We start from the raw sequence: 144,179 nt of genomic DNA, 5'->3' as shown, positions 1-144,179 counted from the left end.
ATTGTTGATGTACGTATGTGCACTTTTATGGTCTTTCGACCGAAATAAAGTTATCACTGAGTTATAAAGTGATCTGTCTCCAGTTATGGTTGCTAGCCATGTTTGTGGTAAATTGGTCAAGCCCCATGTTCCTTTCACTCTATAGGAGCCAGTACCCCCATCCTGTTGATACCTGCCTATCCCCTGCCAATTAACATTAAATACTTATGCCCCACCTCCCCTCACTCTTTTCATGACCTATGTTAGAACTTAACACAATACCAAGTCCTATAATATGGCCCTCACAAACCCTTGATCATCACTATTCCTATAAATAAAATGTAGGTTTTACTAGAAAGAAAGCAATGGGAAAGCAGCTATCTGTAAAAACGTTGCCCAGTTATTTAGGTCCCATGTAGCTTTTTGTTGTCCTTGTTTTGAAGTCTTGCCAGAACTTATGTTACTTTACTGACCATTAAAGAGTGTGAATGTCCCTTTCTAGAAATCTGTCAACTTTAAAAAGGTACTATATGTACCTGCACTCTCATACTGTTCAGCTCAGGAATCAAGTCGTGCAATTGTTGTCACCATTGATAAGTCCCAAAACTCAAATCAAGAAATATTCAAAATTAAAATCCTTAATGAATTGTGATTCCATAGGTAGTCTGAACCTTCTGCAAGGCTGGCGCTCCTATAAGGCAGTCCTGTAGGGGTATCAGGATGGTTTGTGCGTAGACTTCCGCTTTAGGCTTAATAAATGGCACTTTGAGAGTTTTTGATGTAAATATATATTCCTCTCCTACGTTTAGCAGTGTGATATTGATCAGGTCAGAGGAAAAAGCACTTCATTGGAATCTAGACCTCTTTCCCTTCCTTGGTTACCCACTAAACAAAGGTTCAACTTGCTTAAGGAGTTTTCGAGATCTTTCTTGTACACTGCGACTTCCTTATTACCTTGATAAATTCCTTAACCTTTTATATCTTGACTACTCTGTATTCTCCTTCTTGTTCCTTTTGGGGTTTCCCTTTAAATGCCATTCTTAATAAACCTACTTTTGATGCCTCGTGAGCCATCACTTCAAACAGATTTGTTTTGATGTCCTGGATCTCTGGCAATCACAGAAAACATTTTTTAATGATAAGGAATCTGCCTTGATTTCTGTCTTGCTCCTGCAATGACTTGTTCCAGCTAGACTCTGTGAAGCAGAGCTATCACTTATACCTCTTTCATTGAGACAAGACCATGCCTTTCATTTGGCTGTGGCGGTGACATCTTTCACTCATCCTAATTTTTGAATGTGTCTCTCTTTTAGCACTCAAGTGTAGAAGGTATTGGGACATAACTAAGAATGAAGGCAAACAGAAAGATCCTAATTGCAGAGTTGCTCCAAGTAACATGTCGGTCTATCTGCCTGGTGTGCCACAGGGTGAAATGTATTATTATTTACCCCTTCCCCTTACCTTCAATGTTGTAGGCATCATTTCCAAACCCTCCTTTCCCCTGAGGGGTGCTGTGTCTATGGTCTGGACTTCTCCGCCTCAATGAATTGCTCAAGCTACCTCTGTTGTCATAATTTCATTTTTGGGTGTTTTGATTCTGAGTCAGTCGTTTTCTGGTGTTTGCTATTTGAACAACCATTCTCGAGACGTACATTTAATTTGTATCTTCATTTCAGGCAGTATGGATTCTCCCCCATTTTACTACTGTAAACAAGTGCATCATCAAAACATTTATGAGAGTGTGAATGAATATACAAGTTGTCAATGCACTTGAGTCAGGCACTGTGGGGGAAAATATGTGGCACAGGAATGTGTTTCTCTTATTTTTTGGAGGTTTGGCCCTGACACAATGTATGATGCAGCATGGAATTTTAAATCCTCCCTTCGTCACAGATCAAATATCACACTAGCACATTCACTCAATACATTCATTGGTGGGGCCCATAACACCAACACTCACACTTCATTGATCCGTTCTCATGGGAGAGATAAATTGTCCAAACGCTGACATGAAAGGAATACCTTTTTGACTAAAGAACTTAATTTACTTGAACCTACATTAAGTACCTTTATTAAACTCTGAACCTCGAGATATTCCCTCCATTTAGTCGATGGATCAGTTAGTTGATATTGGATATTTGGTGACACAATTCTTTAATCTACATTTAATCTTATTCTAATTTCTCTAAATAAATCACCCGACACATTTGTTCGTTAGAGTAATAATTTCGTTTATCTAATTAATTGCAATTTTAATAAGTCATAAGCCAAATCACCGAACATCATATTTACCTAATCGGGCTATTAGTCGTCCTCTAAGTCAATCAAGTCGTGGAAAAGTCTTTAATTCATCAAAGTTAGGCAGCAATTCAGTCTTTCAAAGATTCAGGATAACAGCTGTCCAGCAGTGTCACCGTCCTCTCCGTCAGCATAACGTCAGGAAAAAGGAAAGGTTCGCGCCTAACTCACTAGTTTACCATCTTTTATAGTGAATTTGATGTCAAGATGTAACAAAAATCCGTTTTAGACAGTCCTGATTGGATAATTTGGGGTCATTCGGTGAAGTTCTCACATAGGTTAGGTCATCACACTTGCTGGTTCTGGTTTAAAGACAGTCTTTTTGTATGGCAACTTGGCAACTCTCCCAGTGCGTCCTTGATGGATACATCTCACATGGGGTCAAGACGAGGCCACTTGTTGCTGGCTGTGGCGCAAGCGCACTTCATCCGAAACCTCGTGGAACAGTGAACTAGACCATCGTGTCGGAGTCGGCCATTTTTACGAAGGCCCAAATTGGTCAACTTAAGCAAAACAAACACAAAACGTAATTAAAACATTGAAATGGCTAATAAAATGATAAACCCTCACTAATTCCCCTAGGTGTAAGTAATTATCTAGCATGATATGCAACGGGGAATACAGCCAGAACCTCTGGTAGGGGGAGGTTCAATAACCATGACCTCCCCCAACCAAATCTGCCACCCGACTGTGCACCTTATGTGGCAGTTCTTACTAATGTCCCACCTACTAGAGAGGATGGGCCTTATCGCTCAGTAGAAACCTATGATTCTCTCAAAAATAAAACCGTGGCATGGCTTAACCGTGAATGTGGCTTTCCCGTGGCTATGGCGGATCAGATTCTGACCACTACCAGAACTAATTGGATTGGAAAGTCCCCTAAAAATATACCTGGCGACTGTATTATTATTAATTTTAGTAATCCCCATCTTGCTACTACAGCTCTGATCCGTGCCTCGTTCCGCTCTAGCATTGATCAGGGCATCTCACTCTGCCCTCTGGGTTATTTCTATAGTCACCATATAGAGAACCCTCCAGTGCATCAGGGGAGAGGGAGATTGAGGAGAGAAGAGGTGTTCAGTATGACAAACAACCCCCAGGTTGACACTGCCAACCGATTTCAATGCCTGAGTGGGTTGGATCAAAACGATTGACAGGAGTTGGATGCTGTTTTAGAGTCAATAAAGGAGCCCATACTAGTGGATAAGATGGGTGCTCTTGTTGTCTGCACGGAACCTCGAACGGAGGTGGGCATAGCCCCTCCGGAATCCCCGGGGAACCAAATCCTGTTAGATACAGGTCTAATTGTATGTTCGTCAGGGTTAGAGGAGGAAAATCCTATTCCATACATAGACTGTACGCCTTCGGGTAAAGAGAATGATACAGTAGGTTATTCTGTGTTAGACAAAGAAACTTTTAATACTGTCACCTCCCAACAAGCTAATAATAATTGTATCAAATTGGGGACAGGCAGCCATGGTTTATCCAGTTGTTATATTGCAAGTTGGAATATTGCTGGAATTAGATCAAAAGCAGATAGTCTGGGGTGGTTGGAATTTTTAGATCTTTTTGATATAATCTGCCTACAAGAAACATGGTGCACTGATTTCAAAGGCTATAGTGGTTTCAATTCATACCAGTTACCCGCTACCGGGTCAGTATCGGGAAGAGCTAAGGGGGGCCTACTTGTCTTGCTTTCAGTTAAAGCTCCTCTGTTGGTTATTAAATATGTTACAGTTGGGGCCTACTCCCAAATTTTATGGCTGAATATAAAAGGAGGTAGGAACATTCTTTTAATTAATTTTTACAATAATGTTTTTACTGATTCTAGGGATCAGCCGGTCAAAGATCTTTCAAAGGCTCTGGAAGACTTTATTAAGGACACTAACGAAGTCTTTGACTTGTTTTTGGCAGGGGATTTTAATATTACTACCTGTCCCCTCTCAGAGGTAAATGTCTGTGGGCTTGGGGACGGTCACAAGGATGGGTTTCTTCACTTTCTACATAATTACTATGGAGATGCCTTAAATAATTTTCTTGCATCATATAATATGTATATCATGGCTAATGAGAAAAATGCCAAGGGGGAGACTTGTCCTACCTTTATAGGCCGGGGCATGAATTCAGTAATAGATTTTATCTGCATTTCCCCGGGTCTGGAGGCTTGGACTACGGCCCCAAAAGTAATAGATATCCAACTTAGTGACCATAATTGCCTGGTAGTAAAGGCCATGCTGTGGGATAATGTTGATACCCACAATTTGGGCCGCACTGCTAATAGTATTGAGGCCGAGCGCCCCAATGGTACAAGATTAAGATGGAAGGGGGATAAGGCTGATATCACGTCCGATTTTATTATATCCAGTTGCCTGGTAGATATTGTCGCGATCCTAGAAGATAAAATAGGCACTTCTTGCTCCATTGAGCATTTTACTAGTATTAATGCGGCCATCAACTCAAAACTTACAAGTACCTGTAAATTTAAGGAGGACCGACCGAGAGGTTGGTTCAATTCAAATTGCACTCTGGCTTTGAGGGAGTTGAAATCTGCTCTATCTGTTAAACCTAGAAATAAGGGTTTGGTTACAGATCTTAGAGTCAGATATAAAGAGACCCTTAAACGCAGGAAAATAGAACTACGTCAGGAGGCATGGGACAACTTGACTAAGGCAGCCGAATTGAATAACTGTCCCCTGTTCTGGAAAACTGTCAATTCCCCATTTCTCAAAGATGACAAAATTCCGGAACTAACCTCCAACGTTATGCAGACAGAATGGGTCTCGCATTTTTCCAAAATCTTCCAGTCAGATGGTGCGTCTAATGTCATAGAGAATAGATGGCCACATATTCCCTTAAATTTTACGGTTCAAGAGGTTTTGGTTAGTATAAGGGATAGTAAAGGGGGAAAAGCACAAGGACCCGATGGGGTACCAATTGATGTATATAGATTGGTCCCAGAAATATGGGGGCCCCTCCTTACAAATATTTTTAAAGCAGCAGTTAGCAATGAAATGCCCCCGACCTGGGAAGAATCTATCCTAGTCCCAATTTTTAAGAAGGGTAACCGTGGGGAAGCTAAGAATTATCGACCAATTTCCCTGCTGGATTCCTCAGTAAAAGTTATGAGCCGAGTGCTCCTGGTGAGATTGGAGGAATGGGCGGAGGAAAATGGTATTTTAGCTGAGAGTCAGTTTGGTTTTAGGAAGGGTCGTGGTACCATCGAGCAGTGTATAAATTTAGAACTGCTCGTCGGTAAATATACTTTGGCTAAGACCGGCACTATCCACCTCTGCTTTGCGGACTTAAGTAGTGCTTTTGATTTGGTAGACCACGGCATCCTCTGGGCAAAGTTGTTAGAAATGGGGGCCCCGGAGGGTATCATCTTCTTCCTAGCACGCCTATACACCAAACTGAGAGCTTGCGTCCGTTATGGTCCGCAAGGTGAATGTACTCCCTTGTTTAGGATTGGCCGTGGAATACGCCAGGGATGCGTCCTAGCACCACTGCTTTTTATACTTTTTATCAATGAGATAGATTCTTTTCTTAAATCTCTGGCAGTGGATGCCCCCAAAATTAATAATGAATATATCCCTGTGTTACTTTATGCGGACGATGCGGTTTTAATTTCACGTACACCGTATAGTCTCCAAAAATTGCTGGATGGTTTTATGCAGTTTATTAAAAGCAGAAAGTTAGTTTTAAACAAATCCAAAACTCTTGTCATGGAATACGGCCGTAGGCTTGGAAAGAAACAGCCAGCCTTTTTTATAGAGGGGCAAAAGATTCAAGCTGTTGACAACTTTTCGTATTTGGGGGTTACTTTTTCAAATAATAACACCTGGGCCAATGAACATAAGAATGTAAGGTCTAAAATGGCCAGGAGCACTTATGGAATTTTTACCATGGCAAGCAAATTGGGAGATAGACGGGTAAATGATATGTTGAAAATTTTTCAATCCCGCTGTGTTTCTATTGCCTTGTATGGAGCTGGTATATGGGGCTATGACCCGGCAGGATCTCTACAAGTTGAGGAGAACAAATTCTTGAAGAAACTCTTGTGCCTGCCAAGCTCTGCTTCAAATGCCTTAGTGCATAACGAATTGGGTATTTATAACCTCTCCGATTTGATCTCCCTTAGACCCTTGATCTTATGGCGCTCCATTTGGACCAAAGAAGAGACGTCTTTGTGTAGAGCTATCATTTCCGATTGTTTTGCTTTGGACTATTACACAAGGATCCCATGGTTGAAGTACGTTGCCGATAATTTTCGGGAGATCTTTAATATCAATATTGTCGCAGACCACCATGGGGCAGATGTGTTGTCCAAATCTGACCTTAAGCAGTGCCTCTTACACCAGATCTCCATTAAGAGACACCGGGTTAGCTCTAATCTTTCAACTTATGTCTTTTATCACGATTTAAACGAAGTTATGGGTCTTCAACCTTATTTGTCTCAAGTAACCTGGAAGGCACATTGGTTTGTGTTGATCAGATTTAGAATGGGAGTAGTCCACAACCTTGTCGCCTTCCCTACTTTGAACATACACCCAGTCGGTCCATGTCCCTGTGACAATTGTACTCCGCAAAGCACTATGCACTTTCTTCTGCTTTGTCAATTGTATAAATACCTCCGGACAGCTTACCTGAAACCCTTGTTTGTAAAATATGGGGTCAGATCATTACGTGATTGTATGTGTTTACTTTTTAATTTGCATCATCCAGATGTGTGTTTTTATACAGCTACTTTTCTTCTTAAATCCATTAATGCTAGGAAAAGTATGCTTTTTTAACTATTTTATGCTGATGAATTTTCCTGCCTCTGAAATGTTGTCTTTTTAATGTGTGCTTTTATGAACTCGTTTTGTGTTCGAATAAAGCCTTATGAAATGAAATGAAATGATAGCAACATTCAAAGCATTTATATTCACCCAACGATGTCATCTGGTGCAACTTACAATTACGTCACAAAAGCAACATATATCATGCAATATTCTAATTTTCTACCATTAGTATGCGTACATATATTAGTATATAATTAATTCAGCCATGCAAATGCAAATCCCACGTGTAATTCTTTCATTAATATAACTGGTTAGACATCACTTCCAACAGATTAATAATATTATAATTAATAGATTATTCGGATTAATATAAACATGCAGAAATGGGGGGGGTATACAAAATGTTGTACTACCCGCTCCAGCAATCCCCCCTTTGGTGATTATATCACCACACCATCAAAATTTTGTATCCCTTTTACGGAATTTCAAAGTGATTTCTTGTTTTTATTCATAATTCAGTTTCCCCTGTCTCTTCTCTTTTTGCTGATTGTACATACTCTCCTTAACTTCCTCCAATTCTATCTCATCAAATTCTCTCTCTTGTTTTACGTCTTTTCTCCTTAAATGTTCTCTTTTTAACTTTTTCTGGTTTTTATTCTTTTTACAACAAATACACCCTAATCTTATCATTAATACTATAAAAATCACACATGTTAATGGAAATAATATTTTACCTAAAAAGGTACTACTTAAATTAACTAGGACATTTTTAATAGCTGATATCTTCCTTCCGATCTTTTCCCATACACCTTCAACCTCCAGTGGTGCAATTTCGTCATGCAATTCTGTAATATTTTTAATATAAATTTTCAAATCTTTATTTTCGTCAGGAATGTAAGTACAACAATGTTGAACTTTCAGCATTCCACAGACTCCACCCTCTTTTGCCAACAATATATCAAGGGCAAGTCGATTTTGCATTACCATAGCACGCATGGCAACCATTTCAGTGTTTACCAATAAAAATCCTCCAGCGCTGCTTGTTGACAAACGATCCACTTCTGTTGAAAATCTTCTAATTTTGTTTGAATTCAGAGATATTCCCACTGCTGGTATCAATGCTCCAAAAATATCACCTACAATTTCTACCAAAGACTCTCTCTTACTACGTTCTAAATTACTACCTAAGTTATGTACACCATCTTCTCCTCTATCCATGTGAAAAATCTTCGGAAAAACCAGGCCTACATAACATGTGCCATACCAATGGTCTGGCAAACGATAATATGCCGTGTTCCCACAAATAAAATATAATCCAGGAAAAACTGGATCTTTTCCACCTTTAAATCTCCATCCACCCATGATTCGGTATGTATCATGGCACTCGCTATTCCCTACAAAATAATTATCATATGCAGTTTGATTCCTTCTAATATACAATTTCCCTTTCTGAGGCCAATCTAAAGCCATAGTTGGACTCGTTTCCCCTTTCAAGTGTTTTTCCATTTCTACATCCCATACTGTTTTCCTTTCCTTCTAATGCATTTCTTTGCATTTTCAGTCTCCTTTCTTCAACCATATCTAAATATGTATTTTCCTATTTCTTTAAACTTCAAGTCAAATTGTTTTCAAATATGTATTCTAATGTTAGTTCTTTAATTTCCAAGAAAAATTCACCTAATACCTTTGCAGGTTTTACCTTATTTAACTTGTTAATTGACGGTACTTGTGAAAATATAGTATCTGCATCTGAAAAATAATATTCTAATTTCCCTGTCTGATAAAATAGACTAGCTATTACACTACATGTTATTCCATAAGTTACTAGAAGGTGGTGATAAGTCACTCCCTCCGATACAGAAGCAGGTAACTGAATACAGACATAGCAGTCCCTTATATCCATTGTTTTTACATATTCATACAACAATTTTGAAAATACATTATTAGAAAAAAGTTATAGACCTGTCTTTGTGTAAATAGATTTTATCTATTTTAGTCGGAACTACCTTTTGAATCTTCCCTATGTTTTCACTATGTCCTTCTAGTGTATTTATAGTAACTTTAAATGAGATCAGGAGAGCAAGTACACTCCATAGAAGCATTAATAATCCTGTACAACAACAACACATTTTACACCATCTCTTCAAAAATGTACATCTACCTTTTCTACTATCTATGTTTGCCATCTTCGCTAAAATGGACTGTGTCTTTTGACTTAGCCTCTTCTACTTCACAACTAATTTTCTAACCCAAGGCTCTAAGCACCTACTTGGTTCTACCAGTTTTTATCTTTCTCGGTATTTTATTGTCTTTCTATCAGTTGTTTTCTTGTCTCATTCAGTTTGGAATTTCATCATTTTTCACTTTTCCTTTGTGATCGGTATACAGAATGTCCTGAACATCCGCTTCTTCTCCAATATCGGACAAGATAACTCTCAGGATTTCCGATTCTTCGTCTTCCTCAACCACTTCTGGTACAACCACCACTGGATTTCCTTGGCTATCCACCTCTTCTTTTACTTCAGGCAGGGCCACATACATCCATTCTGGTGATTTATACTTCTGGTTAGGTTTTCTGGTTTGTTTGCTCTCTTTAATTTCAGTGGTTTCTTCGTCTTTTGATTTCACCTGACTTGTCACTTCATTCACCTGTTCAGCTCTTGGTGAATTTACTCGTGTCAGTCGGTATCTCAACCTTTTTATTTTATTCGGCCAAACATCATCTTTTGCTGCTCTTTTCAATCTACTTCCTTTATTATTCTTTTCAGTTCTCCAAGCTCTCTTTCTTAGAACTCGACCTTCAGGTATTTCATCTTCGCTTTCTTCTGACTCAGTTTCAACTTGCTTTTTACTCTCAACAGTTTCTTTTCCACCACTTCTTTAGTTTTCCCTACTTCTGTCCCTCCTCGAATCTCCGGCACACAATCTTCCTGCTGACTACTTGTCCCTGTTTCTAACTGGATGTTGGAGTTCCCTACACCTCCTCGGGGGTCTTCCGCAATAATCTTTCCCTCTCTCTCTGTATCTGGCACCTGTCCATCTAAATGTGTTGTTTCAGGTGGAATTTCTCTCAATCTTTCATCTGGCACTTCCGTCTCATGAATCTCTTTTATTGTTTCTTCACTGTCTTTTTCTTTGGTTTTCCCTTGTTTTTCCTTTGAACACTTCGCTCCTTGTTCGGTCCCTGAGTCTGAACTGGTATCAGAAATCTGTAACCTTCTTCTCAGGGAAATACTTCTTGGAACATATGTTAGACTTTGTTCTGCTTCCCCCCTTTCAGGGTTTTCTTTTGTTTTTGGCTCTTCGTCATCTGACTCAGTACTGGATTCTGATTCATCAAAATACTCCTTCTCCTTGCTGTCTACTGGTTTTGGAATTCTCAATGTATGGCTTGCTTGGATCCAGTTTTTCAATCCAGCACACTTTACAGCTGTTGTTGTGGTCAAGATGACTTGTCTTGGTTTTCCCCACCTTGGAACCAAACAGTTTCTTCTTCTGTGTACTTTTATTCTCACCCAGTCCCCTGGGCTTAGATCATGGGCTGGCTTTTTTTCAAGGGTGGTGGCATCCGCTCCAACCTGATGAAACACAGAATGAACTGCGTCAGCCAGGCTTTTACAGTATTCCAACACCATGTCATCAGTTATAGTCATCAGCTTGTTGAGTGGTAAAAACACGTGCCACATAGCTCGTCCCATGATGATTTCATGGGGGCTTAACCCTGTAGTTCTATCTGGAATTGATCTAATAGTCATGAGTACCAGAGGCAAGACATCAGGCCATTTCATACTTGTGGCTAAACACATTTTCCCTATCCTGTTTTTGATAGTACCATTCATCTGTTCCACCACACCAGAAGCCTCTGGTCGGTAGGCACAATGTAGTTTTTGTTGTACATTCAATGCTTCACAAATCAGTTTTATGATCTCATTATGTCCTCCTCGGTCTGATTCAATTGTCACTGGGAACCCAAATCTAGGGATAAATTCCCTCAAAAGTAATTTTGCCACTGTCATCCCATCATTTCTTCTTGTTGGGAATGCTTCTACCCATCTAGAAAACAGACAGACCATAACCAAAACATACCTCAGTCTGTTACATGGAGGCAGGTATAAATGGCCGCACACTGCTCGTCATACCAGCAAGTTGCCCCATGGAACTATGGGCGATGTAGTAGCGACGGCGAGTACGCCTATGCTACGAAGTGTAAGAAATAAGTATGTGTCGCATTAGCCATCCCTGGACACGTGTTTCGAGGTAGTTGCCTCTCGTCAGCAGGGAGTAGGTAAGTGTAGAGGGGTGCCGTGTAGACTGCCTGCAATTAAAAATAGGTAAAGTACCTTTCAAGGCGCGCAGGTGCCGGTCAAAGACTCGTCCGTCCGGTAGCTCAGGAGAGCCGTAATGAATTAGGTATAAATGGCCGCACACTGCTCGTCATACCAGCAAGTTGCCCCATGGAACTATGGGCGATGTAGTAGCGACGGCGAGTACGCCTATGCTACGAAGTGTAAGAAATAAGTATGTGTCGCATTAGCCATCCCTGGACACGTGTTTCGAGGTAGTTGCCTCTCGTCAGCAGGGAGTAGGTAAGTGTAGAGGGGTGCCGTGTAGACTGCCTGCAATTAAAAATAGGTAAAGTACCTTTCAAGGCGCGCAGGTGCCGGTCAAAGACTCGTCAGTCCGGTAGCTCAGGAGAGCCGTAATGAATTAGGTATAAATGGCCGCACACTGCTCGTCATACCAGCAAGTTGCCCCATGGAACTATGGGCGATGTAGTAGCGACGGCGAGTACGCCTATGCTACGAAGTGTAAGAAATAAGTATGTGTCGCATTAGCCATCCCTGGACACGTGTTTCGAGGTAGTTGCCTCTCGTCAGCAGGGAGTAGGTAAGTGTAGAGGGGTGCCGTGTAGACTGCCTTCAATTAAAAATAGGTAAAGTACCTTTCAAGGCGCGCAGGTGTCGGTCAAAGACTCGTCAGTCCGGTAGCTCAGGAGAGCCGTAATGAATTAGGTATAAATGGCCGCACACTGCTCGTCATACCAGCAAGTTGCCCCATGGAACTATGGGCGATGTAGTAGCGACGGCGAGTACGCCTATGCTACGAAGTGTAAGAAATAAGTATGTGTCGCATTAGCCATCCCTGGACACGTGTTTCGAGGTAGTTGCCTCTCGTCAGCAGGGAGTAGGTAAGTGTAGAGGGGTGCCGTGTAGACTGCCTGCAATCAAAAATAGGTAAAGTACCTTTCAAGGCGCGCAGGTGCCGGTCAAAGACTCGTCAGTCCGGTAGCTCAGGAGAGCCGTAATGAATTAGGTATAAATGGCCGCACACTGCTCGTCATACCAGCAAGTTGCCCCATGGAACTATGGGCGATGTAGTAGCGACGGCGAGTACGCCTATGCTACGAAGTGTAAGAAATAAGTATGTGTCGCATTAGTCATCCCTGGACACGTGTTTCGAGGTAGTTGCCTCTCGTCAGCAGGGAGTAGGTAAGTGTAGAGGGGTGCCGTGTAGACTGCCTGCAATTAAAAATAGGTAAAGTACCTTTCAAGGCGCGCAGGTGCCGGTCAAAGACTCGTCAGTCCGGTAGCTCAGGAGAGCCGTAATGAATTAGGTATAAATGGCCGCACACTGCTCGTCATACCAGCAAGTTGCCCCATGGAACTATGGGCGATGTAGTAGCGACGGCGAGTACGCCTATGCTACGAAGTGTAAGAAATAAGTATGTGTCGCATTAGCCATCCCTGGACACGTGTTTCGAGGTAGTTGCCTCTCGTCAGCAGGGAGTAGGTAAGTGTAGAGGGGTGCCGTGTAGACTGCCTGCAATTAAAAATAGGTAAAGTACCTTTCAAATCGCGCAGGTGCCGGTCAAAGACTCGTCATGGAGGCATTTCAATGAAATCCACTTGCATTCTGGTAATAGGCCCCCCTTCTCGACCTATTGTTTCTAGACTTACTACTGTCTTTCTTCCAGGATTGTATTGATGACATATTAGGCATCTCTGACTAAGACTTTCTGCTACAAGCCTGAATTTTGCATTGTACCAGGTTTGTTTAAATGACCTGACCATAGCATCTCTCCCTATGTGTCCCTGACCATGATACATCCGTGCCATGGCAGACATCATGCTATCAGGCATGACTGGTCTTCCATCTCGATAGACCCACACATGATCCTTCTCTCTTGGAGCACATGCTGCTTTTACCCACTGCTTCATTTCCTCATTTCCTGCTTCTTCCTGTAATTGTCTCACTTCCTCCCATGTTCCCACAATGTTAGTAAACATCAAGGAGCAAGAAATCACTTCTCTTTCCTTAGCCCGATTAATGGAATTCTGATTTCGTGCACAGTATTGTGCCATGTCATTAGCATATTTGTTGCCAGTGGCGATATAATCATCACTTTGACTATGGGCGGCAAACTTCACAACAGCCAATTGCCTAGGCAACTGTATCGCCTCAAGCAATTTTCCAACCACTTAAGCATTCTTAATGGGAGTTCCACTTGATGTCAAAAAACCTCTCTGCAGCCATATTTGACCGAAGTCATGTACGACTCCGAATCCATACTGGCTGACAGTCATCACAGTCACTCTCACACTCTTTCCAATCTTACATGCTCTAGTCCCAAAGCGACAAGTTCAGCTACTTGTGCCGATTTTACTCCTTTCAGATATGATGCTTCCATTACTGCTGCAACCGTACATACCGCACAGGCTGCACTTAACACTCCATCATCTGTTCTCAAACAAGACCCATCCACAAACAGAACAAAATCACTTTCTGGTAAGGGTACATCTTCTATGTCAGGTCGAGGTTTTGTACAGAAATCAAGTACATCCAGACAGTCATGATCTGCTTCATCTCTGACTTCCACATTCTCAGCATCAGGCAGTAATGTTGAAGGATTCACATTCAAACATCTCACAAGACTTACATTCGTGGCACCTAGTATAACTTTCTCATACTTAGTCAGCTGACTATGTGTCATATACTGAGTGCGACTCCTTATTAAAAGGATTGCCACATCATGAGGTACGAACACTTTCACAGGATATCCCATCACAATTCCCTCACTCTGTTCCAAACTTCGACATGTAGCAGCTATTGCTTTCAAACACCCAGGTAAGGCTACAGCTACTGGGTCCAACATTGCTGAGAAATATGCAATTGGTCTCCTCAGTTTTCCATGCTTCTGTATTAGCACAGAGAGCGCACATCCATTTCTCTCACTGCAATACAACTTAAACTCCTTTTCATAGTCAGGCATACCTAATGCAGGTGCTTCACACAATCCATCTCTCAATCTTTTGAATGCTGCCAATTCTTCTTTGGTCAAATCAATGGGATCTTTCACATCACTTCTTGTCAATCGCACCAAAGGTTTTGCAATCAACAAAAAATTGCTAATCCATTGACGACAATATCCAACCATTCCCAGAAACATTCTCACCTCTATTTGGGTCATGGGTGCACTCATTCTTTTTATGATCCTGATTCTATCTATCGTTATTTTTCTCAGTCCTTTTTCAATGGGATATCCTAAATATTGTACTTCTTTCTTGCAAAATTGTAATTTTGATTGTGACACTTTAAGTCCTCCATCCGCCAAGTGATTCAGCAAGGCTATCGTGTCAAGTTCACAAGCCTCACCGGTTTTTGACGGCACATGAAGGTCGTCGATGTACTGGACTAATACTGAATTTTCGGGCATTTCTAGACTTTCCAAAGACTTCTTCAATAGCTGATTAAATATCGAGGGGCTTTCTGTATACCCCTGTGGAATTTGGCACCAAGACAAAATACGCTCGCCGAAACGCAAAAATTTGCTGACTGTCATGGTGCAATGGGATGGAAAAGAAAGCATGGAATAGATCAATTACTGTATACCATTCTGCATCATCAGGAATCTGATATAAAATCACAGATGGATTTGGTACAATGGGACAACAGGACACAACAATTTTGTTTATCTTTCTCAGATCTTGTACTATCCTGAACTTTCCACTAGGCTTTTTCAGTCCCATTATTGGTGAATTACATGGACTACTCATTATTTCTCTCAAAACATCTTGTTTTATCATTTTCTCAATCACAGGAGTCACTCCTTCAATTATTTCAGGTGTCAATTTATATTGGGGAACATTTGGATAACTTACTCCTTCTTTTACTGTTATTTTTACTGGATCTACATTTCTCATTAATCCCACCTCTTCTCCTGTGAAATCCCAAACTTCTGCCTTAACAGATTGTTTGAATTCTTAAGGTAATTCATCAGGGTTAAATACAGCAAAGGTTTCAATAACCTTATTTTCCCTGTTTGTCATTGTCATTTTATACAGCACATCTTCATCCGGGGTTTCAAATGCTATCCCATACGGGGTACAAAATATAGTGCAGTTCATTTTGCACAACAAATCTCTACCTAACAGATTCACAGGACTGGTATCACACACGACAAAGCGGTGCATTTCAGAAAATTTCCCTATGCTAACTTTCACTGGGTCTGTAATGTAAGTTTTAATCTGCCTGTTGGATACACCAACTACTTGGATCGTTTCATCCGAGAGAGGAAGATTCTTAACATCAGCTGATCTGACAGTCGATCGAGTAGCACCAGTATCAACTAGGAAAGTAATACTGTCATCATTAATCTTTCCATCTACAAATGGGCCTGACTGGTCTACCTCTAGAGTTGCGCCAAGTACGCACTCTTCTTCCTCCCTTCAGCACCGTCAATAACTTTCTCCTGAATCACTATCATCGCGTTGCAGCCAATACTGTGAAACAGCGCTAGCGCACGGCGGTTTATTTACCTGTTCTCCGGTGTACAATTCCGTTTCACTACTATACCTCTGGGAGTTTTTGCTCTGTGGAAAAGGCGGTTTTGGCACCTGATTCTGTTGGGTAACAACCTGCTGCTGTCGCTGCAATTGACCACTCACCTCATTCTGCACCTGTGGATTCAATGATGCATTTTCATCGTTAGTACTTGGGGGAAATTTACACTCGGATTTCCAATGCCCTATTCTTCCGCAGTTATGACACGGGAATTTCTTCTTAGCTTCCTCTATATTTCCTTTACCTTTCCCAGGGCTACATTTTTGTCTTGATCCTGTATTATTCGCTTGTTCTGCTAATTGAGCTTCCTGTCTCTCTGCTACCTTCACTTGTGCCCACAAGCCTTTTCTTTCAATTTTCGCTGTTTAGCTTCAATCTCATCACTGAAATATTTAGCGTGTCTCAATACTTCGTCTATTTTCTTATTCTGCCAGTCTACAGTATGCTGTTTTATCATCTCACTAATTTCTGGACGAGGACCATATACGAACCTGTATACAAAATGACTTCCTTTTCACTCAGATTTTCATCTCCACTAAACTGTTTAAAAGCCAAGATCAGCCTCTCATAGTATGCATGCACTGACTCTTTGCTTTCCTGATGCGTTCTGTCAATTTTTACCCAATCTGTCTCTTTAGGTGGAACCTTATTCTTCAGAAAGGCAATAACCTGTTCGTATTTCTTCATTACCTCGGGGTCTGGAGCCCCTGTTCTTGGATCCCTTGGGTATTCTTGTGTTAGCCAATCTATCATTAATTTACACTCTGTCCATAGGTCTGCTGGTACTATTATGTCAAACAGGCTGTTTAGATCAATCCATAATACTTTGGACAATTTCACAAATCTGTCTACCTGTCTATACCACTCGACGGGTTTCTCACGTAGTCGAGGGAAGTAATTTGTGAATGACAAAATATCTTGCCTAGTTCATGGGACATGTACATATACTCCTCCTGGAATTTCTCTAACAGGGAAAGCTGAAAAGGTTTTATCTGAAGCATCATCTTGTTTTCGATACCATCTACTTTTCCATTTGTCCACATCTCCCCATTTTCTCAACAAGATAATTATTTCCTTAATCTGAATCATTCGTCCTGTGGTATTCATATTTTCAATGTCCTTTTCAGTGAAATCTATTCAATATGGTTTCTGTAGGGCTTTTACCTTTTCAATATCTATGCCCATTTCATTTGCTACTTCTTCTAATCTTTCATTGAGACTTTTTGCTCTCCAAGTTATGCTTTTACACAGAAATAACAACTCCTCATACTGGTGGGTTTTTAACTTCTCCGTAGGGATAGTTCCTACTATTAACTCTTCCAGTACCATTCGTAGTTTGGCCACATATATTGACTGAGATTCTTTGTCTTTTCTCTGCAAGCTTCTCAACCATTCACTTAATTCCTCTGTAGATGGTCCTACTGACTTATCTACATTACCTTGTTCTGAATCCTTTTGTGTTGCTAATATTGACTCCACTGTTGTTATACGTCTTTCTACACAATTCTGGCCTACAAATGGATTATTTAAAGTATTTGGTTCAATCATACTTATTGTCTGTCTCCATGGATTTTCATTTTGACTCAGTTTTGGCTGTTCAACCTGTTTATTGCTTTTATATGATACCGTTAACAATGTTCGCCATCTTTTTGTTTATCGAAAATAGGCATTACTGGACCTATCGTTACTGGAACTGTTACAGCTTCCAGATTTTTGGTTAATTCTCTTATTTTCTCTGTTAATTCTAAGGTTGTCTTTGCTAGTTCTGCTGAATTTTCACCATTTATTCTACTTTCGGACTTCTTTTCTACCTCTCTAATGGAATTGTTTTTTCCCAAATCCTGGAACTCTGGTTCCGATTTTATGATTCGTAAAGTTTCTTTCATTGGGGCACTTGGTGTTAATATTTCTGGTTCTGGCCGATATGGGGGTGGATTTTTATAGAACATGTCATCAAGAGCATCATCCTCTGATTCATTCACTCCATACCCTCTCGATTCCACATTATGTCTCTTTTCTGTTCATTTTCTTCCTTCATTTTCTCCTGCAGTTCTTACGGGAAACAAACCCTCAGTCATACTCACATTCCGCCACGTTCTCATTCAATCATCATGATTTTCATGTCCATATGACATACCAAACATGTACCTGTACCTTCCGCCACTTCTCTGTCTTTCTCGGTCATGCATCTCATCTTTCCATTCTGTCAATGCTTCAAATTGTGTCGGTCTAGGTCTTGGTTCTAAATTCATAATTTTCTCTCTTAAATTTCTCAAAACTGCCAAATTAAATGAACCATGTTCTGGAAAAGCCAAAACTCCGTCATTCTTAGTATACTTGACCCAATTGTCTAACCAAATGCAGGTGTGATATCCATATTTTGCAACCATAAAGGATGCAGGGGTTTTCGATGGAGGAAGTAATTGTCCTTCCCTAGTTACAATCGGTTTGTCCTTCTTAAACCACTTTTTAATTCTACCAAACCAGGACTTCTTCTCCTTTTCTGGGGGGTCGTAATACATCTTTTCTGCCTTATCGTGTATCTCTAGTTTCTCCTCTCGACCGTACCGCTTTTCTGACCAATTGTAGCACGACTCACGCTAACGCACCAATCCGGAATGTCTACGTCACTCTGCACTTCTCCAATCGCAGCGCGACTCACACTAACGCACTAATCAGGATGGTCTACGTCACCCTGTGATTCTCCACTCCTAGTGTGGCGTACACTAACACACCAATCAGGAGTGTTCTACGTTTCCGACTGACTGGCCAATCCCAGCGTGGTCGTTCTGACGTCAGCAGCCGCTGCCGCAGCTCCTGCTCCTGTCTACCACTCCTTTACAAAATTCACTTGGTAAGTTTTTTTTCAAATTTACAAATCTGTTAGTAAAAACACAAAAACACCACCATTGTCCACTTCGCTAGCCAAGGAATACCAATAGACCTTTCTCACGAGAATTCTGTCATTCCCGAGAACAGCGCTTACCTCTGCCCTACTACGGAATCGTTACTTCCATTGATAAAGTAGCACATCTCTCTACCTTACCCTTCTCACAAGCATTAGCTAACCGTTTCTCCAGAATTAAGACACTTGGTTGGAAACCCAATGCTCCTGAGAAATAAAACTAGAGTTTCACAATTAACCGGAATGCCTTCACATTCACGCACTTTCATACGAGAAAATGTAGAACATTCACACAGAATTCTGTCTTTCCCGAGAACAGCGAACCATCTGTCCTACTACAGAATGATGACACTCGTTAACAAAGTAGCACTTCCCTCTACTCTGTTCTTCTAGTGAGCTCAGAGAACCCCTGTTACCTTTCCAGTGATAAGCGTTATCAGAGTACCTTCTGCCCTCCTGGTACCTAAGACCAAAATTTCACAGGTATCCTTTGCTATCATACACACTTCTCTCACACAGAAAATGTCTCTAATGGCAACACACGACGATATTACCGAAATCGAACCCAGACAATGCGTCGTGCGACTTCAATCGTCACATGTTTTCCCTGCGTACCTACAGGGCAACAACAATTCCGTCTTTCCCGAGAGCAGCGCTTACCTCTGCTCTACTACGGAACCGTTACAAACTTCCGACTTCCTACATCCCAGAAGCCGTGCCAACAACATAGAACTCGACGCGACTCAACATAGTGTTGATACATAAATCAATACTAATCAATAACCAATAAGCAATTTACAAGCAAAAATCACCAAATCAAAACAATAACAACCATCATACTGCTACCAGAAAAACTGATGCAGCGTGGAATTTTAAATCCTCCCTTCGTCACAGATCAAATATCACACTAGCACATTCACTCAATACATTCATTGGTGGGGCCCATAACACCAGCACTCACACTTCATTGATCCGTCTGACATGAAAGGAATACCTTTTTGATTAAATAACTTAATTTACTTGAACCTACATTAAGTACCTTTATTAAACTCTGAACCTCAAGATATTCCCTCCATTTAGTCGATGGATCAGTTAGTTGATATTGGATATTTGGTTACACAATTCTTTAATCTACATTTAATCTTATTCTAATTTCTCTAAATAAATCACCCGACACATTTGTTCGTTAGAATAATAATTTTGTTTATCTAATAAATTGCAATTTTAATAAGTCATAAGCCAAATCACCGAACATCAAATTTACCTAATCTGGCTATTAGTCGTCCTCTAAGTCAATCAAGTCGTGGAAAAGTCTTTAATTCATCAAAGTTAGGCAGCAATTCAGTCTTTCAAAGATTCAGGATAACAGCTGTCCAGCAGTGTCACCATCCTCTCCGTCAGCATAACATCAGGAAAAAGGAAAGGTTTGCGCCTAACTCACTAGTTTACCATCTTTTATAGTGAATTTTATGTCAAGATGTAACAAAAATCAGTTTTAGAGAGTCCTGATTGGATAATTTGGGGTCATTCGGTGAAGTTCTCACATAGTCTGTCAGGTTAGGTCATCACACTTGCTGGTTTTGGTTTAAAGACCGTCTCTTAGTATTGCAACTTGGCAACTCTCCCAGTGCGTCCTTGATGGATACATCTCACATGGGGTCAAGACGAGGCCACTTGTTGCTGGCTGTGGCGCAGTTGCACTTCATCCGAAACCTTGTGGAACAGTGACCAGACCATCGTGTCGGACTCTGCCATTTTTACAAAGGCCCAAATTGGTCAACTTAAGCAAAACAAACACAAAACGTAATTAAAACATTGAAATGGCTAATAAAATGTTAAACGCTCACTAATTCCCCTATGTGTAAGTAATTATCTAGCATGATAGCAACATTCAAAGCATTTATATTCACCCAACGATGTCATCTGGTGCAACTTACAATTACGTCACAAAAGCAACATATATCATGCAATATTCTATTTTTCTACCATTAGTATGCGTACATATATTAGTATACAATTAATTCAGCCACGCAAATGCAAATACCACGTGTAATTCTTTTGTTAATATAATTGGTTAGACATCACTTCAAACAGATCAATAATATTATAATTAATAGATTATTCGGATTAATATAAACATGCAGAAATGGGGGGTATATAAAATGTTGTACTACCCGCTCCAGCATATGGTCTATACTAAATTATTGGACATGCAGTTCCTTCAGTCTGTAAACAAAGGGTTTAATGGCATGTAGTTTCTCATGTTTAATTGGGGGAAATTATCCTTTTTGCCAATAAATTACAGGAAGAATCAGCATCTTCATAGTGGCATACACTTTTGTAGGTACAGCTACTGGGATGGAAATAGGCAGAATGTGGCAAACGTTGCTATTTCTAAGTTGTCACCCATTCTGAGCTCCTTGGGGGCAGCTATCACACCGTTATGCCCTTAAGTTTACTAGTACAGTGCCTTTTAAGCTGTCTCAAAAATTAACTTGTGAAGGTTATCTGTTTTTGCTACTTTCTCATAGCATCTGTGCTTCATCAGGAAGCTGATGGTTTTCGCACAGATGGAACGCTGATATATTCTACAAATCGCACTGAGGTCATCACATTACTGTGAATCAGAAGATGGTATATATCCGTATTGCAACATATATCCTGATTGTACCTTGCACTCACTTCTTTTTGTCTCAACTCTGGCTTCTGAAGACATTTTGGTTTGGGTTGCGTCTGCCTCGTTTAGCTTGGAAAGCAAACTTGTGTTGATTCATGCCATTGATGGTCAGGCAACTGATGGGGGTAATAGGTGCTGGTGTGCTTTCTGAGAGAGGAATTCATCTTTGCTGAGAGAGGTCAGTACTTAGAGAAAGTGCAAGTAAAATCTGTATTTTTACATCAATATATAGAAATTCTCGGTGATCACAAAGACAGCATGTGATTGATTCTTTTCAATTGTGTTTTCTCAAAGCCCCCACATTAGCAAATTACAAATCATTCCAAAATGAAAATGCCATTCAGGAAGTGGTGAAACGTACAAAATCTTTATTGCGTTTTCATTTCACCTTTGATGAAAAGAAAACAATGCAGCAGAGAAGCAATATGCAGTCTAGTTTTCATTGACAGGCATGCTCAGAATTTTGTAATCTTGCACCTCGTATCCGTCCCGCAAACTGTGATTCAGCAACAGAAGCAGCCTATGGCAGCTGCTGCCAATACGTTTTGGAGGGGCAGCACGGGGGTGGGGGGGGGAATAAAATAAATAAATGTACACTTACCTTCCAATGCCGGCTACCACCTCGGTGATCCTCTGATCCTGGCACTTCAGTCCCCATGGGCACAGACTCCCTACCCAATTCCGACGCTGCTTTTATGCTATTACCTAGCATGAGAGAAACACCAGGATTGGTCTGAGTGGGCTGGTGTAGCCCTCAGTTAGGGACTGGGAGCCTGTGCCTGACTCCACGCGGATGTGCAGCTCAGCTTAGGTTGGAGACATGTGCGCATGCCGGTTTGGCCGTCCTAAGATGATATGCGCACTTATGGTGCCACCACTCCTCCTCTCTAGCAGCTGCTGACATTGGATGGCCCACCCCACCCTAGATTCGGTGGACTCAGCTGACTCGGTAAAAATGATAATACAATTGTTTTATTCCAATTTTATTTTACATCTGCTACCTTTCAGCAGTGAGGCGACACTCCTCAACAATAACAGAGAAGCAGCCGCTAGAAGCAGATGTAACTATCAATGTCCATGAATGCCAGGTATTCTCATAATCGAACTGCTACACTCATTTTAGAATCAGTGACGCCCAAGAGGCAGACCCCAATCTGTAATTTGGCAGCTGAAGCAGTCACCTTCTGCAGGTTCCAGGCCTGCACATGGGACTCCTGCTGCCTAGCCACTTGGATCTGTATAACTCAAATCATTCTGCATCGGGTACATGTATCCTAGATTTGAGGGTTTCACAGCGCTCCACTGCCTTTTGGCTAGGTTTGAGCTATTGAAAAACCATATACATACATACATACATTTTGGTAATCCAGGGTTGCAGTGAAGATTATACAGTTTATAAAGAGGATCAGCCAAGTTATATTGGCAGAGAGGTTCCGACATCCCCTCTGAGGGCATCTGTACCTCCTCAATCTGTGGACTTTAGTGCTACAGAGATGGAAATAGCATGTTGCATGCTGGCAAGCGACCTCTGCACAACCTCCTTCCCCAACATTCCTGGTTAGTTCTTGAAGAGTTTAGAGAACATGTTGGAGACCAGCTCTGATTTACATTTAAAGTGGTGCCAATGCACAGATTTGTGTACAACTTGACTCTTTGATTTGGGATACGTTTCTAAGACCTAAACAGCTGAATCTAACTGTGCGTCATCACTTTGTCATGATGTCGACTAATCATTTCAAAGAAAATACAGTTAAGAACCTGAGTATATATGGGTTTCCCTTTCCTTCTAATCCATGGAGTCCTCATAATCATTGGTCTTCCTCTTGTGAAATAAGCATTTTATGGAAAGACTTTAAACTCATTGTTGTCTTACAGTACTTTAATTTTATCAAGAATATACAGAATATGCTGTTCCTATTTACTCTCCAGGTAAACACCACTAGTGTACCCCAGTGAAGTAAAGATAGGTGGAAATATTTAAATTTAGGAGCAAGAGCCCTCATGCTTCATCACCCGACAGCTCCTTTTTGGACTGGCCCTGCAATCCCCAACTGGCCCCTCCAGGGGCCTCTTTGCTGGAGTCACTTTACCTCGTTTGCCGTTATCGAAGTATGACGAAGGTGAAAGGTTTTTTATGAATTTGTAGATTGGTGAAGAAAGTGAACTTAAAATTTACCAAGGACCCCCACAACACGTATTTATTATTGTGACGGTCCTTGTCAATGAGTAAAAACAGAGTTAAATATGAAGGAAACTAATGTTCCCTCTTATTCTCTATAATCTGTTAACATGTTTCTTGCCTTTTATTTAGTCAAAGATCTCCGACAATTTGTCAGCACCCTCAAACCCTAATTTGCCCAAAAATGGGACTATGATTTAATTATAGAAGTGTGCCCACATTTGACAACCAGCAAATTTCTGTGGCGATAGGAGTCCCTCTTATGAGTTGCAAAGATACTTTGTAGCGAAAACATCTGAGCTAACACCTATTCAGATCAAGCCCCTTAGGGTTCGCAGGATCTCTGAAAAACACTCATTTATCAGTTTGAACACGCACGTGCCAGGAGCCTGCCCCATCTCCATTATCCTGGGGAACCGATATATAAGTGATTTTCAAAGATCTCACAAATCCTAAGGGGCCTTATCCTATTAGGTATACGGTTGGATGTTTTTTGCACAGGTAGTTCTTCTATACCTTTTCCCATAGATCCCATTTTCCTAATCACTTTTTTATGATTTAGTGTGGTATTAAGAGTGTTGCATTGTATAATAGCAAATTATACCTACCTGTTGTGATGTTATCTTTCGTTGTTGGTCCAGAGTCTGTCCATGTTATGTTTCTACTATTTAAAGATGTTTTACGTTTCTACTGTTAAGTCATATCCCATTTCTAACTGATATAAAATTTCAGAGAATCAGACACAGTATAAACAATGTACTGAAATGCATTAAATCTCTTTGCTTGCTTTCTCCACACATTTAATAATTAAAGAAGTGTCCTTTGTTGAAAAAAGTAACTAGATAAGAATGGCCTATGACGAACATAAGAGACAATGGCAGAAAAAATACAAGAACGAAGCTGCTTGAATGGGAATCAGTTTCAATTATAATGTCAGTTTACCATCATCCAAGCTAATTCCTGCTGTTACTGAGGCAATGGATCTTTGCTGCTGTTTTAGAGAAGATCAGGAGCTGTGCATCACATAAATATATAATCACAATTTCTAATCTATTTGTCCATCAATAATTAGAGTTTGGAGAGAATTAAAGGGTTTTATTCATCAAAATGTTAGCAATTCATCTTTATTGGGTCACAAGTTAAATTCATCACCTTGGTCATTAGAATCTTATTAGAAATCAATAATTAATTAATAAAGCGAAATAAAATCCATCAAACATGTTCCATAAAGGAAAGAAAATCCCTATTCTCAGAACAGGGAGAAAATGGTGTCAGTCAGAACCCATAAAGGGTTCCAGTTCAAGAGAGAGAGCTTGCATAAAGCTTCAGCATAAAATCAGTTCAATAAATCACGAATCAATCAAAAGAAAACTTCCCATAAAAAGAGGTTCAATAAACTCATTAGAATCTCAAAGCAGCGTGGAGTTGGGATAGATGTGGGTGAAGTGGAAAGAAAGGTCTCGATCATACTCTCGGAGCAGGCACTACTATAGACAACACATTCTGAAGCTTTTGCAACATGTAGTTTTTCCATCTCTGATCAGCCAATCAGCTTTCAATGCTCTCGTGGGAACAGGATCACTCTTCGTTTTCTCACCAAGAATACAATAGTCCACAGACAGCAATGTCGAAAGAAACATTTCTTATCAAATGCAATGTTAATTCTCTTTTCGCACCATCTATTTCCTTTAGAAATTCAGCATTTTCATATATGGTCTTCTTCATTACCTCACTATGGGCCATATGTAGGTAAATTAAATTTACCGATTCATAAATACCGATTTTTACCGAATCGGTATTTATGAATCGGTAAGTTATATGTAGGTAAACAGTCGGTAATTATTACCGAATCGGTAACAATCGATATTCAAGAATCGGAATTTACCGAGTCGGTAAATACCGAAGTGTTAATTACCGATTCGAAAAATACCGAAGTGGTATTTACCGAATCGGTAAATACCGAATCGGTAGTTACCGAATCGGAAATTCAAAAACACATGACTGGATGAATCAGCCAATCCTGTGCAACCAAACCCCACCCAACCAGGAAGTGGCCACACCCAGGCAGGTGCACACAATCAACAGACTCTGGAAAGGCTGGGAGTGCAGAGGAGAGCCAGGGAGCCAGTGCCTGATTGTGAAGCTCAAACTCACAATGTCCAGCCAGGAGACACAGAGAGATGGAGGGGAAAGGAGGAGAAAGCAAAAATTTAGCCCTAAGGAACTGCAGGTACTAGTGGAGGAGGTGGTCAAGCAGCACCAGAAGCTGTTTGGGAAGCAGTCCCTGCAAGTGCCTGAGTCGGAGAAGCGTAACATCTGGCTGGGAATCCAGGCGCAGGTCAATGCTATGGGAGTGACCCCCAGGGACATAGAGGTGCTGAAAAAGCGCTGGTACGACCTTCGGATCGTCACGAAGAGGAAGATGGGGGAACTGCGGAAAGAAGCCAGCTGCACAGGAGGTGGAAGGAACAGGGCACCTGCCCTTACAGAACTGGAGGAGCTGGTGGAGTCCACAATAGAGCCCGAGAGTGTCGTGGGGATTGGGGATGCCGACAGCTCTGCTAGAGCCGCCACCCAACAAGGTAAGACGCATGCAGAGCAATGTTGCCCCCCCTACCCCTATCCCACATCCCCAATTGTGAAATGAGTATCCCACTCCAGTCCATGTGTTAGTGCATACTGGCAATGCATTATGGGAGATGTAGTCTGGGAAACCCCAACCATGAACTGAATAGCACAGAACAACAAGGCATGTTACACACATTAGCAAAAAGCAGGCAGAGGACAATGAGAGAGTGTTACAGAAATGTATTGTGATGCTTGCAATGCAGGGCTTCAGGTACACTGAGCTGATGTTGCATTTCTGTCCACAGATGATACATTGCGCAGGACTGCACATGCAACGGGAGAGAGGGCACACCGGCAAGACAGTTCAGGGATGGGCAGCACAAGTTCTGCCCAGAGATCAGTACCACATGCAGCCTCACCACCACAGCCAGCATCACCACCACAGTCAGAATCACCACCACAGCCAGCATCACCACTCATGCTGGAGTCACCGGCATCATCACCGCCTGCATTGGTCAGGTCGAGGAGGCGTGCTGCTTCCAGGTTGCAAGTGTTGGAGTCCTCATCTGACGACTGCAGGGGGCCGGAGCCAACCACTGTGCCCCTGGATGGTAGCCATGCCACTGTGCCCTCCACCTCAGAGGGAGCACACACAGGTGGCAGACGTCGCCGCAGGTCTCGCGTGCAGAGTTCACCAGCACACGCTGAGAGCCATGGAGTGTTCTCGGGGCTCGAGGGCACCATGTTAAAGATACAGCGCCTACAAACAAAGGCAATGACGTCAGTTCAGCGCCAAATGCGGGGACTGAAAGCTACATTTGACAATATGTACAGGGGCATCAGCGCTATGGCGGTGGGAATGAGTGAGATGGCTGCGGGCATGCGGGACATGTCCCAGTCCGCCATGCTGCTGTGCAGCAAGTATGATGCGGACAGAGCTGCACGGCGCCGGGAACGGCAGAGGAGAGATAACCATACGAGGGCACTCAACCGGCTGGCAACTGCCACTTCGCTGCTCTGCAGGCGCTCTGTGGCTATGCAGGAGGGCCTGACGCACTGCAGCAATGACGTTTCAAGGGGGATGGTGCAGGTCACCAGTGCACTGGAAGTGCTACTGACAAGCCAGGCGGCCACAACTGGTGCTGGGGATGCTGTGGAAAGCATAGAAACCAGAAGCAGGAGCAGCATTACCCCCCCTGTCCCAGATACACGGAGGAGCAGCAGGCGGCATGGGGCTGCCACTAGTGAGGATGCACAATCCGTGGCATCCCACACTGTAGTGCGTGGCCGCAAACAGTAATGCTGCACGGTATAGCCTAAGACAATTGGGTGTAGTAACCCTGGACTTGCAAGTAGTCATTACACAATGTTGAGAGAACAGCTTTTTCTTTTTGTTGTGGCGTAGTGCCACATAATTAAACTACGTCATGACATCCAACAACTGGCTGTGTCCCCTTACTTACTCAGAAATAGTTGCATGTGATCTCTGCCCGTCTCTCTCTCCCATCTGTTGCTGTTGGCACTCCAGCTGCGTTGGCCTCTGGCTGTGCTGACTCATCATCATTGTCCTCAAAATCAGTTAGTTCCACCTCTGTACCTCTCTTCGTGGCAAGGTTGTGCAGCATTGCACAAGTGGCAATGATCTTGCAGCAGATGATGGGGGTGTACTGGCGTGCGCCTCCGCTTTTGTGGAGGCAGCGGAACCTGCTTTTCAATAGTCCAAACGTGCGCTCCACCACGTTGCGTGTAGATTTGTGTGCCACATTATATCGTCTCTCACTCTGGGTTGATGGGTGTAGGTAGGGAGTGAGGATGAATGACCGCACGGCATATGCACTGTCGCCTAGGTGAGTATGAGAGAACCATCAGTCACATGCCTCAATACACAATGATTTGCACTAAGTCTAATGGAGCGTCACTGTTACTTACCTAGCAGGTATCCTTCTCCAAATTCTCCCGCAAGCAGTCGTGTGTAGATCCCACTGTTCTGGAAGATGAAGGAGTTGTGGGTGCTCCCAGGAAACTTAGCTACGATATCAGTGATGATGTGCCCTGCATCGCAGATTACCTGCACATTGATGGAGTGGGTGGACTTTCTGTTCCTGTAGATGTGCTCAGTGGCAGCTGGTGGGCAGATTGGAATGTGTGTGCCATCAATACAGCCTATGACATGGGGGAACTGTGCCATGTGATAAAAGTCTGTTTTGGTTTTCTGCAGTTCAGCCTGTGTGTTTGGGAAGCTGATGTAGTGGTGCATTCTCTGCATCATGGCATCCAGGAACTTCCTGAAGAAACGGGACAGGCAACTCTGGGATACACCGCCCACCGCAGCTATCACCCCCTGGTAACTGCCAGATGCGAGTAGATGTAGGCTGCAGAGAACCTGCACATGTGGTGGTATGGCATGCGCCCTTCTTGTTGGCTGGTCCAGGAGTGGGTGCAGGTCCCTTATCAGGTCCATGATGGTTTGTGGGTGTAGCCTGTACCTTTCATGTATCTCTGCCTCAGTCTGTTGAAAGAGTGTGATGCGCTGTCTGTAAATGCGTTCCTCCCGTCTCCAAATCCTCAGACCTGCTGCCTGTAGATGTAGGCGCCTTGCAATGACATACAGAGCGGCCATGTTGTCCACGCTGTTGCATTTTGGGATTGCTTATATGCACTGTTGATGCTTACCACCTGCTTTCAATCTGTGTTAATTACCGACTCTTAATTACCGAATTTCATGGATTTCTTAAATACCGAATTTACCTACATCTCTTTTCTCGTTTTACCACTTCATATTTACAGATTCGGAAAATATGTATTCGGTAAATATGAATCTGTATTTTAGAATTCGGTAATTATGAATCGGTATTTACCGATTCATATTTACCGAAAACTTGTTTTTGGCCTCCTACATCTCACTTGACTAAATACCGGTCGTAACGGGATATTTACCGAATTTCGGCCGTTACCGACCGGTATTTAGCTACCTACATATGGCCCTAAATGACAAATTCTAATTATAAGTTAACAGGGATCTTTGTTGTAAGTAGAAAGTTTTTTTCAGAGTTAGATTAAAACATTCATGCAATTAATATTTATTATAGAAAAACAGCCATTGAAAGGTAAAAAAAGAAACATTTTATGCTTGTTTAAGTATTTCTAGTCATGTCAGCTTGTCAGGTGATGTTGCTTCAGCTGTATAAGGCATAGTACGAGTAAATATGGTTTCATAGTCATACTACAAATTTTGCATGGAAATGCATTTTATTTTTTACTAAAGCCTACATGTAAATTCTGCACATTTTACTATAAACTGTTTTATTTTCTCAATATTATTAAACGATACCCCAAATCCCTAACCTGTGCAAGGAGTGTGGAATATCATTCACAGGGCAATTAGATGCCTTGACGGGTCAAACTATTTGAATCTACCAGCAATTCCTTTTCACCTAGGTTTCTATCTATAGGAGCTGTCTCCATGGAACTGCAGTTCCTATGGTAACAGCAAGCAGAAAATAGCTTTCCAGAAAAATGCTTTCAATGATGAGTTGACAATTAATTCGTTTTTAGACAGTCCTGGGTAGATATTAAAATCAATCTTCCAGCTAGTTAGGCAGAGGTCTGTAGAATTTCACTTCTATAGAATTGATGTAAATGGGAACGTAAAACAATTCAAAATGGTGTCATTTACACTTTTACCGCATTTAGCTTTATTTTGTGAAGCAAACGCTCCATGTGTTCTGGATAAATGGGACTTCAACTATTAAACAGTTCTGAAAGCCTTCAAGCAGCATAGCGTGAATGACTGAAAACAAATAACCCTGATAAACATCTGTAATTTATTTTTTTATAGTTGATGCTGAAACAAATTCAAACCACTGGAACCCTTTTTTATATCCGACCTCTTCCACTCATTCTTAATCTTGCATAGATCATTTATTAAAAGAAAAGATTGTACAAAATATGAACACCTGAGCCTGATGTACAAAGCCATTTTAATGGTCAAAAGGCTGCAAGTCGCAAAATCACAGGATAAAACAGCATAATGTACTAAACCCATTTTATGATTCTGTAGATTACAGAATCACAACATGGGTTTAGAATGGCCTACCAAATGGTTATTTGCAAGTGGCATGTCTAGGGCATCCTTTCCTAATAGCAAATCGTATGTATATATCCATGTTTTGTGACCGTTTTCCAGGCACAAAATCACAGTAACAGTTACTGACTCCGAGTTTGGGTGATAACACATTCGCAAAAGGGAGGGGGTCTCTTTGGGACCACTTTCTCTTTCTGAGTGTAAAAAAGGTTTTTGGGCATTAGGCAGTGGCACAGAGGACTCTGCCAGCTCTGAAACAAACTTTAAAAAAAGTAATCTTTTCTTTTTAAATGTAGCCTCATTTCCCTCAGGGAAAACGGGCTGCTTTTAAAAAGTAGTCTACTCTATTAAAATCTGATCACAGGCATGTTTGTCTGTTGGCCCCAGAAGGCCACTATCCCGGTGAGGTTAGGTAATCGTAATGAGACACATTTTGAGATCTCATAAATATTGATGAGGTTCGTTGAATTGCAACTCACTATGGGGCATATCAACAAGGGCTTTATCTCTGCTTTTTTGGCTTTAAAAGCACCCTTTTACTCTACTCTTCCCCTTGCATCTCTAATGAGATACAAAGGGGGCGTTCCAGAGTAAAATAATAGGAGAAATTTCGCTAAGCGACATTTCTCCTATTATCAAGGATATCGTTAACCCTGTTAGCGATAAAAAAAGCTGCACTAACCGCGGTTAACGCTGCTTCTTTACGTCTGGTATTTTTCTGACTTAGCCATGATATCCTATGTAAGGATGGATATCATGGCTAAGTATGTCTATCCCTATCAGCAAGCTATCGCCAAACCTTGTGGGATTATCGCTGTATTTCCAGTGATAATCTCACAATTGGCAGCTTGCGCTCTGAATTTTATCGCTTTGGAGATGAGCGTTGCTAATAGCACGCTATCTCCGCGATAAAATTCAGAGTGGGCCGGCGGTAATTATCCTCACGCTAAGAGCGCTGAGTGATAATTATCGCAGGCCCTTGCTGATATGCCCCTTAAACTCTAAATGTTTTGAACTGACCTACTTGAAAATAGGCTGGTTTGCAAAATTATTTTCCATTCACAAAAAGTTGTAGCTTAATTTGTAACCTCTTTTTGCAAATGGAAATTTCATACATCAGCCGTACGTCTTTTTCTTTTACCAAGTGTAAGAAAAAATATCATGTTAAAAAAACAAATCTCTTATTGAAGAATCCCTGTTTTTCTTAAAACTTTCCGTTAGGTACTATTTGAGTGTCGATGTTTGTTTATTGATATGTGAGCATGTGAACATTCATTGGAGGAATTGAGACATTTTAGGACTAAATTTATGATCTTATTTAGAGATCAATGCTAGTCATAAACATGCAAATTACTTTTTCACCTTTTTTTAGCTCCGTTTGAGTCGGCTATTAATTGTGTGCAATACACTTTTGTGCCTTATTTTTACATCAGGTGGAAGATGGTGTTTAAATTAAACCTTAAATATGGAGAAATTATCCAATATTAGGAACAAACAGAGAACAAAACGGTTTGTTGATACTGTTTTGGCAGGAGCTATCTAACACAGATGTGGTTTGTTCCAAGGGAGTGTCACGCCCGATTTTAGTGCAAACCTGTAAATTACGTTTTTAGAACAGATCAGGAGCCATATTACAAATTGCTCCCCAGGTGGACCACCGGCATATGTGCCCGCTTTTTGCACCCATGGGGCACTACGGTATTACAGAAGAGGCTGCAGACATTTGTGCGGCCTCTTCTGTAATACACATAGCGCTGGCTCAATGTAGTGCCAGCGATATCTTCAGAGGGCATTTCCTCATATGGATGGGAGTGCGGCCCCATGTAATGAGGGGATCACTTTGCCTCTGCACTCACACAATATTGCAGACACCGGGGCAGAGGCAAACATGCCCCTAAGAGGCATACTGTAGGTGTGCAAAAAAAGGTGGTGCACTGTCTTTATGCCCCATGGGGGCAGTCCCCTGGAGGCGGGAAAGAGTGTCATGGACCCCTATGTCAGTCCCCTCAAGCAAGTGCAGTCACTCGCTGCACCCCCTTGCAGGGGGATCTCTAACCCCTCTTGCCACCTGCAAAGAGAAACATAGAGCGGCTCTGAAGCCACTGCCCCATATTTCACTGAATGCGCTGCCCCCTGGGGGCAGTGCATTCATTGCTATGAGAGGTACTGCCCTGTTTTGTATTTGTGGAAACTCCATATATTATTATGGACTGATGTATTAACAGGGTTAGACAGGAAGATTGAGTACATAGTGTACATTCCCCGGTGTTGGACACTGGAAGACCTAGGTTGAAGTATTACCCAGTCTTACACTGGAGGGATAAACTTCACGGACCTGACCGAGACTGGACAACCATAGGAGTTTTAGAAAAAGACAGTTGAAAGACTGGTGTCAACAAACTTTACTCCGAGCACTTTCAGACACTCTGGATGGCACGTGAAGAAGATTGAAGATCGATAGGCAAAATGGGACCCCTCTTGAATGCATGAGGAAGACATGTCCATTAGGGATAAAGAGAATAAAAAACATTGCAAGGAATGGTACAAGGATACACTGATGCCTGTCCTTTGTCCAATGAGGGATAACAGGGGACTCTATAGACTAAAACTGCAGTATAAAAAGTATTTGAGATTGCAATCACATTTCAACATAAATGTAAAAGTAAAATTAGATATTTTTCTTATATATCTAAATGATGTAAAGAGTCTAGGATGCTAGACCAGTCTAAGCCAAACACCTCCTTTAGGCTCACCAGTATGGTATGTTATGAGGGAAAAAAAGGGTTTGTGACACAGGACTAGGTCCGCCTCACAGCCAAAGATCTAACACAGCAATTCCACAGTGGCGGGACATTAGAGAGAAAAGAAAGTGGATTACTTAGAAGAATGTATTAGAGTAAGTGAGTTATGGAAGATGAATACGTTGCTGATATGGGATGCGTTGCATTCATCAGAAAATACGCCATAAGTAGGAGATGGGTGGATCCCCAGGGAAATAAGGAACGAATGGATAGATGTGGTCATATAAAAAGAATTAAGGAATGAATAGAGCTCAAATAAGAATACTAAGGTAACAGAACAACCCACCTGTCTGGGGGAGAGGGGTTGGAGGCAGCCGCGGTCGGTAGTAGGAGTAGCTGCAGGGCGGTGACGTGGGGATGGGCAGGGTGGGGGGTAGTAAACTATGGATTACGGAGGTTTACAGGTAAATTAACATATAAATTAATAAAACGAATTTCGTTGCGTGCACTGCATCGCATTTGGGGATGCAGTGCACGCAATGAAATTCGTTTAAATAATTTATATGTTAATTTACCTGTAAACCTCCAAAATCCATAGTTTACTACCCCCCACCCTGCCCCTCCCCCTCCCCACGTCACCGCCCTGCAGCTACTCCTACTACCGACCGCGGCTGGTTGGAGGTCGAGGGTATAGAGATAGAAGTGGACAACAGAGATCACTGTCAGTTCCTTCCCCTGCATAGAACACTAACTATAATGATGTTTCAAACCTACGCAACGTTGTTATAATTATTGGAGCACAGACCACTGGAGGCAAAATAGTCCTAAAACATTTAAACAACAAGGGAGGAGTGTAAACAGAGGAGGCCCAAATCGAGGCGATGAATAAAAGCATCAAATTTACCAGTTAGCCATACAACAGTCACAGATTTATTTTTAACACCAGAATACTTCAGACACAAATGATGTAAGTTGATTATGATTGTAAAATGTTTGACAAGACAGTAAGTAAGTTTATTATGCATGATTAATAAAAACCGTTATTTATACATGGTGTTATACACATTCCTAAACATTAATTAGCCAGGGTGTTTAAAAAGCAATGAAAACAAAAATTATTTATGAGCCACTGAAGATAAAACTTTAAATTATAAAATGCGTACAAACTATGAAAAAGGAGTTACAAAATAGATTCCAATAAAAATCCAAAATGCATTTTTTGTTTGTAATGATTCAAAGTGCAAAGTGATCAGTGATTAAGTTCATCAAAGTTTAGAAAAGTGGCAAGTAAAGTGCATAGTGTTATGCTTGGCATAAAAATGTAGAATTCTTGGGCAGCATGAAAGCGAAGTCGTACTTATGACTATTCAGAGCAGACTGATGTGTTAGTGTCTTTTATCAATATAACCGGCAGATCTGGCCGACTGCTTTCGTTAGTTTGTGTTCCTCTCCTGCAATCGTTCGATGGAAGCTGCGACGATCTCCTGATTAAAGTGACAGTGCATCAAATGTAAACATAAGTAGTGCAATTTCGCTATATAAATCAGACTTTTAAAAATGTGGATTTAAAATATGCGTAGTGAGTGCTAATCGCTGGTGCAGGGCTTTCAGGGCACTTGTATCGGCCTGGACAAATCGATCATGGGGGAGTAGGTCTTGGACAGTTAATCAGATATTGCATTTAATCTGTTATGTCAGTTTCTTCATATTGCTAGTCTGTTTTTCGATTGCAAGGTGGCAGTTGAGCCAATCTCCTTCCTACTATATTGAGTAATCGGAGGGTCCTGCCTGATTGTAGCAGGCTCCCCTGTTTGTTTGTGCCTCTGACGGAGCTCCGTCCGCCAGCTCTCTGCTGAAGCCGTAATTTGGCCACTTACAGGTACTACTGACCTGTGACTAAGAAGAAGGGTGAGTTAATATACCACCCCCTCAGGATACTTACATTTCTGTGACCCTTGCATTTAACTTAGGCCCTGAAGAAAGCCCTCCGACCCCTCCGGGGCGAGAATACGGGGCTGAAACATGTCGACCTTTTGACCATTATTACAACAGGATGGTGACATAGAACAGTAACTTTTCTATTGTAGCACCGAATTTCTTTTTAACCTTGCCACAACTTCTTCCGAATAAAGACTGTTTGGGAAGCAGAAGAGGGCAATTTTGATTCACTCGCACCTATTTCCACTGCACTACTCACTCTATTTCTGACCACTACTGTACAAACCGGTGGTCCTACCTCCAGGTGGAGGAAAGCATTTCGAAACAAAACCCAATAATGATGCTTTCACGTCCCTAGAGGCAGAGAATCGTTGTTGTACGTGCTTGCGTGTTTTTAAGTAGGTTACCTCACCTGATCCTGGTATTGCAGGTACAAGTGATCCATTCCCCCCTCTAATGTTGCAGTAATGCCTTTACATCTCAGCGCTTCTTTCTGTGGTTTGTAAGATCCTTTATTGTCTAAGATGACTCCAAGATATTTGTATTCTACCACCAGTTCTAGGCAGTGTGCATCCAGGTGCCATTTCAGTCTTCTCTTCTTGGTGTAATGTATTGCCATTGTTTTTGTTTTTCCTAAGTTTATTTGAAGGGCATTCTCCTTTGAATATTCGTATGTGACATACAATGCATGCTGCAGTCCAATTGAGGTTCAGCTTATTAGAATAGATCATCCACACAGAGAAGATTTTAAAGGGACATCTTTACCAGTTTTGGAGCGTGCCATGTTCAGTTTACCAATCTCGCAGGCAGGTCAGCCAGGAAAATATTGAACAAGGTGGGGTGGAGGACACATACTTGTTTTATCTCTTTGGTGGTAGTGATTCACCTGGAGAGGTGTGTCCCAGCTTGACTTTTAGCCAGGAGTCTGTGTGTTATAGAACTAACCGTTTTCAGAGGGCTGGGGTAATGCCCCAATTGTTCATTTTCTGCCATAATCTTGCTCGATCAACATGATCAAATGCTGAGCGCTAATCGATAAAGCGAAGGAATAACAATTGCTTGGCTACCTTTGCAGCATCTATCAATAGTGCTGGGGCCATGATATTGGTGGTTGTTCCCAAATGCTTGCAAAAGCCAGTTTGATTTATGGGTATAATGGACTTAGTTGCAGCCCAAGATGTAAGTTCCTCCAGAATTATCCCTTTATAGTATTTGCCGTCATTGTCGATCAGGGCGATAAGGCAATAGTATTTTGGGTTGCCCTTGTCACCCTGCTTATAAACAAGAGAAATTATTGATCCCTTCCAAGATTCTGGAATTATTTCATCCATCATTATGAAGGAGTTTTGCTTGTTCAGAATGGGCGGAATCCCGCTGAGGCCTTGGGCACCTTCCAACCTCCCATTAGCTATTTGCCTCCTAATTTGCTGTGATGTAATGCTAAAATGTTCCTCCCCTATGGTTTAAGGAGCATTTTGATACAATGTTTCTTTGCCTGCAATAGTTCTATCATTGCTATGTGTCGGTCCTAAATATACCTCTTCTCCTGGTTTGGTGTGGACCTCTCTCTTTTTCCTTTCGGTCAGGGGCGTTGAAGTGCTCGTACAAGAACTTGGCTCAGGCTCTTCTGATAGGTGGAAGCTTACTCCTAGGTGAGACTGAGTTGTAGTGCATTGATTGTTCACCAAACCGCATGCTGTCATTGCGCTTTATGTCTTGTAGCAGCTTTGCCCACATTGATAAGTTTTCTTGCCTCTCTGCAGTCCATTTTAGCTTTTTAGGGTGGCTTTGAGTTCTCTCAAAAACTGCAGAATGGGCTCTTGAGGTTTCCTGCGGAGTTTCCTTAGGGTTTGGTTTATAGAGTTCTTAAGCCTTTTAGTTTGAGAAATGGTAAAGTTTGCCGGCAGTCTCCTTGCCTGGGGCCCCTTTCTGATGGCTACATTGGTGGCAAATGTGTCACTGAAGGTCTTGGTGAAATATTCCCATGCAGCAAGGGGATTCCTTATTAAGTTTTGGCTATGGAGAAGGAGAGTTTTGGCCAATTCTAGTAGATTCTCAGCAGGCAAAAGATTGCACTTAACCCGTCTGTTTTTAGTAGTGTATTCTGTGACAATTGTTTCAGTTATTGAAAAAAGGGGTATGGCTGGGTCTTTAAAAGTGACTTCTTGCGGTAGGTAGTTACTCGACTCGGATACCGCAGGTGGTAAGAAGAGATTTTTTTGGAACAAGAGCAGTGTTGCAAACATGTAATCAAGGATTGAAGTGGTTGCTGTTGAGTAAAACGTTGGTGCTGGTGGGTTATCTTCCCAGAAACGTCCATTCAAGGCCCTGAAATTGAGGTGACCTAGTTCTCTCAGTAGATGGGTGCCTAGCCTAGTTTGTTTTTCTTGATGGCTTCACACCTGTATTGGAATATGCCATTTCTCTGTTAGATCAAATAGCAGGTCATCATCCATTTTAGTGCCCAGAAGATGAAGGTTAAAGTCACCTGCTAATTTGACATTTTCTGTCTGTTCTTCTTCAAGGAACCTCATAAATTCACTGGTCATTTGTCTGACGCCCTAAGTTTTGTGCCTTCGATGTAAGTAAACATTTACAATCCTTCAATCAATCAATCAATCAATCAATCAATCAATCAGGGGTTTATAAGCGCGCTACTCACCCGTGAGGATCTCAAGGTGCTGGGGGGGGGGGGGGGTGGGGAAGCAGCTCAGGGTCAGCTGAAGAGCCAGATCTTGAGGCTCCTCATGAAGGTTTGCAGGGTGGGGGAGCATCTGACTGGGAGTTCGCTCCAGGTTTTGGCTGCGACGTAGGCTCTGCCCCCGGCTGTGGTTCAGTGGATGCATGGGGTAGTTGCTAGGGCGAGGTCGGCGGAGCGGAGGTGTCTTTTGGATGCGTGGAAAGAGAATATTTTGTTGAGGTATTTGGATCCGATGTCATAGAGGGATTTTTAGGCGTGGATGAGTAGCTTGAAGGTTACTCTCTTCTGATAGGGAGCCAGTGTAGTCTCGCAGGGGTTGGGTCATGTGTTCATGTTGTGGGGTGTAAAGGACGAGTCTGGCTGCGGCGTTCTGGATAGTCTGGAGTTTCTGTAGCAGGGATTGTCTGATTCCCGCGTAGAGGGTGTTTCCGTAGTCCAATCTGCTTGTAACGAGTGCATGGGTGATGGTTTTCCTGGCTTCTGGTGGGATCCACTTGAAGGTCTTGCGGAGGATGCAGAGGTAGTTGAAACAGGTGGAGGTGACGGCGTATACCCGGTGGGTCATGTTGAAGGAGGAGTACTGAATGATGCCAAGGTTCTGGGCGTGGTCTGTCGGGTGCTTGGGCTTCCGAGAGTGGCAGGCCACCAGGAGCAGTCCCACGCGGTGGGGGAGTGTCCGAGGACGAGGACCTCTGTCTTCTCCGATTTCAGTTTTAGGCAGCTTTCGTTCATCTAGGCTGCGACGTCCTTCATCCCTTCTTGGAAACTGAGTCTGGCGTCTTCGGGGGTCTTCATGAGGGAAAGGATGAGCTGGGTGTCATCGGCGTAGGAAATTATGCTGAGCCCAAGCTGTATGACGATGGCAGCAGGGGGGCCATGTAGATGTTGAAGTGTGGGGCTGAGCGATGATCCTTGGGGTACTCCACAGTTGATCTCTGTTGGATTCGGAGAGGAAGGGTGGGAGTCTGATCCATTGAGTTCTGCCAGTGAAGAAGGAGCGGATCCAGTCAAGGGCGAGACCTTGTAAGCCGGCGTTGTGGAGTCTGGTGGTGAGAGTGCGGTGAAAGACGGTGTTGAAGGCAGCGGAGAGGTCTTGCAGGATGAGGGCCGCGGTGTGTCTTTGGTTGAGTAGCATGCGGATGTCATCGGTGGCGGCGAGAAGGTCGAGATCGGTGCTGTCGTTGCTGCGGAATCCAGACTGGGAGAAGTCGAGCACGGTGTTCTCTTCGATGAAGGTGGTAAGTTGTGTGTTGACAAATTCCTCAGTGACTTTGGCTGCGAAGGGAAGGAGAGAGATGGGTATGTAGTTTTTCAGGTCTGTCGGGTCAGCTGAGGATTTCTTGAGGAGGGGCTTGACCTCAGCCCGCTTCCAGTCATCGGGGAAGATGCCGGATTCGAGGGTGGTGTTGATGGTGTGGGGTGGTTCGGGCGCAATGGCGGCGGCGGCTCTGTGGAAGATGTGAGGTGGGTAGGAGTCTGTGGGGGCTCCTGAGTGGGTGCTTTTCATGGTCGCGGTTGTGTCTTCAGTGGTGACCGGTGTCCAGGTGGTGATGGTGGGCTGGCTGTTGTTACTGGGGGTGAATGATGGTTTCTGGAGTCTGTGTGCTGAAGTTGTCATTGAGGGCCTTGATCTTTAGGTGGAAGAAGGAGTCGAGTATGTTGCAGAGGTCCTGGAATGGTGTGATGTCTGTGGCTTCGCTGGGGGTTTGATGAACTGCTGGATGATGTTGAAGAGTTCCTTCGAGTTGCTGGCGTTGGTGCGGATTTTGTTCCTGGTGAAGGTCCTCTTCGAGGTTCTTATGAGTTGGTGGTATTCTGTCATGGCGTGCTTGAAGGTGGACTGGTCTTTGGTTGTTTTGCAGTTTCTCCATTGATTCTTGAGCTGTGGCCTTCAGAGGGCGATGTCTGTCGGGGCGGCGGAGAGGAGCAAGCTTGTCGGACAGCTGGAGATCCAGTGGTTTAGTTCTGTGGCTGCAGAGTTGGTGTCTGTCGTGGCGGAAGGCGGGTCGTGGTTGAGGGTGGCGTTGACGTCTTCATCTGTGACTTTGTTCCAGTTCCTCCGTGGCAGGCGAGTAGCGGGCTTGTGTGTGGTGTTGATTCTGAAAGAGAAGTGGATGCAGTGGGCTGCGAGGTGTGGCTGAAGAGTTAGTTACTTCTGCAAAGGTGAGGTCGAGGATGTGTCCAGCCTTGTGGGTGGGGGTGGTGATGAGCTGCTTTAGTCTGAGGTTTGCGAGGTTATCCAGGAGGGCGGTGGAGTCTGGGTTCCTCCCTCAGCCTGACACTGTTCAACATTTACATGGCCCTGCTCACACATGTTGCCCGACAGCACGACCTCAACATAATCTCCTACGCCGACGACACTCAACTGATCCTCTCCCTCACAAGGACCCCATCACCGCCAAAGCCAACCTCCACAAAGGAATGAAGGCCGTCGCCGACTGGATGAAGACCAGTCGACTGAAGCTGAACTCGGACAAAACGGAGGTCCTCATCCTCGGCTCCAACCCTTCAGCCTGGGACGACTCCTGGTGGCCGACGGCATTGGGGACAGCCCCGACACCCACCGATCACGCACGCAACCTGGGAATCATCCGCAACTCAACACTCTCCATGACCAAGCAAGTCAACGCCATCTCCTCCTCCTGCTTCAACACCCTCCGCATGCTCCGCAAGATCTACAGGTGGTTCCTGACAGATACAAGAAGAACAGTCACCCAGGCCCTCGTCAGCAGCAGACTCGACTACGGAAACGCCCTCTACGCGGGAGACCCGACCAAGCTCATCAAACGACTGCAATGCATCCAAAACGCCTTGGCACGACTGATCTTCGATGTACCATGCCAGGGCCACATCACCCCCCACCTGAGAAACCTGCACTGGCTGCCTGTCAACAAGAGGATCACCTTCAAGCTCCTCACCCACGCTCACAAGGCACTCCACAAGACCGGCCCAGCCTACCTCAACAAACGACTCTCCTTCTACACCGCCAGCTCCGCTCCGCCGACCTCGCACTCGCCACCGCCCAGCGCATCCGAAGTACAACCACCGGCGGGAGGTCCTTCTCCCACCTCGCCGCCAAGACCTGGAACACTCTCCCACTGAACCTACGACAGACCCAAGACCTGCAGACCTTCAGGAGGCTACTCAAGACCTGGCTGTTCGATCAGTAGCGCCCGCCCCAGCGCCTGGTGACCCTCACGAGTATGTCGTGCGCTCTACAAATGTTGTTTGATTGATTGATTGGGTCGCTGCGGTTGTCGAGGTGGAAATTCAGGTCTCCGATGAGTATGTAGTCTGTTGAGGCGATGGCGTGGGGTGCGATGAGGTCAGCAATGGCGGTGGTGAAAGGAGTGTGGTCCGGGATGTCTGTAGGTGAGGGTGCTGCAGAGCATGGGACTGGTCTGGATCTGGAAGTGGAGGTGTTTGGCGTGGGGGAGGGGGTCGCTCGTTATGGAGGTGGAGAGTCGGAGGGATCTTTTGCGTGCGATGGCAAGCCCACCTCCTGCACGGTGAGGGCGGTCTTTCCTCTGGATCTTGTAGCCGTCAGGGATGGCGGTGTCGATGTCTGGGGCAGAGGAGGCTATTGTTCAGGTTTCCGTGAGGAAGGCGACGTAAGGCGAGAGGGTGTCGAGGAGGTTCAAGATCTCTACGGCGTGTCTGTGCAGGGAGCACAAGTGCAATCTGCTTGTGCTACTTGTGCTGCTTGTGAGGCCGACTGCCCTCATTTTTCAGGCCATTAATTGCTGCAAGCTTGTTGATCCCAGAGACATAAATTGCTCAGGAATAAATGACTCATAGCTGCATGCCCATCTTGGTCAACTGATATTGCAAGGCTGTCACAAACTGCTGCATGGCATTGAGAAGGGTTGTCCTGATGGTGTCTGTTTGTTGATCCTTCCTGATGGGGCTTTTGTTTTTGAAGGATGGGTGGCTGGTACCTAAAAGGACATTTTGTTCCCCGCCTCTAATAATGCAGCGGCACCTGCCATTCAGCTCATCCAGATGAACTTCCATGGGGTCGGGGGAGTTGTGGCGTGTGCTGCTGTGGCGCGGAAATGAAACAACAATGGAGGATCGCGGTGTGGTGTTGAGCCCTCCACGGGAGCAAGCCACACCAGTCTAACACTGGTCACTTTCGTGGCCGCTCAGAGGAGACTTGCAGCTCTGAGCCTCTCCTCTGCTCTGCTCCGCTTGCTGCTGCCTGCTTGCCATCCTGTCCATGTCTCTTGCATGCCTCACCTCGCCGCTCCACTGCTTCACCCGGTCCCGGGCCTTTTCCTGCTCATGTCCTGTCCCGGTTCTGGTAGACGAGGCATGGAAAACCGGCCAGCTTCTTGCAGAGCCCCGCCTCACTGCGTTTAGCGTGTGATTGGCATACTCCTTTTGAAGAGACTGGATATGTCCAACACAGTTATCTATAGTTTTTCCTGTGAGCACTAGCACAACGGACAGTGATCTCAGTAGATGAAACGGGTTCATATGGACATGGAAAGGTGTGCTCTTTGTAGTTCTTACCCAGCAGGAGGGCAAGCATAAACAAAAAATATATACATACATGCAATTTTCTCTGCCGCTTTAGGTACAGGTGCCAAAGTGCCATTGAGGATGAAGCACCACAGACGCACACAGTACAATAAATGTACTACGAAATGAAATGGGGGCATATTTGTCTGAACTAACAAAGGCTGCTAAGTTTTACCCTAAACATTTATCCTAGAGAAAGGTACCCAATGATGACCAGCAGTCCACCCCGGAATGACTGGACAACAAGTCAACATCAGCAACTATGTTCACAAGTGAAAGGTCAAAAACTGGAAGGGCTCTTCTCAGTGACATAACCACACCCCCAGCTATTAAAGAGGGTGGAAGGAAACAATGGATCTCCACCTAGACCCATCAATACAAGCTCCCCAACCAACACCAAATGAAAAAGAGGGGAAAAGAGAGGATCACGTGTAAGCCCCCACCGTACCGCACTTTGAAAAGTTATTTTGTTCTTCTAATGGGCAGTTATGTATTTCTATTTTCTTTTTCCTGTTTTTGTCTGGTTGTTTTGATAACTGTTTTATATCTTTACTGTTCTCACAGTGATATGCTTAGTTTCCACCACCGGAGGGAGGGACCCACAGATGGGGCTCCCAGAAGTGTGATAAAGGGCGAACTTCACCACACACTGACAGATAATATGTTGTACCAGTTCCTTTTTGAGATAGAATGAAACTCCCTGGATGAATCGTTTGTGTGTATTCCCTCATGCCGCCACATCAGATAGGTTACAGTTATCAAAAGAAGTGCCTCCAAACATCGCTCTGTGCTTATTACATATCTTCCTCTGTAGGAGGAAGGCCCAGATACAGCTTGTAAAGGTATGGCCCATCTCATTTAGGGTGAACACCACTAGCTTGCCCAGATGAGTTTACCCACATGAGACTAGATGCACTACAACAAGCTATTTTAAGTGAGCTGGTCTGTATGCACAAGAAAACTAATGGGGGGGAGACAGAATGTTAGCATGGAGCATTTTCAGGGTCCCTCAGACCTTTCCCACTGCAGCGATTACACTGCCAACCTAAAGCCGCCGGATTGCGCAGAAAGGCCAGCATTCGAAGTCACCAGATCAGTCATGCCCATGATCAAGCGGCACCCCAAAATCACATTTTCCTCTAGAACCAACTCCCTAAGGAATGGCACCCACACCAATAAAGGCACTATAGGGAAGTGTGAGAGTACATGGGACAACAACATTGCATGATACACTTTGGTGGATGAAACAGTAGGCCCCAGATAAGTTATAAAATTAATATCCATTTCTTTATGTTTCCGATGGAATGGCACCACTAATGTAAGGAAAAAACACCAAATGCAATGCCACAAAAGATAACTCTGACATGCAGGTGGGCACCTCTAGTCTCATGGATTTCCTTTGACAAATGCAGAGAGCTGCTATACATTTAACTGCCTCCAAAGTGGGGTGGCCTCTGCTTTCTGGCTACCTGGCAAACAGTCAATTAAGCCATCCCAGGGGCGAACATCACCAACCTGCACTAGCACCCCATGAGCCGTCTGTCCACTCTTCTTCACCATAACCACGGGAAAAGGTCCACCGAGTACTATGGGACCACCTCTTGGGAGGCTCTACCCCAAAGTTCAGACCATTCAATGATGTTCAATTGTTCTTTGGAAACATGTCGTCATTTGTCTAAGCAAAGGCAGCGGCTCGATGGCTTCAAGTAAAATACTGGGATCTAATAAATATGCAATTAAGAAAGAGTTGCTAAAAATTAGAATAATGGTCATGTAGCACCGATATGTGCCTGACCATATGACAGCCACGGAAGGGAGCGCTTATGCAAATGATGAGGACAATAGAACTTAGACAGAAGCGATACAAACTCTGCATGATCTATAACGGACAATGGTGAGCGAAGGAGGTGCCCCAGATGAATGGTTTAAGGGTTGGTTTAATTGGCTACCATTCTGTATGTCAGGACTGTTTAATGCCTTGTTGCAATTATTGTGGTATTACTTTTGATGTATTGTGTTTTTCAATGAATAATAGCATGCTGTAAAAGAGTTAGTGCTAAGGTGCGAGGGAATGTTCACAGCAAAACTACACTCATGTTTAATGAATGCCATGAGGAACATATATCAATTGCCATATAGTTAGCGTCAGGATTTAGAAGTAGTAGTTGAAATATCAATTAGAGGGGGAATGTTAGACAAAAAAATCATCACCACTGCTGTCAGCAGAGAGCACTGTAAAACTGTACTTGAAAGTACAGTACAAACTCTTCTGAACACGAAAACAGAGAAGGATGGGGGTTTAGGGGAAAACAGCACATGAAACCAGTAAACAAACCTAACAGAGTATTTTGAGAATTTCAGGTCACAGCACACAAGCATGTAGGCCCACTCCCATCTCTAGCGCAGTCATGCACACAAGGAAGGTGAACGGACAGTGCAGGAGGCAAGATAAGATAACTCCAAGAGCTACTAAGGGACCTTAAAACACCCTGGGGGGAGGTGAAAGAACTGATGACCTCTAAGATTACCAGGTGTCGAGGAGAAGGGAGGCCAATTAAGGGAACGAAGCGCACACAATTATACAGGGGGCATGGTGAATATGTAAATACATCATTAACTTGTCCTGTCTTGCAAAGATAAGATGTCTGTGTCGTTGTGGTTTTTGTATAAAGAGTGCGGCCTGCATGCTGCAAGTTGTCAGTTTCCAGCCTCAAGGAGTTGACTGTCTCCCAGTACATTACTGTGATTAAACCTTTATCATATTGCCAATGACCTGTCTCTTTGTTTTTTTACAGTTAACATTATCCACAAACCTAACCTTCAGATGAACTGCTGTGACCGTGTTGCCTCTCAAGGTACAGAGTTTACCGCTGACCCGGCAGTCATCTCTAAATATGGCAGCCTTCTAGCAATTAAGGTGGTGGACATAATGCCCTCTGCGACTCAGATGGACATAGTAAAAACCACCATAACATAAATCGGACCCATAGTCTTGAATGCCTTTTTACAATATATTGCTCTTCTAACAGAACAGTCTTTCATGTTAGTTGCCTGAAGAGAACACTGTGCTATTAAGTGTACCCAAGCCTGCCTATCCCATGGAACACTAACCTCAAGAAAACATTTTTAAAGGTTAAATGTAAGAGCTATGTTTGCTTTCTACCAATTATTTAAAGCTCACTGAGCTACCGTCGACTGGAAATCGCTACCAGGGCAAGCATATATTTTTTTTAAATCTCATTTGTTTACTTGTAGACAATGGGATTATTTCTTTTTTTACCATGCAGTTGATATTTTACTTGTATCAACAAAAGTAGTAACAAGCTGTCTGGATTTCCTTCGTTTTTTTTTCTGGTTTAATTAATATTTATTACTGTGGCTTCTGTCTCTTACTTCCTGTTATTCTTGTTTCTGGGAGGGTTGGTGCATTTTAGTTTTATTATCTTTAGTTGTTTGCCAGATGTTTTTAAATACAAGAAATACACAAAATTGTACATTGGGGACTTTGGTTCACCCTCCTTTCCTCTTGTTGAGAAAACCACAGAAATTGGACTATTATTTGGGTAGTGTTACTGCCCACCTCAAGGAACAATCACAGCTCTTGTTAGGATGAACCCTCAAAGTAACTAAGGGCTCGATTACAATGTCTTGTGGAAAGCCTCCGACCAGCAGTCGGTGGCTTTCCGCCCTACATCGTTAGTTTCACTCGCGCCACCGTATTAGGATGACGACTGTCGAAGTGAAACCCACAGCGGGATTCCGCTGCGCTTTCGACGGGCTCAAGGAGTCCGTCAGTGTGTCGGAAGCCACTTAATCCCATAATAATGGCAGGGCCAGCCTCAGCTCTGCCGTCTGGATTATGATGGCACTTTTCAACAGCCTTTCCATGTGGGCCTTTCCAACATAGAAAGGCTGCCGTAAAGTGACATCGGGGGCCCCTAGCAGGGCCCCTTTACCCCCTAGCTCTCTGCTGTGGGACCTGGGGGCACCTATGGTGCTCCCCTAAACATCCCAAAGACACAATGAATAGGAGTAAGCCCGTTTTCCCAGGAGAGACCGGGCAGTAGTTTATAACAAACAACAACGTCTCATCTGGAAGTCATTTAAAACATAGCAAGTTCAGAATTAGTGATATAAATCACATAAGGAGGGGGAAAACAGAAGGCAGACCACAAGGGAATAAGGAGAAAAATGATATTGTAAGTAGTTATTACAGCACTGCAGTACAATAAAGGTACAAATGACCAAAACACTCAAGTGAGCACTGGGCGTGCTAGTGATAGTGAACGCGCAGTGACACAAGGGTAAAAGGCAGCGTGAACGGCGAAAAAATGATAAGGTAACAATGTGGTCAAAGGAAACAAAACATTATATACAGTGTAGTTTTTAAACAATGAATAAATTGACCACAGCAATGCCAAAGTTCTTTGCTGGGAGAGGTCGACGGCGTTTCAGCCTGATTGATTCCAGGCCATCATCAGGACAATGGTCACAATTTTAAAGGAGTGCTGTAAAAGGGAAGGGGAGAAGTGAGATACTCTCGCAACCCAGCGGTTGCTCAGTAGCAAAGACACAATGAACAGGAGTGAGCCCGTTTTCCCAGGAGAGACCGGGCAGTAGTTTATAACAAACAACAACGTCTCAACTGGAAGTCATTTAAAATATAGCAAGTTCAGAATTAGTGATATAAATCACATAAGGAGGGGGAAAAAACAAGGACAATACCTATCCCTACCTCCTGGACACATTCTTCAACACACCTTACCAACCCCCAAGAAGTTGGAACTGGGGTAGATACAGAAATAATCAAGCCATCACTTTCTCGGACTCTTCCAACACCTCCATTTAGGACTCAGATCCTGGTGAAGGTATAAGTAGTGAACGCCCACAGAACAGACCTCAACCACACCCACCACCTCTACTACGCTCGTTTTTTTAGGAGGGCGCCGCGGACGTGGACAACCGAGAGCAAATTACCAATACCAGTACGCAGGCGAAAGACAAACACGCCGGAAATTCTATCAATGGGGCCCACAATGAAGCCACTCTCTTGTACCAAACAAAACACTGAAACACAACCCATGATGCTGTATCCAGATCCCCCAGCACCCATCCAGACAGTACCTATGACCAGCACAGATTTAGTGGTTTCTTCCATGATACCCATTCCACCTCCCATAGGAAGTGATACTACAATAATTCAGCCAACTACTACACCTGAACTGGTTACCAGACAGCAGTCATGCTCATCTACTTCAACCGTACCTAAGGCCGCACTTGAACAGACCACTGTACAACATCCTCACCCTCCCACCGTTTCCCCCATCCCCATTTTTAATCTATCCAAACACAATTTATCCACTGAAGAAATCTCTATCCTCAGCAAGGACCTCTCCTTTGTCCCAACAGACCGTAGCAATTTCTTCAAACTACAGGAAGATTTACTCTTGTTCTTCAGACGCATTCACCTCAAATACTTCTTCTGGGATGAAGCTGACTCCGACAAAATTCATGAAAGACAATTTCACCCGCCTTCCACCTTTCTCCCCCTTGCCTCTACCATGCCACCGGAAATCCTGGCTTTTGAAAGACTGGTCTTACATGAAGTGAAGGAGATACAGTCCAAATCTGAATTTGTCCCTTACAACATACCCATCTGCGAGAAACATGCCCTTGATAACTTCAGCAAAAACTCACAAATAGTTATCAAACCAGCAGACAAGGGTGGTGGTATAGTGATCATGGATATAGACAAATATGATACTGAAATATTACCTCAACTCAACAACACTGCCCACTACCGACCCTTACCAGCAGACCCCCTTCCAGACATCCGCAAGCAAATACAGACATTTACCAGCCAAGCATTACACTTGGACATCATCTCCAAAAAAGAATACTTTTTTTTAAATAACCCAAACCCTCGCACACCAGTGATGAATGTACTTCCTAAAATCCACAAAGACTCTGTTAATCCACCAGGACGGTCCATAGTGTCCGGTTGTGGTTCCATATTGGAGCCACTAGGAAAATATATTGACTCCTTCTTAAAAGGCTTTGTCCTTCTGACAGATACCTTTGTTAAAGACAGCACACACTTAATTAACATCATTGAGGACACCCCCTTTGATAGTGACCATGACCTTATGATAGGTCTAGACATCGAATCACTATACAGCAACATACCCCACTCTGAGGGCCTCACTGTCATAAAATCACTCCTGGACACCCGTCCCAGACCCACTCGCATCCCCTCTGATTTCCTCATGGATCTACCACGCATTGCACTCACTAACAACTACTTCCTTTATAAAGACACCTTTTTTTCTACAGATCAAAGGTGTTGCCATGGGGGCATGTTTTGCCCCGAATTTTGCCATACAGTGTGTTCACCACCTGGAAACCACTCTTTTCCTCACCCTTCAGAATCCTTTTCTCAACAAGATTAATCTCTGGCGTCGCTACATCGACGATATCCTTCTACTATGGCATGGGACACATGAAGACCTCCTATCATTCTCGTCTTGGCTAAACAATTGCCAAAACCATCTTACATTCACTAGTGATGTTAGAACTAATGACCACCCCTTCCTCGATCTCACACTCCACGCAGAAGATGGTACCATAGGCACTAGCCTCTATCGCAAGCCCACAGAACGCAACACTCTCTTGATGTATTCCAGCTATCATCCCAGAGGCTTAAGAGACGGCCTACCATACGGCCAGTTTCTTTGCATTCGAAGAAATTGCAAATGGCGCAAAGACTACTTTAGAGAGGCCGCCATTCTCTCTGAAAAATTGATATCCAGAGGCTACCCCAAACGCATTGTATCCCGTGCCTCTAAACGGGCAGGGTATTGTCAAAGGGAGGCCCTCCTCTCCCCCTCAGCAAACAGAACTAACATGCGCATTCCATTTGTTTCTAACTACAGCCCATCAAGCAATTTGATGAGCAGAGTGATAAAGAGAAACTTGCCCATCCTACGCACTCATGCTCCTTTCAAGGAACCCCCTCTCTTTTCATATAAAAGGGGCAATAACCTGTCAGATAAACTGGCCCACGCCATTACATGGCCCATAAAAGAAAAGAAAACCCAATCCGTGACTACCCTATGGGGCCTCCCCCCGATTATTGGCCATTGCAAATGCCAAACCTGTGCAGCATGCAACCTCACCCACAATTCAAAGGAATTTGTTATACCAGGACAAACATACCAAGTAAAAAACTTCTCCAACTGCCGCACAAACAATGTTATCTACGCCATCCGATGCCCGTGTAATCTTCTATACAGCGGTCAGACAACTCAGATGGTAAAACAGCTGATTTTTCAGCACGGAAGCCGCATAAGATGCAATGTTGAAACTGAACCTCTTGTTGCCCACTACAAAGAAAAAAAACATTCAGAAACCGAACTGATTCGGCAAGTGATCGACCGTCCAGTACTCTCACTTCGAGGCGGTAACCTGCAACTCCTACTGAACAAGTGTGAATGCAGATGGATTGCACGCTGTGACTTGGTCAACCATGGACTGAATACTTTGGATGAGTGGAACACAGTCACCACTACCTCCTGACCTCTCCAACTGTTTTTCTCTGTCCCCTTGACATTGACTTCACATAACACATGATGGAATCCCTTTATTTTTGTTTTGTTTGCTGTCCTTTTTGCCCCGTACCCTAATGGGCTATATATTTTTTTCATGGACAACCTTGAATCAGCTACTCTCAAGCATTTTAAATAGTATGAGGTACATGCTGTGTATTTGTTTCTAATTGCTTCTCTCATTGTACATTACATTGACAATTAATGCCACTATTTCATTATGTACATATTGTATGAAGAATTTTCTCTTGACCGTTTTTCTCAAATTGGCCACTGTTACACTTGTTTCTTTTTTCAGCAATTGACAAAATGTTAAAATATGAATAATGACTAAATATGTGTGGCTGCCTACAGCCTTGAACCCTTCACTCTTGGTGTCTTTCTCCGACGCTACCGTGTCCTTTCTCCTCTTCTAATTCGTCCCCCTGGGGCACTGTACCTGACTTAGCAGGTTACAGGCCCAGCTTTTTTCCACACGTAACTTCGGTCACGTGATTACCTCCGCCAGCACTTATTGCCGCCTTCCCGTGAGCGCTGGTTAATCACCGGACGCTTCACTCGCCCGATATCTTCTTCCATTCGGATTTGATCCTAGCCTATGATCCGGTCACTCACGGACCATTCGGCACTGCCGCCATAACGATCCCGAACAATTTACTTCCAGGTAAGCCTTGACAGCCTCTGGTGGTGCCTTGACCAATTTTACCGTAATTCACCGCTTTTGAGCACCTTGCCTGACTCCTTCCTCCCCGTTTCCTAAACACACAGATTGAAATCCTGGCACTCGGCACCTGGACCCTCTAAAATGCTGCCGTTTCCCGCTCGGTACTACTGATCCCCACTTGCAGATTCTTCCATTGCGTAACTATCGAGTACCAGCTGTCAAACCTTTGCAGAGATTTAACTATTCTTACCTTTTGTCACACTAACCTTTCCTCCCCCTACCGCCCCTCCTTCTTTTTCTCACATCCCCAGGGCAAATACTACGCGCTGATTTGACTTCGCGCTTCCTCCCCTTTAAAACCCTTGATTTCAAGTTTGATTGGACTCCTTGAATCTACTTTAAAACACGCTCAGGTATTCATTTACAGCCTTTTTATGTCTCTTTCTTTTTGACATCTCTGACCTCACTTCTTCCCTTCCCTTTACAGCACTCCTTTAAAATTGTGACCATTGTCCTGATGATGATTCTGGAATCAATCAGGCTGAAAGGCCATCGACCTCTCCCAGCAAAGAACTTTGGCATTGCTGTGGTCAATTTATTCATTGTTTAAAAACTACACTGTTTATAATGTTTTGTTCCCTTTGACCACATTGTTACCTTATCATTTTTTCACCGTTCACGCTGCCTTTCACCCTTGTGTCACTGCGCCGTTCACTATCACTAGCAAGCATAATTTTTCTCCTTATTCCCTTGTGGTCTCCTTTCTTTTTTCCCCCTAAACATCCCTGCACCGGGGTAGAATGTTGTAAACTAAAAAGGGAGAAACATGGGAACAAACACTGGAATGTTGGAGCTCTGGACTTATACCAGCAATTATAAGCCCGAAGCTACTGCCCGGAGCTACTTCACTGTCTTCAATGGAGCTCTCAACATTCCAATGTTCTAAAAAAGTATTAAGGTTAATGTTACAGTGATTTGTAGAATGCAAACAAATACCTGAAGGTGTCAAGGCATTAGCTCTGTGGAAGAACAATCATGAGCCCTAAAGGAATTATCCTGAACTGGAGCAGGTTAGGGATAGATAAAATATGAGGGGGCAGTAGGTTCCATTCCTTGGATGTGGTGTTCACAAAGCTCCTTCCTCCTCACTTGGTTTGTTTGCACTATCAAAACAGTAATAAACTAAAAATTCCAAACAATAAAAAAATCATAAACAGATTTAGAAGAACAGATTACATTTTGGTAACAAAATTGACACCAAAACTGCAAAAATCCAATATGGATAATTGGAGATATTATTTGTTTAAGGTATTAAATAAATATAGCATCAATAAAGGAAAAGAGCCAATGAAAGTCAATGTTTACGGTAGACTTCGAGGCTCATTATGATGGCGGAAGGACCGCCACCACCGGGCCGGCGGTGGCGGTCCTTCCGCCATCACCAAGCTCATTACCCACCGCCAAATTAGGATGGCGGTGGGTATTGCGGCAGACGCAAAGTCTGTCCGCCGCTTTTCCGCTGGAGGCAATCGAACCAATTACCTGGAGGACGGTGCAGGGTCCCTGAAATGGTGGCAATGCCTAGCAGGCACCATTCACCAGATCAGGATGTGGGTTCAGGAAGGCCTTTCCATGGTGGCGATGCCGCCATGGAAAGGCTGGTGGGAATTGGGTTTGGGGGCCCATTGCGGGCCTCCCTTGGGGCGGTGTCACTGCACTGGGGTTTACCCATGGTACCCCCCTCATTTCCCTGCACCAAGTGGCAGGCACCTCCTGGTGCCTGCCACGTAGTGCAGGGAAATGCTGTGCATGTATTTTTCATATTGCGTGCGGTTCTGCAGTCAGCAGCACAGCCCGCAATGTGAAAAGCCTGCCTGCCAGTATGGCGGGCGCATCCTAATCGCAGTGGTGGAACCGCCGCATGTCTGGCGGGAGTCCCAAACACCCGCCATCGTAATCAACCCCTTAGTTTTGATTTGAAACTGACTATAAAGGAGGCTTTGTCACACAACAAGCATATAGTTCTGCTGAAGCCTGGAAGTTGCAAAGTCTCAATTAAAAGAGCTGACAATACTCTCTCTGCTGGTTGAAACTGAAACTTTAGCCACCAGGGTGGAACAACAAGTTCGATACTTGAAGCAGGTTGGTCCTGCTGATGCTCTGGAGATTTTCAATTTTAGTTGACATATCTTCTAAGTCCCAACACAAAAAGGGACTTTGTCATTTTTACAGAGGTACTGAGATCTCGGAGGGGAACAACGCTAAAATTCAATCTGATGCTGGGGAACTGTCAGTCCATTGTTTTCCTGCAGCTCCCCTAAACTCTTGAGCAAATGTTTTTCAATGTTTCCAAACTTCCTTTTGGTGCCCAAATAACCGCAGGAATATACTTCTAAGACCATGTGAACCTCAGGGGAAGGCACTTGGATCCTCTCAGTGTCTCAGTCAGAGGACAACAGCAAAGTCTAGTCCATGTCCAGGAGCCACTGGTCAGCTGGGCACTTTAGGAAAAAGGCCTCTTGAAGCTTGCTGTGTTTCTATAGCCACACAGGGGGTCAGCCAACTGACCCTTCCATTTCCTTGTCATGTGTACAAGGGGAGTACTGTTTGCCTTACAGCAAATAAGCCCAAAATGGCATGTGCCAGGGCATGTTCAATACTATTAATACTGAACGTTTTCTGCTACACTAAACTTGGGGTCTGTGGGCTGGGGGAGTGTTTGAGAGTGTCATTGGGAAATCACTAGTGTTCTCCCACATCTGAGACTCAGCTCAGACCTGAGATATACAACAATCATTCTTTTTTCCTGTTTGATCCATTTCGGTGTACTAAAGTTTTACATGTGCTGCAGACAGACCTGTCAGGCAGGATTTGACACTTTTAGGCCCACAGTCTGCACCCTAAATATTCTGCAGAGTTATCCCTGCCATTTAGGTTGACCTGTTAATCAAGCTGACCTATTGGAGTCCAAAGTGTCAAACACAGGAGGTGTAAATTTAGAAGGCCCACTACAGTCATTGCAACAGTAGGGCAAATGTTGGATTGCAGAAGAGTAAAATCTACTATTCCCACTCCAGTAAGTGTAACAATAGGGAAAGTGTTGGATTGCCAAGGGGGTAAAATTTACTATTACCACTCCAGTCAGTGCAACAGGAGGGTAAGTGTTAGATTGCAGAAGGGTAAAATCTACTATTCCCACTCCAGTACGTGACACAGTAGGAAAAGTGTTGGATTGCGGAGCGGTAAAATTTACTATTCCCGCTCTAGTCAGTGCAATAGTAGGGAAACTATTGGATTGCGGAAGAAAACAATAGAATATCCCCACTGCAGTTAGTACTACATTAGAAACTAACAAATTCTCTCCAAAACAATAAAATAATTGCAAAAACAAATTTGAAATTAAAATATAAATATTTAATAAAAACAAAATGGATTTCATATAATAAATATTTAAAATTAATACATATGATGATGTTAAAAATATATAAATATTCACAAACATTATTAAAATATAAATCCCAAAATAATTTTAATGTAAAAAATATTTTGATTTCAAAATTTCAAAAAATAATGTATTAAATATTTTTATTTTAGTTACCTCCCACCATATACCCCTACAAAACTTACAAGCAACGTCTAAAATGTAACTTTAAAAAACTAATTATTTACATTAATGTAAATATTTATCAACAAACTAATTATCAATAAATAAAAAATAATGATTATTTAAATAAATGTAATTTACATTCCACGATATACCTCCACAAAATATACAAGACACTCCTAAAGTTTGTTTTAAATTAATTACACAATTAGCATAATACATTTTAAATGTAATAATTATTATTAATCAAAAAATGTATTATAACCTCATTAAAAATAAATTTACTTCCAACCATATAACCCAACTAAACCCAAACCCACGCATAACATTTTAGTTAAAAAAGCATTATACAATTAACATAATTCATTATAAAATAAATAATTATTATTAAATACAAATATAAATATTAATTACTTAGAATTCATTTCCACCCTGTATCCCTATAAACCCCACAACCCACACTTAAAACGAAAAAACTATATTTACACAATTAAAATACTTAACTGTCAAATAAATAATTAATATTAATTAACAATTAATTAATAATTAATTAAAATTACATTACTTCCCACTCTCTACCCCTATAAAGCCCAAAACCCACACGTAAAATGTAAATGATAATGATTTTGTACACTATTAACATAATTATCAATTAATGATCGTGAACTGACAATGAATTAATAATTAATTAAAATTAAATTACTTACCACCCTGTACCACTATAAACCCCACAATCAACACATAAAATGTCTTTTTATTTCACTATTAACATAATTGCTTAATAATTAAAGAAATAATATTCATTAAAAATTAATCATTAATTTATTATAATTAAATTACTTCCCCTCCTGTGCCCCTAAAAACCCACAACCCGTTAAGGTACTAAACATAACAGAATTTACTTTCATTTACTTTAATAACTACTAAAAATGTTACAAATACATTAACCAACTATATTTTTGTAAACTATATTAATATCTTGGATATTTATAAAAGCGATATGACTTACCTTAAAATCGATGTTCTTGACAACCATATTCTTGCTGACCATAATTCCATGCCATGTTATGTTTGACTCGATATTTTTACAAGTCAATATTTTGTACTCAATATTTTGTCTCAGCACCCTTGTATATGCCCTAAACCCTGCTTGTAGATTACCCAAGATTTCACTGTCGTCCATCCATATTTGTATTTTCATCAGCACCTGTTTACTAAAAATGTTTTGCCCATTATCTATCAAGCTGATGGGCCAGTGATTTGCAGGGTCACTCTTATCCCCTTTTTAAAATTCTGAATTATTTAAGCCCCCTTCCATGTCTCAGGTGTCCCTGCTCCTTTCACTATGGCATTAGAGACTGCTTATGGAAATCATTCTCACTTACGACGATGGGTACCCCTTTGGCAAGCAAGTGCCAAAACTACCAGTTTTTTTTATGTCTTGGCTGTTATTACTAGTTCTCTACAAATGGACTCCTGCCAGTTCTTCCCGGCTAATGCCTCTATTTTTGTAACTTCCTCCCTTCTATTTAGGCATTTTGACATCCTCTTTTCACAGCACTCATACACAGAGTGGCCTATTATGATGTCAGTCGGAGTTTCATTCGACCGACACCGTAGCGGAAACGGGACCCACCAACCTCCGGTCGGCGGTCCTCACCACCTAATTATGATGCGACTGCATATGGTGGAGTCACATTCTCCCATTTCTCTATGGGAGCTTGTGTTACGGCCATAAACCGGCCGTAACACAAGCTCCCATAGAGAAATGGGAGATTGTGCTAATCCCTTCACCCCATGGCAGGCACCTCAATGTGCCTGCCACAAGGTACAAGGATTAACAGGGGTTCACCATAGGTGCCCCCTCAGCCCCCAACTGGAGGCTGCAAGAGAAAGGGGGCCCTGCTAGGGGCCCCCAAACACGCTTTCTGACAGGCTTTCCATGTCGGAAAGCCCAGCATGGGAAGCCTGCCATAAACCGTGAATCGGAATCCCTGATGGTGTAAACTGCCGTCCATATGGATTAATCAATTTTGACCAGCTGTATTGTAATCAGCCAGTCGGCTTTACGACCGACATCGTAATAAGCCCTAGAACATTTTTGTACTTAATCAATCTAACAAAGAGGTTTAGCTCCTTCTAGAAACTTTAACTGCATGTTTTACAGGCAGAATAAAATTAAACGTCCACAGTTGCTAAGAGGTCTGACATCACAGGTAACACTGTCAGCCAGTTAGGAATTTATTGCTATTAGTATTTTTGCTTTTCCTATTTTACATATTGGCTTAGAATGCCAACAATCAAAGGGTTATTGAATAAACAGTCAGGACTGGCTTGGAGCCACTTCAAAAATGGTGACCTGTTTTGTATAAGTCGCCTTCTTCATTTGCATCATTAATAAAAACAACCATTGCTATTCCTTTTTTTAGTCTTTTGTATAGGTATCTTTGCAGCCACCCCACCATATCCCAAGTACAGCTATCCCATGGTGTATACTGCCTCACATGCCCAAATCACCCCCCAATAGGCCACTTTCAAAATGTGTATGGAAAGAACAGCCTCATATTTTTGGAGCACTATATACAGTACCGGCAGGTGAGACAACTTCTTCACTTAGGGGTCGATTACGATGACGGTGGGACCGCCACTGACAGCCCGTCCGTGACGGTCCGACTGCCATCAGAACCATGTAATCAGCTTGCCATATTACCAATGCGGGCAGATGGTTGGCGGTCAGAAAGACTGACCGCCACCGCCACCTGAGTCTGGTCAGGTGCAAAGGCAGGAAGGGGCTCTGGAAGCTTGTTCCTATAGCTCAAACAGGTCAGCCAACTGACCTCTGCAGTCCCTTCTGGGGAGCCCAAGTTCAACTGTATAAGAGTGCAATCTGAGAATCAGATTGCAGGTGGGAGGTCCTGTTCTATTAACACTATTGGGGAGTGTTTTATCCTGGGCTTAACCTTAAATTTTTTCAAGTTGTAATTGAAGAAATACAATCATCATGTTGACGTTCAGAATAATCTTTGTCGTTTATTCTCCATGAATTTCAAAAATTCCGAAACATTTTCAAAAATAACAGTATCCAGTATTATACATCCATGTATTCTGCCCAATGCATTTCGGGTCTTTTCGTCAGACCCTTCGTCAGGGGTCATGGAAAACTGTAAACAGAAACAAGCCAGGGAGGCTATTATACCTAGTCATTTTAAACATTATAAGTAATAATACTCAAGTGTGACAACTATAAATAATAAAAAATCACAACATGGAACGTAAAATTACCTTTCGGAGATCTAGAGGATGATAAAAACACAAGTGATGTTCATGCTCTCGGTCATAGTGTCTATCCGACAATTTTAACAAGACTCGATAGTTAATGTGGCGTGTTCATTGTGTTGGCCGTGTTATTTACTGTCGTGCCGATTATAAACATGTGTTACTGTTTAAGACTCATTCCTTGTGTCTTTACCGATTTGTGATGTTAGAAGAAAACGTGCAAAAAACCGTGCAAAAAAAAACTCAATGAAGTTGTTATAAAAATGTTACAAAAATAGTGATGTTTTTAAGTAGATATGGCAGCGTTTTTGACTTAAATTAAAGTTCCTTGGTGCTCTATTATTACGCGAGATGGTTGTGCTTAAAAATCTATCTCTGATCGAGAGTGCTCCTATTAAACACTACCCAAAATACCTGGTTTCTGTGTAGTGAATGCCTTCGCGGTCGTCCGTGTTCGGATTCAGTGTAATCGCGAGAGTAGTGTAACGAAGATTTATCTAAGAAGCAGAAGCATGAACATGGAAAGGAGACTAGCGCCTATCACATTTGAACGTGGGAACAGTGTATTAAAGTTTTTTCAACGGAATGGAAGCGTAAACATAGAAAAAAGACATGGAAGAAAGACTAATCGTGTATCTACCCAAGATAAACATCAAAAAAACTTTCATCAAAGAATGTTGATGTGTAATAATTATAAGTGAGCAAGAAAGCTCTAACAGTACTCAAAATAAATTATAATGCTCATTTACGTTGTATTTACAGAACAACATTTTGAATATAGTGTCGAATTCTTGACATTCTAAAAAATACAGTATTGAGTTGTTTTTAGAGGAAGCATGCATATTCAATCCTATCATTGAGTCCCAGTGGTTGGAGGGTTTGAAGTCTTTTCGTCCAATAAAATTCAGCTTTCGCCAGAGTTTTTTGGGGATCTTGATCAGTCTTTATCTGCAGTGATTGTAAGATGGTGAATTTTAGTTGTGCTATGTTATGTTGGGCTTGTAACCAATGAGTGGCTACTGTAGATTTCAAGTTTTTATTTCTGATGTTGCTCTTATGTTCTCCAATTCTTAACTTGATTTTTCTTTCAGTCCTGCCCACATACATTTTTCCACATGGGCATTTAAGAGCATAAACAACATTTGCAGTATCACAAGTACTGGAATGCCGTAGTTCAATCGAATGGCCTTTCAGTGGATGTTTGAACTTGTTCCCTTCGATGACATTATTGCAATTAACACAATTTCGACATTTTTGCATGCCTTTAAATTCCATGGGGTTTTCTAGTTCTTTTGCTTTCAGCAATTCCTTGATGTTGTGGGATCGTTGCATGGCAAAGATAGGTCTGGATTGAAACAGTGTGCTCAAATCAGGTTCAGTTTGAATAATTGTCCAATGTTTAAGGATGATTGACTTTATCGCGTTGGTTTTCGTAGAATGTTTCAATACCAAAACCAAAGGCTCAGCCGAAATTTTTGAAGAGCGGCATAATAATGTAGATCTGTCTTGTGCCACTATTTTGTCTTGAGCTTTCTTTAGAGTGTGTGTTGGATATCCACGTGCTTCAAATCTATCTTTGAACCAGTTTATGGGGGTTTCACAATCTTGGGGATTTGATGTTATTCTTTTTACTCTCATGAATTGTGAATATGGTAGATGGTTCTTAAGTGCAAATGTGTGAAAGCTATTGTAATGGAGAGTACTATTACGGTCGGTGGGTTTCGTATATACTCTTGTTTCGATGTTGCCTTTAGAAATGTCGATGATGACGTCCAGAAAATTAATCGAAGTTTTGTCAATCTGATGTGTGAATTTGATGCGGTCATGTATGTTATTTAAACTTACAAGATTATCCAGAAGTCTCTGTTTGGACCCTTTCCTGATGATAAGAATATCATCTATGTATCGTCGGTATAAAATCAAATTTTTGAAATTCATGGAGAATAAACGGCAAAGATTATTCTGAACGTCAACATGATGATTGTATTTTTTTCAATTACAACTTGAAAAAATTTAAGGTTAAGCCCAGGATAAAACACTCCCCAATAGTGTTAATAGAACAGGAGCTCCCACCTGCAATCTGATTCTCAGATTGCACTCTTATACAGTTATATTTGCACCCTGGACCAAGGTGCCTGGTGGTTGAGCACCGACCTGAACATTGAAATAAAGGAATAAATTTGATAAGCTACGAGTGCACGTTGGACACTAACTTTCTGAGCCCAAGGTTAAGGCAAGCAGGCCAGTTTTACTTCTTCAGACATCAATTTCGGCCTTCTTCTGATACTTCTATAGGTCCAGTAGTGTCCTGATGAATGGTGCCTTTATGCCCTTTTCTGGGCTTGGTTCCAAACTGTCTAGGGTAACAAAGAGCAGACAGACCTAGGTGTGAGCTGCATTTGTCAGAGGTAGGCCATATAGCCCTTAGAAGTCAGGTGGGCAAGCCCTGAGGCTACACTTTAAAGCTCAGGAAGGGATAAGTACAACCCACCAGAGCATCCTGCTTGGGAGAGCAACACCCTGCCCCACACCCAAGGAATACACAACACCACAGGAGAGCCATTCAGCCATGTGACCCTGGACAAAGGCTGAAAGGCACAATTCATTTCGGCAGAAAAATACCAACTTTTTAAAAGTGGCATTTTCAGAAAAGTAACTTAAAACCCGACTTTACCATTAAATTACAATTTGTTTGATTGAAAGAAGCATTTCTCAATCTGTTCCCAAACTGACATTATCACTTATTAAATGAAATAAGGTAACACAGTATTAATCTATGGGAGAGATAGCCTTACAACTGTGAAAAACAATTGTTTTCAGTGTCAGGATGTGTAAAACCTAACCATGTCCTATTATGTTATGTGTATTGTTTTTTTTTGTTTGTTTCTTTTTCAGGTTACAATTGTTCTGGAAATCCGTTTTTTTTAAAAACTCTTTTTACTAAACCGAGAGAAAGCGAGCGTACAAAAAGGTATACAAATACAGTATTCATTTACTCTGTTGAGCGAGGCCTTATGGGAAGCAAGATAAAAAAGAATCTCATCCGCATATAAGGAGATGCGGTCCTTCCATGTGTCCGCCAACTTGAGACCGCGGATTATTGGGTCTCTGCGGATCCATGCCGCTAATGGCTCATGGAAGAGTGCAAACAACAATGGTGATAACGGACAGCCCTGACGTGTCCCACGACCCAACCCAAACACCTCTGACTTCTTGTTATTGACCACCACCTGTGCCAGGGGCTCGGTCTAGAGGAGCCACACCCACCCTATGAAGCTGGGTCCAAATCCCATCTTCACCAGGACTGCAAACAAGTATGGCCATACGATGGTATCAATTGCCATAGTAGCGTCTAGAGAGACCACCACGGCGGCCTCTTGGATCGTATCAAGTCTCCCTAGCACGTAAGTTATATCTATGTAGATTCTGTATGTTTTTTTTTCTGTTGAACATGCAAATGAATTTTAATAAAAAATAAAAATAAATAAATAAATAAAGTCTCCCTAGCACACCAGGTTCAGTGCTGTGTTACGATTAGGCATAAAGCCCGATTGGTCAGGATGCACCAGTTTACTTATGACTTGGGTCAAGTGACTCGCCAACAGTTTGGCAGTTCTCTTTTTTTTTTTTACTTTTTATTAAACCAAGAGAAAACGACATTTCTGAGTACAAAATGGTGGACAAATACAGTATTCATTTACGATAACAAGGTTTTGTGATGAATCACATTAGTGCTACAGGTAGATTTGGGACTCAGGGCGTTAGAGGCTCATCATAGGGAGGGACAACAGGTGGAACGCATATATTACCCTGTATTCGTTCCATTTACCCCAGATTGTGGACCACTTGTTTGGACACCCTTGTGCGATGTACACTGTCTTTTCTCTGATCATGCACCAGTCCATGTCCGCCCTCCAAGTTGCTACTTTAGGCAGCACTCCAGAACCAAACAACTGGGCAATGTTCCTCTTAGCCACCATCATGCCCAATGTGACCCATATTTTACCTTTATTGTTTAAATCAGTGGGTTCCCAGACATTCAGTAAACATCGTTTTGCTTACGGATTGAGACGTACCCCAAGAACTTCGTTCATACACTCATGCATTTCCTTCCAATACTTCTGGATGTATTCACAGTCCCATATTATATGCATGAATGTTCGTTCCTGCCCACTTTGCCTCCTGCAGATTCCTTCATTCACTCTTCCCATGCTGACAAGTCGGGACTCTGACAAGTAAACTCTATGTAAGATCTTCAGCTGAACCAGGTGGAGTCTGGAGGAAATCGCAACTACTCTTGGGGAGGATTCTGCCTCCTGCCATTCCTTGTCGTCGAGCTCTAATCCATCTCTCTCCCACCACCCCCTGATCAAGCCGAGAGGATTGGAGGTGTTTTTTATCAGTTTTTTGTATGTTAGGGAGATCGCTTTTGTAGCCATCTAGTAACCTATCTTCCAGCGGTGAGGACTCTGGGGGAGATTCACCTTTAGGCAGCTTCGACATTAGTGCATGCTGCACCTGCAGATAACGGAACTATTATTTGTCAGCTAACTCATATTCCTGTTTCAAGGAGGCAAATGACACCACCTCCCCCTTCTTCCATAGGTCTCCGACCTTTGAGATCCTGATCAGGTCCCATTTGTCAAACCCTTTTGAGGTTCTTAGGGTGCAGAGCTGTTCAGTGTCCCACAGAGGAGTGTCAAGCGTAAGTTGCTGGTTTCATCCTAAGCTCCTGTTTGCTGCCTGCCAAATCTACACCTCGTGTTTGGTTGGCCCCGTTAACGGAAACTTTTGTGTTTTGGAATAGAGGGCCATGTTATAGTTGCCACCCGGAAGCAACCATTTGTACATTCTATACCCTGGGTCATCCCAGCTCGGATACATGCAGGTGTTGATTGAAGCCAGGTGGGCGGCCCAGATGTATTTTTTAATATCTGGGAGACCTATCGCTCCATCATACAGGACAAAACTAGCTTTTGTAAGGCTATACGGGGTCTACCCTCCCTGAGCAACCCTCTTTGGAGGCCTTCAATTTCTTTAAAGTACCGCGCTGGAACCAAGTCAGGGCAGTACTGCAATGCATATAGGAAGCGTGGCAACACCATCATCTTAAAGAACGCTGCTCTACTTAGCAGGGAAAGAGGGAGTGCCCTCCAGTGCATGACATCTCTTTTCAGTCTCTTGGGGGGAAGCAAGTTGCAGTCATATCGTGTCTTGGAATCTGCCGATATAAAAATTCCCAAATACTGGTAGCCATCTCGGGCCACCTGAATTGGGCAGTTCTTTGGCAGGGGTGAGGGATCACCACTAAGGATATACATTAGAGACTTAGTCCAGCTGATTGTAAACCCTGAGTATTTCCCGAAGTTCGTAAAAATGTTGAGAACTCTGTGGAGCGAGGCAGCAAGATAAAGAAGAATGTCATCTGCATATAAGGAGATGCGGTCCTCCCTTGTGTCTGCCCACTTGAGACCGCGGATTATTGGGTCACTGCGGATCCATGTCACTAATGGCTCAAGGGAGAGTGCAAACAACAATGGTGATAATGGACAGTCCTGACGTGTCTCACGACACAACCCAAACACCTCTGACTTCTTGTTATTGACCACCACCTGTGCCAGGGGCTCGGTATAGAGGAGCCGCACCCACCCTATGAAGCTGGGTCCAAATCCCATCTTTACCAGGACTACAAACAAGTATGGCTATTCGATGGTATCAAACGCCATAGTAGCGCCTAGAGACACCACCACTGTGGCCTCCTGGTTCATATCATGTCTCCCTAGCACACCATGTACCCTCCTCAGGTTCAGTGCTGTGTTACGATTAGGCATAAAGCCCGATTTGTCGGAATGCACCAATTTACTTATGACTTGGGTCAAGCGACTTGCCAACAGTTTGGCCAAGATCTTGGACTCTGCATTCAATAGGGCGATAGGTCTGTATGATGAGCAACTATCCCTGGGCGTACCTTCTTTATGTATTGTCACCAGAGTTGCTACCCTTTGGTCACGGGGAAGTAGTCCCACCTCCCTGCTCTCCTCGAACATGGCTCGTAGATGTGGGGCGATCGAGTCAGGCTTAAGTTTGTACAATTCAATTGGCAGGCCATTTGGACCCAGCGCCTTACTGGACTGGAGGTTTCTTATCGCCTGCGAGACCTCCTCATTTGTAAAAGCGCTATCAAGTAATTCCCTCTCCTCTGGAGACAGAGCGGGAAGTTGTATGTCAGAGACCAGCGATCATGAGTCCTCCTCCGACATGGCAGAGCGAGTTCGGTATATCTGGTGGTAATGCTCAGCAAACTCATTTGCAATTGCCTGTGGGTCTGTAATTTCCCCCCCTCCATAGTGCATCTGTGATTTCTGGCACAAGGCGGCTAACCAATTCCCTCTTGTCAAGCGAGGTGAGAAGCTTCCCCGACTTGTCCCCCAAATCATATATCCTGCCTTCTTTTTCCTTACCTAACTTTTTGGCCATATCAGTGGCAATGGACTTATACTCCTCCCTCTTGAGCTTGAGCTCATGTAATTTATCTCCCTCGATCTCCCCCTCGCTTTCTTCCTCTAGCCGGAGGATATCTGTTTCCACTTGAATCAGGTCTTTTACCTTTTCTTTCCGTAGCCCTGCAATAAGTGAAAGTGCTTGTCCCCTCAGTACAGTTTTGAAAGCCTCCCACACAGTTTGGTGTGAGCCCACTGTTCCTACATTTTCCAGGAAATAACAATCTATGGCCAGAAGGAGAGCCTTCTTGACCACAGGGTGCCGGAGGTACCAGGGGTTAATTGGTGTGATCTTACCCACCCTTTTTTCGTTCAAGACTAATTCCACCCAGATATGGGAGTGGTTAGATACACCCCTTGCTAAGTGTCTGACTTCTCGAACGCAGCTTTTCTAGGATGCAGGCACAAGAAGGTAGTCTATGCGTGAAAGGCTGTTGTGCACCCCTGAGTGGAAAGTGTATTGGCAGCTCAGAGGGTGGAACGACCTCCACACGTACGCCAGTCCCAGTGCTTCGATAAAGTCAGGAAGCCATTGCCGCGAAGGATCAATATCTCTTGGGGAATGGCGGTCTACAGTTCCCGATACTACAGAGTTAAAGTCCTCCCTACTATGAGGTGACCCTCTGGGAACGACAGCATTATGACCCCCAGGTCCTTAAAAGTGCGGTCTTGCAGGCCCGGTGGGACATAGATAATCAGTAACGTCAATGTTTTGCTCTCCCACTGCCCGGAGATGGCTGCATATCTGCCCAGCTCGTCCGTCCAGATATGTTGTACAGATAATGGGAAGGACTTTTTGAGCATAATACTCACTTCCCTGGAACCTGTAGTAAAGCCCGAATGCACCAGCAATCTTTAGCCCCATCTGTTCATAGCCTGACAGTAATTACAAACAAGATGCGATTCCCTAAGGAACACTATGTCTGGGGAATGCCTCTTGATGTTCTGAAGTACAATGCAGCGTTTTACCTTGTCTCACAGACCGTTAACATTCCAAATCAAGAGCTTAAGGGCCATATTATCAAGTATTTGCGATAATGATCGCAAAGCGTGCTTACTGCGTTTTTGCCTATCACCGTCTATCGCTGAATTACATTGCTGTGTTAGCGGTGTATTAGCAACGCTTTGCTAACAGGCGATGTTCAAACCAGCGATAGACGGCGATAAACATCATTAGCGTGTGAAATAAAACGATGATTTCAAAGAGCTAATGAAAAGCTTGTAAACATGGGAGTGTGGACTTAATCTGTCAATCCTTTAAAAAGATAGCCAAGTCAGGATTTTACCTGACGTTAGATTCCTGTGATAACCACAGAAGTGCAGCTATTTTTATCGCATCGTGTGTCTGGGTCCGGCTTGTTGATAGCGCGATGTTGTCTTTGCGGCTATTTTGCTGTTGTTTTGTGAAGGAATGACTACTTTGCATCTAATTAGCGATGCAAGGCGTTAGTAAAACTGCTGCTAACATGCGCTAATGCATGTTAGCGGCGCATTGATGATATGGAGATAAATATATCACCGCTTTTCGGGCGAAAACGGCCGCTAAAGCGGCGATGTTGGGCTTGATAATATGCCCATAAGGCTTTTGTCCCATTGCGTGGTCATCGATACACCCCGAAACCCATACTTCCTCCTTTTGTCTGCGGAGAAACAATGTCATCTTCTCTGAACTTCGAAAAATAACACCTCCCCAAACCCATAACCCTGCTCCCCTGCACTCTGGGCTTTCCACTACCCATCATACAAACAATGCAGAGTGCCTGTCGCCTAAACCTTTAACTAAAAGTAGTAAACAGTGGGGGTGAAAAGCTCCGCCACCCCGACCCCCCCCCTTCGTCAGTATACTCTACACTCCCAGAGGTAGGCCATACATCCCATTTAAGATATCATTGGGTAGCAGTGCAACAGCACATGATTGTTATCAAATGATCAACCCCATTCTTCCCCTTTCACAGGAGTGTAAACAGTTGGTCTAGTGAGGCAGTTCAAAAGTACCTTACGTCTCAACAATGTTAGGCGTTAACGCTTATTCCGGGTCGCCACTCATCTGGCATAATGTTCTTTCACCCCTCTCCAGCCTTCTAGCCAGTCCGCCGCCTCTTCGGGGTGCTCAAAGAACCACACCTTGCCCTCTGCCTCCACGCTTAGCCGGACTGGAAACATCATGGCATACTTCACCCCCCTATCTCGTAGTTTCTTCTTCACGTCGAGGAATGATCTCCGTTGTTTTTGTACCCTCAGAGTGAAGCCTGGGAAGAAGGAGATCTCAGCGTTTTGGTAGCAAAGAGGTGGGGCCACTCTGACATTTTGTAATATTACCTCCCTATCTCTGAAGTTCAGCAATCTGGCGATTATTGGGCGTGGAGGCGCGCCAGGCCTCGGACGTCCGCCAGGGACTCTATGTGCCCTTTCTACCACAAAGAACTTGGAGAGCCCCTTGGGTTGCAAATTATTAAGTACAAGATCCTCCACAAAGAGGGCAGCCGCTGGCCCCTCCGCCCTCTTGGGTACCCCAATAATGCAGATGTTATTCCTCCTAGTGCGGCCTTCATAATCATCAAGTTTGTTATGTGTATTGTTATAGTGTCATGTCACCCGTGGGGTATCCTGGCACTTTTCAGGTCTGTGGGACTTGCCCCAAGGAGCCTACTCGAACAGCCAGGTCTTCCGCTTCTTGCGCAATTCAGGAAGTGAAAAGGAGGACCTAATGTGGAATGGGAGATTATTCCATGCTTCTCGGAGCAATGTATAAGAAGACACAACCTCCTGGCCCGCTTTTGCGTATGGATTGTACATGAATCAATGAGAGTCTGGCTGAGCGCAGGTCCCTGGAGTGTTGGTAGAACTGCATGTGGCAGTTCAGGTAGGCTGGGCTTGTGTTGTGTAGTGCTTTGTATGAGTGGGGCAGGAGCTTGTATTGTGGTCATTGTTGCATAGGGAGTCAGCATAGTTCCCTTAGGTGGGGTATGCTGAGATCATCATGGGAGGTTTAGGACCAGACTGGCAGCTTCGTTTTGGATGGCCTGAAGTAGTTACATGATTTGGTTGGTGAGCCATGCATTAAGGGTGTTCCTGCAGTCTAGTTTGCTGGTGATGAGACCCTGGTTGATGGTTTTCCTGGTGTTTTTAGGTAGCCACTTGAATATCTTGTTTAGCATCCTCAGAATATGGAAGCAAGCCAATGTGACAGCATTTAATTGGGTGGACATGTCCAGCTTGTTGTTAAGGATGATTCAGAGGATTTTTGCTTTTGAGCTGGGGGTGGGTCCTAAGTCCGTGGGCCTACAGGCTGAGTACTACGGCAAGGTATCCTTTTTAAAAATTACCACATCGGTCTTGTCTGATGTGAGTCTGAGGCAGTTTGACTTCATCCACGTGCCCACTTTAGTCATGCACGAGTTGAAGTTGTTTCCTGCTGTTGGGTTTTTTGTCCAAGAGGGACAAGATCAGCTGTAGATGGCGTATGTGAGTATGTCAATGTTGTGTACGTGGATAACATCTGCCAGCAGCGTCATGTAGATGTTAAAAAGGGTTAGGCTGAGGTAGGAACCAGGTGGGCCTCAGCAATCAGCTCCCGGGCTTCTGAGTAGTAGGGAAGCAAGTTGACTGTTTGTGCTCATCCAGTAACAAAACTGCATATCCATCTGAGGGCGGTTCCTTGGATGCCAGCTAGTAAAGTTGTCTGATCATGATGGGATGGAAGACTGTGTTGAATGCTGCAGATAGGTCGAGTAGCATGAGGGCTATGGTCTCTCCTCTGTCAAGGCTCATCCAAATGCTGTCTGTTGCTGCTATGATTTCTGTCTCTGTGCTGTGGTTAGGTCTGGGACCTGATTGTGTGGTGTTGATGTGAGGTGGTCTGCGAGGTGTCTGTTGATGGCTTACTGTAGGACCTTGACCTGATATGGAAAGAGGGAGACCGGTCACACGTCCTACTTTTTAAATACTATGCACTCTGCCTTATGAGGCCTAAAGGCCTACCTTAGGGGGTGACCTTTAAGTGTTAAAAATGAAGTTCCCATCTTGGCAAAAGGGTTATTTTGACAGGATAAATGGCAGTTATAAAATACACTAGAGGCTGCACTAGCCTGAGACATATTTTGCAGGGCAACTTTAGTGTGTGGCACAATGGGCGTTCCTTCCCAGTGGAGCCTTTTAATTTACTGGCCTGGGTACATGTAGTATCATTTACTATGTACCTATAAATTAAGTATGACAATTGGGTGGAGGACAATTTTACCATGTTTTAGGAAGAGAGCACTAGCACGTTACCACTGGTTAGCAGGGGTAACATGCACATAGTCATAATGTTAACAAAACAAATTTTTCAAAATAGGGGGTGAATGCAAAAGGTCTGGGGGAATACCATGCCAACGATGTCAGGTCTAACAGTGTATGTTGCTAGTTGGCTCCTCGCTTTTTGCCATCAGGTGTTAAATGGGTGCTACCAGATAGTTCATTGAGAACAGGGGCTTAGAACATGCTACAAAAAAATGTTCTTTTGGGGATAAATGTATTCCTATTCAAAGCTGTAACTCATTTATGTGAATACCACTTTTTCATTTTCATAAGTAGTTTATACTCCATGTTATTGTTTGATTGACATGCTTCGGACATTAAAACATTTTTAAATCAAATTGTTATTCAAGTTATTCCATCCTTATTGAAGAGAAATTGTACCAAAAATCAAAGCATATTAAAAATATTCAGAGAATCTGAAGTGCATGAAAGTCCTTGAATGATTTTGAAAGCATAACACCATTATTTTAAGCAAATGGCAATTTAACTGGCTGCTGGACAAATAATACATAATCTCTGCTGTTTAGCTGGTCACAGGTTAAATACAAGACATGATGTACAATTTGACCAGCAGCGGGATAAATAGTGTGAAGGAGCCCTTTATTTAGCTGGCTACGAGGAAAAAAGGGCCAACAAGCAGTGGTACGGTGGTGGCCAACTTGTAATGGGGGTGCAACATATGTGAGGCATTTGAAAGTAACTAAATATACAAATGTACAATAGGTTGTGCAAAGGTAAGTGCATGAATTGAGCTAAGCTGTTTACAGTTGAAAAACAGTCAAATCGATTTTGAATCAAAAATATTTGTTATTTTTATATTAAAATAAGAAATGTAGAAACTTCTTTTTCAGGAGCTTCAGCATATGGTACACAGATAAATTGTGCTGCATTTTAGGAGTATTTGCTGTCTGCAAAGAATAACGAGTATAACTTAAAATCATGTTGCATGAATGTTTTATTCAATCATGAGAATATGTTTTTAATGTTCATGATGCTTCTTTTGATGATTTTTGTAGGCTTGGCTGTTTTTAAGCTTCTAATGGAAGGCCCTATGCTGGTTTTAGGCTTTTTTTAGGGGTTGGGGAGTGCTTGTTTAGTATTTCAAACCTGCCAGACAACAGCAATTGACAAGCAGCTAAGCAGCAGCAAACAAGGAATGCAGAGAGGTTGGTGGTATGTGGGTCCCAGATGAAGGGAAACGTACATTGGTACATGAGGGTACGGTGCCTTGGGACACTTGCAGGAGATAAATTGAGTGAGACACAGTAATAGGGATTCTGTGGAATGGGTAAGTGAAACCAGGAAACAGGTAAGCAATGCATCTGGTAATTCACAGGAGAACTTCAGACATGGCTACTTATTGATTCCATGTCCTGAGTGACCCCTTCAGTCACACTAACATTTTAGTCCTCTGCACAATGTACCTTTAGAATGGTAGTTTTGTTTTTTGACATGCTAATCAGTATTTTAAGTGGGCAAGGTTCTGTCTCTATGGAGCCCTCATTTCTGTCCTTTCCATTGTTTAGACCTGGCACCCCTGGCATGGTAGTTCCCTCTAAAGTTTTGCCTTCACACCTCCTGTTTGCTGACTTTGTTTTTGCTGGTTTTAGGACTGTGCACACTTTACCAGTGCAAACCTCTCCTGATGTGTTTATGCTATCTCCTTAAAACATGGTAGAATTGACTTATTTAATGTACTTGTGAGTCCCTAGTAACGTAGCACTACCTGTGCCCAAGGCCTGTAAATGAAATGCTACTAGTGGGCCTGCAGAACTCAGGGTGCCACACTGATGGTGCCACCCATTTAGTTAGAACTTTAAACATCTCTCAGCCTTACCATTGCAGACCGTGTGTGCATTATTAAAAGGTCATTTCAACCTGGCAAAATAGTCCTTTTGCCAGGGCCAAACCTTCCTTTGTAATACATGTATCACCCCTAAAGCAGCTTAGACAGCCAGAGGGCAGGGTGCCATGTATTTAAAAAGTAGGACATGTGCTTTTTAGTTTTACATTTCCTTGTACTGAAATACTTTAAAATGTGTTTTGCACTACTGCGAGGCAGTACCTCTCCCATAGGATACCATTGGAGTTACCTTATTACATTTAATAAGCTGTAATTTCCAAATAGCAGGTAAACCAGTTCATGTTGTAATGAAAAATCCTAACTTATGGTGAAGTCTGTGTTTAAATAACAATTTTGAAAATGAGACTTTTAGAAAGTTGGTGTTTTCCTGCCTACAGCCAATTGGTGCCTTCAGCCTGTCTCTTGGTCACATGACTTGGTGTAGCTGATTGTTGGGCTTTGTGTATCCCTACTAGACAGCCACACACAATAGGGAGCTTAGATGTACCTGGGTGGGCCATCATTGCCAGGCCTGGAGGGAGAAGCTGGACACAGCTGCACTTACACTTGAATAGAGTGTGTCCTTCAACAACACAGAGGGCTGCATACCCCAATAGAAAGCCTGGAGCCAGAGCAGGGAGGGCATAGCTCCTGAGCACTTTAAAGGCATGCCTCTAGCAGATTCTCCCCACTTCAAAGGTACAATTGGGTATACATACTGGACCTCAGACACCAACTCTTCAGTACACTTCTGGGCCTATGGATACTCTGCCAGGAAGATGGACTGTTGTGCTTCTAAAAGGACTACTACTCTGTTGGACTGCTGACCCGAAGGAACTGCTGCGCTGCTGTACTGACCAGGTGCCCTCTTACCCGGGTGAGAAGGACTGGGCCTGCATCTCTGGAACCCAGTACCCCAGAGTGACTCCAGAGGCTAGTTGGCTGGCCTCCTGATATAAAGCCTCAGGAACATAAAAGCTTCCAACAAACCTGCACCTGAATTCTGCCATCTGTGAGTCTACCCTGCCAGTTGGGGCCACCCCAGTCCTGGACCTGTAGATGCAGGCCTAAGGTGCTTAGCCAGCGTCTGGATATCAAGTGGAACCATCGCATTTCCTCTGCTGCACGGCTCCACCCTGATGAGAACCGACGTATTGTGCTGATGCATTGGATTGGACACATCAAAAAAGACTCGCATTGCCACCGCAGCCTCTTCAGAATCGCCGCTGCGGTACACATGCTTGGCACAGGCCCTTGAATCCCTCAGGAATGGGAGCCTCCACAACGAAACCAGACTCCACATGGCAGCTCCTCGGAATGAAAGCATCGCCCCAACTGTGCAACACATCCTCAATGCTGTATTTCGCATCACAAGCCTTCTTCAACAGAATCCTCTGACGGCGCAGGACCGCACATCGCTGCCTTACGCAACTTAGACCCAACACATCGCTTCGGCTGTGCAATGCAACTTCAACGCAGATCCTCAGAACGCTCTGCAAAACCAGGATTTAAGGTACTTTATTTAGCGGGTCTAACTGGGTCCCTGTAGCTTCCTGAACCTGTGACTTTGTAGGAGTCTGGCACAACTAGATTTCCACAGTTGGCGCTTTTTGGCACTACTTTCACAAAAATCTTTAAAATTGCACTTCTCCGGTTTTACCATTTAGATTTTTGTAGTTTTGTTCTTTTATTATTTATTAAAAATAGCTCTATATTTCTAACTTGTGGAGTCCTTTTTGTGTGGTGTTTCTCACTATATTACTGTTTGAAATGCTGCACAAATACTTTACACATTGCCTCTAATTTAAACCTTACTGCTCTGTGCCAAGCTACCAGAGGGTTGAGCAGAGGTTAATTTAGGATTGGCTTGTTCCTCACCCTGACAAGGATTATGGTTGCTGCTTAACCATGGCTCACACCTCAGTCAACCAAAACCCCAATTTCTTACACCAGTGCTGTCTCAAAAAAAAAATCTAGAAGCCAAAAAACAATCTGAGGGATGAGGGGTTTTACCCCAAAACCAGTCCCAGCATGCTTGTTTCCAGTCCAGGGAATACCTAGCTTGGCAGTTCAGGCTGGACTGTTCCACGAGGAACAGGGTCAAGACTGATTTGCATCTGGCTAGGTCTGAACTGGGGTGGCAAAGTTAACTAAAGAACAATGATGGATTCAACCCAGATTTGGAACGGGTGTGATGTGTCAAAGGTTTCAGCGCTCCGCCCATCATCTCCTTGTGTTTGATATGGGAATGATGACCCGACTGACCAGGTAGCACAGGACCACAAAGTTCTATGGTTGGCATTAACCAAAGTCAAAGAACATCAGAACTAGAAAAGGCTAAGATGATATGTGGTTGGCCAGGGTAAGTTATTGCAGTACCATGATGGCAAGGAGCTAGGGCCAGGAGGATAAGGACCACATTGAAGAGGCTTTTGAAGATCAGGACCAGGAGGGCAAGGACCAGTAGTTCCAGAAAACCAGTATAAGCACAACAGGGACTAGGAAGGGCCAGGGGACCAGTACCAAGGGTATCCAGAAGACCAGAGCAACGAGGACTAGGTAAGCTAAAAAGATCGTGACTAGGCATACCGGAAATGGGGATAGAAGGACAAAGAAAATCCGAACCTAGGGGACCAGGGCTCAGATTACCAAGTGGGGCAAAGCAAGGAGACTGGATAGTGGTGGCCAGGAGGACCAAGATCAAAATGAACAGGTCAGGTTGGCCCGAACAAGGAGAACCTGGATACACTCCAGCTCACGCTTTGCGCTCTTCCTCTACTTACCTGGCAAGAGTGAATCGGATCCATTGACTTAGAATGGGCGGCAGATCCTTCTCTTATCTAGGGCCGCTCACTTGGAATAAACTTCCGAGAGACCTTCGCTTAACCAGTGAGCATTTTTTTATGCATCCAGACTAGGTTCTAAGTTGGTACATTAAGCATTGAGCATCGGGACATCCTCTGAGTAGCTGTGCGCTGTACAAATTGTTATAACATAACAGAGAGGGCCAGGATCAATGGCTGCAGTACCAGTAGGACTAAGAGGACAAGAAACAGTAGGGCAGCACCGCAGCCCTACGACAAAAGAAAAGGTCAGGAATGCACTGTGTCTACCAGATACAGCGCATTCCTGTCCTGTTCCCCTGCGCCAGCGCACAATGGGCTGCCCTGTGCCTGGTGCAAGTGTGTCTGTGTTGCAGGGATGATAATTTTTGGGCAGGAAGGGAAACCTTACTGCACAAAAACAATCCGAGATTTTTTTCCTATTTCTATGTGTGTCAAAAAGCCATGAATGTTGCACGGAACGCCCCCAGCAACATGCATTGCACGCCCCTTTAATGCAGAAAACTGCATTAAAGGGTACAATATTTAAGAGGCAGCATTAAGCCAAAGAAAGTGCTGCCTCGTAAATATGGAGCAGACTCCTGCGCCACGGAACATCACAAGAAGTGATGTTCCAGCGGCGTAACAAGCCTCCTAAATGAGGCCTTTAAAATTGAATGAAAAATTTGCAGTCTTTAACAATTAATATACTCACAGTTATAACCCATCATTCTTGTAGCGTTCACCTATTTCAAAATCCATATTGCACATGATTTTCTACATACTTATTGACATTTATCATATTGTGCACCATCTTGGATTGCTTCAAAACTCATTACTCAATTTCGCCATTGCAGCACGTTGTGTAATTATGCTGCAGTTTGTGTCAAAATTATAGCGCATGACGGCAAGAACAACTCAAACAACCAGAACGCAAGCATCTATAGTTCGTGGTCGTTGTGTTTTTTGCACTATTTTTAAGTGAAAAGTGTGATCTCACCACAAAAATGTATGTATTTTAAGATAAAATATAGAGTTAAATGACAGATTTGCTTATTGCGTAATTACACATTGTTTTGCGTAATTTTCCCAAATTTTGCGTAATTATGCCAAAGCAACTTACAAAACTTTTGCACCACCCAATACTTATGCCCCTCTACTAAGGCGGTTCTTGTTCTCCCATGACCAGACCTACATTGTTAGAACAATTGACCTTGCGCTCGCTGCATCGCCAACTCGGCGATGCAGCTCGCGCAAGGTAAATTGTTGTATTTATTTAATTACTTACTTTACTCCTGTCTGTCGTATGTTGGACTCCACTACCCCCCCCACCCTGTCCCTCCCCGCCCCACCGTCCTACAGAACTCCTTCGATGAGCCGCCACTGATCAGAACAGGAATCGGCGCGCACGCACATACCCGCTCCATAGAAGGTTATGACTAATGCCAAAATACCTGCCAGCAGTAATAATCTATTGGAAGTACCATCCAAGATGACCAGGAGCTAGCTCTGTTGTTCACACACTATTATGTTTTAATGTGCAACCGTTTCGTTATAACCCACCTCCATAGCTAGTAAAATATTAGGCATTACGCAATCAAACTACTGATGCACAGCACACACCTAGACAACCTCTGAAAGGTCGTTTTCACCAATAACCTATGCTGTAGTTTGTCATTTGTAAGCGATGTTGTGCTGTACACGCTGTGGCTGAGAACCTCATGGCACATTATTGATAATACTGTGAACTGCATGTATACTGTTGGAGCATTCATCAGAAGTTCTCTGTAATATGCAACTACAAAATGCAAAAGCTTGAATATCTGCAAAGCTCATGTAAATGTTAAAACCTAATAAAAACAGATTTTTAAAAAAAGAATGTCTTCTGAATATTTTTTTTGTTTACATTTGTGTTTGCATTTCTCTTAATCTTTGTACACATTTATTTTCAACTGAAATAATATGTTTAAATCTTAACATTTGACTAAAAGGTAAGCTGCTGATCGTTTTTCTTGGGTGAAAACTTGTTGCATACCTCAAATTATTCCTGTTTGCTTTAATGTCCATTGATATTTGACCATCCTGTATCTCCACTATTGTATCTGGAATATTTAGAGCAGGTTGAGCTTTCGTCATTACCTATTTAATTGCAAGGTACATTTCTAATAAGTAAGGGGCATATTATCAAGCACGGTGTTAAAATTAGCGCCGCTTTAGCGGTAGAAAACTGACGCTAAAGTGGCGATAATGGGCCTGATAATATGCCCTTGAGAATTTCAATAGAAGCCCATGTTGACACCAGAACATGGGCTTCTATGGGAATTCTCTGCGGCATATTATCAAGCCCATTATCCCCGCTTTAGCGGCAGTTTTCTGTCGCTAAAGCGGCGATAATGTTAAAGCCATTTCTTGATAATATGCCCCAAAGTTTTTTAATACTTCCACTTGTTGTTTTGACTCTTGCAATATTGCAAACATACTGCTGTAACCCCTATCTTGTGCACCCTCCTTCCTTCTCACCCCTTCAGCTCAATCCAAGTATTCACCTTTCGTTATCCTTCCACCCCTCCCTTCTGCTTCCTCTATGGTTTCTCCCGTTTAGAATGTTGAGCGGGGCGTTCATGATAGCATGTTATTTGAGAACTGTAGCACGCTGCCACGAGGAACGTTGGAAGTGGCGAGATGGCGATACGTTGATCTTTCTCAATAAATAACTTTCTAACTTAAGCGTTTACCGTCCTTCTATCTTCAATACATATCATCAATAAAGTACCACTATGCTTTAATTTTCAAGTTCTGAAATTGGTGGATAGTATTAATTTCATTTCTACACTACGCATAAATATATTTGCATATGGGGTGCTTGATCGCTTCCCATTGCAGTTCCTAACGTTTTTAGATAGTGTATATTTTCAGACCTAAGGCAACTGTCATATTGTAGCACATGTAGTAATTTTAAGGCACAAATAGCTTTTGGTCTGAGAGTAAACTCGTGTTCAACAGAATTTACTTAATTCCCTCATTATGTGAAATGTTTCTCTACAAAAGTTTGGCATCACAAATAAAGATGTGATCACGTTGCATTAGATTCATAGACTAAACATGCATTTTTGTCTTGATATTACTACCTATTGCACTGTATACCAGTTATAAATCCAAACTTCCGATTCAGAGAGTAACCATTTAGGAATTTTCTTCCAAGTACTTTCGGCAAGTATGGCAGGTATTACTCAGTTCTAAAGATAGGGGTTTCAAAGGGGGAAATTCAAGGGGTGTGCACTGGAGGCCAGGCAAATGCTTTGGACATGTGCACGTTTAGACATGTTCTTGTGTTCAAAAATATTTTCTATTGCCATTCCCAACGTAGAAACACAAGGCAAATTAGTCCAACAATGGGTAGATACTAGGGTGTTTGAGTGAGTTATTCAACAGACCCATTTTTCATAGTTATATGAGAGCCGGTTATAAATATTTTCAGGCTGATAAAATAAGGTTAGATTTGCGTATATGGATGACCATTTTGTGCTCCTGAGGAATGTCCAGTCCACTCAGCTGATAATCTAAAGGAATACGTATGGGACAGTAAGGTTTTCAACTTTTTGTGAATCCTCTACAATGAGACATCTATCAAATTTGAAAGAGGAAAATTATGATGTCCAGATTTCCTAGATTCCTATTTTTTTTATTATGTTTATAACTATGCCACATAGAACAACATTCTATTAATTTACACTGGGTGTTGACTCTGAGATTTCTGACAATAGCATAGGAGTAGATTATCTGTTAAGTGCTTTTCTGCTGAAACGTAATGAAGGGCAGTTACTGTCACACAGGTAAAATAGGCTTACAATAAAAAGCAAATAAATGAGGTTTTATAACAAAATAAATAGCAAAAAGAAGCATATGTCAAATAAATGAGGTTTTATGATAAAATAAATACAAAAAGAAGCATATGTCAAATAAATGGGGTTTTATAATAAAATAAATACAAAAACAAGCATATGTCAAATAAATGGGGTTTTATAATAAAATAAATACAAAAAGAAGCATATGTCAAATAAATGAGGTTTTATAATAAAATAAATACAAAAACAAGCATATGTCAAATAAATGGGGTTTTATAATAAAATAAATACAAAAAGAAGCATGTCAAATAAATGGGGTTTTATAATAAAATAAATACAAAAAGAAGCATATGTCAAATAAATGGGGTTTTATAATAAAATAAATACAAAAACAAGCATATGTCAAATGGGGTTTTATAATAAAATAAATACAAAAACAAGCATATGTCAAATGGGGTTTTACAATAAAATAAATACAAAAAGAAGCATATGTCAAATGGGGTTTTATAATAAAATCAATACAAACAGAAGCATATGTCAAATAAATGGGGTTTTATAATAAAATAAATACAAAAACAAGCATATGTCAAATAAATGGGGTTTTATAATAAAATAAATAGCAAAGAGAAGCATAGGAAGTGACAATAAATGGTGTAGAGCAGTCTGTGGCAAATGTCCAAGCCTGATATTTTCAGCCTGTAGGTGGGAGTCGATAGAATGGACTTGTTTTCAGACTCTGCTTTTATTGTTTATGATCTCAGATTGTCAGTGCCAGAGCCGAGGCATCAACGGTGACATGTTGACAGCAGATGCTTCTGTATCCAGCATTCGCTGTCATGGAGCGGCCGTGGAGTCACAGGTCTTTGCTGTACCCAAGGAAACCCAGCAGGCAGTGCGCATTCAAATATCACAGAGTACATCTTGTCTGGATGAACGGGCCTGCGCTGTGCCATTTGTGGCCTGAAGGAATAATTCACTTCATTTACATAATATCAACTACAGTGCTTTCTTGCTGCTGGTGGCTCAGACGAAAACATTATAGGTGCAGTAAAACGAACAAAATACAACATTAAAAAAATTCACTAGAGGTGATGTCCAATTTTAGACAGTACACATTATATGCAAAAATAACTGAGCAGGGTATAGCCGAACACTATAAATACAAAATAAGGAAAACGATTCTTTCAAATAATTTAACCCAGGAAAGTATTTTTTTATGGGTTGGTGATAGGATATTTAAACAGCACTGGATACGCCAGAAGGCACTTAGGGGCATGTTCTCAAGGCAATATCGGCGCGTTATCTGCACTTTTCTGCCGCTAAAGCGTCGATATTTTTATCGCCGTATTCTCAAGCTGTCGCTACCAGCCGTTAGCCACAGCTTTCTGGCGATAGCGGCTGCTAATAACATCGCCAACAATGTTAGTGACAACTAACGCTAATCATATGCAATGTAGGCGTTCCTGTGTTAAAACGCACGCTAACCCCACTTCGCGATATTCTCAAGGATCACCTGAAACGGCGATGTGATAAAAATACACATGCTAAGGCACGTTAGCTGCTGGAACTTAAGACCAGAAAATAGGAGGTCTTAAAAATGGTGATAAATAGCAGTATATAAGGGAGACTAGCCCATAGCCTCATCTGAAGACCCACTGATGCCATGGAGGTACTAATCATGCAGCTTGGAGCACCAAGAAGGCCACAACAACCACTACCACCTTCCCCAGAACCACCACCGCGGCTGCGCCGAATAAGACAGCGGGTCCATTATCGACGCCTCAGCCTCACAGACCTAGCAGCAGAGGATGTCATTGCCCACTACAGGCTCAAAAGGACATTCATCCACCACATCCTGACTTAGATAGCCCACAGGCTGACGGCAACAACACAGCGGATAACCAACATTCCTCCGCAAACAAAGCTGCTGGCTGTGCTGCACATGTTGGCCTCAGGTACCTTCCAACCAACAATTGCCAGAGTCAGAGGAGTCTCACAGCCACCCCTATCAAAGTTCCTCACAACTGTCTTGGATGGCATCATCAGCCTCATAGCCCAGCACCTTCACTTCCCCAGCACTGCGCAGGAACAGCTGGAGACCAAGCAAACATTCTACTCCATAGCTGACTTCCCGCATGTGTTGGGGGTAATTGACTGCACATATGTCCTACTGTGCCTCTTGCCCACACTGCACACATATACCACAACAGAAAGCACACACATTCCATCAATGTGCAGGCAATAGTGGACCACCGGGGCCTGTTCACCAATGTCGTAGCCAAGTTCCCAGGCAGTGTGCATGATTCCTACATCTTTTGCCAGTCCATCATCAACCAGCGCTTTCAGGATGGCACATATGCAAATGCACTGCTCGTGGGTAAGTACTAACTGAACACACCACACACCTCAACTCCACAATCATGGAACTCACAACTGTGAGAATGCACCCGTTCCAAACTCACATACAACATGCCAATCAACATGCCCACCTACCAGACACGACAACACAAGTAACTGTGGTAACTGGGGCCAGCCATGTAGACAAACCATCCCCAAAGGCATAGCCCCTCTGCCACACAATTGCAAACGTGGGGAGAGGTGGGAACCAAGTATGTGCGATGGAGGTACTCGACCTTTGAAGAACGAATGTACACAAAGCCGAGTGTGGCGGTGGTGTGCTGGACAGTCTTGAGTGTGCAGAGCACAGACATGTCCATATGGGTATGTAGTGCGTTTCCGCTGTCCAGCCTGATCGCAATGACAGCGTTAGTGACTGACCTACCTGACGGGGAGTGGGAACCATGTGAAGGTAGCATGGAGGATGCAGAGTCTGTCGAAGCTGCTGCAGGCCATTGCGTAGACCTGTTTGTACATGGAGAGGGAGGAGTTGGGTACGATGCCTAGGTACCTAGAGTTTTTGTGGGGTGGCTGCCGAAGGAGGTGGCCCACCAGGTGTTGCCACATGCTGATGGGGTTGTCACGAGGATGAGGACTAATCTCTCCTCTTTGTAGAGCACCCCCAGCTGTTAAACATCCATGTTGCAACTTGCTGCCATCCTCCCTGGAACCCCAGTCTGGTGTGTGTAGGCACCTTGTTGAGGGAGCCTATGAGCTAGGTGTCCTGGTAGGTGGTGATGTCCAATGGTTCCCTTCATATAGCTCCAGTTCTACTCCAGGCATCTGCAGATGCATCTGTCACCTTGGATGTTGTTGGTGAGCGAGGTGACATTCATAGCATGCAGTATGTTGGAGTTGCATATTGGGGCAAGGGTGTATGCGCAGTTGGAGATACATGTGTGGAAATTCTGGACAGCGCTGTTGGCGTTGCCTGCAGCGGTGGGGGTGTTGCTGTTGATGGTGGAGTGTACTAGATCCTTGGTGACTCTGCTCCAGTAACTCTGTGTGGCGCCGGCTGTGGGTTTGGGTGTCATGGGGTTGCACGACGAGGAGGTGTACGCTGTGCTGGTCACACCATGGGCGTTGAGTGGTGTTGATGAAGTGGGTGCCGTTTCCACATGTGAAGATGGGGTCAAAGGTGTGCCCTGCCTTGTGGCTCAGTGTTGAGAAGAGTTGGCTCAGTTCGATGTTAGCAAGCATCTGCCTGAGGGTAATGGATTTGGAGTTGTTGTGGTATGTGAGGTGGAGGCTCCGCTCATGGATGAGTATGTAGTCCATGGAGTAGATGAAGTGGCGTGTTATGATGTTGATGGTTCCCGCCCTCTGTGGGCCTGCAGGTGAGGGTGTTGACTGATGCTTTGTGGCAGTTCTGGCTCGGAAAGTGCAGGTGTTGTGCATTGGGGAAGGTCTAGCGGCAGCGGCAGCAGCTGAACAGAATGTGAGCAGTGTCTGGTGTGGCCCATTGGCATCTAAATGTTCTCCTGCCGTTGACTGCGAGGAGTGCGGATGAGTGGTAGCGCTAGACATTAGAAAAAAGCCAGGGACCGTGCTGGTGTATGTGTCAGGCTTGCGGACATGTGCATACAGGCCTGACATTGGTGCGCTGTTGGAGTGCTAGTGATGCAACTGCGCACCGCACACAAGTAAATAGGCTCGAGGGAGGGACGAGCAGCTGTGAGGCAATGTAATTCGCATTGATGCTGGTCATTTTGTCAGAAGCTACACATGGCAAACATTATCCGGAAGTAGCACAAATCACACACCACAAAACTATTAACACTGCCCACACAGCATGCATAACTACTAATGGACACATTTCTCCATTACATGTTACAGGTGATCAAGGATATGCACTCATCCCATGGATAATGACACCTCTCCGAGCCACCAACACCCAGGCCCAGAGACAGTATAATTTGGCCCATGGACGCACCAGGAGCATTGTGGAGTGCACATTTGGCGTGCTAAAGTCACGTTTCCGGCACCTTGACATCACAAGTGGAAGAATGTTGTACAGCCCAGAAATAGTGTGCAAGGTTATCATAGCATGTTGTGTATTGCACAATATATGTGTATGCACCAATGCCCCATGGATCCAAGTGCCAGATGCACCGGACGATGCTCAGGATGATGAAGATGAGGCAGGTGGAAAACACCCCACATCTTCTACAGCAGGAACAGCCTGAAGGAACAGAATCATAAACCATTTCTTTACCTGAGCACGTCACATCGTGACTGTCCTTAGCAATCATGTATCAGTTCAAAATTACCCCAAGCACAGTATATGTAAATAAAAAACACTACACACATACCCTGTGCGCATGTTTCTCCTCCGCATGAGTACATCACTCTGACAAGTGTAAGTGTAACATTAAGTGGTAACTATCACAATTTTAAACTGATGGTGGATATGTCACCTCTGAACAGAGATACTGTTTAGGGTGACATTTCTTCTAAACTAGACATGTTAGGGTGTCAAATGTACGAAATTCTACTGCTCGGCATGTCATATGTGGATAAAAATTACTTGTAGGGTGTCAGTAGTGGTAAACTAAGAATATCAGGGTGTAATTTGGGGTCAAATATGACATTTTGAGGGTCATTTGGGGTCAAATCAAGCTTTTCATGGTGTTCTCTGGGTCAAGAAATGGAATTTCATCTAAGACTGTTCATCTGTGTAGGAACTTGCACTTAGCGTGCCAAACTGCCTGCAATTCCGAAAATGCAATGTGTTTTTCATACTAGCGATGGAAAATACATCACTAAACACATTGAACCATACGAAATGTTGCCCCAAAGCCTTTTTGCGTGCAGATTTTCAACGCTATGTCAAACATGCATTGGCATAGCCAATAGGTCTTGCCTTTGGGATCTTATAAGTGTTTAGCCATGCAACAGTTGATGTTATTGCACCAAGGATATTGTGCTGCATAACTAAATCCTTATAAGGTCCCAAAAGCGAGACCTATTGGCTATGCCCATGCTTGGTTTTTTTTGGTAAGGCAATGGAGATAAAGTTATTTGGCCAGAAACACAAAATGTTGAGCAGATACCAGACCCTGGTTTCCGAGCTGCTATGTCTGCAGTGGCTTTGACCGTTAGGCCATATCTCCTACAGTCTCCTTCAACTATTGTGGGATGTCCACAACTTTTGTCAACCATTTGTCTGAGTGATTTGGCAGGAGCCTATTAACCACTTTTAGCATTTGTATCATAGGGTATGGTTGGCTGACGGATAAAAATGTAATTAACAAATTTGCTTATGTACCGATATGGTTTTGTCGTCAATTTTTTTTAACTGATTCATTAAATAGATTATAGCTTTGGGGACAAGATATGTTTAAGATGTACATCCAAGCATGAAATGTTGGCAAATTACTATTAAATATTTTTCAGACTTGTTGAGCTGTGCCTGCACTCAAAACCTGATAAAAGGTTGGATTACAGTATACCTCAATTAGGCAGCAATGTTAGCGCCTGTCACAAAAGCCAAAACAATACACGGCACTACATATTCCGAATGTAAGGAGATTAATAGATACATCTGCATGGCAGTCACTTAGACAAGGGCAGAGTGAGTTCTCAGACAGCTAGCAAAATCGGACTCCGGCGATTCTCACCTGTGCTGTTCCCATCTGGCGCTGACAGGTGGGACTGAAGTCGGTGTCACCGGCGTGCAGAGTGCATAAAGCCCCTCGGATCAAGCCACGCCAGACTCCCATCATAGCAGCTGAGGCCGAGAAACACATCCTTCGAGTGCAAACACGTTGGAGTGACTGCTGCAAAATACTTCACTGAGGAGCTCCGCCCCCTCAATTCAAGTAAACATTGCAGCTGTCTCCAATTACATTTATACATATTTTTGCAGTTTTATATAGCGCAAACTCCACCCTAAGTATTGGAGTGCTTTACATGAGAACCAGATACATTACACAAAGATGCATTCTGCTTTTTTCAGACACGGGTAGATGAAGTGATTTGCTCAGATTCACAGAAAGTTGAGCAGACGCCGAGACTCGAACCGGGTTCCCACGTTCCAAATTCGTCAGCTCAGGTCGTAACGCCACACCATCTCCCAAAGACCCACGCTCTGAAGTAAACGTTAGGTAACCATGATCCGCTCTAGGTTTGCTGAAAGGGGCTCTTCAAGTTAGATGTGATCTTTTTGTCCAGGACCCCATTTTTCCCTTGACAAATCTTCGATAGACTTGACACTGATTGTGTTTATAGACAGTAATGACATCCTGCTAACACTGCCAGCCTTGAATTTACCAGCTTACACCAGACATCCCAAATTATGATCTTGTAAAAATGAAACTCCATCTTTATTTTGTCAGTTCGAATATAATATAAAGGGGATTATTATGTTGCCAGTCATGAATGTGTAACAGTTAATCATATATCATCGATCTAGTTTCTTAGAAAAGTCAAATGCTGTGTAATATCAGCTCCTTCCTTCATGATGACGAATGCTTCACAAAATAGCGCGCAAAATCAGTTTACTATATTATCCCCAGGTGCAAAACCGTATAATGGACAGCAAGGAGACTAATGAGAGCATTTTAGAATTTAAAGGACAGATAGGTGCTCAGGGATTTTTGAACCGATAAACTCTTACCTCTGTCACTTCAAGCTTTCCCGCGTGTCACTCAAATGGAAAATCACGGCACCCATGTCCCCCAGCTCTGGATGTATGCGATCACACTTCTGTCAAAGTTGGCGCTAGCTCCCGAGTCAATGGTTAACTTTGTGACGATGATTCCTATTGGTCCGTAGCATCTGAGGTAAATCTGAATAATGATATGGTGTGCAATTGCAACATGGATATCATCTGTGTGCACCAGAAAATGCCTTAAATAGTTCAATTAACTTATCTTGAAATTTAACATCCAATGGGTGCAAGACAAGTATTGAGAACTGACCTCAAGTGGCATTGGTAGGTGTGTGGTTTGTGTTCTATGCGCTTATGCTGCGGAAAATCGGTGCCGCGTCATAAGCTTCCCCAGCATAGTAGCATAATTTTAGCAACATCAGATAGGAGACAGCATGTGTTGCTTCATCTTCTAGCGACATTAGAGGACGTGGCATCCCACAACCTTTGATTTATAGTGTGGCAAGGGCAGTTTTGTTTCTTAAACTCAGACTGCAGCACAGTAAACAAGTTGGTTTTTGTTGCATATTTATTTAATGCGAACTCGCCCCAAGGGTATTGGAGCGCTTTACATGTGCACCGGTTACGATACAAAATAGAACACACTTTGTTTAAATTCCACTTCTGCACCGGAAAGTATTTTTATTGCGGTCTGCGGTTACCAAGAGGCTTAGAATGCAGATTTATTAGCATGGTTTACCGCAGATTAAACTGACTTGGAAAATAAACCACGCAATCCCCCAGCCATTAAACAGCCGCAATTACATGGATCTCTGGGAATTAAAACAAGCACAGGCGCGCCATTAACGAAAACAAACACGTGCGCGCGACTCGCACTAAAGAAGGAGGCAGCAGGGGGAGGGAAGACAGGAGGGGGCCTGCGCTTGTTGACCTTCCGGGAACAAGCAGGGGCACCATATATTTGCAAGTTAATTACAAACATATGGTGTCAAAGCTCGCTCCCGCAAGGGAATCGCCAGACGTGCACGCGTTGCCATTAAGAGCAATGTAATGCGTGCATGTTTTTAGCTGAAAAGGCGCATCGATGGCTAAAGGTCTTTCCCCTATGCAGCGCATGCGCGCTGCATAGGCGAGACCTAAAAACAGCCCGCAAACACACAGGTAGTGATGTCTGCATGCTTCCTGTATACTGGAGGAGTACTGTACACTTTCGCTTTCTCTTTTGAGCACATTGCTGGTGATTGTGGAGAGTGCTGGAGGTGTTTGGTGGTGAGTGCTGCAGATTGGTGATTTGAAGAGTGTTGCTGTGTCCTGTGTCCTGTTGATAGTATCCCTGTGAAGCGTGGTGTACTTTTTACGTGTTTTATAGTCTCTTGTCCTCAATCTTGTCGAGTGTTTGTCTTGGGGTAGTTAAATTACTTTGTAGTTGTTGGGTCTGTTATATTGGGTTTTGATTTGTGGCAGTGGGTTTAGGTGTGTGCAGGGAGATGTTGGGTGTGGGCAGGGAGGGCAGGATGTCCGAGGGGGCATTGGGGGGCTTCTTCTGGTTGATGCATTTTTTCCTGCCACGGATGGTGGAGATGGGCGGCCGTATCCTCTCCGGATATGACGTCAAGGTGCGGAAGGTCAGATGGGAGCGTGTGCGGGCGCTGATGCTGCGTGTCTTTGGGGTGGACAGGACTGTGTGCCAATGGAAGCACCGCTGGCAAGATTGCCTGGGCCGTGAGGGTGACCCACTGGACCACCTCAGTCATCGTTGGCCTACAGTGTGTAAAGTTTAAACTCCAAATTTAATTATGAACACGTATGTGACACACTGGTGTCCAAGTGCAAAAATGTGGCAGTGTGAGGTGGGAGACATAATACCTTTACGCCTTACATTGGCACATCAGAAACACAACGCTGCATCATATTGACAAGCATAGGGTGCACTTGCGCAACACTTAGCACTGTAGTGCCAAGGAATGCACCATTGTGCAATACTGCGTGCAGGACAAAGATTGTTTGTGCACAGGAAGGGTGACTGTACATGAACAATCCAAGGCATTGTTTCTGGGACCTGTGTGCTGCACAAAAGGAAGTGTAAAAATGCTGTGCACATGAATATTGGTACGTTTGCTATACTTCCGTTGTACATAGGTTACGTGTGACAATGTTTGAAACATGTACAATAGCTCAAAGGTAATAAGACATCTCCAGAGTGTCATACACCACCAACACCTGTGAAACAACCTTGTGCGATCTGCAGCTATGCAATCGTACACAGAGCATGTATAACACCATGTTGCTTGTAGAAATGGGGCCTTGTGAATGTGTCACACAACTAGAATGTGCAAGTTTGCTAGCTTTGTCGTCTTGTTTGGCCCGAATCAGCATTCACAGGTCTTGTGTGAATGGCAGGCAAAGTAGACCCAATCATTTAGCAAAAATGTTACGCAACAGTACAGTTACGGAGCATTGTCTGTAATGGTGATGACATGTATGATGAATATGACACGTGTAATTTTACGTCTGATACCAACACATATTGGGTTTTATGTCTCACAGCTGGACGACCTGACATCATGCAGGGAGACATCAACAAGTTCAAGGACCCACACGCCACAGGTGAGTTTGGACAATATATATTGGTATAGTGCGGTGTCACGAATGGCTGGCTAAAACAAGCGATGGCGTAGTATGCAGTATGGGTGTGTATCACATGAACCTTGCCTCCAGTGTGAAGATGTTTTGTTGAAATCATAAGTGTGTATGAATCACTAGGTTAAGGTGGAGCTGTGTATTTGTCTCCCAGTTGTAACTTTGCTCATGCCCAGTCAGTGATACACATGTAAATTAGGTCTATGGGTTCTGTCACTACAGCACATGCATGTGGATGACAGAGCGCACTGATAGGATAGGAGACATGTAAGTGGTGTAGCTGATGAGTATCAGCAGACATGGAACGCATGTTCATCCTTGACTGAGATGACTGTGCAAGTGTGACTGATCATGCACAAGGAGGCTGTGGTTTTCAGGCCGTGCGTGCTCAGACACAGGTCGCCAAAGTCATTTCGCAGGTATGCTGCATACCAGCTTCACAGAAGTACCAGTGCGTAGTTCTGAGCCAAGCATATCAATAGCACGTTCCATAAACACCTAGCATAGATAGCCCAAAGAATCACATAGGCATGTTTAGCCACTGCAATGGTGTTGTCATACTTCCTCCTTGGGGTAATTCCCTAGTCGACTCTGGCTCAGGTGAATTAGCCCCTCAGTACAATTTAGTGGCTGTACTTGTATATTGTCATCTCACATTTGACAAATGTGATCGGCCAGTTTATACACACAAGCGGCACCAGTTGTGTCCTCTGCTCATTTGTGAAAGTGATGCAGTTTGTCCCACATTTTAGTCAATGTTGATGAGCTCCAATTTTTATGTGTGTGCGCCGCATTGTGGGATACTCGCCCATGCAGCTTTGGTTTTACTACCCCTCATCCCTTTCAGCCAGTGAGCCTTCACTTCTGTGCATTCACAATGCTGAGATGTTGCAAGTTGGGGTAAATATGTGTCTTGGTCAGAGTTGGGACACTTGTGCATTGTTTGTCAGAAGATGCCTTGTTTATGTCAGGGGTTGTATGTACACGAGGATGTGTCAGAGTGTGACCTGCTCCTTTAAGGATGTGGTCCACACTCAGCCACCTCAGTGACATGGCCTGCACCATGTTGAGATGTTTGGGGTGCAGGCATGCTATTCCTCATGCACTGTCACTTGCCTTGTCAGTGTGGCTCACAGACCTGCACCTTTGCTGTGTACTGCAAATATGCCTGTGTTTGTTGCGAGATTAGTTATGTGTGAGAAGGGCCCCCTTTAGGCGCATTGCCTACTAAGGCCTACTTGCTGTTTCAATGTGTGCTGCACTATGCTGTACACATGTGCATCCAGGTAGCTTTGTCTATTGTGATTTTTCTTGTGTGCATGTCATCAGTCATGATTTGTCTTGCATGCATTGCTTACTGCCCTCCTGTTGGCTTATCTGTTGTGAGTATGGTGCTGCATGAGTTTCTATTGTTGTTGCTGGCTGGTCAGACAGTGTCAACACCCATTACCTTCAACATTGACCCCACGTGTGGTGTGTAAGTGGGCCTGGATTTGATGGATATGGATTTCCTAATGTGTATTTGTGGTGTTCAGGCCTTGTCATCGCCACCCTCCCAACAGATACAAATGTCAGGGCGATGTGTGTTTGTGTATGTGCCACGCAGCTGGTCCCATGGATGATACATGCTGTCATGGTTCCGAATATTCAATGCATGGCTTTGCGTTTGGGTGATAACAACCATGACTGCATATTTGTTCACTTACACAGTTGACTTACCAAACAGATAGGTTTACATGCACATAATGGTGTAATGGGCAACTCACACCAGGACTGATGTGGAATTGTGTTTTCTGTATGGCAGATGTGTACACTTGAGAGTGGAGGGGGTGCAAATTGACTTAAGGGGTGAGTGTGCCATTTGGCTAGTTGTCATTATTTGTTTCAACTTTGCTATCCTTGCTTGTTGTCATACTTTGGTTGTCTTACTTCTTTACAGGGACATTGTAGTTCTGTGAGTCTGACACACAGACAAGTCATGCATTACAGATTTGGTTGACAAAGTCCTGATATGCATTGTCCCCACACTGGTGTTGTAGGCATTGCCCCCCTGCTCATTGTATTTCATCACCTTTTGAGTGAAGTCTGCTGTTTGTGTGCATTGTGTGATATGCACCTTTGAGACAGTAGGCTGCATGATCAGTTTGTTGTGACATTGCATGTTTTTCTGGTATGCAGACTCACTAGATGATTTCTCACTTGGTGTACACAGAGTGACGGCTCACAGTGGGAATGCTGCGGGGCAGTGGTGCGGGGCAGTGGTGCGGTGCGGGGGAGGGGCTGGATGGGGGTTGTGGAGTTAGACACACGATGGGCTGGAGTTAGCTAAATAAATAAATGAATTAAACTATTTACCTTGCACTTGCTGCATCACCGAGTTTGCGATGCAGCAGGCGCAAGGTAAATAGTTAGAATTATTTATTTACTTACCTAACTCCAGTACGTCATGTGTCCAACTCTCACTACACCCATCCTTCCCCTCCCGTGCCCCGCTCCACTGCCCCGCTACACCGCCCCGCAGCACTCCCACTGCGAGCCGTCACTGTGTACACAGGACTGCATCTCATGGACAGGCTGGCGGGCACATTTACTGGAGATGTGGCAGGATGTCTACATGGCCCCGTTGCCTCAACAGCACGCATATACATATTGTCTGCACAGGGCCGCATCTCTCTGATACTAAACATGAGGATGCACTGTGTGTGTGACTGATCATGTGCATGAGTGGGCATGCCACCACCAATGTCAGCAGACATGCAGCATTGTGCATGTGTGTCTGCGTTGTGTGCAAGATTGTGTATGTGCAGTTGTGTCACCCTTAATGCACATGCACATTCTTGCACACAACTCCGACATACGGGCACATGCATAAGCGTGGTGTTGAGACAAGTGGGCCATTTTGACAGCCTGCCTGCATCTCCAATCAATGTGGGCCTTTGCTCTTTCACGTAGCCCTTATTTTGTGGTCTGATATGATACTTGGACTATATTTGTTTGACTTTTCTGTGCACATTTCCAGGTCTGTGAGCCCTCCAATATGTGTCTTGTAATGTAATGGTTGAGTAGGGTGATATGTGTCTATGCCACCAAGGCCAAGGGGATCCGGGACATGATCCGCAGTTATTGTGGGTGTGCACTGCGATATATTTAATTGTGCATGAGTGCCATTGGGCCCATCTCCCCCCGTCCCCCCAGTCCCTGGTTGGTACTCACCCTCTTGCTGTTGTGGCTTGTCGTGTTGAGCAGTATCCTATCTCAGAACTCCAACCACCGTGCCCTCACTGATGACTTGGGACACTTGTTCCTCCAACGCATCTAGCTCCTCCTGTGGCGCTGGACTCCCACCTCCAGTCTGCATTGCTGCTTTCAGGTAGGCTGCAAGTTTCTGCTTGGTCTTGTGCTTGACATCATGCCAGCGCTTCTTGCAGTCGTCAACTGTCCTCCTCACCTCTCCGACAGCATTCACCTTGGCCGCGATGGACTGCCATATTGCATTTTTGGTTGCCAATGATACAGTGGAGCTGACAAAAAGTTGTTGTTGGTGTTCTGGCACCTCCGCAATCAGGACCTGGTTTTCCTGCTGACCGAACCGCGTCTTTCTCTTCTCCTTGGCCTTACTCTGGGTCTCTGGCTGGTCCTCCTGGGTGTTTGTGGGATTGTTGTTGGCCTCTATGCTGGGTACATCTTCCTCCGTGGTTTGTCTCAAATGTTTCTTTTTATTTATTTTTAATTTTTTGTGTTTGGGCTGCATAGCGAGCGTTTTATAGTGGTTTTTCCCGCCTAACGTGAAAAAAGTTGAGCTGACGCTAATTAGCGTGCCGTTCCTGGTCACTAATTGGCCCATTGCCACTTTTTTCACATTTGCGTGATGATTTTTATCGCTGTGCCGCTAATCTTATCACCGGACATTTCACCCGGTAGGGGAAAATATCGCCTGTTAGCGGCGTGTTGTGAATACACCGCTAACACGGCGATAGTTTCCCACGGTACACGGCGATAAGAAAAAGCAAGCTAACTGAGGTTAGCGATAGTTTTCGCCATTTGTTGAGAATAAGTGAAATAAAATACTAATAATGAACTTGGAAACTCATTTTAATACTAGGTGGTAGAATGTTGACAAATAGTTTCACAAAATTTTGTTTTTTCAATCCCAAACGTTATGGTGAAAAATTGAACATTTTGATGAGTGGTTTGAATGTATTCATTTAAGCCTTCGCTTGGAATGGTAGAAAGAATTCAAACTTCAAGAAGACACAACAATTAACTCTAGAAACTGAAATCTGCAACTTACATTTAATAAAAAACGTCAATAGGATTACAAACTAACAGATCAAAGGCATACAAGAAAATAGTGGAATTGCAAAACAGGTAACGGAAAATAAATAGTATTTTAGACCTAACGCTTTGGAACCAAGTAAGGTAAGATAATTGTACGGGTAACAGATTCCAGAGTTAGCTCCTGCAACACTCAAGAGCTCCCGCCCCAGTTTATCACAATGACATTTTAAATAAACAAAATAGGAGCACAAGCCATAAACTGCTTCCAGGCAATGCCTAAAACTCAGCTGCATCAGCAGCGCGAGAGGGGAGGGGCACAGAGGGTGGGTTTGCGGCACATTAACCCATCACTGACAAATCAGAGCTGTGTGGGCGGCTGGAGGCCTAGCTTGATTTAGCTGAGCCTCAGCTCCCAGCCATTTATTAAGTCATTCTGTTTTCCTATAGCAAAGAGATCCTTGTTCACAGATTTTGTTTTTTACTCTTCATGGGGATAAATAAAACTGTTGTCAGAATCTGTATTATTAATTGAGAGGGGTTGCCTCCATCAACCTTATATAACATAACACACATCTTTGTAAAGTGCACGTTCACCCCCTGAATAGAAGGTGTTTATTGTTTTCCAACTCCATGGCCCTCGTTTTATCGACCTCGGAAGGATGAAGGCGGAATGGCCCCCAAAGATTTTGCTTGTGATCATGAGGTCAAATACAGGTTTGTGGAGTGGATGTTTAAGTCCACGGAGTCACCAAACCCATCATAACTAAAATCAGCAGTATATTTATTTTACTGCTTATATAGCACCTTTATTCAGCACCAAAAACAATTTAAAAAATACGCTCGTCAAGGTAAATTTAGAAATAAATAGCAATACATAAGTTGTGCAGTGGAAATTAAAGATAAACAATTTCTGCTTAACCCCTTGTAGTTCGTGCACAATCATCAGGCAATTCTCCACCGAAATATGTGCTAAATTCAAGAGGAATCAAACAATATGAAATTTAAGAACATAAGACAATAACATTCCTAAACCAATTTAGACAAATCAAGAAAATGAACTGCGCAAAAAGACAAAACAATTGGTTTATTCGGATAATGGGAACCAGAGTTCTGCATTTTTAATGTTTTGAGGCGAAAAGCTTGAAGAAAGAAAATGGCAAATCACAGATAATATTCAGTATAAACCGGAACCAAGACACACATTCAGGTTGACCACTTTGAAGTGGGGTTGTGGAAACCTAGAAGGTCACACCGGCAAAACCTTTTACATTTGGACTTTGTTACTTATCTGGGTTTCAAAATACTTCAGCAGAACAGGGCAGGATGCGGATGCAGCAGGGGTCCCTCACAGTCAGGCTGTCACCATGCTGTTGCTGAAGCCTTCAGTTTTATTGACAAAAGCTTTGAGTAGAATAAAGCTGCATTTCAAAGCCACTGAGGGTGCTCTGCTGAGTTCTTAATATTGCGCTCACCTGTTGGTCACAAGCTGTACCTTCAGACTCCTCCACTGTTTCAGTTCTTAGCATCCTCCCGTTGGGCAAGGAAGAACACTGAAGCCAGACGGGTCTCCATGAAGCCAGATGCAATCCCTGGAGAATCCAGATGAAGGTTGTGTCTTTGCAGCAAAAGAGTGTGGCAAACCTGGAAATGTTTCCATCCATGGCTGCACTCTCCATGGGGTAACCCCAGTACCCTGTGCCTGTCCACCAGTCAGGAAAATGGCCAAAATCCAAAAGTTTCTTGCTGCTTGGAAAGTCATTTCTGTTTCCTTCCACAGCTCCCATGTCCTCAGGGGAGGCTCTAGGCACTAGGGTCTGGTTTATGATAAGGGCACACTTTTCCTGCTTGCACTATGGCACACCTTCAAATAGCTAAGCTGTGTGCAAAGCAGGGACGGTGCTCCATATTATGTTGAATGTGCTGCCTCAGGGCAGCTGCAAACTTGTGCTTTCCTGGGGGCAGCACATCCAAGTGACATACGGAACGGCTTCTTCAAAGCCGCTCCCTGTTTCACAGTACAGGGGGCAACCCACCTGCACTTTCAAGAGGGATTAGAGATACCCTTGCCGGTGGGTGAAGGGAGTGAGGGACTCCTCCAAGAGGATGTCTGGGGGGGTCCATGGGATCCCCTTTCATCCCTCGAGAGGGTTGCCCCCAGTGGGCACACTGACAGTGCAGCACCTTTTTGCGGCACACTTTCAGTGCACCTCTAGAAAGCTGCTTTGCCTTTGCACCCACTTCCATAATATGGTGCAGGTGCAGAGGCAAAGAGATTTCCTCATTTGATTGGGGCCATGCCCCAATGAAAATGAATGAATACCCTCTTGAGAAAGCACTGGTGCTACATGTGTGCCAGCACTATTAGTATTACAGAAGGGGCTACACAAGTGCCTGGGGCCCCTTCTGAAATACCAAAGTGCCCCAGGGGTGCAGAAAGTCCCCAGGGGGGCACTTTCTGCATTATGGCCCCAGGCACGTTTCAGCTACTATTCTCTCACACTGCACTCCACCTATACCTGGCCAGCTGGAAGCCCTTCTGTATTTTGTGTCCTGCTGACCGCAAATTAAGTTGACTCCTGTCCCCTTATGTTGTTGGACTTCTGAATCCCTTTTGACACCATCACCCATCTCACCCTCAACCACACTCTCAAGTCTAGAATGGGATTCACTGGCCCTTATACCGAGCTCTGCTATCCTTTGGATAGGTAATACTGTGCAAATATCACAAACAAACATACATACATATATACAAAACAAATATCACATATAAGATGAAGGCTGATATTGGAAATGCTAATTTAATAACTTGAAAATGGAAAAAGCTCCAGGCTAAAAATCAGATAAATGACTATAGCATTTTAATATAAATGTTCAAAAATCTCTAGCATAAAAAAAATGCAATTGGTATAAAGATCCCTGAACTCTCTCCAGAAACAGCCTTAAAGGTAAAAGCAGGTAACTGTAAATTGAAACTGTATTCGTTGAAAAGGTTAAGGCATTTATTCTTTCTCCCACGGCAAATGTATATGGTAATACTGTAGCCAGAATGAACCAACCTGGGGGTTTGGTATATTACCAGATATAGTATTGCCACATAATTTGGATTTCCAAACTTCTGTGGATTACCTCATTACCACCTCATAGGTCCTCCTTGTCCTGGTTTACTAAGTGAGGTCAAATTATAACATTAGTGTTTCTTTTATTTTTATTCTAAAAGCCCCTCCCACCCACGCTATGTCTGTTTTATTTACTGTCCGACACAGCGGTCGGAGCGTTGGTGTTTGCTGTGCCGTGATTTTTTGCCTGCTGCTACCAGTTCGTGCAGGGGGGCTACGGTGCAGTGAGTTTTGTTTTCTTTGCCTACTTACTATGTATTCTGCTGTATGCACGCTGACCTTACTGGTGTTCTGTTCGGTCACGAACCTGCTCCGTTGCCCGAACTTGCTCCCCTCGCATGTGCATGACTGGGAGCTTTCTTTTGCGTTCTGGCTTTGGGTCGTTCCGGTGCTGGGGTTTTCTAGCAGCATTCGGCTCTTCCGGCCGTGGTTTTGTTTCTGTGGCTGTGGGGGAGGTGGCAGGGCTGTCCTTATGACATTACCTAAATCTCGTGTTACTCGTGATTTGGTTGCTTGGTGACAGTATTTAGTGGGCGTTGCTGGGCACTTCCTGGTTTGTTCTGTGGCTTCCTGTGTGGTATTTGCACTTCCTGCTTCTGCCAGGGGGGATGAGGATTCTTCTCCGGTGCCTGCTAAGTCTTTGTCTAAAAAGAATAATGTACAGGAGCTGCAGGAGGATGACCTGTTGCAGATTTCCAGGTTGGATTTGCAGGATTTAATTAATTCTGTTGTGCAGGCTGTGCTGCTTGAACCTTCTGCTAAAAAGTCTAAGGTTGAGGATGACGAGGACATGAACAATTCCCCTAAGGGGAAGTATATCCAAGGGAAGGTTTTTTCGGATATGTTGGTCCAGATTCGTGAGGTGGTGTTCCTAATTCGTTAATTGATGAGGGGTTTTACTACCAGTATTATTCCTCAGTGGTGGATGACCTGCCCTTTCATGATGTCACCAAGGGCATTCAGGCTAAGGAATGGCTTGAGGTCGACAAGCAAGGGATTCCTCGCTTTTGGGAAAACTGTATCACCTGGCTGAGTTTGATGCCCAGTTTCCTCAAGTCCCTAAAGTCAATTCTATTTTGTGCTCCATGGCTTCTTCTTCATCGTTGTCTTCCAGCAAGCACTTACTCGGCCTATGCCTCGCAGGTCCTTATCAAGGATTTTGAGGCATTGTTTGACTGTCTTCACGATCAAAGGGATCACACTCCAATCTTGGCGCAGATGGAGGTCTTGGCTCAGTTTCAGTGTGATGTGACTCTTGATACTCTGTGGGCCTTCACCTCAGCTGCTAGGGCAGCGGTAGCTGGTCGGAGGTCTCTCTGGACCAAGCCTTGGCATCTTGACGCTGCTCAGAAGGCCTTGATTCATACACTGCCTTTTGATGGTCCCCGGCTTTTTGGGGACAATTTCAACACGATGGTGCAGCGGTCTGCGGAAGAGAAGAAGCTGCTGAAACCCTTTCAGAATGTGCAGAAGAAGAAATCCTTTTTCCATAAACATGGATTTCAGGATGCTCTGTCTTCTTCTCAGCCCTTTCGTGGTCTGGCCCATGGCCAGGGGGCTGCGTTCCATTATAAATCCCGGCCTCAGCAGCAGCCCCATGGTGCTGGACAAAAGCGACTATGCCAGGGTGGGGGCTCACCTCCATTTGTTCCTAGATCGTTGGTCAAGTCTGATTTCTGACCAGTGGGTCCTGTCGGTCATCGATCTGGGTTACCGGATTCTGTTCCAGGGCCTGCCCCCTTTGGACTGTTTTCAGGTTACCCCATTGTCAAGAGACTTCGTGAGGTCTGCCATGTTGTCAGGTGTGGCCCTCCTGCTGTCAAAAGGCACTGTTCTCATTCCAGAGGCAGAGCGGGCCGGAGGTTCTATTTAACTCTGTTCCTGGCCCCAAAACCCAATGGTTCCTTCCGGCCGATTCTGAATCTCGTGTCTTTGAACAAATTGGCGCGGCTGGATCATTTTCAGATGATCACATTGCATGCTGTCATTTCCCTAATCAATGAGGGTGATATTTTTGGCTTCCCTGGACTTAGAAGACACCTATTTTCATGTTCCAGTCCTTCCGGGAAGTCAGTGGTTCCTGAGGTTTGCAGTGGACGGGGTCCATTACCAGTTTCAGGTATTGCCTTTTGGCCTCTCTACTGCTCCTCAGACTTTTACCAAGGTATTGGCTGCTGCTGTGGGGGTTTTCAGCTTCAGGGTTTCTCTGTGTTTTCCTATATTGATGTTTGCTCGGTCTCTGCTTCCTACCTTCCTAAGGCTCTTCTGGCAGTGGAGGCAACAATGGCCATGTTCCAGGGTCTGGGGTTCAAGCTGAATCTGGGGAAGTCTCTTCTGGTCCCTGTGCAGACTTCAGTTTATCGGGGGACTTTTTGACGCCTTGTTGGGGGCGGTGTTTCTCCCTCCTGCTCGGATCTCTACCCTACAGGCTCTTCAGTGGGACCTGCTGAGTCGGCCTTCTGCCCCGGCTCGGGTTTGGTTGCAGCTCCATGGGTTGATGGCTGCCAACACCGATTTGGTTCCTTGGGCTCGCCTGCACCCCTCCTGTGCGGATTATGATACTCTGCCTCTTCTATTCCCTGTTCTGGTTCAGGATTTGAACTGGTGGCTTTGCACTCACAATCTGGAGAACGGGGTGCGTTTCCAGCTTCCTCCTTCCATCTTGTCGACCACGGATGCCAGTCTTTGGGGATGAGGGGCCAGGTTGGGGTCCTTGGAGGCCATGGGTTGGTGGTCTTGGGAGGACAACATCTGTTTCTCGGATTGGCGGGCAGGGCTGGCTTTACCACTGGTGGCGCCCAGTGCGACAATGGTTTTTGGAGCCCCCCCTCCCAATGAACACCTCCGCCACGGATTCCCTCCCTACTACCCTCTAACAGTCTCCATAACCACTCTCTCTCAGATGCATTTAATACATTTTATAGCGTCACTCATAAAAGTGAAGGTTGTCAGAGCACTGTACATAACGCACACATTACACAGAGACTATCAATCATAGGTGTGCAAATCAGTGTATAGGACATGTTACATAAGACAAAGGATAACAAGGGGTGAATTCACATGTCATCCATATTGGTAGGCATTATAGTTGAAGAGTACTTGGTCTGGAGAAGCACAAACTCTGAATTTAAAATGTAACACAATGGATTGGGGCTCTCTTTAATGACAAGAACAGCTTTGTACCCAAGTGAACCCTTTTCGCAACATTAGAATAATGAAAGTCTGGGGGGAAAAAACCATATGTTCTAATCTATACCTTGAAGTCTGTATGCAGTTCTTTGATGACAGTTATTAGCTCACTGTAAACTGCAGCTAACAAAAGGAAGTCTCTGACAAACGCAGTAACCCACTGACCTGTTTACGTTACATTCACTTTGTGATCTGCACGGTACATGTTCTGTGCAGCAGGCATATCAACCCTCTGCACTACCTAACCAAGAATAACAACTTCCTGGAGTCAAAACTTCTATTAGACAAAACTCCGATCTCGCCTGGAAGAACATTAATCTCCGGAGTTTTATTGACATTTTAATTGCTGCCTGAACACTGCTAGAGGCCAGGAACGTGGCAGCAGGTGCTTTTACACCCCTGTGCGAAGTCAGCACCCGGTGCGGTGGCATCGGTTGCACCACCCTAGAGCTGGCCCAGTTGGCGGGAGTTGGTGGCCATTTGGCAGGCGATGCTGTTCTTTCAGGTTTCTCTTCAAGGGGCGAGTCTGTTGGTTAGTACAGACAATCAGGTGGCTCGTTGTTACTTGAACCGCTAGGGGAGGACCTGGTGCGCACCTGAATCTGCTGGCTTCCATGATTTGTGCCTGGGCAGAATCTCACCTGTTGGTGTTGAGTGCTATTTAGATTCAGGGGCACCTGAACTTTCATGTGGACAGCTTGAGCCACACTTATCTGTCCTCGGTTCTATTCCATCTGTCTGTTCCTCTGTTCCATGACATTTGTCTTCGGTTCGGGACTGCCTGGATCATTCTTTTTTGCTTCCCCTCACAACGCTTTTCTCCCTTTGTTCTGTTCCGAGGTAGTTTGTCCCCAGGTTTGGGAGGTGGATGCACTCTTGATTCCTTGGCCCTCTGTATGCCTTCCCTCCAATTCCCCTCCTCCCAAGGGTGCTGCAGAAGATTCGGGGAGAGAGGGTGTCTGTTCTCCTGCTACTGATGCAGCTGGTGGGGGCAGGTTTGTCCGGCTTCCATTGGTTCCATCTCCACTACAGTTTCCTCTTCTGCCTTTGCCCCATCTTTGTCGCTTGAATCTGACGGTCTGGCTCTTGAACGGCTATCATTGGAATTGTTGGGTTGTTCATCTTTGTTGGTCTTAGGCATTCAACAGTTGCGTAGGCCTTCAACCCTTAAGACCTATGTTAAGCTTTGGGGCTCTTTTGTCTCTTGGTACTCTTCTCATGGTGTGGATCCTGTGGTTGGGGATCTGGCTTCTATTCTTGATTTTCTCCGAGATGAGTTTTTTAAAGACCTTTCCCCTCCTACTTTGTCTGCTCAATGGGCTGTGGTTCGGGCATGTCAAGGTCCGGGGGCCTCCTTGGAGGTTATTGCTCCTTTGGAGTTTCGGCTTCTGCAAAAAGTTCGGCTTCGTCGTCTGGTCACTCCTGTGATTGTAGCTTCTTGGGATTTGCTGACTGTTTTGAGGGGTCTGCAGTTGCCCCCTTTTGAGTCTTTGTTGGGAGAAGTTTTGTTGTAGTTATCTGCTAAGGTGGCTTTACTGTTGGCCATCACCTCCGCTCGCCGGTTGGGTGAGTTGGGTGTTTTGCTTGTCTCCTTTCCTTATTTGCAGTTTCTGCAGAACAGGGTGGTTTTGCGGCTTGACCCGGCTTTCCTCCCTAAAGTCTCCTCCAAATTTCATTTGCAGCAGGAGGTGGTCCTTCCTGATTTGCCTGGGGATGGGGATTCACTTGTTCCTTCTACCTTGGATGTTCACAGGGCACTTAAGGTTTACCTCCAACGTACCCTGGGGTTTCATCTTTCTCCTGCCCTGTTTGTGTCCTGTAGGGGTGTGGCCAAGGGGAAGAAGGTTTCTAATTCCACCATCAGTCGGTGGGAGCATTTGGTGGTCTGCCAATCCTAGAAATCTCTGGGTCTGCCTCCTCCATCTCAGGTGCAGGGACGTTCAACACGTTCTGTGTCCACTAGGCTGAGGCAGCGGGGGTTTCTATCCAAGCGAATCGTAGGGCGGCCACTTGGCAGTCCCATCATATGTTTGTGCGGCATTATCGCGTTTATGTTTTGCATGCCTCTGTGGACAATGTTGCTGTTGGCTTCTTGAACGCTGCTGTACCTTAATCATTTGTTGGATTAAACATTTGTACTTTTACAAGGATCCCTGGTGTCCTGCGGTTTTCTTCATTGTTTTTCTGCTTGTGAGGTCCTCACATAGTGAGGACTGGGACGAGGAGAACCTATGAGGTGCAATGTCTCGTTACTTACTGGTAATCTTCATTACCCTGATTAGGGTCCTCCTCGTCCCAGTCCTGTCCCCCCCCCCTCCCTTCCGCTGTGTTTGTGTCTTGACTTGTTGATAACAGATACAGTTTTGAGTGGGAGTAGCTTTTATAATAAAAATAAGAGAAACACTCGCGTTATAATTTGACTGCCGTGAGGCAGGATTGCTTCACATGGTAACGACTGGGACGAGGAGGACCCTAATCGGGGTAATGAAGATTACCGGTAAGTAACGAGACCTTAATATTCTTAAAATTTTCATATTCCAAGATGGGGGAAAACCTACAATGATGTAGATTTTCAACACACAATTTCTGCCAGGTTTGACCTGTTGGAAACTATATGGAAAAAACAGTGAGTGCAGGAATGACCATGTAATTCAAAACCAGGCACAAAATGACTGAAAATGGCCCTAAATGTCACCGAGAAGACTTCAATGAGTTAAGGTCTTCAGAGCCTCTCTCTGAGCTGGAGAGAGGCAAAACCCAGCACAGCATCAGAATACTGGCATGAAAAGGAAGGCTACCATGAGGCATAACATGAGGGTCCCTCTTTTTCATGGAGATATGCAAGTCCAGGTTTTCAGACAGACCAAAAGGGTTGCTTTAACATCAGCTAGAAGAAAGCTTTCATTGATAAAAAAAAACATACACTTCGTATTTTATCCTAGTGCCTGCCTACCGTAGCTTCACTTGATCTTTTCATTTTCTGTATGCTTTGACTATTGATTCACATTCACTACTGTCCATATATTTGTTGGTCTTAATTCATGTGTACCTATATGCCTGTTGGACTACACTATAAGTGTTTCTGAAAGTAGCACTTGCTTGCTGACATTCATGTATGTTCTATGCATGTGCATATTCTGGGTTCCTGTGTTTGCAAACACTAGTGCTTCACAAACTTTCTAGAGCCACAACCCAATTTTTAGAAACACAAACTTTCACAGCCCACCTAGCTTTCAACCTTCTAGTTTGGAGGATGACCCATTGATGTCCTCCACACTGCCTCCACAGTGCAGAGAACGCCAACGGATTGTCCTCCTGGGGGGCTCACGGGCAAAGCTCCGGTGGTCCCACTGGAGGCTTACCCTCATGGCAGCTTCTGTACAGGCTGGCGTTGAATAATTTCTGTCACCCCACCAACTCATCAGTGACCAACGTGCTGCATGATGTGCAGATGTCACTGATGCTACCGGACTATGCGAGTAGGTAAGGAAGCTCCCTGCACATCGTGGGTTTTTGCCCCTCCAGCCTGCCTCTGCCAATTTAAGAGAGGTTTCCCTTTTCAGTGATGCCTTTTTCACATCTATTCTTACTCGTGGATCGCACATGCACTGCAATCCTTGAGCAGGGACCACCAGACACCAAGGATTACATTTTAGAAGGGGCAGGGTCACCCCCCCCCCCCCCCCCCCCCCCCCCCAGCAATGGTCGAGCTCGCCAGGGGAATATACTTATATTATCCCTTCCCTGGGTGGGGAGAGAATGGCTCCCAAGCGGGGCACGATCTGCCCCCTTCCCTGGGGTGGCCAGTTGCCTCCCAAGCGGGGTGCGATCCGCACCAAGCCTAGCCACACAAGTGGGACAGCGTTTGTATCAAGACAAGTGGGGCATTGCTCGGTTTTAGAAATTTTGTGGATTACTCCTGATTCCAGAAATTTCTATCACAGAAATGTAAAGAAAATGCTTGAATTTAGTAAGTTTGAGGTTTGCAAAGCATTTGTCTGTGGTTGGTAGGGTTACATGGGTAGCGCCACAGCACGGCCCTAAAAACAGCAGCTACTCCTATCATTGATCTCTTCGCGTATTGCTTTAGGGCTTTTTGTGTGTTGGTCTCTTGGTCCACTCACACAAGTGGCATATCGGTGATATCAGGAGAGGTGTGGAAACTATAGGTGGTACAAAATCTGTGGATCGTTACATATTCTGTAACATTCCTGCACAGGAATGTGAGGAACGTGTGTGTTTTACTCAAAGTTTGAGGTTTGCAAAGACTTCTGGGTAAGAAAACCTGATGTGAGGTCATGCAGGTCACCCCACCCTGGATTCCCCTATGTGTCTATTTTTAAAAATGTACAGGTGTTCTAGGTTTCCCTAGGTACCAGCAGGGTTAGGGCTCAAATCCACAGCTACCGACATTGCAAAAAAAGAGTCAGTGTTCAGTGGAAAAATGTGATGTGTCTATGTTGCATTTTGGGCTCTTTCCTGGTGTGAGCACTAGGCCTACCCCCACAGGTACAATTTTTATTGGGAAACTTGTGGGAATGCTGGGTTGTTGAAAATGTGTGGCTCTCTACAGGTTACAGAAGTTTTCCTCACAGAAACGGGAGGAAAATGTGTTTTCAGGCAAAGTTTGAGGTTTGCAAAGGCTTCTAGTTAAATAACCCTGGAGAGAGCAATGCAAGTCACAACACCCTGGATTCCCCCTAGTGTCTAATTTTCAAATATGTGCATGCTTGCTAGGTTTCCTTAGTTGCCACCTGAGCTAGGGCCCAAAATCCACAGCTACCCATTTTCCAAAAAAGGGTCCATTTTCAGTGGAAAAATGTGATGTGCCCAAGTTACATTTTGGCCCGTTAACTGTTGCGGGTACTAGACCTACCCACACAAGTGAAGTACCATTTTTAACAGAAGACATGTGAGAGAATGGAATAGTAGAACATTTGTTATGACCAATTGTATTTCACTGCATTTGTGCCTTCCAAATGTAAACAAGTGTGTAAAAAAGTAGACATTTTGAAAAATTCCCTCTGAATCACATGGTAGTATAGGTACCTACAAATTCAAAGAGGTTCAAATCATCACTGTTCCTAAACTCCATATCTTGTGCCCATTTCAGAAATATATAGGGTTCCTTGACACCTCTTTTTCACTCTATATATTTCACCATATGAACTGTCTGTATCTGGTACACAATGAAAAACTATTGTACGGTTGAGCTCAGTTGTTGGGTCTGGGTACCTCGGGTTCTTAAAGAACCTGCAAACCCTATACATCCCTGCATACAGAAGGGTCTAGTGGACATAATGGCATATTGCTTTTGTAAATCGGCTATCGTGACAAAAAGATACAGATGAAAACGTTATCACAAATGGCTGTTTTTGTCTGACTCATTTTTAATATTTCTTTATTTCAACAGTTAGTTTCTTGGGGAAAACCTTTCAGGAATCAACACATATGCCCCCTAGATGAATTCCAAATGTTGTCTACGTTTTAGAAATCTATAATGTTTGAGGATTACCCATGGGTTTCACACCGGTTTCTACCACAAACTGAAAGTAGGTTGAAAGCACAAAAAATAGGACACCTTTGTTGAAAAATACCAAAAACTGTGGTGAAAAATAGTTTTTTTGATTCAGCTATACATGCTCTTGAAAGCTTGGAAGATAATGACTTTAGTATAGCACACTTTTTATTGATGCAATTTTTTGTGGGAAAAAGCACACTTTTTTGCAGAGCATTTGTTTCCTCTTTTTACCAAAAAAACAAAATGTAACTATATTTCCCCAATTTCACTGTCCTCCCAGTGGAATCCATAAACACTGGGTATTTTTAGAATCCCCAGGATGTTGAAAAAACAGGACAAAGCCCTAAGCGTGAACTACCACAAATAGCCAAAAAAAGGATGAGCACTGTGAGCGGAAAAGCCTCAGCAGCAAAGGGGTTAATGGACATGATTCGTTTTTTTGTAACTAAAGCATTGTGTCATTTACAGGCAGCACATTTTTCATTGAATTGGACACTAAATTTGCACAGCCATACAGTGTTACTGATAAAAATGTATTGCACTCAAATGATAATGTGTGGAAATCGGGTTTCAATGAATATTTATAATGTGTGAAACACCAAGCGACTTGATGAGTTTTGATCCTATTAAAGTCTTCACTTCCATCACACGTCAAAATTACAAAAAAAGTGCTTCATTTATGCATTCCAAACTGTTGAGTGTGTACTGTTCATTTAAAAGTTGTTACATTTTATTGTGTTATTAAATGACATCCTCTCAGTTCACACTTCTGTTCCAGTCACACTCCCTGTACCCCAGTAAGATAGTCACACAATTGACTTTACTTTTCTTTCTCTGACTGCAAAGTGAGAGGAGTTTGTAAACACCAATCCCTGTATTACAAGAATTTGCACTAATTTGTCAAAAGGCAAAGCCTGATATTTGACCTCGGTATTTTAAGCACAGCAAAAATGGCTGGACAAATACTGTATTTAAAGGCATCTATATTTATTGCATAGACATTTGGGACCCAACAAAAATTGGATAGCGACCCACCAGTAGGTTGAGACCAACAGTTTGGGAAACACTGGTATACACAATAAAAAATGTAAACCTATTAACTTTTTCAAAGCTCATTTACCTTACACTTGATTTGAGTGAGGATTTGCTCAGCCATTAACAAGGTTGCCCTCAAACAAAGTTTTAGAAATCTAAATCAGTACCTACCACATGAATGTAAAAATCATATTTTTATATAACGAGATGTGGGGATGAGTGCATGTAAAATGAAACTGCATTCCTACAGTGTTAGGAAGTGGGTTATTAGTAGTGCTAAATATGCGTCTATCACTGGCAATAAGGCCACTAACACAGTCTAGGGCTCAGAATAGGTCTCAATAAATTATGCCCATGCTCAAACCTTGGTAGCTTGGCTACGAGCAGGCAGGCTTAACTTAAGAGACAGGTATGAAGAGCATTTAAAACCACCAATTCAGTAAATAATTAAAACACAATACAAATATCAAAGTATAAAAACAGGAAATATTTTTATCTTTAAAATGACACCAAAATGACTAAAATCCCATCTAGGGAACCAGGGATATGATTTTGTAAAGATTTAACACAATATAGCACTTAGAAACCTATAGTACCACCTTGGGGCATCTGGTCGCGATTGACCAGGACAAAGTCAAAGTTTCAGGCTGACTGTGATGGAGCCCTGCTCGGATACCCCTGGCGGTAGGCCTTTGTCAAGATTTTACCTTCCGACTTAGAAACATTTCTGGAGGTTTTTCTGCAGGGGTCCCTCGATGCTCTTCACCAGTCTGGGTTGGGTGAGGGTTCGGCAGGCTTGCTTTCCAGGGAGCTCCCGATCAAACTCTGGAAGTTGGATCACAAGAGCATTTCAGTGGGACAAACCAGCAGGGCAGGCCGGCTCGCAATTGAAGGTGGGTGGCTTGGCTCTCTCATTTGAGTTGGTCCCCTTACGGAGCTTATTTCCAAAGTTGCTCCAAACTTCTGGATCTTCTTCCTGAAGTTCCTCTTGAAGGTCCAAAGTGTCCAACACAATATAAGGGTCTGAAATTTCCAAGATGGTACTTGAAAGTTTGGAACCACAATTCCCACAATGCACCTTGACAAAACCCGTACAAACCCACTTGATGCACTCCAGGCAGGATATTCTTAGCTCTCACATATTTAGTCAGTGTTCTCTGGGGTCAAGCAGGAGTGCACTCCTGTCCAATGAGGTGCAGGGCAACACCCCAGAGCATGACCACTTCCTCCAAAGTGTGGCATAATCTTCTCCCAGAAAGCACTATTCCTCAAATTCAGTATGGCTGAAATCCCAGCAAAGGACCAAGAACTAGTTAAACCAACCTCCAGTATGGCTCATTTCCATAGCTCTCCCACCCATACCATCTGAACATTCCTGCCTTACGCCTGCGATCTGGCTGGGGCAGAGGGGCCGCGGGGTAGACAGACCTGGGATTCACTGCCTGTTCCATTCCTCCTTTGAAGCTCATGCTTACAACCCCTTCCCGTTGCTCTGCCATTCCTGTGTAGCAGTGGTCTCTTTATCAGATAGCCTCTCTCTGGATGAGCCACTTATCCCTTCATCAAAGCAGCCAGACTAATCTTGGTAACTCTGAACAATCACGGTAGACCACAGGAAGGCTGGATTTCGGCTTACAGACAAGAAAGTTGTATAACTTGTTTTCTGCATACTTTAGGATAAATTAAAAAAATAGCATATTGTTGGATTTATCAGTGCCATTCTCCTAAGTTCTTGAATGAGATTTTCCACTAATTGGTTGCAAAATGTATGCATTCAAAAACTATTGCCATGTCATATGTGGCTGGGGATCTACAATGGGAACAATTAAATGTGCAATTTCTCCAACACCAGGGCATACAAAACATATTTTATAAGGACCCTGCTTATAACTACATGACCCCTCACCCTTGGGACACCAAGGGGATACTTTAGGGGTCCTGAATATGGGACACATAGTGTATATTCACACTCCACACTGCTCCTAGCACAAACGTCGATTTAGGGAAGCACTTTACTACAATGGGGAAAGTTAAATGTGCAATTTCTCTATCCATAGGGCATATAAATCCACTTTTATAAGCCCCCCCCTTATAAGTACATGACCCCCAACCCGGGGACACCTAGGGGAGACCCTGAGGGTACCTAATATTCCAAATTGTTGCAAATATCACAGTTCAAATGCCTGTACCATCAAAGAAGGGTTTGGGCACAATTTACATTTAAAAGCAGTGCCGCAACACTGGGCTGCTTTTAAAATGACTTCAGGCTCTCAGCTGTGTACACAAGCAAGTGCAGAAAGGGCTGCTGGCCTCTAAACTGCCATGCCTCATTGTATACTTTGAACTTATATGTTGTTTTAACCGCCCTGCCCTATTCTGCACTAGGGACTTATAGGTCAGGCCATGTCACCCATAGGTGTACCCTAACACACAGTGTACCCTAATGTAGGTGTGTGTTTTCACTGTATTTTCAAGATAGCACTGGCCCTGGGCCGGGTTAGACAGAGCCCAGGGACAGTCAGAGTCAGTTGCCACCAGTAGCAGTCAGCAAAACATGGGGGTGCACAGGGCAGAGGATGACTTTGCAACATACAGATATAAGTTATGTGAGGACGCTGTGCTTCATCTCTTCTTATCCTTGCAATGATAGTACATCTCTGGAGCAAATTGCTTGCAATCATTGGGGCATACTTAATGAGGGCTGGGACACCCATGGATTTGTAAACCAAAGATGAAAGGATTTCAGGATTCAATCCTATTTCGACTCACTTGGCTTCAATATTTCATGATCATTGATGGATGTTGTGGAGATTTAAAAGGTCACTCCAGGGGGCAGATAATACATATTTAACAAAAAATGGGTTCCATGCTGTTTTAAAATATTTCTATTCTGAAAACAATAGATAATTCATGACTATCCTCAGACTAAAAGAGAAATGCATTCTTTCTTTACCTGCCACACTATTATTGAAAGTCAAGACACATATTGCAAATGTTTAAAATGCCCGACTAGACGATGCAATAATGCAAAATAGTCAGTTCAAATCATATTTCTTCATCATATTACTGCTCTGTTTATTTAAAAGTATATAGATTCTAATTTTACTGACCACTCAAACTGTTTGAAACCGTTTAAAGATATGAGATATTTCTGTAACGTTTGCTGCATGTGTATGTTCAGCCAAACGCTTTCAGTTCAACAATGTAAATGTTTAAGCAGATGACATCAGACACAAAATAGGCAATGTAATTATTCTATAAATAGCCTCGGAAACTTGATATAGCGAATTAAGAGATAATAATTGGCAATGATCTGGTTGACAATATTTCTGAAATACTCTAAAAAAATTGTTTGCTCATTTTCCATTCATAACTTTAATCCAGTTATTGATAACTGATATATTGATTTTGTTTGATACTGCTGCCCTGTGACGTGGCTGTGTAGGTGTATTGCAACTTCCTAATCGTCCACATATATCTCAAATATTTCTAAAGAAACATTCCAGTGGAAGTGTGACGACATTAGGGGCCATATGTAGGTAGCTAAATACCGGTCGTTAATGGCCGAAATTCGGTAAATATCACGTTACCGACCGGTATTTAGGCGATTTAGATGTAGGAGGCCAAAAAGCAGGATTCGGTAATTATGAATCGGTAAATACCTATTCATCTTTACCGAATTCTAAATTACCAAATCGGAATTACCGAATTCTTATTTACCGAATCGGTAAATAGGAAATGGTAAAACGAGAAAAGAGATGTAGGTAAATTCGGTATTACCGAATTGCATGAAATTCGGTATTTAAGAATCGGTATTTAACACTGAGTGAAAGCAGGTGGTAATCAGCTACAGTGCATAGAAGCAATCCCAAAATGCAACAGCGTGATCACCATGGCGGCTCTCTATGTGATTGCAAGGCGCCTACGTCTACAGGCAGCAGGAATGAGGATTTGGAGACGGGAGGAGCGCATTTACAGACAGCGCATCACACTCTTCCAACAGACTGAGGCTGAGATACATGAAAGGTACAGGCTACACCCCCAAACCATCATGGACCTGATAAGGGACTTGCACCCACTCCTGGACCATCCAACAACAAGGGCGCACGCCATACCACCACATGTGCAGGTGCTGTGTAGCCTCCATCTACTCGCATCTGGCAGTTACCAGGGGGTGATAGCTGCGGTAGGCGGGGTATCCCAGAGTTGCCTGTCCCGTTTCTTCAGGAAGTTCCTGGATGCCATGATGCAGAGAATGCAACACTACATTAGCTTCCCAAACACACAGGCTGAACTGCTGAAAACCAAGACAAACTTCTACCAGATGGCACAGTTCCCGCATGTCATAGGCAGCATCGATGGCACACACATTCCAATCTGCCCACCAGCAGCCACTGAGTATATCTTCAGGAACAGAAAGTCCACCCACTCCATAAATGTGCAGGTAATCTGCGATGCTGCCAACATAATTACTGACATCGTAGCCAAATTTCCTGGGAGCACCCACGACTCCTACATCTTCCAGAACAGTGGGATCTACACACGCCTGGTTGCGGGCGAATTTGGAGAAGGATACCTGCTAGGTAAATCACTGTGACACTCCCTTATACTTACCGCAGATGAATGTGTATTGGTGTATGTGACTAATGGCACCCTCTTTCTCACCTAGGCGATAGTGCATATGCCGTGCGGTCATTTATCCTCACTCCCTACCTACACCCATCAACCCTGAGTGAGAGACGATACAATGTGGCACACAGATCAACACGCAACGTGGTGGAGCGCACGTTTGGACTATTGAAAAGCAGGTTCCGCTGCCTCCACAAGAGCGGAGGCGCACGCCAGTACACACCCATCATCTGCTGCAAGATCATTGCTACTTGTGCAATGCTGCACAACCTTGCCACAAAGAAAAGTACAGAAGTGGAAATAACAAATTTTGAGGAGGATGATGATGATTTTGCACAGCCAGAGCCCAACGCAGCAGGAGTGGCAGCAGCAACAGATGGGAGAGAGAGACGGGCAGAGATCACATGCAACTATTTCTAAGTAAGTAAGGAGACACAGCCAGTTGTTGGATGCAATGACGTAGTTTTAATTTGTGGGCACTACGCCACAACACAAACAGCCAAACTGGGCTTTCAAATTGGTGACATCCATTGTAGGAAGTCATGGGTTACTTCACCCAACTCTGTCCTGGCAGCGTGGCCTGCATCAGCGTCTGTGGCCACGCACTACAGTGTGGGATGCCAGTGACGGACTGTCCTCACTGGCTGTGGGACCAGTGGCAGCCCCATGCCGTCTGCTGCTCCTCCATGTGTCTGTGACAGGGGGGGTAATGCTGCTCCGACTAGTCGTGTCCTCGCTGTCCACAACATCCACAGCACCAGTATTGGCAGACTGGCTCGTCAGCAGCACCTCAAGAGCAGTGGTCACCTTAACCAGCCCCCTAGATACATCAGTGCTGCAGTGCGCAAGCCCCTCCTGCATGGCCACGGAGCGCCTGCAGAGCAGAGAAGTGGCAGTAGCTAGTCGGTTCACTGCCCTCGTATGGTGCTCCATTTTCTGCCTCTCCCTTCGCCGTGTTGCTCTGTCCTCCTCCATTTTACTGCACAGCAGCATCACAGACTGGGACATGTCCCGCATACCCGCAGCCATCTCCCTCATGCCCTCAGCCATTGAGGAAATTCCCCTGTCAATGTTGCTCATTTTATCATTGAGGCACTTCATTTGTCATTGTACCGACTGTATTGCCTTGCCTTGTAGGCGCTGCACCTTCACCATGGTTGCCTCCAGCCCTCCGAAGACACCATGGCTCTCACCCTGTGGAGGCGGACTGCTCACACGAGCCCTGCAGCGGCATCTGGCACCTGTGTGTGCTCCCTCAACGGTGGACAGCACCCCAGCATTGCTATCATCCAGTGGCACAGTGGTTGATTCATCCCCCCTCGAGTCTTCTGAGGAGGACTCGGACACATGCAGTCTGGCAACAGCACGCCTCCTAGGTCTCACCACTGCAGGTGGTGTTGATGCTGGTGAGGCTAGCAGTAGTGGCGATGCTGGCTGTGGTGGCGTGGGTGGCGGTGAGGCTGGCTGTGGTGGTGAGGCTGGCTGTGGTGGTGAGGCTGGCATTGGTGGTGTTGTGTGCCCTGCACTCGTGGTGGCCTGCTCAGTGATGTGCTTCCGGAGTGCCCTCTCTCCCTTCTCCTGCGCAGTCCTGCGCGATGTGTCGCCTGTGGACAGAAAATTTACATTAGCTCAGTGTACCTGCAGCCCTGCATTGTTCACATCATAATACATTTCTGCAACACTATCTCATTGTCCTGTGCCTGATTATCGCAGATGTGTGTCACATGCCTTGTTGTTCGGTACGATTCCTGTCATGATAGGGGTTTCCCTGACTACATCACCCATAATGCATTGCTGGTCTGAACAAAAACCTGTACTGGAGTGGGAATCACATTGCCCAATTGGGGATTTGGGATAGGGGAAGGGGGGGCACAATGCTGCGCATGCTTCTTACCTTTTTTGGTAGCAGCTCTGGCTGAGCTGTCTGCATCACCAATCCCAACGACACTTTCAGGCTCTATCGTGGACTCCACGAGCTGCTCCAGTTCTGTCAGGGCAGGTGCCCTGTTCCTTCCTCCTCCTGTCTGGCTGGCCTGTTTTTTAAGATCAGCCATCTTCCTCTTGGTGATGATCCGGATGTCATACTACCGCTTCTTCAGCACATCAATGTCCCGGGGGGTCACTCCAATGGCATTTACCTGCGACTGGATTACTTGCCAGATCCTTCTTTTTTCAGACTCTGCAACTTGCAGGGACTGCTTTCCAAAAAGCTTATTGTGCTGCTTCACCACCTCCTCCACAAGTACCTGCAGGTCCTTCTGGCTGAATTTCATTTTCCTCTTCCTTTCACCTCCATCTGTGTCCTGGCTGGCCATTGTGCTGGATCAGTTAACAATGTTCAGGCATTGGCTCTGTTGCACTCCTCAGCACTCCCAGCCTCTTCAGAGGGTTCTGATTGTGTGCACCTGCCTGGGTGTGGCCACTTCCTGGTTGGGAGGGGTGTTGGTTGCACATGATTGGCTGATTCCTCAATTGATGTGTTTTTGAAATTCCGATTCGGTAAATTCTGAATCGGTAAATACCGATTCAGGAATACCGGTCGGTATTGTGGAATCGGTAACCATTTTACCGAATCAGTAATCTTTACCGAATAATTAGGTACATACGAAATACCGATTTCTAAATACCGATTCGGTAAAATTCGGTATTTATGAATCGGTAAATTTCACTTACCTATATATGGCCCTATGTCGCTTAATGTAAAAATAATGAGCATTATGTGTGTAAAGAAATCAATGCCACAATTAACTTTTTATGTGCTTGCCCCTGAGTCGAACATCTTTAGGAGGGGGAGTAAGGAAGTGAGCAGGTCTATTTCTGATCCTGGGTCCCATCTTTGTGACCTTGAAGTGGTGTCTTGATGACGAGAAGACTGCTTTATGTATGCAGGTATACACATAAGTAGGAATGTTAGGTATGCACAGTTGTTTGCTCTCAAACAACCTTTGCAGCATTTTTGCAGGACTATTGCATTATTGAAGGCTTCTGTTGCTGTTTTTGCTCCTTGACGGCCCCTTCATACAAGAGTATTTTGAAAGTCACTGAGAGAACATGGATGAACCCACAAGTGTGAGCCCAAGTTCTCTGAATGAGCACCTCAAATACTGGTGAAGGTACTAATCAATCAGAACTAGTTCTGTTTGATGCCAACATACACCCAAAAATAATGTAAATTAATACAGGGTCGGACTGAGCTAAAGGGCTAGCAGGCAGTGCCCAATGGGCGGGTCTGATAGAGCAGTATATGGGCCGGTTTTTTAACAGTTTGTGGGCCTTTTTTATGGCAAGGTGGGCTGGTTATTGTTATTGATTTTCCTGCTATTGCCACAAACATTGCCTGCAGCAAACAAAAATGCATGCAGTCTCACATAACTTGCAAAAAAAATACAGATGTGTTGTGTTCAATCTGTGGGCTTCAGCTGGCCCATAGGCTTCTCATTTGCTCGCTCCATCGTCGCTCTCAAATCCTTTGTCCCCGTATGTCCATGGTATGAATGCATCATGCCTTTTCCTGTGTTTGGACCTCCCCCAGTGTATGGACCAAGTACTTGTGCCCATCCACTGCTCCCATTTTGGGAGCTACTTTTTTCTTGTCTTGGAGCACAACATACGAGTGCTTGTGTTTTCACTAGCTCAGTGCTCAGTCCTGTTTTTTTTTTTCTGTGGTTTTATATCGCTCGTAAACGAGCCATATGTATTATAGTAGCGCTTTACATGAGCACCAGTTCCTTTACACAAGGACACGTTCATTTAACCAGGGGGCATATTTACGAGTAAGTGGCGGAGCACGGCGTTAGCCTCCTTGGCTAAACACCACGCTCCGCCACTTCTGAAATGCAGGTCTGCACTGTATTTACAAGGATATGGTGCAGCCCCGTGTTTCCTCCTGCACTGTTGCTAATTTAGCTGCCTAGCGCCAATGCAGACACCATAGTGCAAGGGTGCCTGCTTTGCAGGGGAAGATTGTTTATGTGCAGGAAGGGCTGCCCATAAACAATCTGAAATGGTGTTTTGTAATTTCTATGTGTTCTGCTAAATGCAGCACACATTGAAACATCAAAAACAAGGAGAAATTAAACATTTCTCCTAATTTAATTTCTCCTCGTTGCGCCAGGCTAAGACCAAGTTTTCCCTGGTCTTAATTTTGGCGCTGTCCCATATCTACACCACCCTTGTAAATACGGGGTAGCGTCAAAATCAATGAGTGTTGCGGTGGAACACCTACCACAACACCCATTGCCCGCCCTAGTCACGCTAAGCACAGCATGAAAGGGTGCCTTATTTAAAAGGCAGCGTTAAGCCACGTTAGGTGGCTTACGCTGCCTTGTAAATAGGCCAAAGCCCCTGTCACAACCACAACATCAGGAAAAGTGATTCTGTGGTGGCGATAGGGGCTTGTAAATAGGCCCCCAGGTTTCCCAGATCCCTAGTCAGCATCTCTGGCCATAACACAACATCCTCTCCCCTGCTACTGGAGAGGTTAGGGATTGTATCCCCAGTGTTGATTTCTGCTTTCTTTAACAATGTCACTGCTTGTTGCTCTCTCTATGCACTGTTTTCTGCCCCACGAGAACAACAAAACTAAAATACATTATGATTTATATTCTTACTTTGAGTGTTTCTAACTCATGAACTGTTGCTCAATTGTGCAGACTTTGTTTTCTCTAGCTCTGTCCTCCGTATCCTGTTTTTCTTTTTTTTAATGTTATGTTAATTTAATTTGATATTGTGCACGAATCACCCCAGGAGGGGTATCTTGGCGCTAAAGCAGTTCACAAGCAGGAGACATGCAGAGTTAGAACAATATAACAAAATCTTCCCCGAGCACTCAAACAAATATCAAATAACAGTTGGCAAAATAGTGTAATTCCACAGCATTCAAGTTTCAATGTCCATAGATTTATTCAATTTTCATTCGATCAGGAATTCTTCTCTTGGTACAGGAGATATCCGTATCCAAGTATCCAAAACATTCAATTTGATAATTCTTCAGTATATGTAAATTGCAAAGTAACCACGCAGCCAGCACGTGTTTCGTCATGCAAAGTAAATCATCCTTGACTTCTTCAGGGCTGCAAACCCTAATATAAAAAATTAATTCTAAAGTTTAATAAATACATATATATCCACCTAAATTCAGATGAAGGATATTCCCATTACGCTGAACAATGATTAGGAAACAGACGAGATATAAGAGTAAAACATCACCCAAAGTGCAATAAGACAAAGTATCGTAGAGGTATTTGATAGAAAAAAAGTATAAGATAAAGCACAAAGTATCCCCAGCATAAACACCGGAGAATGTGAAAGCCCAAGAGCAAAGGTTAAGTATAAACTCAATGCACTTAAATAATCAAATAACCTGTAGTACAAATAACAAAGTATAGAAACCAAATGTCTCCGCCTGTATAAAACGCCACACTCAATATCTGTAAAATCAAAAATACATGATTTACAAACGTACGAATCAATAGTACGTCTCCAATTATGCTTAAAAAGCCTCCAATACCACAATACCGTCCCATAATCGTTTTGCAAATTGAATGGAATGCAACACATAACATCCACTCAAACTCCATCTAAATTACATAAACTAAATACCTCATGTACTATCAGAGCATCCCCCAAAGATTTAAACTCCGTACCACTCCAAAGAACAGATGAAAAATCCCCAATTTGATTAATGAACTGAACAAAACATTACCGTTTCTATCTTCCAAGTCAACGTAATGTACTGTATTACAATATTTCAAGTATGAGCAGTCATCAGTACATGTTCATAAAAGTATATCTCACTTCTCACATGTGTCCGTATACTGGAAGTTTCTCCCAGGAATCTAAAAGTAACAGGCACCAGACGGTATACTCAAACGTCCCCAATTCTTATGTAGTTTAGTCCATCATATTTCAGTAGAGTACATCTCACCGTTCTTCACAAGTCAATCGTAATTATTATCCAAAATCAAGAGCGTACGTGATCTATAATCAAAAGAAACCATGCTATATTGGTTACGATGTCCCTCATTCACCGCTAGTAATGTAATAAAAAAATTATGTGGAGTATTCTAATCTCCCACTTACCAGTCATAGGTCTTATCCCTCTATCTCATAACTGAAAATCGGCGTTCTACACTACCCTGATTAAGAGTTGAGCGCCCTTTCAGTAACCTGGTTACCTAGTGTCTTAATTTATCAGAGTTAGAACATCATTGTCTTGAGCATTTTTCTGAATTTGATGTTATCTGTACATGTGCGGCTGTAGTGAGGCAGTTCTTTCCAGTATGAGAAGGCCAGATGGGAAAATTACCTATCACCTGTTCCTAACTTTCTGATGTGTGGGTCAGCAAGCCTAAATGGACAGTACCTGGGGCCTTTCTTATTAGCGGCTTGTGAGTGAGGCAGCAGCTTTGAAAAATTATTATTATCCTTACGGGCAATCAATGTAAAGATCTCAGAAGAGGTATTGAGGCGGTACCAGAAGGAAGATTGCAAATGAGACAGGTTGCTGTGTTTTGCACAACTTTAAGTTTAGAAAGTAGTGTCTCATTAGCAGAAGCTAGTAAGGCATTGCCATGATCTAATCTCCTGATAATGAGCGCATGTACCAAGGTTTTTGTAGTAAAGTACTTGTCAGCTATTCTCTACTGTACTGCTCTGTTAGAATGTTGCATGACATCATAGAATGCCTGGGTGCCTCTCTGGGTGAGATTGTCAGTTGGTCTACTCAGGCTGAGCTGTAAGGAGCTTGCTCCTGGTGGGCCTATCTTTGTACCATCTACCTTATCCTACTATCCTGACCACCTATGCTGGAACCAAGCTACTAATAAAGAAGTAACCTACATGTACAGATGGACTCTGTATCTTTCTTTACAACAATTTTGGCGACGATTTTGAACCTACGTGTGCAGTAAGGAGAGGGTCAACCAAGGAACTAAAGGACTAGCATTTAAAGACTTTAAGGACTTTAAGGACTTTCTCAACGTCAATTGAAAGTCGGAGATAACGCCCTGGCCAGCCCCACCAGTGTCTTGTTCCATCTGGACAGCCTGCAGCCCGGGCGTTTAGTCTACTGTCACCCATCTGTCTGCTGTCACCTGGGAGTTTTCAACAGTGCTTTCAACAGTGCCCAGCTACACACTTCTCACAAGCGCAACGTGTTTCTCTGTTGGACACTCTCTCCAAAACAGATAGATAGACGTTACTTAGTGGTCTGCCTGTGAAGCTTGCTCGAGAGCAACCGTCAGAGCTGCAGAGGACCGGAAAGCGTCCAGAAAGCGGCACCGTTGGTAAGCCCATGCGCATTCTTGGACAAGCTATCCAGTGTCTCGGGGTACTTTACTAGCGGTCCCAGCGTATTGTAGTGTGCTGTTGTGCTACAAGGAGTATCTTTGATAAGCTGACGCACATGTGTGGAGAAGCAAAGACCGGTGCTGCGTTGTACCGTTGGGTGGGTACTTTGCGTTGCTGTTTTGGGATGTTTGGACATGGTCTTTGCTTCATGGCAGTTTAACCACTGCCTTTCAAATGCCCCACGAGCTTCACCGCACGCATACACTTGACGCGTGCAACCTTACCGTCATGCCTGCAATCTTGCTTCTGTGACGTCTCTCTCTCTCTCCTCCCAGTGACTTTCTGCGGTGGACGTTTTGGTGCACGCTCCTGCCGTAAGCCACCCTGCACAGCGTCAGGATTGCATGCCGCCATTTTCTGTTTGGAAAATGTTCCTCCCTCTTGGAAATCTGCATTGAGGTGTACTCTTTTCGCCAACCGTGTTGCCAATAAAGTTTCGAGGACAAAAATTACCCGGTCGGCCTGATTCACACGTGGTCAACGAGCAGAGCGGCACAACATTGTATGCTGGCAGCTGTGGGAGGTCTTGTGTGGAGTTCTCGGGTGAAAAACCGATCACCGCTTCATGACGTTTTCTCCCTGGTTATAATGCCTTTGACATTTCCTCTTTGGTTACATTGCCTTTACTCATGTGGAAATTCTTGTATTGGTGTGTAAGTTGTGGGGGAATTCATTACTTCAATTCTCTGTATAACGTTGTGTACTGAGCGGGCGATTAGTGCCTCCATGCTACAACTTTGTTTGGGAGGAATGTGTGTTGTGTGACTAAACATTGCATGCTCTCTTTTCTTTGGGGAGGTTGTGGGTGTGTATTCCTGTGTAGCGTGCCATTAGAAGGTGGGTGTCCTGATTTAGTCGCAGTACATAGTGTACCCATTGCTTTGGGGAGGTCGTGGGTGTAGTCAAGGCCTTCAATTTCATAGTCTTTGTACATAGAGTGTACCCATTTCTCTGGGGAGGTTGTGAGGGGAGTCAATGCCTTTAATTTTGTAGTCTCTGTACTTGGAGTGTACCCATTTCTTTGGGGAGGTTGTGGGGGTAGGCAATGCCTCTAGTCTAGTTTTCAGTTTTCCAGGGTTGTTACCCTGTGGTGTGCCCTATTTAGGGGAGGTTGTGTTATTTTCCGGAGCCATTACTCTGTGGTGTACTCTATTTAGGGGAGGTGTTGTTGTTTTCCAGGGTGTCTACCCTGCGGTGTACCCTACATAGGGGAAGTCGTGTTGTTTTCCGGAGTGTTTACCTTGTTGTGTGCCTGTCTCTTTGGGGGTAATTAATGTCTCTAATTTAGTTTTTCAGTTTTCCAGGGTTAGTACTCTGTGGTGTACCCTTCTAGGTTTAAACTAGTAAGGGGAAGTTGTGTTTGTGGGTAGTCAATGCCTCATGTCAGTACTCTATATAGGGGAAGTCGTGTTGTTTTGTAAAGTGTTTAACTCGTAGTGTACCCATCTCTTTGGGGAGGTTGTGGGGGGTAATCAACGCCTCTATTTTAGTTTTCAGTTTTCTTGGGTGTGTGTACCCTATGGTGTACCCTATCTAGGGGAGGTTGTTTTGTTTTCTTGGGTTAGTACCCTGTCGTGTTCCTTGGTGAAGTGTTTGGTTGGTTCCTAATGTTATCTTGGGTCTTCCTTTCATGTGGACACCATGTTCCGGTCGAAGTCTACCTGCGTGGAATTCGTGGCCAAGGGTTTCACGCTTGTACAACTTTGAGTGGGAAGTTTTTTTGTTAGTGTTTAGACCTCTTTAAGTGTCAGCATGCCTTCTACCAAGGGACCTCGTGTTTCTTTACAGAGTGTTTCTCTCTGGAGTATATTTGTTGTTGTGGTGGCACTCTTCTTGTTATCTAGAGTGTTTAGCCACTATTGTATCTCTTTGTTGGGGATGTTGTTATCTCCCAAGGGTCTGTGTTTTACACCCACTTTTGTTTAACAGGGTGTCTACCCTGTGGTGTACCCGAGTATGGGGAGGTTGTGTGGGTGACCGCCCTTCTTTGTTGCAGTGTTTTTATCTAAGCTGCTGTGTTTTCCCTAAGGGAGGGGGATGGGGCGTGTAGTAATGTTGTTTGCGATTTTAATGTTTAACATCTTAACACATTTCTGTTCATGCCAGTGGAATTCATGATACCTCATGTAATACACCTGTGGATATGTGCACCTCATTGTTGCACCTTCTTGCTAAAGATTTATTGGGGTATCTCATTTGTCTTTACTTTTACTTCTGTTGTTCCCTAAGGAAAGAGGATGTGTAGTAAAGTACTTGTCAGCTATTCTCTACTGTACTGCTCTGTTGGAATGTTGCATGACATCATAGAATGCCTGGGTGCCTCTCTGGGTGAGATTGTCAGTTGGTCTACTCAGGCTGAGCTGTAAGGAGCTTGCTCCTGGTGGGGCTATCTTTGTACCATCTACCTTATCCTACTATCCTGACCACCTATGCTGGAACCAAGCTACTAATAAAGATATAACCTACATGTACAGATGGACTCTGTATCTTCCTTTACAACAGTTTTCCTTGTTGAAATTGGAAGAAAAGGGAGAGCTTTCCTCAACAGACACATGTCTCGGTGTCCGACTGGACCAAATCTTAATTACGAAAGAGCAGGTGGTTCTGTCTTCCACTGAGGCTCTTCACTATTTGTTTAGGTGTGGCAGCGCCAAGTTCTGCAGGCCACCAGTCAGCCGACCAAAGCTGTTGGGACTTACCGAATAGAATGATCTCGTTTTTTTCTGAATACAATTTTAGGGAGTTGGAGGACATCCAGGCTGCAATCGCTTTCATCCCTGTTGCAAGAGGCTGTTTTGCTTTAGCCAAGTCTTTGCCAAAGGTGCCCCCCCCTCAGCAAAACTTGCAGGTGGTGTGCTGGGGGGAGGGGGCCAGCGCTGGACTGGCACTACCGGGCATTTCTACGGGAGGTGGAATGGTGGGGGCCAGTTTTTGCTGTTGTGGGCTGATTTTGTAACTGTGACCAATTTTGCAGCAGTGCTTTACTATCGGCCCACAGTAACTACATCAGCAGGCCAGCAGCAGCAAGTCCAAAATCCATTAGTCCTCCTGTCCGCTCACACACTTTCCAGCCTCCCTGGGACGGCGCTCCTTCACGCGCGGACTTCTCTGCTGCTGTTTTGAAAACATTATAGAATGTAACACTACCCCTAGACTGGGCTGGTGTTAAATGTTATAACGTTTTCAAAGCAGCAGCAGTGGTATGTGTTTACTTTTACTCAGGGTCATTAATCTGCAGCGCAGGAAAGTTCTACCAATGACTGCTCTTTTATTAACTACACTGGCCTGCCCCTGAGCTCCCTGCCTTTTTGTGCCTTGCTTTGTCACCACGTGACGTGATGTCGCACAGTCATGAGTGAGTCCTACTCTGAACTCATCGTGCAGAAGGGCAGAGAGCTGCAGTGAGGCCGGCAGCTGCTCGAGAGACTAGTAGTAGTAAACTAGTAGTCCACCACCTGCAGCCACTATCCTGCCATTACTACCACAGCACCCCAGTGGCAGCCTGACAGATACCTTGGTAAGTGGCTATGAGATTGATTAACAGACACTGTATTGATGATCTTTGTGATCGCCAGTAGTTAGGTCCCTCGCAATGACCCCTCTCCTATGAAATGTCCACCATCGCAGAACGGCGTCACTGTAGGTTGCATTTACCAGTGAAAACATTGACCAGTCACCTGAAGATCGGTTTATGCGGAGGCCCCGGGTGTTAGTTCCCCATGTCTCCACTTTTTGGTGTCTTTTGGGAATGGATGAAGGCCGCGTCCCTGTTAACAAAGGTAACCAGATGCGCTGATAATAGAGGCCACCAATGGCTGTTTCTTTTTGGAATGTGTTTATTGACGTAAAAAAGTCAAGGTGCTCTGACTTTTAAATCACCTGGTTATTGGTTAGTTATGAACCTGAAGGTGAGGGGAGTGCACTCTGTAAGCAATTAGAATTCTCAGTATTTAAAAAAACCCATCTCATTTAGACTTTGGACAACACATGACCAATATTTCTTTGCAGGCCTTTGCTGCAATTTCCAGTAATCAAATAAAGCTGTCTTAACCCAGGCACTCTATTCCCACCCTGCTCCTTCTTTTCTCAATGTACAGTCTGTATACAAGCCTCGCTTACTTCCCCAAACATTGGCACAGCAGGGGTCTATGCCCCACGAACACCAATGTAATGAAAATACTGAGTAGATTTTGCAGAATTCGCAGCAGGGGGAGTAAACTAACTGTGGTTCCCTGGTCACTGTCAGAATACACAGCATTGGCTTGATGAAAAGCACATCTTTGTGAAGGTGGTGAATATCATGCTACTGTGAGTGGTGGGGGCAGTGGGGATGGAGATTGAGGCATGTCAACTTGTAGTCTGTTATTTGCTGTACCCGGGAGCCCTCTGCACCTTTAAACACATATTTTATGAATACAGGCCTCACCGCAAGTGACGTTGTTTCTCAGCACTTTCTGTAATGTATGTATATTGTATCTAGCCTGTGATGTGTGCTGTTTTCATTCCTCTCCAAAGGATGAAAGGCTGAGTCGGTGCTGTTGGGATTAAATCCATGACCTGCAATTTATACATATATATTTGTGCAAGAGGCATTAACCTGCTGTTTATTTTTTCTGTCACTTAAAGCAAGAGGCCTGCAGGTTGCACAGGTCTCTGCAGCAGGCACATTGACACAGTGCTACCTGGGAAAGAGTACTGTGGAGTGTATATGTGACTGCTTCCAGCCATGTCTTTCTATGTATCAGGATGGTGATGTCCGAGGGCAGCTAAAATATGTGGGTCCACTCTAATGACCCCTATGGGGATATAGAAACGCATATGGCGGCTAAGGCCTACAGTCCCATGCAAGCTACAACCCCTTGCCTTCTGGAAAACGGGCCAAGATTCCTGTAAAGTGCATTAGGATACAAGGCAGGTTAAACATGCTTACAGTGATCAGGTGTGCACTGTATCTGAAATGGTTTAATAGTGTTCTGGGTACAGAATCACAGTGGGTTCTAACATGGTTTTTGTTAAAGTTTATATTTAGGATTTGTAATGTGCTTTTAGATGCATTTTAGCTGCGAGGCTTGAAACGTTTTCTGAGATCTTTGAGTAGTTTCTAAACTGCTTCGCCAAAGTGTATGGTTAAAGCTTGTGAAGTGCTCCGTCACCCAGTGTATATATTGGAGGCTGGGTTTTAAAGTGTTCTGTGGTGTAGAAATGTCCGAAGGGCTTTGTTGGAAAGCCGGAGTCCCAGTCCAGCACTACTGTCACCAAGTGCGCTCCCCACGTTAGGCCAAGTAAGGACACCGTTTGAGATAGCTCTGCTCACCCCTTTAGTAGCTTGGCACGAGCAGCCAGGCCTATCTCCAAGGCACGAGTGTTCAGTATGTGCAACCACGCCCACAGCAACCCCCTGGTGACACTACAAATGGACTCCACACGAGTTTGATAAAAACTAGTATAAACTTTATGTAAAAGATATACGATCAGACCACAAAAATACAGAAGCCAACATAGAATAAAGGGTAATATTTGTTCCGGCTGGCTGGTAGTTTCAAATCCCAACCACCACTTTCAACATGCTATGCTGGTCGCAATGCTAGAATCACACACGTTGCAATAGACAAACAATAGTGCACTGCGTAACAATATAATCCTGTGCTGGACAAAGGAGATATAATACAATGTGAAACGATACACCCCGGTACCTGCAATGGGAGAAATAATGCAATGCGTACCGCTACCTTTATGTACTGCGCAATGAAGGAATAATGCAATGCGTCACACCCCAATCACGTACGTTGCAATGAAGAAACAATACAATACGCGCCGCTACAATCATGTACTTTGCAATTAAGGAATAATGCAATGCGTAACGACAATCATGTACCTTGCAATAAAGAAATAATGCAATGCGGGCCGCTACAACCATGTACTTGGCAAGGGAGAAATGCAATGCGTAGCGCTACAATCGTGTACTTCGTTAGGCAATAATAATGTCAGGCGTCCTAAGACAGTCCGGCAGTTCATTAGTAGCAATATTGGCAATGTGTTTTGCGACAATCAGCCTCTTGATAACAGTTCCCCCCCCACACGGTTCAACGATGATACAGAGTACAGCTTATTACTCTGGCCCCTGTACTGTCACTCCTTTCGTCAGTGCGGGCCTTACTCTGAGCCGAAGCAAAAGGCTCACGTCGTCAGAAGGACTGAGAGGCCGAGAGACTGTCCCTCCGAACTCGCACCCCACCCATGTAGTAATCCACATTACCTGTGGGCATGACCCCACTCTCTTCTCCTCCTTCCTTGAACTAGGCCGGTCGTGCAGAACTCTCTCAACGGGCCTCAGCGTCTCGGCCTGGCAGCTTAGTTCTTCCGGGGCTGCCAGTCCAGGCCGCGACTGTTAGGAAGGTCTCAGGTAGCCGCAGGGCACACATACCCCATGCCCCTGAGATTATTTTAACTCCGTGTGCACGTTGACCACCGCACTCTTCAGATCTCCTCTGGCAAGCCACACACACAACGCTGATGTGACTTCACGTCGACTCTGAGTGCACGCTCACCAGGCACTCCTCCTTGCGGTCTCAGTTGGCTTGCTCACCGCGCTGCAGAGACCCACTTTCTTCCGGTGCACACGATGATCAGCCGATCACCTCCACAGTCCCAGGTTGCACCAAAGCACGCCTGCTGCTTCACTGAGACTTACTCCAACTCCAGTGCCCCGATATCCAGATGCTCTTCACCAATGCCTTTGGCCGCACCTCGACACACCGTGTCCGAGCCTCACTTCTCCTCCTGTGCACTCGATCACCAGGCGCTCTTCACCAATGCCTTCGATGCAACCCGACACGCACCCTGCGCGTCCGAGGCTCACTCCACTTCCGATGCACACGTTGGTCAGGTGCTCCTCACCAATGCCTCCTGTGCACCAAGACATGCACCCTGCGCCTCTGAGAGACTCACTCTACCTCCGATGCACACGCCGACCAGACGATCCTCACCAGCGCCTGCGGTGCACCTTGTCACACACCCTGCGCATCCGAGTCTCCCTCCAGCTTCGGTGCACATGCTGACCAGGCGCTCTTCACTAATACCTGCGGTGCACCACGATACACACCAAGCGCATCTGAGTTTCACTTCAGCTTCGGTGCACATCTTGACCAGGCGCTCTTCCTATCGCCCCCTGTGCACCACGACATGCACCACGTGCATCTGAATCTCACTTCTCCGTGTGTCCATGATCAAAGGGCACATCTTCCGAGGGTCTCAAGCTGCCACAACATGCGCCCACCGCGTTGCTTAAAACGTCTCCGGAAACTTTTATGTTCCTGTGTTTCCAAAGAGGGAGCCAGCTCACCTTGGGGTTACAAGACACAGCACAAAGCATAGTCTTCATCAAGCAGGGGGACCAAGCACCTCCAAGCACTATCCCAACAGCCTCTTCCTTGGTTAGAGCAGCAAACTGCAGACCAGCCCCAGATCAAGAAGCAAGGATTGGTTTTTCCCCAGCAGTCTCTTCAGTTACTCCTTCTTTAGCAGAGGTTTCTCTTGACCACAGAAATGGGTCCAAGCCTTTTCAGTCTCAATCCATTTCTGTTTCATTCCAATGTTCAGGGGTTTCAGCTCTCCTAGTAATACCCCTTAAGGTCTTCGTAGTTTGTTGTGCTCAAGGGTCCCTAACCCCTCCCTAAATCAGTTCTGGGTATCTCCCTCCCAGTGTCACCTTTCTCCATTTGATACTGGGGGTCTGGATCCTTAATCACTCAGCAGGAGATGGGTCAATTGGTTTATAGCACCAGCCTAGGCCTTTTCACCTCCCGGTCCAGACCTCTCCCAGCTCCTCACACCTCTCAGATCCAGACAGTCAATCCACATTCAGCAGAGACACACAGAAATGCTTAAAGCACAAAACTCGGTCACTTTCTAAAAGAGTGGCAAACCCACCTTCATAGAAAGATGGGTGATGACACTGTGAGTTCATACATACTAAACTCCACCTCTCCATTATAAACTTACAGGAAACTAGGCAAACAAAATACAAAACCCAGCCTTCCCCATTCTGTCCTATGGGCAGAATGGCCTTTCACCAGTGAAAACGAAATGGAGTGTTTTTCACGGTCAGGACATAACACACACCTCAGTATATGTCCTGCCTTTTACTTACACTGCACCCTGCCCAGGGGTTACCTCGGATCTACCACAGGGGTGCCCAGTGTGTATGAAAAAGGGAAAGTAAGGCCTGACAAGTGGTTACACTTGTCCGGACAACATGCTAACTTAGCACTCTGCGCGCAGGCCCTACAGTGAAGACCTGAGTACCCTGTGGGATTCATTGACAGCTGGTCATCATTAAGATGACCTGCTGTCAGATGGGGGTGAGTAAGGTAAGAAAATCAGTTATTGATTTTAAGCCTGACAAATTAAGCAGGCCAGGATGTTCGACTCTGAGCTGTAGGTTAAGTAATTGCGCATCACTGCTCATTTATATATGCTATTGTAATTTGTCTATGCTTTCTGTGCATGGTATACTGATGGCTTGGCATATGTATTTTTATTTTATATATGTTTTGTTTTTGTGTCGTATTGACAATTCTATTTTTATACTAATACAAGTTCTCCTGTGCGGTACAGGGATGGTCGTGACGACGTCAAGCCCTGCGCAGCAGTTGGCTGGAACTTGTTCAAAATTACTAAATTCCACAGACATGATATTATCATTATCATGCTGCCACAATAGCAGACAACACGTTATCAGTGTATGTCTAATTGGTATTGGAGATGAATAAAACAAGAAAAGTTATGCAAGACTAAAATATGTGTCACCTGTGGATAGCAATGACTGCCCTTCTCTTATAGACAGGCCGCCGTCGGTCATATGTTTCCAGATTGGATATTAGGGAACCATTATGATTTGTAGCCCCTGCCAAAAGGTGACAAATGGCACAGGAATGTTTACTTAGTTAAGACTTCCTCAGAGTGAAAACTCTGCATTTTAGAATGCTGTAAAGGGTTTCCACAAATGAGGTTCAGTATTTTGGGTAATGAGAAAAATATCTGACAGGCTTTCCTTTTCTTAAAAGTTTTCTTCTTATAAGCTCATTCTTGTAAATGGTGGCGCAAGCTAAGGCAATGAGATTTGTACATTTGCTAGAAGGATTTCTCGCCATTTCATAGTGCTATGTATCTCCTATACTTTTGCTTATGCCCAGTTGCTACACACAGGGATTGATAGTGTTGACAGCATTGAAATCTGTTTTAGCTTTCCTCCTGTCAAACCGGGGGGGAGGAGGTAAGCTTCCCGCTAGCCCCCTTAGAAGTTAAGCCTAGGTAATTATGTGTGTTGCTCTCCCCTTTTCTCATGTTTTCTTGTGATCTTTAAGGGGAATTAGGTGTGGGTAGTTTTTGTTCTACTAATCTTAGGCGACATGGCTAGTTCTTCATTAACTAGTCTGTGTGAATACACACTTTACTAGAAGCTGATGTTGAGTAATTTGGATTAGGGAAAAGCAGTTTTTGTCTTCTTGCAGCCCTTGTACGTTGTTCATGTATGCATTCCCAGGCTATGTACCATGGACCCCCATATACCAGATGGGTTTATGTCCACTTGGACTATAGTAGACCAGTTCTTCACCTCAATAGAGAATACCTTACGCTTATTTCTGGAACATGGCATAATTACAATGCCTAGTTTCAGTTGATTCTTACCTGTATGTTCCTGCTGTTTTGAATGTTGGTAGGATCAGATGGGTTTCAATAGTGGAAATACCAGGACTCTCTAGTCCTTGTCTTTTGTTCCCACATTTCTGATCATCAGTCTGCATTACATCATGCACCTAATACGCTATTATTTAAGAAAGGTATCTGTATGCCTCTAAGTCGTTTCATACGTTTCCTTTTTGATATATTCCAGATAAGAACTATAGGAGCACACAGATCTAGTATTTCAAGAGATGTTTACCCCATTATACGATGCTATTATGTGTGAAGACATACATACAGATAGAATTCCCCTGTAGCTATCTACCCCTAGATGACAGAAGATAATAGAAAGTGCCCAATTGAAAAACAGTACATTTTTAGAGTAGTCCCATGGCGTATGGCCACTCCCTCAAAGGTTGCAGGCCACCTGCTTGCAGTCACCTTGTTAAATACTAGGAATTATTTTTCTGTACTTGGAAGAAAATTAACAACTATGTTACATTTCCTGCATCATTAGGTTCTGCGGGATCTTCCAGAGTAAAAGGGAGAATGATACCCTGCAGAACGGTGATAAAGATGAGTCCTAATTTCCCATCAGTGTCAGCTACAGATGAGGGCTACATGTCCTGGCCCTACAGTCTCAACACCCAGAAAGTAGTAAAATTGGACCGCGATTGCCAATGCTTCATCAACTACAGCATCGTGCTTGCCTCATTGGATAGCGTCGGACATCAGAGAAGGAGGAGGCCTGTTGGCCACAGAACTTCAGTGCAAAAGTGCAAAGGAGAGGAATCCCTGTTGATGGCAGGGCCGTCGTTCAGTTTCTTCAGTTCTCTTCCTGTCATGTGCTAGTAACCTCTGACAGCGCGCGATCCCCTGACCCCCTTGGCCTGAGTTTTGGCCACCCCCCTTTTCCTTTGTATCAATGGAAAGGCAGTGCACCAGAGAATCTACGATTGGCAAAAGGCACTATATTTGTGGTGCCCATGAACCAGCATCCCGAATGTCCTCTGACACTGAATGACGAGTGTTGGAGCCTGAGGGTGTAGCTGAACTTGAAACTTTCTGCACAATATGATCTGTGTCTATGATAGTGCCTGCCACAGAGGAAAGATGTTGGTGCACTGCCTCGAGACATTGAGACTTTCGAGTGAGCTGTGAGTGTTTGCCAGGAGGGCACTCCAACGGATACTACGAAGAACTATTTTCATGGAGGGCCTGATCAAAGAGGCCAAATATGACGATGGAAGCAGACTTGATGAACAATAGAAGCCTGCCAGAGAGGCTTCGAACGGACTCTGGGCATAGTCGTATTTGCACGAGCAGTTGGGTGTTATAAGACTGATTCTTACTGTCTTTTCTGGCACTGTTTTAGAATAGTATTCTGATTAGTGGAAGTAGCGTCAAATTAATCCTATGATGAAACGTACCCCCGAGACTGACACAGATGGAGTAATGATAGTATCTATTAGTTGTAGGGTCCACGGATCGCTTCCCACTCTGTCTAGTAAAGGATGATCTGGTTTTGTCCCTATTTTTGTTATAAGTGTATAGGTAGATGGGCCTAATTATGGTAATGTAAATATTTATCGCGCTCCAAAGTGAAGTAAATTGGGTTATGAAGATGTCCTGAGGTACAGTGTATTGCATCAGAGGTAGATCTTGAGAGAATAGTAACAAGGTACTATGCATCTAAATGCCTGTCCAAATGTAATGAGGGAAGCATGAATTTTCCTTAACAGATAAGAAAATGAGGTGTAGGATTCCAATGGTTCGACCTCACTGAGTATGCTAGTTCTTTCCCTTGAGCAGAATGTTTCATTATTAGAAAATGTATCTGAGTACCTGTATATAATAATGCAGAACATATCATTCCATATATGTCATCCAAGAGTATAGGTTGGCCTAGGCTTTAGGCCTCAATTTGAATTTTCCTCATGCCATCTCTTTGGCTTTCAGAGGCATGATTAATTAAATGAATGTTGGTTTAGTGCAAAGTAGTGGTGCTCTTACCCTCTGCAGACAATGGATGTCCGATTCTTAGTTTCAGTGGCACTTACGGATGAGGGAGTGTTCTCTGTTTAGTTTTTGTTTGAATACTGGCTACATCAAGCCAAAAAGGGCCGATCCCATTCAAAGGCTGCACTGACTAGTATCTGAAATTCATGCAGATACAGATACCTGGTCCATTTCTGGTTGGTTTTGGGGTCTCCTTACCACTTGGGAATGGAAGATATTCATGACTCTCTTAGGAATAACAGGTGTCCTTTTCACCTGTTGTGTCTGCATACAATGTGGACCTGCCTGCGGTTCTTATTGTACTGATCGAATTCGTCTTGCCCTCCCTGAACCTAAAATAAACCCAGCAAAGATAGGTACTCAATTAGCACAGAAGGAAATATACGACATGATGCAGATAGATGAAGGTATCTTTGGAGATTAATTTGGTATGTTAGCTACATTGTGCAAAAAGGGCCGTTCTGTGGGATTCATATGTCTTATTCTGTTTGTTCGTACAATGTAATGTTAGCACAATGTATCTCTGATGTTTAGCTCTGTGCAGGGCACAGTTTCCCCTCCCTCTTGGAGTCTGATTTACTGAGAGCAGCTGAAAGTGAACTGTCTTTACATTCTATTTGAGGCCCAAGGTCACATCTGCAGAAGGGAGTATTGAGCGAAATTCCTCTGTGCCGAGACGAAAGGGAGTCACCCGGCCGACCTTCTCTGAAGAAGATAGTAACCTTATACGGGCAGATGGTATGAGCTCATTTAGGAGCTCTAGGGCTAACTGGTGTTTTTCCACTTACAATGCTTTGTATGCTGAATCTGTTATGTATATAAGTGTGACTCTGTCAAGGGGCCAGCAGTCTTCCTCGGCGCACCTGATGGGTGAGGATCGATGAGGCTCCTCTATATAGAGTTCTGTTATGGCCAATAAACGCTTGAACCTTCTACGTTGCCAACTGCTTATTATTGACCTGATATTGCGGGCCACTGGTAAGTGTGGCCCTTGGGATTACTATTAGATTACTACAACCCTTCTCTGCGTGCCGTTGCATTACTAGCCGCTGCACACACAGTGCGCATCACTAGGGACTTTACTAGTAAGGCAAACATACCAATCATGGCCAACCAATTACCATTACACTTTACATAGGGAAGACTTGAACTTTGACACTGATCAGCAGTGGCAAAGTACCCAAAGCATCTAAAAACAAAGGAGGTAGAGGCAAAAAGTCACGGGTAATCACGCCAAGATATGCCAGGTCTACCAGGCATGTAAAGTGCTCAGTTTTGCAGTACATGATTGGTTTGTACCAGGCTTTGGCATACAGTGCTTGAGAGGCTTGTGGTATTATCTACGTTGCACGTTATCAATGGCCTCAGAGTGCAAGCACCTCATATGCACTCAAAGACAAAGCACTTTTCAAGCCTGTCATGTGCAGTATGCCCGGTGCACTCTGCAGGCTCCTCATATTCTCTGTACAGAAGAAAGTCTAGGTGGCAGACTTATAAAGTGCTCTCAGTGGTAGTGTAGTCCATCAGCAGCCAGCAATTACCACAGCATATGAATCGCAGCTACCTTTAGTAAGTGGCTATGACATTGACATATAATCTTACTGTGAGTAGTAAAGCCCTTCACAATGTCTCCTAGCCCTTAAAACATGCCCAGGAATACACGGTGCAGCAAGTGCATTATGCATTGTCTTTGCTTCTCATAGTAATGAATGTGCAGATGGTATGAAGTAACTTTTGCTACTTTTGGTATTTTTGTCCCTCAGAATCCATAAGTAAATCAAACATTTGGTTGGTTTATCAGCCCTTCAGACCACTGTTTGGAGTCACATTAGTGTTCTGATAATACACTTGACAAGCTCCACAAACCACCTGCCATCAAGTAATACGACTGATGTGCGCTGACGTCAGTAACCGAAAACAAATAGTTCATCAAAAGTGGTTTATCTGAATTTGAATGATATCTCCAGTTTTTACTTTGAGTTTGTTTGCAGGTGCTTGTTAAACTCAAAAAAGGTTTTTGATCAAAACATATTAATTCAAACCATCCACTGGATCAAAGTCCAATGCACTGCATAATTTAAAAGGAAATAGCATAATTTTTAAGGTCTGGCTTGGCAGCACAGCTAAGTGCCAGACTGTTTGTCACTACTTTTTTTTTTTTTTTTTTATGTCCTCATTTGCCATTACCTCCAACCACAAAAGAGACACCATCCACCAAACAAGACTGCCTTAAGGTTTTTTAACGATCTGTCCTCCTTGATAACCTTTACCAAGCAGAATTGACTTAATAGACGGGAAATTAACCTCTTGAGTAGAAAAAGAAGGAGCTCCAGTCAATGGTATTCCACCTGACAGACCCGGAAAAGCATATGGGAGAGACCAGTTCCCGGGGTCTTCTGGAGGCTAGTTAGCATAATCATAGGACGCGGGGGAAAAAAAAAAAAAAACCCCGGTCGTCCTATCTCCAATTTATTAACAAATCCCAAAAGGACAGATTTCTCTTGCTGCATGATCTGGCCAAGTCAGTTTTGGAGGTTTCATACATTGATGTTAGCCAAGCTGCATGTGATGGGGCTTTAGCTTCCACCCAAAATTTGCATATTTGTCGTCTTGCCAAAATAATGGAGTAAAAGAGAAAAGATTTTGCCTGTCCGCTTACGTTTTCCTCCAATCCAAAAATTATTAACGGGAGAGTAAGATTCAATGAAGTACTTAAAATCGAATCCAAAGTAACCTTTACTTCTTCCCAAAACAGCCTAATGGCAGGACAATCCCTAAACATGTGGGTGTCTGTGGCTGCAACCAGATTACACTTATTACATTTCTTCCCTGGCAAGAACTTGGAAAGCCTTTGGGGTGAAAGGTAAGCCCGATGCAAGGTAAACAAATGGTTACGTCTTAACCAAGCTGGTTTAACTGTTTTATAAAGAAAAGAAAAAGATCTCATCCATAAGTCCTCACATTGGAGGCCCAACTCATTTCCCCATAGCTTATCTGGCAAGGCAGAATCTCCCATCTGCCTCCTCCACCATGCACCAATACCAGATAGCCACTTCTTTACCCCCTTGTAAGATGGGGAGAGCTTTTGGTGGATGGAAGGGTACAAGACTGGGAGGTGCTGAGGGAAAAGGTGGGTATGGCCTTTTCTAGGTTCAAATATATACAGTTGGATAGTTGGGCTCGAGCAGTTAATAGGAAAGGATCTCAACCGGGGAAATATAGCCAGTTCGAACAACAACTGGCAGACTGTTTGTCACTACTGTTCAGAGAATTATGCATACAGTGGCCTTCAAAGGATTGAGCATCTCTTATCTAATACCATTGGCTGTTTCATGGATTATCCGCCCCTCCACCCCAGAAAGCTTCCTAGTGCAGTGCATTTTTTACAGCAAATGGCAGGGTTTTTTTCATGAAAAGAAATATCATTTGGAAAAATGGTTTCCCCACTAAAAGCAACACATTCTGCATTGTAAGCAAGCACTTACTTGAGATATAGTCTAGATAACTACGCAAATGCATTTCCACATGTGTGTGCAAGTGTAAAAATGCTACTTTAAAAATACTAAAAAAATATTTGACTGAAATGTGACTCAACAAGTATTATTGTTTATTTACATATGTTTCTAATTTATACTTCAAATTAACAATTATTTGGCGTGCAGCTTGAGCCAGTTTCACAAGCAGGGCTGGACTGGCAAGCTGGGCTAGCGGGCAATCTCCTGGGAGTCTGGATCGCCAGGAGGCTTGCTTTGACACTCGGTGGCCGGTTTATGCCTCCAAGAGTGGTGGTGCACGGCTGGATCCCCAGGAGTCTTGCTTCATTTATTTTGAAGGTTTTATATAGCGCGAACAAGACCCTTGCAGGTATCAGAGCGCTTTACAAAGTAAATGTAGGAGATACATAGGCAAATTGTAACTAACTTAGAGTTCCATAAAAATCCAGGGTTGTATAGGTATATAGGCAAATTGTAACAGGCATAGAATTCCATACACATCCAGGGTCCTATAGACACATATAAGTCTGGCTCAAGTGAATTTAGCCAGGCTTGAGAAGAGATTTGACTTATTTTTTAAAAGCTGCAATAGAAGGATTTAGTCTGGTTTCAGAGGGCAATGCATTCCAGATCCTGGGCGCCATCCCTGAGAAGGTACGGTTGTATGTTTTCTTCTTGTTGAATCTTTGTGGTTTCTGTAAAAGGTTACTGGCACTTCTAGAGGATCTGTTACCACATGAGAGCACCAATTTCTGAGCTAGATAGCTGGGAGTGTTATGATGAATGGCTCTATGCGTCAGGCATGCAATTTTTAGATGAATTCTGGCTTCGAAGGAGAGCCAGTTAAGGGATCTGAGGTCTGGGGAGATGTGAGGTTTTTTTGGAGCCGGTAATGAGTCGAGCTGCTGCTTTGATTGAAGCTCTTAGAGGGGCTGTTGAGGATCTGGGAAGGCCGCAAAGAGAAACACTCCCATATTCCACTCTTGGAATAACTAGTGCTTGAACTGCTAGTTTGAAGTCCTTTTCGGGCAGGAAGGGTTTTAGTTTTCTCAAGGTGTTGATCTGAAAGTTTGCTCTTTTTGTTGCTGCGCTGATGTGTTTTTGCAGATCTAGATTTCTGTCCAAAGATAGTCCCAGCGATTTTGCTGATTCGATAATAAGAGGTTGGCTGTTAGGTGTTTCAGCCAGTCCTGAATTATGATTACTTTGGAGGGAGGAGCGATTAGGAGGAATTCCGTTTTGAGGGTGTTTAGTTTTAGGTGGCTTTCGGCCAACCAGGTCAGAGTTTTTGCTAGCGTTGAATTAAGAGATCTGATATCTTCTAGGGAATGTATCTTTAAGTATAGTTGTGTATCATCTGCGTACATATGATACTGTATGTTACAGGAGTTGAGGATTTCGGTGAGCGGTTCCATGAACTAATTGAAAAGTGTAGGAGAGAGGGATGATCCTTGTGGGACTCCTAAAGTGACAGGGACGGGTTTGGAGAGGGAGTGATTAACCTTGAATCTTTGCGAACGGTTTTGGAGGAACGAGGTGAACCAGTCTAGAACGGACCCGGATAGTCCCATTCTGTGTTTCAGAAGGTCTAGCAGATTGTCATGTTTGACGGTATCAAAAGCCGAGGAAAGGTCGAGCAGGATTAGCAAACAGGCTTCATTTTGGTCAGAAATTTGTAGTGCGTCATCTATTATGTGGGTCATGGATGATTCAGTGCTGTGTCCTGCCCGGAAGCCGGATTGGTATTGGTTGAGAAGGTTGAAATAGTCTATGTGTTTGCCAAGCTGCGTGAGTACGCATTAATCTAAGAGTTTGGCCAGGATGGGAATGCTGAATATTGGGCAGTAATTGTTTAGATCCGCGGGGTCAATCGTCGGCTTCTTTAGGTTAGGGAATACCTGACCAGATTTAAGGATTTCAGGGATGATTCCTTGAAGGAGAGAGGTATTTATTATATTGGTCCAAAGAGGTAGTAGCAATGGGGTGAAGTATTTTTTGCAGTTTGCGGGAAGAGGGGCTGTGAAGTGATTGGCAGGATTCAACGTCATGAGCATGTTGAATTTAGCGTCTTCGCTATAAGTATTGAAGTAGGACCAGGATGCATTGTTTTTGAGGTCGAACTTTGGTGAACTCTGGGGTGAGATTCCTGGGAGGGATTCTGAAGAGTCACTGTGTGTGATACTATGTGTTATTAGATCATTAAGTAAGTCCTTCTTTATGTTTTCGGTCTTCAGAGTGAAGAAGGAGGCAAACGCTTCGCAATTGGGTGTTGGGCCTGAGTGAGCGTGGGGGGGTTGAGGTGCATCCTTCGATTGTCTTTTGATTAGATCGATTAGTTTTTTGGGACGATTCTTGGCTTTAGCTAATTGATAGCTGAAATAGTCTGCTTTTGATCCTCCGATCTTTCTGTAATAGGCATTTCTCTTCATTCTTAGTAACTTGAGGTGGTTGGCGGATGGAGACGATCTCCATCTTCGTTCTATTAGTCTTTGGGATCATCTGTCCTCATTGAGTCTACCATCATACCAGGGTTTTGAGTCTTTTATGAAGACTCTCTTCAACTGTAGGGGGGCGACTTTGTCTAATACCATGTTCATGGAGTGGAAGTAGTGATTGGTAAGATTTTAAACATTGGATAATCCTACTGGGGGAAGAAGGATGTTGGAGCTGGAAATTGTGAGTATGTTCGTCTCAATATTTTTCAGATCCCTTTTCCATATTTTAGTTCTTGTGGGTTGAACAGAGTTTAGTTTTACTGTTTCGTTGATGTAAAAGGTGACGATGTGAGTGTCAGACCAATCACATGGGATGATCGAATCAAGATGAATGGATTCGGCCTTAGAGATGACTAAATCTAGGATTGACCCTTTATCATGTGTGGAGCTGTTACAGATTTGGGTTAGGTCAAGGTCCGAAAGGAAGGTTTTGAGGCTATTGGCCGCTGGTTCCTAAGAGTCATTCCAGTGGAGATTGAGGTCTCTGAGAAATATTTGGGTGTTATGTTGACCGGTGTTAAGAGAAACAATGTCCATGAGATGTTCGACGACGGTGAGGTTATCGTCTGGTGGATGATAGAAAGTGTGCAGAGTGCAAACTGGGTTGTTATTGCTTGTGATGTCTAAGCATAGGTATTCACAAGAGGGGAATATTGGAGATTGGCAACGGTTCACTGAGAGATTGTTCCGGTGTATGCAGGCAATACCGCCCCCTGGCTTATCGCTTCTATCTAGTCTGATGATCTCATGGTTTGGAGGTACCAGTATGTCGAGTATGGGCATAGAAGAATCAGTTAACCAGGTTTCGGTCAGAATTAGAAGGTCAGGTTCCTGTGTGAGCATGAGGTCAGCTAAATCGGAAGAATGTATTGAGGCGGATCTGCAATTTAGCAGTATGCATTTAAGACGTGGCTTGTGTGTGGTTTGACACTTAAAGGCCGGTGTCGCCCTCGCTGGACCCCCAGGAGGCTTGTTTTGACACTCGGAGGCTTGCTTTGACACTCGGAAGCTGCTGTCAGCCTCGCTGGACCCCCAGGAGGCTTGCTTTGACACTCGGAGGCTTGCTTTGACACTCAGAGGCCGGTTTATGCCTCCAAGAGTGGTGGTGCATGGCTGGATCCCCAGGAGTCTTGCTTTGACACTCGGAGACCGGTATCGGACTCGCTGGACCCCCAGGAGGCTTGCTTTGACACTCACAGGCTTGTTTTGACACTCAGAGGCCGGTGTCAGCCTCGCTGGACCCCCAGGAGGCTTGCTTCGACACTCAGAGGCTTGCTTTGACACTCGGAGGCCGGTGTCGGCCTTGCTGGACCCCCAGGAGGCTTGCCTTGACACTCGGAGGCCGAAACGGCCTCCAAGAGTGGTGGTGCACGTCACTGGTTCTAGCGCGCATTAGCACATGGGGGCTACATTTATTATTTTTGCCAGGACTGTTTTAAATTCACAGCCCGGCCCTGTTCACAAGGGAGAGAAACATTTCTGAGATGGCTTTGTTTGATTTTCGTACTTCCAGCTGTGCTTGTCTACTTTTGTTTGTACTACAGTTTTACCAGCTTTATGTAGCTCAAGGGTGGGTTCTGGCTGCACACATAAGGGGCTGAGATGGGACTGCAGGTCACTGAGCCTCACAACACTGGCACAGTGAGTGGGACTAGCATAACATAGAATGGCAATTACATACAATTCATACTATTCCTATTAAAATGTGTCCAGCAGTGATGATAGCACGTGGGAATGTTACCTAGAGGGAGTGTTGCAGTGTGAGTGAACAGCAGACGTTTCTGTTTAGACACCCATTTCCTAATGTAGAAGTGCTCGGGCGCCTTATTTTCCTTCTGCAAACGTTTTGGCGCAGTGCAGAGTCCTCAGAATCCATCACATGGTAATACTGATCTCCATGAGCTTTAGGAAAGTATGCTTTGCTTAAACGTCCTTGTGTTTGCCACTGCTTCACTCCTGCTTCGAGTTGACACACCTCTCAGGTATCACTTCTGCAAACACCACTGGGAACTTTCACCTGATGACATCAAGGGCAGATGACACCCTCTGAAGTGCCTGAATCTTCTCTTGGATTCCTCTTTTGTGTTTGGCATCAATCAGTTTGCTGCAAGCAGTACAATAACTGGACAAATAGTGAAATCAGACATATCTGCTTTCCTTATATTTTTCGTTTGTAACTTATTTTCAGAGCAAGGACATAATTATGTGGCATAACTTCCCATAACCTACTATGCGACTGCATTCTCCAACTTTTTGAGAGGATCCATGAGCTGACATCATAGGTCATCTGTAGTGGTCATATATACCGATAGCTTCATGTAGCACAGGATACAGTGTGAAACCCAGCCCCAACCTGGGAGGGGTAGCATTTAAAACTGCGATGTGAAGCTGAGCAGAGCCTGGAGAAGGGCTGGGGTGTGTTTCATTTAATTTATCCAAGTTTGGCCCTCGGATCAGAGGTTCACAGATAAATGGAACGGTCAGACAGTGGAATACATGCTTCCATCTACAACAATTTAAAACCATTATTATATAGTCTGTATAGTTTGTATACACAAGCTTTCAGTTTAAATTTACATTTCGAACATCACAACTCATAAATACATTAATTTACATTCCAAAATTTCAGACGAGACACATTCACACTTATTGTAAACTCAATTCATTATACAGTATATGCTGCTGAAAACCCAATTAAAATCACTGATTTAAAAGATAGAGATTGCATATGCCTAAAAACAAGTAAATACTGTTTTCGTTGCTACAACAATGAAACAACTGCAGTGGAAATTATCCCAAATACTTTACATATACAAGGAACAATAAGAGGTTTTCCCTCGAGGCAGAGGGAGTCTTTGCTTGTCAGCATGTTCTTAATTGTTTTGTAACTTGCACACCCACTGCAGATGGCCTCACCCTTGATCTGACAGATGCAATCACAAGTGTCAGAAATGATCTTACAGGTCAGTTTACACATGAGATGACCATGAACACTATCAATGGCATCCTTAGGTGTAGTATTGACTGCTTTGAGTGTATGTTGTGATGTATGGACATTGTTCTTTTGGGTGGTGTTATATTTGTATGAAGATTGTGAGGTCACAGGCATTGCATTTGGGGTGTGAGGGAAGGGATGGCGGTTCGGGCAGGGCTCTCCCTAGTGGAGCAGGACCAGGGCTGGTTTGCAGATGGCTGGGTTGTGTCTGAGGTGGCACAGGGCAAAACATGATGGGATAGAGTGTGGCCCGATGAATTAGCAGCAGATGACATTCATTTAAGCAATTCAATCTTTACATTTTGTTATCCTCAGGGCCTCTAGGTGCAGCAAAAACAGTAAGAACGGTTGAGCAAAAACAACAAAGGATGGCACAGGAAAGGAAAGTACTCAGCAGGCAAAGTAAAAGCTCAGCTGCATTTTCGCAGTAGTTCCTTCAGGCGGTCGTTCTGCGGTGTGCTGTGAGTAGTACATAGGGACTCTAGACATGAAGTCCAATGACTCTGGACTGCTTGGACTGTGTGCTTCTATGCGACCAAGCGCAGCTTCAGGGAGGCAGGTATAGCTTCTACAGGGCTTGAAGCTGAGATGGGACATCCGAATTCTGGAAGCTTAAGTACTGCAGAGGGGATGTGTCCAAGTGGAGATCAAGCTCCTATATCCTAAGCCTAGCAGTCGGGTCATGACCTACAGATGATCGACGTCAAGTTCTACTCCATGTTTAAAAGGACTGTGCAGTCAGACTTGGGCAGAGCGTACCTCCTTGGAGAAGAGCCTAAAAAGACCCTATATCCCAAGTGCATTGCAGAGGTCACGTCTTACATGCAGAGGACCAGAGTTCTCTTCCAGAGGGCCACTCTGACTGGGAGCCTTGTGTATTCCTTCCAGACACCCAGACAACAAGGAAAACAGAGGAGGAAGAAGTGGTGGATGCGGTTGTCCTCGTCAGTCAGCATCCCTCCTCCACCTTTTCCATGTAAACAGTTCTGATAATTGCAATCAATGCTCCCATAAAATACCAAAAATCCAAAACACAAACAACAAATATACACAAAGGGGCCATTATCAAACACAGCGGAGGACTAAATGTACAGCGGAGCCACTAGGCTTCGACCCTGGGAGCAGCTACTAAACCGGAACAAATATAAGCAACACACACTCGTATGCACACAGATACACACGCAAACACATACATGCAAAATGACTCTCTCTCTGGTATGATTTTCGTATACGCGTATTTAATTTCAATATGATGGTTTAAGACTGGACTTTTTAAAACAAATTTGCATAACTGAATTCCAGGAAATCGTTCGCAGAGATGTTATCTTCTCTTTCTCATATTGTTTCTCTCTGAGGCACCACAAACCCAAATTGCTTTTTTGTCAAAGAGACCCTGAGGTTTTCTTAGAGTGTGACAATTCAATCTGCTCTGTCGCATATGATGTGCTGGCAGCTGTGCTCGCTGCCACTCATCACGAGGAAAGTTTGACAGATGAGAGAGCGGCGTGAAAGACGCCGCAGCCTTCTATGTGCTTTGAAAAACACCGGCACCGTTTCATTCTTTTTCTACTGATGAGAGGAGAAAACTCACCATTGTAAGAGAAATCCGTGTATTTAGTTAGTACATACAAGAAATGGGTGCACGCATGATTTAGTATCTAAATACTGAAGCTTTAATGTACACAAAATATTTCTTTAATGGCAGCAATATCAGATGCGAGGAGAGGGGGGCAGGATGCATGGTGCTGACAACGTGCATACTTAACACAACAAGAAGGGTGCTTGAAGAAGGGTAGACGGTTGTTAGCTAAACCGGCTTTGACGACATCTGCTTAGTTCACCTTTTTGCAGCGATAAGAGTAACTATCACCGCCAACAACTAGCGTTTCGGGTTGGAAGGTTTGGAAGAGATTTCCGACTTTAAATGCTACCTGAGACCATAGAAATAAAATTAATAGGAATGGAGGATTTTCAATAGTACATTTAGGTTGAGGGGTGTCCTCGGGGGTGGTCACTGAATGGGTGGTGAAAACCCACTGAGAGTTTGCTTTGTCCCACTGCTAGTCCCGATGGTATTTCATAATTATCGTTGCACGCACATACCCGTATTGTTAAAAATGATCCTGCCAGTGTGCACACATGGTATGAAAAGCACATCCATATTATCAGGAGCATAAGGAAGTCTTTTATCTGTATGAACACGTGAATTCTATGTGGACAGAAACAAGTTAAGAAAAAGCAAAACAGTGCAGATGCACTCTTCAGCCAGACTCACTCCTGTGACATGTGCACAGCGGACAAACTGCAGGGGTAATTGCCGGAGAGTAGGAGTATGCTTTCCTGGAAATCTGTGGATTCTATATACTTCTGAGGTGTGCTCCTTCGAATTCTGCGAGAATCAAAAAAAGGAGGAAATCTATGTTTTTGTGTGTGGAAATCTGTAATGCATAACTCTCCTCGCTTTGTCAATAGCATCCTGTGCGACTATGTGTAAGTTACTTACTTTATGGAAAGGAGGCATCCCTGTTGAAAAGCTTCTTCCCCTGCACCCCTCTTAGATATGGGGTTGGTCTCTCCTCTGCCCCACCTGTATACAGGACTCACAACTGCTTTCCTATGGAAAACCACCTTTAAGAGCATGTGACTCCCATGGGTTTGGGGGTGTTTACCTACTTTTTGCAACAAGACCAACCCACTCTGCCTCATGCCTGTCTAGCTCACAAAGGCCATTTGTTAGGTTTGTCCTAGAGAGAGTTTCACCTGTCTTCGCCACCTCATGTAGTCAAAAATGATAAATAAAAAATGGAATAAATGTATAGATGTACAGAGGAGCGTTAGGCCAGCCCTCTTCACCTGTCCTGTTCAACTGTCATTTACATTTTGCTTCCACCCGCTGCAGAATATAGCATGACGCAATGGGTCAGCCCACTTCAGCCATTGGCTCGCTTGCGCCATGAGTGACGGCATTTAATCTGAACATTTCGTCAATGCCTTTTACTTTCCTGTGAGAAAGTGGTTTATTAGTTGGTGTGGGTTGGTGTCCACTAAAAGTAATAAAGCAGCTGTCTTGCTAGATCCAGTCATTGATTGAAGTAATTTTAACCTCAGCTCAAACCCATAGTAGCCGTAGCACAGAGCAGGCAAGCTGTACATAGAGAAAATGTGTAAAGCATTTAGAATTACCAAAACAGTTAAAAAATTGAAAACACATTATAAAAATACCAATTTAATTTAGAAAAATAGAGCAAAATTGAATTAAAAAAATGACAAATATATTCAGATGAACTGGAGATATACATTTTTAAATATTTAAGTGACAAAAGTTGAAAGCGCTAGTGGTAGTCAATGGTCACGATAGACCAGGACCTATGCACGATTTGAGGCCAACCGTGATGGAGCGCAGGTTGGAGAAATGAAGTAGATTGGCCACAGTAGAACCTGAAAGTAGGGAAGCTCGAAAAAGTTTCTAAGTGCAAATGTGAAAAGGAATTTTGTTGTTTTATGAAGAAAAACTCTTCTTCACGTGTTACAAACCTGAAACAGTCCGATGCCGTTCAACTGGTGGTCAGATACTTTTGCAGTCAGTACCCTTGAAGATCTGGAGCAAAAAGTTTTGAACAAGATCCCAAAGTGTTTTTGGTTCCCAAACAACCACAGGAATACATATCCAAGGCCCCAGGACCCCAGACGGGCACTTAGAGACTCACAGGGTGTCAAAGGGCAACAGGAAGGTCCAGTCCAGCTGGCACTAGTCAGGTGAGATTCTTTACAGGAATGTCCTCTTCAGCTTTTTAATGCGCCTTGAGCCTTGTGATCCCTGGAGATCTTTTGTCCCTTGAATTTCAAGTGGAAAGGGGGCCAACCTCCTCAAGTCCTTCTCACAGATGCCTGGTGCAGCAGGTTGAGTCCATCTGGTATCCTTTTGCAAGTCCAGCAGTGTTCTGAGGAAGACTGAGTGGGAGTCCAGCTATGTAGGGTTCACAAGTCTGTGGAGAGGGACACTCAATACACTGCAAGTCCTGCTCTGACCATTGAAGTACATTTTTTCAGGCGCTAGCCTACCTACTTTTTCAGTAGCTCTTGCATTCTTTAATACAGAGACGCCCAAAATGCCATGTGCCAGAGCATCTTCAAGATGACGAATGTCTTCTGCCACAGTAAACTTGGGCTCTGTAGGCTGTGTGTGTAGGGGAGGGGAGTTTCTATGTTAATCCTAAAGTCCTCCTATACCTAACACTAAAATCCAGTTTGAAGCTGGAACGGTACACACAATAGACCCAAAGGCAAAAGTCTGGTAGGTCACAAGCAGGGCCCTTGAGCAACTAGACACCAAATCTACAAAAAATTGTCTTGGCATCCTGTTGTCTCCCTTTGAAGTGTGCTCCAAGAGTTGCATGTGGCTCACTAGAAGTGCCAAGCAGGATTTGACAATGTGGTGTAACAGGATGACCACAGCCCCCCTCTGAATTTTCTGTGGAGTTGAAAGGAATCATCGCTGCCCATTTAGGATTATGTTATGCCATGTTATGCAGATTTTTAGAGCATACTATCACCTGGCAGAGTACCCTGGCGCCAACCAGGTGTGAATCTAACCAAACCTAGGACCTAGTGCAGGGTTCTTCAAAGTTGGTCTTGGAGGGCCGGATCCATGCCAGTTTTTTTGTATATCCCCGTTTAGTCATATGTAATTATCTTAAAAATCTGGCATGGATCCGGCCTTGCAGATCCGACTTTGGAGAACCCTGCACTAGGCCCTCAGTTTGGTGAGAATACTCAAGAAGTCCTAATCCTAATCCTAATTTTAAGACTTTCGGTATTCACAGAAGACATTTAGGAATCCTAAAGTTAGGACTCCTAACTTCTATGAATACCGAAGTGAGTAAGTGTCTTCTGTGAATACCAAAATGAGTAAGTGCCTTCTGTGAATACCAAAATGGTAGTAAGTTTAGGATTTTGTCTTAAGTTAGTTCTGTGAATCGGGCCCATTATATATACTTACTGTTGGAAAGTGGGTTATTGGTAGGGGCAAATGTAGGTCTGCCACTGGCAATAAGGCCACTAACACATGGTAGGACTCAGCATAGGTCTTAGAAAATTATTCCTATGCTCAAACCTTGGTAACGTGGCTGCGAGCAGACAGGCTTAACTTCAAAGACAGGTATGTAAAGCATTTAAAAACACAATTTCAGTAAATAATTAAGACACACCACATAATAAAAATCCAAAGCCAATTTATAAAAATAGGGAATATTTTTATCTTTAAAATGACACCAAAACAAAAATCCAATGTAGGGAACCGGAGATATGAATTTTCAAAGATTTAATTAAATATAGCACTTAGAAGATTATAGCACCATATTGTGATACCTGCTCAAGATAGACCGGGCCAAAGTTAAAGTTTCAGGCCAGGCGCGATGGAGCCCTGAGCGGCTGCAGCTCGCGACAGGTCCCGGTCTCAGTTTCTACCTTCACACTTAGAAACTTTTCTGGAGCTTTTCTTCATGAGGCCCCTCGAAGCTCCCAGCCAGTACAGATTCGATGAGGGTTCAGCGGCTTGACTTGTGACGAGGTCCCGGTCAACTTCCCTGGAGCGGCCTTGGAAAATTTCTCAAGATCGCTTCAGAGGGGCAACCCAGGAATCCAGGCCGGCACGTGATGGAAGGCAGGCGGCTTGACTTTCGCGGTTGCTCCCGGTCACCTTTTCTACGAGTGGACTTAGAAACTTTTCTGGAGCTTTTTCTCGCGGTGTCTCTCGATGCTCCTCATGTAGCCGGATCCGGTGAGGGTTCGCCGGCTTCAGATTTCTTCTAGTCCTGGTGTATCTCTGGAAGTTGGAGTGATGGAGATTTTAGCGGGACAAACCTGGTTGGCTTGGCCAGCTCGTGGTTGAAGGCAGGCGGCCTGGCTGGCCAGGTTGAGTCGGTCCCTCTATGGAGCTTTTTTTTAAAGTTGCTCCAAAGTTCTCCAAAGTTCTTGAACTTATTCCTGACGTTCCTCAAGGGGTCCCAAAGTGTCTCAAACTCACTCCAAGGATCCGGAAGCTCCAAGATGGTCCTTGAAAGTTGACGACGTCAGTTCCCACAATACACTGGTACAAAACCCTTACAAACCCACTGATGGTTCTCCAAGGTGTAGATTTAGTTGGTGATGTTACATATGAGCTCTTTTAACCTGTAGCTTTCAGGGAGTCCTCTCTTTAGTTCTTTTTCAGCAAGATAATCCACAGGGCTGGAGTTTTCAGATGGTGCAGTCTTCAGAGGTCAGGCCTTAGAAATCTTTGCTCAGAAAAACTTCTCAACAGGGCACGTCTTGCTTCAGTACGTTTCAAACAGCAGATCTGTAGGGCTCTGCCCCTCTCAGATACTTATTCCAAGTTCTCTGGGTCAACCAGGAGGTCACTTCTGACCAATGGGAGCATGGTAACTCATCCAAGATATGACCACATCCTATAGAGTGTGGCATTATTTTGTCCCAGAGTGTATCAAATCTTCCAAATCCATAATGGCTGAATTTCCAGCAAGGAGGTAAGAGCTGGCTAAACACACATCCAGGATGGCTAATTTACTTAGACTCCCCCCCCCCCCCCCCCTTGCATCTGCTCATACCTTCCTTAATCCTACCATCTGCCTAAGGTGGGAAGTTCAGAGCTGTAAATGACACTGGTCTCTCCTCTCCTCTTTGAAGAACATAGTTTACGACTCTTCCCCCTGGCCTGGCATTCCTATGAAACAGCACACTGCCCTGCAAGCAGAGCTGGTTAACCGCAGGGGCTCTTTATCACCTCTTCAAGGCAGCCTGGCTAATCCACTTAACTCTGACCAATCAGGGCAGACCACTGGAAGGCTTAATTTGGACTTACAAACAAGAAAGTCTTATAACTTCTTGTATGTACACTTTAGGAGAAATTCAACAATATGATATTGTTGGTTTTATGGATACCATTCTGGGAAGTCTTTGAATGACAATTCTAGCCCTCTCCTATCAAGAGATATTAATCAATAACTTCCTACCATGTTAACCTATGTAACGGGATTTGCAATGGGAAAAATGACTTGGGCCATTTTTCCAGCACCAGGACTTACAAAAACATATTTTATAAGTACTTGTCTTATATCTACAGGAACCCACCCCATGTGCAACTTGGGGAGACTTTAGGGGTTCTGAATCTGTAGAAATATTGCAGATTCTCCCTCCACAGGGCTCTTAGCATCAAAGTCGAATTTGAGCAGCACTTTACCACAATGTGGGGAGTGAAATGTGAAATCACTCTTTACCCAGACATATAAAAACTAAGTCGAGTTTGGGCAAAATGTACTTTTTAAAAGCAGTCCTGGCACCCAGTGCTGCATTTAAACTGACCTCAGGCTTCAGCGGTGCACACATGCAAGTGCAAAAAGAGCTGCTGGCCTCTAAACTGCCATGCCCCAGGGTACTAGGGACTTCTAGGTAGTTTCAATCCCCCTGCCCTATTATATACTAGGGGCCTATAGGGTAGGTCATGCCAATCACAGGGGTACCCCACCATACCATTGTGTACCCTAGTGTATGTAGGTGTTTTAACTGTATTCTAATGTGTCCCTTTCACCATAGCACTGGCCCTTTGCCTGGTTAGGCAGAGCCCATGGTCAGTCAGAGTCCGTTACCACCAGTATCAGTTAGCAAAAGTTGGGGGGTGCCCATGGCACAGGATGACTTTGCAACACTTACTTAATAACTTATAAATTGTTAAAAAAAATATAAAAAATTATAAATACATATATATATACAGATACACCAATAATATAAATGAAAATTAAAATATATATATAACAGATTAAAATATTACAATATGTTTAATCTTTTTAAAATACATTTTACACTACATTAACTTAAACAGTAGAGAAAATATTGGATAGCGGAGGGTATAAAATTACTATTCCTACTCCAGAGAGTGCAACAGTAGGGAAAGTGTTGGACAGCGTAAGGGTAAAAATTACTATTCCCACTCCAGTGAGTGCAACAGCAGGGAAAGTGTTGGATAGCAGAGGGTTAAAATTAACATACTTATCAACT

General features: G+C 43.9%; 1 protein-coding gene across 1 annotated transcript; it reads left to right on the top strand.

Moving 5' to 3' along the window:
- The first annotated feature begins 50,354 nt into the window (after positions 1-50,354).
- On the top strand, positions 50,355-128,076 carry LOC146830814 (uncharacterized). The gene is made up of 3 exons (XM_085604068.1): positions 50,355-50,484; positions 86,230-86,289; positions 125,642-128,076. The coding sequence occupies exons 2-3, from the start codon at positions 86,247-86,249 to the stop codon at positions 125,974-125,976; spliced, it is 378 nt and encodes a 125-aa protein (XP_085460194.1). The 5' UTR covers positions 50,355-50,484; positions 86,230-86,246; the 3' UTR covers positions 125,977-128,076.
- Positions 128,077-144,179: the final 16,103 nt, after the last annotated feature.

Source organism: Triturus cristatus, chromosome 5_1 (assembly GCF_964204655.1).
Source record: "Triturus cristatus chromosome 5_1, aTriCri1.1, whole genome shotgun sequence".
NCBI lineage: Eukaryota > Metazoa > Chordata > Amphibia > Caudata > Salamandridae > Triturus > Triturus cristatus.
The sequence above is the reverse complement of the archived record's forward strand: the minus strand, read 5'-3'. Positions and strand labels throughout refer to the sequence as shown.

What these genes read in the sequence shown, in the direction of transcription:
- LOC146830814 (XM_085604068.1), top strand. Translation starts at nt 86,247, where the DNA reads ATGCAGGGAGACATCAACAAGTTCAAGGACCCACACGCCACAG. An exon ending in CAAGGACCCACACGCCACAG is followed by an intron (nt 86,290 to 125,641) that starts GTGAGTTTGGAC and finishes CTGCATCATTAG; the next exon opens with GTTCTGCGGGATCTTCCAGA.